This window comes from Molossus molossus, unplaced genomic scaffold (assembly GCF_014108415.1).
Source record: "Molossus molossus isolate mMolMol1 unplaced genomic scaffold, mMolMol1.p scaffold_m16_p_7, whole genome shotgun sequence".
Taxonomy (NCBI): domain Eukaryota; kingdom Metazoa; phylum Chordata; class Mammalia; order Chiroptera; family Molossidae; genus Molossus; species Molossus molossus.
Window position 1 is genome coordinate 59,953,260 of NW_023425401.1, and position 144,179 is coordinate 60,097,438.

General features: G+C 38.7%; 1 protein-coding gene and 1 pseudogene across 8 annotated transcripts; both read left to right on the forward strand.

The window, feature by feature from the left end:
• Window positions 1–53,396: 53,396 nt before the first annotated feature.
• On the forward strand, window positions 53,397–54,031 carry LOC118619637 (annotated as a pseudogene).
• A 7,653-nt stretch (window positions 54,032–61,684) lies between these two features.
• On the forward strand, window positions 61,685–114,071 carry PIK3CG (phosphatidylinositol-4,5-bisphosphate 3-kinase catalytic subunit gamma). 8 transcript variants are annotated; one of them, XM_036246628.1, is made up of 13 exons: window positions 61,739–62,050; window positions 62,193–62,228; window positions 63,911–65,976; window positions 69,242–69,307; window positions 69,417–69,642; window positions 71,351–71,454; window positions 80,285–80,431; window positions 84,960–85,050; window positions 85,840–85,970; window positions 86,928–87,039; window positions 88,613–88,770; window positions 103,131–103,433; window positions 113,064–114,071. In XM_036246628.1, exons 3-12 carry the CDS (start codon window positions 63,982–63,984, stop codon window positions 103,407–103,409), a joined length of 3,309 nt encoding a protein of 1,102 aa, XP_036102521.1. In that variant the 5' UTR covers window positions 61,739–62,050; window positions 62,193–62,228; window positions 63,911–63,981; the 3' UTR covers window positions 103,410–103,433; window positions 113,064–114,071. The 8 variants fall into 8 exon arrangements, with proteins under 8 accessions (XP_036102519.1, XP_036102520.1, XP_036102518.1 ...); XM_036246629.1 differs by having other exon boundaries at window positions 63,970–65,976; XM_036246631.1 differs by having other exon boundaries at window positions 61,770–61,853; window positions 63,970–65,976.
• Window positions 114,072–144,179: the final 30,108 nt, after the last annotated feature.

The window sequence follows — 144,179 nt, forward strand, 5'->3', positions numbered from 1 at the left end:
CAGAAAACTTTCCTAACTTGGTAAAGAAAGAAGACATTCAAGTTCAAGAAGCACAGAGAGCCCCAAGTAAGACCCCCAACAGGCCCACACCAAGACACATAATAATTAAAATGCCAAAAATTTAAAACAAAGAGAGAATCCTAAAGGTAGCAAGAGATGAGCAACAGGTTACCTACAATGAAACCCCTATTAGGCTCTCATCTGACTTTTCAACAGAAACACTACAGGTCAGAAGGAAATGGCATGAAGTAATCAAAGCGATGAAAAGCAAAGATCTCAATCCAAGACTACTCTATCCAGCAAAGCTATTATTCAAAATAGAAGGTCAAATAAGGAGCTTCCTAGACAAAAAAAAAGGGGGGGGGGATATTAGCACCAGATCAGCACTGCAATAAATGTTAAAAGGACTGCTGTAATTAGTAAAAGAAATAGGAAGAAAAATATAACCACACTAAACAAAATGGCAATAAATAAGTACACATCAATAATCACCTTAAATGTAAATGGACTGACAGCTCCGATCAAAAGACACAGAGTAGCTGATTGGATAAGAAAGCATGACTCACATATATGTTGTTTACAAGAGACCCACCTCGCAACTAAAGACTCACATAGGTTGAAGTGAAGGGATAGGAAAAAATCTTCCAAGCAAATGAAAAGGAAAAAAAACTGGGGTAGCAATACTCATATCTGATAAAATAGATTTCAAAATGAAGGCCATAACTAAAGACAAAGAACGCCACTACATAATATTGAAAGGATCTATCCAACTGGAAGATATAATCTTGGTAAACATATATATACCCAACACAGGAGCACCAAAATATATTTAAAATCTTTTGGAGGCGATCAAAGGAGAAATTGACAGCAATACAATCATAGCAGGGGACTTGAACACCCCACTGGCATCACTGGATAGATCCTCTAGACAGAAAATTTATACCTTGGCAAGAGACCACCCTACAACTTCACAACCCTCACACTTCACAACACTGCCTTCTTTGAGACCATCAGGGCCAACTTCAGCATTATTGTAACCCTGTTTATGTCACCACAAGAAGCCCAAGACTCCCAGGTCAGCTTTGTCCCCCATATAGCTCTATGAGCAGTGAGATAACCATCTCCCCAAATACACACACACACACACACACACACACACACACACACAATCTCTATCACCCTTCCTGCCCTATTTTTTTTTACTTAGCATGTATTATTATCTGACAAAGCATATGCTTTATTAACTAGCTTTTCTGGACTCTCCTGGAATGAAAGCTCTGTGAGGACAGGAATGTTTGTATGTGTTGTTCACTGCTCTATTCCTAGTACTGGTACTTTGCAGGAGCTCAAAAATATGTGCCAAATAAATAAATCCCTGCATCTATTTTTAAAGCCTGAAAACAGACATGGTGGGGGCCAAATGATGTCTGAGACATTCAAGAGGGCAGCAGAAGTCATTTGTAGCAACCAAAAAACTTGAAGAGAGAAAGGCTGGAGCCATAAGGATTTCTAGAAGTGGCATCAATCACATTAATGAACTGTTAACAGGGAGATATTCAGACTGCATACAGGACCAGAAACAAGCAAATAGTGTGCCTTTTGAAACAAGAATAGAAATAACTTGGTACCTACTATGTGCCAAGCACTATGTCATTAAGTATCACAAGAACTATGCAACATGGTATTGTTTTCCCCATATACAGATAAAGAAACAGGCAAAGAGGAGCTAAGTAACTGTCTGAGACCCACAATTAGCAAGTGGCAAAGTCAGTTTTCAAACCTAAGTCTCTTAAGCTACAAAATCCATGCCCTTCCTCTCTCTAAGCCTGCCTGTCCCCTCCACTCCAGACATGAAGGCACCTGCCAAGTGCACCAGGTCTTAATCCCTCAGAGCCTCCCCCTCCAAGACCCAGATAATAAACAGGCATGTGTTAATAAATGCTATCAGGCTCAGACCCTAGTTGCTGTATTCCTCTCCCTCTTTTCTTTTTCAAGCTTTATTGAGGTATAAATGATAAATAAAGTTATATATTTAAAGTGTACAGCATGGTGATTTGACTATTGTATACATCATGAAATGTCTACTACAAATAAATTAATTACCACAACCATAACCTCACATATTTACCATTTTTTGTGTGTGGTGAGAACACTTAAGATCTACTCTCTTAACAAATTTCAAATGTACAATACAACATTGTTAACTATAGTCACTGTGCTGTATATTAGAACCTCAGACCTTATTTATTTTATAACTGAAAGTTTTTACCCTTTGACCAATATCTCCCCATTTCCTGGCAAACTCCCAAACTCCAGCAACTACCCTTCTACTCTCTGTTTCTACGAGTTTGACAGTTTTTTCTGAGTTTGACTTTTTTAAGATCCCATATATAAATGATACCCTGCAGTATTTGTCTTTCTCTGCTTGGTTAATTTCACTTAGCATTGTGCCCTCCAAGTTTATTCATGTTGTTGTCACAAGTGGCACAATTTCCTTTTCTTTATGGCTGAATAACATCCAATTGTACATTCGCACCACATTTAAAAAGTATAGAACCCACTAGAAAGTACTTTTTAATGATTACATCTTTAACTAAAAAAAAAAAAAATTCAGTGAAAGGGGGTTGTTAAGGAGGTGGTTAAAATATAATCTACTGGTATATTTTGTAAAATTCTTATGAGTAGGATTTTATTAATTATTTTCAATACTTAGGAGAACAAAAGAGGCTTTTAGATAAAAGCAGGAGACAGATGGTTTTGTAACAAAGTCATACTAGGATAATGAACACTTGAATGAATTTTTACTGGGGTTGTAATCCCTGGAGAAATCTTCAAGAAAAGAATTTTATCATTCAGCCTGGATGGTTCTTACTGCCATTTATGAGAGGTTTTGATCCTAATCAGATGACTTCTCATAGTTCCCACCATTAAATAAAGATGATTATTTAAGATTAATGCAATGAGAAAAACACTACTATTACAGGTATCAGTTATTTTCCCACCTGCCCAGTAGGTGTCAGTGTAAGACAATGTTCCCAGACTTGACCAAGCTTTAAATCAGAAATGGAAGAGCATAAAAGTTATAAAATAGAAAAGACATAATAAAGACAGGGGGACCAAAATTCCACATAATAGCCTTAACTGTCATTTAAAAAGAGAGCTGACCTAAACAAAGTTCCTTCATGGGTGATATGACAGAGTTGGATGAAGGGGACCTCAGAAGATCCCATCTGACTCTCATATTTCTTGTCAATTCAGCAGGAATTTCTGGGGTATCTATCTCACAGGTCTCCAGCAGGACTCATCATTGTTGAATGAATTTGTTGCTGGCCCTGCCAGTGTGACTCAGTGGATTGAGTACAGTCCGGTGCACCAAGAGGTCACTGGATTGATTCCTCGTCAGGGCTTTATCCCCAGGCTTGATCACCAGTAGGGGGCATACAGGAGGCAGCCAGGAGGCAGCCAATAGATATTTCTCTCTCTCTCTCTTTCTCTTTCTCTTTCTCTTTCTCTTTCTCTTTCTCTTTCTCTTTCTCTTTCTCTTTCTCTTTCTCTTTCTCTCTCTCTCTCTCTCTCTCTCTCTCTCTCTCTCTCTCTCCCTCTCTCTCTCTCTCTCCCCTCCATCCTCCCCTCTTCCTCTCTTTCTAAAAAAAAAAAAAAAAATTTAAAGAGTTAGTTGCTATTAACTAATACAGTAACCAATGAACATTCCCAGGGAATATCAATATTCAGCCAGATAACCCTTTTTGAAAAAGCAGAAACCATCCCTGCTGCTCAGTGATTTACAATATAAAAGTAGAAATCCTGCCCTGGCCGGTTTGGCTCAGCAGTTGGAGTGTTGGCCTGTGGCCCAGAGAGACCCAGGTTCGGTTCCTGCTGAGGGCACATGCCTCGGTTGCAGTTTGTCCCTGGCCCTGGCTGGGTCATGCGGGTGGCAACCACTCGATGTGTCCCTTTCACGTCGATGTTTCTCTCCCTCTCTCTCCCACTCTATCTGAACAAAAAATGGAACAATATCCTCGAGTGAGGATAAAAAAAAAGTAGAAATCCTGTAACCCACAAATATATGTCATTATAAGGATTTTAAAAGTGAATCAAGAAAAAAGAGAGGGGAATCAAAGGTTGTATGAGTGGTTTGCAGAACAGGCTGATCAGTCAGGGTGAGCTGTTGGAAAAGCTGGCCCTTGAGCTGGGACGAAAGAGCCCCACTTGATGTTCCACACTCAGTTTTCCTCCTCCAAAGTGCCATATACTCTGATAAAAAGCAAGCAATACAGAGAAAAATATAAACATGGATTATTTTTTTAATTCACTATAGAAAGTTATATTAGTCCTTTAAAGGGAAAATGGGGGTTGGGGTACATTTCTATTAAGTACCTAACACACGTACATTATATTATACAATTTTTATCAAAATCCTAACATATAAATGTTATTGTTCTTATTTTTAAAGGATCTAAGGCTCACCAAAGTTAGATAACTTGCCCAAGATTATAAAATCTAATATTTATGAGTGATTACTCTGTACCAGCTATTAACTAAGTGCACTTGCAACAATTCAATGAAGTTACTATTATTCCCATTTTGCAGATAAGAAAATTAAGTCTTACAGAAAATAAGTTTTTGCTTCCCCAAGGTCACTGGGCTCCCAAGTAGAGGCATACCTGGGAGATATTGAGGGACTGGCTCCGGACCACAGCAATAAAGTGAGTCATAATCTTCATGTTGGTGGAGGGCTTTGCCTCCAGTTTGCAAAAACCACAACACCCGTGAAGCACAATAAAGTAACGCTCAATAAAACAAGGTACGTCTGTAGTTGATCTGAAATTTGAACTCGTGTTGCAAGTTGGGTTGTCTGAGAAACAGCCTCTGAAACACAATTAAGGTCATCTTGTTTATTAGGGAATGCCCTTAGCTTTAGCACCTGTGGGAAGAAGGGACTAGAAGTAGACTAGAAGGCCCATCTGAGTTGTCTGGCACTGGGCCAAATAACCAGGTTTTTATATACCTGCTTCAGCCAGTCATTGGATGTAGACATCCATCCTGTATCTCAGTATCTCATCTCAGACAGATCCTGCAGGGCTGACAGCTGACAACTGTCTGCTGACTACACTCCAGAAAGTGGGACCACAAGTCCTTTCTGGGAGGAACATCTGGGCAGCACACCTTCACGTCCATTGCACCGTGTCTATATCTTACTTCAGTTCATCATGTTTTTTACTACCCCATGATGGTGGGGGCCACAAGGGCAGCATCAGTCTTTGACAGAGCAGAGTGGTAAGCCCAGGCCCCAGGCTTCACAGAGAAATAAGCACCAGGCTCTCAGCCTTTATATACCTCAAATCACACGACCTAGAAATCCAGAAAGGAGGCTGACAGTGCTGAATCAACAGTAGGGTCAGTCATTAAATGCTTATTGTTCAGTTAATTGGCAACACAAAGGTGGCCAGTAGCATTGAGTGGGCTCTTTTCCATTTCTAAATATAGTCAGCTTGTGATGTCTCATGTGGTGAGAAGAGCAAAATTCCAGCATGAATGGCAACAAATTCTCACACTTCTGCTTGAATTCAAAGAACAGCTGATCTGACAGGAGGCAGAAAGCTTAGTTCTAAGTTTAGTTCACTCAGTGGCAAATGAACACAAAGCATAATCCTCTATCTATGGTGAAGTTCTTTTTCAATGTTGTCCTGGTTGTGCATGGAAGAGTGGCCTGAGAGACTGCAGAATGGCCATTTGAAAGAGAAAACACGTTACCTGGTTGATCTGTACCACGTGTTGGTCAGAAACCTCAGAGCCATCATCTCCTCCCTGTGCTGTAGCCACTGCCCTCCGTGTATTTCATTGGACCAGCCATTTTTCCTTGCTCCTAAAACTCCACTTCCCCTTTGCCACAGATAGCAAAACCCAGTTAAACCCAGTTTATATTCTGCTGCAGGGAACTGTCCGTCCCCTTCCTTCAAGTAAAAGTAATTTCTCTCTTAATTCATTTAGTCCCTACTACAAAGCAGCAGGGATTCTAACATTTTAAGTGGTATATAAGTGCTGATTAAAAGTCAGACCCCCTTGGCTCTTGGCTCCAGGCATTCTGATTCAATAGAAATAGAGAAGCCTGAGAATCTGCCTTTTCATAATCAGCCCTGGTATTCTTTTTTTTTTTTTTTTTGTGGTACATGCCCCAGTGGGAACCAAACCCAGGACTCTCTGGTCCACAGGCTGCCGCTCAACCGCTAAGCCAAACTGGCCAGGGCGACCTTGGTATTCTTTTTTTTTTTTTTTTTTTATTCCTCACCTGAGGACATTTTTTTCATTTTTTGTTCAGATAGAGTGGGAGGGAGGGAGAGGAAGAGAGAGAGAGAGAAACATCGACATGAAAGGTACACATTAAGTGGCTGCCACCCACACAACCCCAACCGAGGCGGGGACAAACTGCAACCGAGTCACATGCACTTAGCGGGAACCGAACCAGGGTCTCTCTGGACCGCAGGCTGATGCTCTCGAAGCTCTAACCGCTGAGCCAAACCGGCCAGGGCATGGTATTCTTGATGCACTTGGCCTGCAAAGAATACTTTGAGAAGTGCTGATATTATAATTTTAAAAGATTTCTTTTCTCTAAAAGAATAAGATGACATACTTGCTATAGTCTATTTTCTCCCCCTAAATTAATGTTAGATGTAACAGGAAGGAGACCCTGTCTTATTCATTGACATTTCTCCCCAAGTATCTAGCCTAGTAATTTGCATACAGCAGGAGGTCAAACATTATTTAATGGCCAGCCAAGAGTCATTCTCTTCTTTTGATTATCTTTTTACTCTTCCAAATGATTTGAAGTTTGCAGGGAAGCCCAGTTTTCATTCCTGCTTCTCACATATTTCCATCCAATGCTTTCATGTTCCAAGATCTGTATGAACCACTGACCCCCCTTAACCCCACTTTACCTGGCCTTCCTTTGGTAGATCTCTTAGTTGTTTAACAAGAGCTTTTGGCATGACTTTTACTCTGTAATTTTTTAAATATATATTAGTCATATTTTAGAAAAAAAAGTATTAAGAAGAAAATTCCCATTTTCTCTTTAATGCACATTTTCACACATCCTGAAAAGATCCCTCTTTCTGGCAGCTGTGTCATCAATCTTCCTCCTTTGGACCTCTCCCTCATTTCTGAGAAGCCTGGGGATTATAAATGTAGAAGGGAGATTTGAGAGGAAGAGAGAATTTAAATACTATTTTTAAAGAATAAAACTTGTTCTATTTATCCACACCTATCAAAAATTAAACAAATATGAAACTAATAGGACAACTTTAACCAAACACACTGTGTAAGAGACAGACATTTGGGCAACAGCATTTTAAGAAAATCAGTGTATTTTTGCTGTCTCAGAATACACTTAGCACAACAAGAAAGTAATTAAAAGAAGGTAGGAATAATATACATCAAAATGACAACAGCAAACGTCTATTACTTACTATGTGCTGGGTACTGATATAAACACTTATATTAAATTATTTGGTTTAATTATTTACATTAAAATACTTACCTTCTCAATAGCCCTATGAGAGAGAAATTATTATTGCCATGAGGAAAGTGAGTCACAAAGAAGTTAAGTAACTTGTGCAAGGTCACACATCTGGTAGCAGAGCTGGAATTTGAACCTAATCAGGCTCCGGAATCCATGTTTTTAATCACTAACTGAAAATTCACTACAATTTGTGTCAATAATTGTAACGTTTTAGTCATTTAAAACCTAACATAAAATTGTATTTGAACTTTTGTCCAAGGTCCCACAGCAATTTTGAAAAAGAAGGACAAAGTAGGTGGGAACACAATACCAGATATCAGGTTATACTACAAAGCAACTGTAATTAAAACAGCCTGGTACTGGCACAAGAACAGGCATATAGACCAGTGGAACAGAATAGAGAACCTAGAAATGGACCAAAGGCAATATGCTCAATTAATATTTGACGAAGGTGGCAAGAACATACAGTGGAGTAGACAGCCTCTTTAATGAATGGTGTTGGGAAAATTGGACAGCTACCTGCAAAAAAATAAAACTAGACCATCAACTTACATCATACACAAAAATAAACTCAAAATGGATAAAAGACTTAAATGTGACCCATGAATCCATAAAAATTTGAGAAGAAAATATAGGCAACAAAATTTCAGACATTATACACTGCAGAATTTTCACTGATACATCACCTAAGGTAACAGAAACAAAGGAGAAAATGAACACATGGGACTACATCAAACTAAAAAGCTTATGCACAGCAAAATATACAATCATAGCAATGGAAAGGCAACTCGCTATATGGGAGAGCATCATTGCCAATGATACATCAGATAAGGGGTTAATTTCCAAAATATATAGAGTACTCATACAACTCAACAAAAGGAAGACAAAGAACCCAATTAAAAAATGGGCAGAGGAGCTGAATAGACAACTCTCCAAACAGAACATACAATTGGCCAAGACACATATGAAGAAATGCTCAACATCACTAATCATCAGAGAGCTGCAAATTAAAACAACAGTGAGATATCACCTCACACCTGTCTGAATGGCCACCATCAACAAATCATCAAACAACAAGTGTTGGCGAGGGTGTGGAAAAAAGGGGACTCTAGTACACTGCTGGTGGGAATGCAGACTGGTGCAGCCACTATGGAAAACATTATGGTGTTACCTCCAAAAATTAAAAATTAAACTTCCATTTGACCCAGTGATCCCATTTCTAGGAATATACCCTAAGAAGCTTGAAACACCAATCAGAAAGAATATATATACCCCCATGTTCATAGCAGCACTATTTACAATAGCTGAGATCTGGAAGCAGCCCACATGTCCATCAGTGGACAAATGGATAAAAAAGCAGTGGTATATATACACAATGGAGTACTATGCAGCTGTAAGACAGCAAGATCGTTTATTCTTTGAGACAACATGGAGGGACCTGGAAAGTATTATCCTAAGTGAAACAAGCAAACAGAGAAAGACAAATACCACATGATCTCACTTATTTGTGGAATATAATGAACATAACAGTCTGAGGAATAGGGTAGACCCAGAGATGTGGAAAAAGGTGCGGTGGTGGGGGAGGGAAGAGATAAACCACAGAACTTATATGCATGTGTGCATAAACAATGGACATAGACAACAAAGCTGGGGACGAGGTGGGGGGGGATGGGGAGGAGGGTGTCAATGGGGTATAAAAGGAGATACATCTGTAACAAAAATAAAATTATAAATAAAATAAAATAAAAATAAATATTATCTGGTTGGTTCTCCCCTCCCCCACTCCCTGCAAAAAAAAATGATACCAAGCCTATTCCTACCACAGGACCTGTGACATAGTTACTCCCTCTACTCCCTCTGCTTAGAATGCTCTTCTCTCAAGCTTCACATGGTTGGCTCCCTCATCACTTTACTTTCATTCCAAATGTTGCCACCTCAGAGAGTCCTTCCTTACCACCCCAGTCTAAAGTCACCATCTCCCTCTCCAAGTGCCACTCTACTTCAGGAGTCATTAAACAACATCCCTCTGGCCAAATCTGGCCCATCACCTGTCATTGTTGTTATTGTTGTTGTTGTTTAGTAAGTAAAGTTCTATTGGAACACAGCCATGCCCATTTATTCACATATTGTCTGTGGTTGCTTTTCCACTACAACTGCAGAGGTGAGTAGTTGAAGTTGAGACAGAGATTGTATAATCCACTAGCCTAAAATATTTACTATCTGGCTCTTTGCAGAAAAAGTTTGTCAACACTTGCTCTATATCCTATTGCTTCATTTATTTACTTGACAACATTTGTCATAATTTGTATGCATGTAACTAGAATGTAAACTCCCTAAGGGTGAGGTTTGTCTTTGGTCTTCACCATCTATCTTTACCACCTAGATCAGTAGATTATCAATAGTTTTTTGTTGAGTGATAAAGGACTCTTGATATACCCTAATTTTACAGTCCCCAGGTGATTTTCTCTTCACAGTTAGGCTGACCAAAGGAGTGAAATATGTGATCCCCTTTGCCATTATATATTTCATTGTCCATCGATGGTACCTCTTTTGCTTTTTAAATAGGTACCTAAAGGTCATTGCCACACAATTCATTTCAGTATTATTACATTAAATCATTTAATTTAATCAATTACTATTTAATTAATAATTATGATGAATATTGGCATTTTGATAATGTTATGAATGCTTATTGATGAAGTTTCAAAATCTGCAATCCATTTAGTTTCTTAACATACTACATATATTTTGTTGATGTTGTATTGTTAATCCTCACCCAAGGATATTTTTTCCATTGAATTTTAGAGAGAATGGAAGGGAGGGAGGACGAGAGGGGGAGAGAGAGAGAAACATTAATGTGAGAGAGAACATCGATTGGTTGCCTCCTACAAACTCCCAGATCGGGGTCGGGGATCAAAACTACAATCCAGTTATGTGCCCTTGACCCTTCAGTGCTCTGGCCGATGCTCTAACCTCTGAGCTGCACTAGCCAGGGCAATATATATTTTTTCCTAATATAACAAAACTTGGAAGTATTACCTACTAAAAGTTGCACAGTAGGACCATTTTAATCTATGTCTTATATTCTCTCTTCACTACTAGAAAAATCCTGAAACGTTTGTCATGGAGAAAAAGGAAGAAAGGAAACTATTCTATTTCTGCTATCAAATTTCTGCTTATATCCTTCCACCATCAACTCTTGCCCATTTCTCTTTGGACCCAAAAGACCAAAGAGAAATTAGGGGTAGTGAGACAGTAGTTAACTGAGGTTACCAGAAGTTACTTCAGATGAAATAATCAGGAGAAATAATTTCTAAAATGGCGTTTTTCTGTAAGATCCTCCACAAGAATAACCCCTGACATTAATAGATGTGCAGTCACTTGTGGGTTTTAGCTTGAATCCATGACAAGAGTTCAGTCACCTCTGAAACAGAAGGTCTATTATTTGATTGTCACCTCTGCACAACTATGACCTCACCATATAACTTTCTTTCTAAAGTCTATTGCAGTGGTTCTCAACCTTCCTAATGCCGCGACCCGTGATACAGTTCCTCATGTTATGATGACCCTCAACCATAAAATTATTTTTGTTGCTAGTTTATAACTGTAATTTTGTTTTCCAGTGGTCTTAGGCAACCCCTGTGAAAGGGTCGTTCAACCCCCAAAGGGGTCGCAACCCACAGGTTGAGAACCGCTGGTCTAGTATGTCATTTAAATTCTGCAAACCTTCAGTTTAAAACAACAAAGATAGTTTTATAAGTCAGATGACTGTGTTTTTCTTCTTTTCTACTCAATCTCCCCCAAGTGACATGTTTTGGTTTTTTTTAATTCCTTAATCAGAATGGAGAAACTTACCAATGTACATTATCAGAATTCTTTTTTTTTTTTCCAATCCTCACCAGAGGACATTTTAACATTTATTCTCAGATAGAGTGGGAAGGAGGGAGGGGAGAGAGGGAGAAAGAGAAACATCAATGAGAGACACATCAAATGGTTGTTTCCTGCAGGACCTGACCAGGGTCAGAGACAAACCACAACTGAGGTATGTGCCCTTGACCAAAATCGAACCTGCAACTCTTTGGTCCATGGGCTGACACTCCAAACACTGAGCCAAACTGGCCAGAGCTCAGAATTCTTAACGTACAAACCTAACTTACTTTTTTCTCTGCTTCCCCAAATATTTGACTTCAAAATATTTAGGTAAAAATGCAGAGGAGGAAAAATTTTAAAGACCATTTATTTTATGTTTGTTGTTCCTATGTCAAGAATGTCCATTGTGATGTTTTTATTCAAATAGGAGGCACACTTCCCTTCTATGAGTTCCATGTGAAAGACGTTCCCAGGGTTAGGGAGAAACAATACACAATGACAGTACTTCCCAAAGGCTAGCCCCATGGAAACTCAAATACATTTTTTTACATAACTTGTTTATTTAACTTACCCTGACTACCCTATCTAATCTAGCACGCCAAATCATTGTCTATTCCCTTGCCCTGCTTTATAATCTTCACAATATGTATCGTTATGTTACTAAAAGTTAGCCATATAGTATCTTACTTATCCTCTTCCCCACCAGCACAGAAGTCCCAGTCTTATACTCCACTTAATCCTTGGAGCTTTGAACAGTAACTAGCACATAGTAGATGATCAATAAATAGTTGTTGACTACAGTGGACAATGTCGGTTCTCCTTCCTTTTACACCCTTTTTAATTTTGTATTGTTTCTATATATCACTTTATTTGCTTTTGATCTCAATGGCCCTATCCCTCCATTCATCTGTAGGGTACTGCTCTGGAGTTATCAGAACTGTTTTGCCACCTCATGCAGAGGACCTGAGTGCCTGGGCATTTCCATCTCCCCTGAGCAGCCCACAGCTAATAACTAACTGCTGTGGGAGTATGAGAGCCCAACTCATTTACCCACAAGTCCTCAGTTCAATATCTGTTTCTAAAGGGCATGACCTATGACACTGAGTGATTGAATGAGTGCACTGTAACATTTTATACAAACTCAAATCACTCCCTGAAAATTTTGCAATAATAACAGAAATATCAACCACATTTCTTTTGGTTCTGTCCCAAACAGTACTGGATTGATATTTACACCTGAATCTATGGTAACATTAATTATTCAGGGCATTTTAGAAAGGATGCAGCTTCAAAAGTGACTTCACAAACAATAACTATAAACCATTGAAAAAAATAAATGACTGAGTCAGTTCCCGTTAACTATGCAGAATTACACTTCTTTGAATTAATGCTATGATTTGAAAGATACTGCTCTTTTTAAAAACAACAGAACTGTAACAAAAAAAATTAAAAATGCACTTGCTTTAAAAGCTGCCTGCTTCTCATAACTACCTGCTAATATCTTCATTTCTCAGTCAAAATGGGGTAAAATAAGTTTACTTTGCATTCTTCAAAATATTATTAGCAAAATGATAGCATATCTTCATGCTTAATTTTTATTAAAGTGTGCTTCATCTAAATATCTAAGTACAAAGTTTGCTTTTTCAAATGTCCTTTACTTAGCTTGTACTCTCTACCACAATTCATTACCTCTCCAGGAGTGGTAAAAGAGGACACTGTGTCAAGGGTCAAATCCCAGCTCTAACTGCCAGATATAGAAATAGATAATGCAGCATTTCTAAGTACAGGTTAATATAATTTTATAAAATCAATGCTAATAAAAAAAAAAAGACAACCACTTATGTTTCCATTTTCCTGCCCTATGGATCTTGTAGCTACTCAGGCAGCAGGTATTTCCCAGGAATGCTTTTAAGATCATGACTAATATTTAAAGAAATAAAGGATGACAGTTTGTATACTCAGTAGCTGGAATTAGCTACAGAAAGAATATATGAATGCTTCCATTTATACTTTCTATTCTTATATGCATAGTTTCCAAAGCTTCAGCCATCTCCTGTTAACTTTAGCAAAACCGTTCTGTGTCACTCCACACACCAAAATAATCAAGAGTTATTCTTATCAAAAATCTTGTGTCTCATTTTATTGTGTTTATATTTCTCCTTAATTCCTGTGTAGCCCTGACTGTAACAACATTGCATCTTCACAGGATTGCTCTCTCTCATGTTAGTTCTGATTAACTGATTTTAGAGTCTAAGTCTCAACAGACTTTGTTCACAATGATTTTTGCTCACATGGACTTAGTGTGAACCCATGTTCCCCTTGGTCACTTTTGTTGCCAACACCCAAGACAATAGGTGTGAGTCTTATTCTTCTACAAATGCCCTGAGCCAATCAATGGTTCTACCCCAGCACTTCATCCACAATTAAGGGGCCTGCATTGGACATTCAGGGCATCACATATTTGGAGCATCCATTCTCAATCATCTTGTCAAAACATCTGTGGCAAAATATCTATGGAGATAAATAAATGCTAGGAACTTAACATAGGCACAGAGAGTACATCTCCTAATTTACATTATGCAGACAACCACGTGACATGTGCAATAAACTTTAATAATTGTATATATGTGAATTTAGTTTAGTGTTATGAAGACTGTACAGAAAAGCTAATTTAGCACCTTCATGGATATGTCCATTAAATGTTTGCTGCATAGTAATTAGGCATAAAATGGTGAGCAGTTTTCATAAGTTGCTGTGATTATTTAAACCAAACCAAGTTTAATAGTTTTTGTTGTTTATTTATTTTCTTGAGCGGTTTCACAATGTTTATAAATGTCAATATCAACAAATATCCTAACATCTTATGAATCCAAATAAACACCAGTCCAAAGACTGGTGTCATACATATACACACACACACACCTTTGCTGGGATTCCCTGGGAGGTAGTCCTCACCCACTGGCCCCAGAATTGGGTCCTTACCTTTAGTGTGCCTCTTATCTTCTGCATTGCTTATCACCAATCTTATTTATACCAAGGCTTCTTCACATTAGAGAGTGAATTAACTATTTTCTGTCCTTCTTCCAGAAAGCTGGGCCCTACACTCTAGAGGTCCCATGTGCTACAAAAGCTCAAAAAAAAAAATCTACCTTAGAACCTATGGTCACCTCTGTCCCTCAAAATCCGATGTTCAGAACTGACACAGTATAGCCTATAGTGCTAAATATCCACTCTCTTGACCAACACATGCAGTTCCCAGGGAGATATTTCTCACATGTCTTGCCCTATGCCCTATGATCTCAAATAGAAGACATGAATATTTATGGGATGTATTGTTGCTGACTTTGGAGATATTGCTTTGGCTTTTGCAGAGATTTGAGAGACAAATGTACTTAAGTAACAGAAAATACAAATTAATTAATTTCTCAAATCTTTCCTGTCAACATCAATGCAATCAATTGTTATATTAACCAAGGAGTATTTCCCAATGGTGTCAAAGCTCCTCTTCATGTTCCAACTCCAGAGATCTTGGTTCCAGGGTACTCACAAATTACCACAGTATTACAATATATCTAGTAATAATAGCCAACTCATATTACTCTTAAATTGTATATGTATAGGTTTGAATGTGATATTTATGAAACATGATACCATTTTTTATATCTCTTGATACTGCTTCAAGAAACTGAAAAGTCACAATTATATGTTACAGTAACTTGTATGACAGAGTATTGTATTATGTGAATTTTTTTTACCACAAATCAGTGTTTCAAAAGAATCAGATTCCAGTCAATGGCGGCAAAAGTAAATGCACTATTCGCCTCCTCCCACAATCACATCAAAATTACAACTAAACTACAGAACAACCATTGTTCAGAACCACCTGAAATTGAGCTGAATGGAAATCCTACAACTACAAAACTAAAAAAGCAGCCACATCAAGACTGGTAGGATGTGTGGAGGCACGAACAGGCTGGTCCCACACCCACATGTGGTGGATAAAAATCAGGAGGGCTACCTTGGCTGGGAAAGTCATCCCTGAGGAACAAGGGGTCCACATCCCATATCAGGCTACCAGCTCAGGGTTCCAGTACCAGGAAGAGAAGTACCCATAACTTCTGGCTGTTAAAACCAGTGGGAATTCAGGCTGAGAGAGGCTGAGGCATCTGGTGTCCCAGGCAGTTCCTCTTAAAGGGCCTACTCACAAACTTACTCAGACTCACTTCCTCTGGACTCAGGCATATGGGAGGCAGCTTGAAAGCCTCCAGAGACATACAGAAAAGAACTGAATTGTTTGGCATCAGGACAAGAGCTGAAGAGGCAACTTTCTCCTGGACGGACATGTTAGTGGAGGACATTATTCCTTTGGTGAGTCCTTCCTCCACAGGGCAGCCAGACGTGTGCCATATCTGGGAATTCAGCAACCTGGCTCACACTGTTTGCCCCATCCTGGTGATTCCCTGAGGCCCTGCCCCAACCAACTTTCAGGCCCACCCAAGATGTTTTCAGCCCCTTTACCATAGGACTGACCTGTCTTGGGTCCTGCTTCAGATTTTCCTAAATGCTCTCAAACAAACAGCACCTGGCCTCAGCAAGCCCCATACCTCTAGCGAACTGGCCCCAGGCCTGGCAGTAGAAGTAGCCAGTCTTGGTTCACAGCTTGGCTTTGCCTGGGCATCTCCAAGCCCAGCACAAAAAGCAGCCATCAGCAGATCACTTTGTAGCTTATGCCAAGTGGTCCCAGGTAGAACACAGGCAGAGGCTGATCTCACCCCAGAGCCAGCACACCCAGTGGACAGCTTTAGACCACATCAGAGTACAACCACTCAACCACCTGCACAGACAACACACTCAAGGAGTGGATTCAGTGGATACCAGAGCTCTGCTGAGATAAAGTCTTGCTCTGTGTGGTGGGCCCTTTATAGCTGATCCTCCAAGGTAGTCACAGGTCAGTGGTCAGTGGGCACAGCCAGTCCTTGCAGCAGGTCAGCCTGAGTAAATCCCTCCCATTGGTGTGCCAAAAGCAATCAAAACTCAATTACAACAGAAGGATGGACAGTCCACACTAGGGGTACACCTTGAGGGCCCAGCTGGGGTGACCTGGGAGGCTGTGCCACTGGACCCTATAGGACACCGATTATAATAGGCCACCCTAGGAAGCCTAGGAGACATAGCAACTCTACCTGATACATAGAAACAAACACAGGGACACAGCCAAAATAAGGAGACAAAGAAACATGTCCTAAATAAAAGAACAGAACAAAACTCCAAGAAAATAACTAAACAAAATGCATATAAGCAATCAATCAGATGCAGAGTTCAAAACACTGGTTATAAGGATGTTCAATGAACTAAGTGAGCATTTCAAGGAGCTTAGTGAGAATATCAAGAGCATAAAAAAGGACCAGTCATAAATGAAGGATGCACTAACTGAAATGAAGAATAATTTACAGGGAAGCAATAGTAGAGTAGGTAAAGCCAAGAAGCAAACCATAGAATTGGAATATAATGAAGCAAAAACACCCAATCAGAACAAGAAATCCAAAAAAAAAAATGAGGACAGTGTAAAGAGCTTCTGGGACAACTTCAAGCATACCAACATTCGCATCATGGGGGGGCCAGAAGGAGAAGAGAGAGAGCAAGAAATTAAAAACTTATTTTAAAAAATAATGACAGAAAACTTTCCTAACATGCTGAAGGGAACAGACATACAAATCCAAAAAGCACTTCGAGTCCCAAACAAGATGAACCCAAAGAGGCCCACACAAAGACACGTCATCATCAAAATGCAAAAGGTTAAAGACAAAGAGAGAATCTCAAAAGCAGCAAGAGAAAAACAGTTAGTTACCTACAAAGGAGCTTCCATAAGACTGTCAGCTGATTTCTCAAAAGAAACTTTGCAGGCCAGAAAGGAGCGGCAGGAGATATTCAAAGTGATGAAAAGCAACAACTTACAACCAAGATTACTCCATCCTGCAAAGCTAGTATTTAGACTCGATGGCCATATAAAGAATTTCCCAGACAAGAAAAAACTAAAGGAGTTCATCACCACCAAACCGATTTCTATGAAATGTTGATGGGTCTTCTTGAAAAACAAAAACAAAAATATGGACAATAAAATAGCAATAAATATATATCTATCGACAATTAAATCTACAAGCAAAATGAGCAAGCAGAACAGAAACAGATTCATAGATACAGAGAACTTTTTGTTGGTTGCCTGATGGGAGGGGGCAGGAGGGATGGGTGAAAAGGTGAAGAAATTAAGAAGTACAAATTAGCTGTTAGACTGATGAACCTCAAATGGAAGAGGGGGGGGGCAGGAAGAGATAAACCAAAGAACTTCTATGCATATATGCATAACCAATGGACACAGACAATAGTGTGGGGAAAGTAGGAAGGGGGTGGGAGAGGGAAGGAGGGGATCGATGGGGGAAAAGGAGGGGCACCTGTAATACATTCAATAATAAAGATAAGTTTTTAAAAATTTAAATAACCACGCAAAAAAGTGGATGTTATTAAAGTTATAGAGAAACAAAAAATAACAAGAATTTATTAGGATCCCATTTCGGAGGAAAGATATGCATACATAGGAAATAGAGTATGTTCTACCAAAATGTTAACAGTGTTTATTTTTTCATGGTGAACAAGTAATTAATAATTGCTTCTCTATGTTTTTAAATTGTTCTACATTGAACATGGACTTCTGTAATTAAAAAATCATTTTAAAGGACGTTGAAACTTTCTGATTTAAGTAATATATATAGCCTATCTATTAGGTGCCAAGAACTGTATTGGCACCACCTACTCATATATTTATTTATACAATCCTTTGAGTTTGGTCTTGTTTCCATTCATGCAGCTTTCTCTCTTGCACCCAGAGAGTGGCATAAAAGACACTCTCTGAACTCAAAATAGAATATCAGCAAACAGGGCTCTCTCTAAAAGGGATCAATTCTCAATAAAACTCTAAAAGGCAGGGTGTTCAAAAAAATCAGACTATTTCACTTTACTTTTTTTTACATATGCAATAGAATAGCAGTTCTCAAAGTATTTCTGTGACCACCTGAGAGTTCCAAGAACCTTTCAGGATACTCACAAAATTTATTGTCATAATAATATTAAGATTTTATTTTCTTCATTGTGCTAACATTTCGACAGATGATGACAAAGCAATGATAAATATAACCTCTGGGAAATTCCAAAATGGTGAGGGTGTGAATGGAAGCTACACAGAGTATCTCCCAGGACCGAACTGGAATTACAATGAAAATAAAGACAAATCGTCAGGAAAAAGAAACAGAAAAGTAGCTTGGAGTACCATATAACCAGGGACACTGACGCAATCCTGATAGGATTGCGTAGGCATGAGAGGGGGGCAGTAAGCCCACAGAGAGCAGTGGCCTTAGCTGTGAGCAGCACCGTCAGGGTTACACTTCCAAGCAGCTCCACAGCGCAGAGCCAGGACAGACACTAAAATAGCCACAGCCACTCACCTTGGTTTCCAGCAGAGGGAGGGCAGACTGAACTGGAACTGTGTGGGGACACTCGGGATTTGGAGGGTGCTTAGAGCTTTTTCTCAGTGGTGGCCATGCAGAACAGTGGTCATCTTACTTCTCCTTCCCAGGGCTCTGGGGAGAGGTGGTTGCCCATCCCTTGGAGATTCAACCCCACCCAGAGGCCATTGAAATGCAAACTGAGGCTCAATAATAAACAGCATCTGCCCCACCATCTGGATATCCCCTTACAATGAGCACCTGAGGGAGTTTTTCATCCAACTGAGAACCCAAGGCTCTTCAAGTAACTGTGACAAATAGCCTCCAGGCAAAAAGCTAGAGAATAACTGAACTATTCCTGGGCATACAACTCTATCCAGGAAGATAAGACTTGACAGTGGTGTTTATAGTGAATCCTGCCACACTCATCCAAACCCAGGAGAGGGTGCCACAAACAGCAGAACACCAATACCCACAGGGAAAATTTGTCAGGCTCCAAAAATGACTGAGATAGCCAAAAGGGTGAAATAAAGAAATAAATGCCAAATAAAAAATAAGAGACCTCTACCGAAGATGAGTTAAATGAGGTGCAGTTAAGCAAGTTAACAACTAGAATTCAGAGACATGATCTTGAGGAAGCTCAACAGCATGTGTAAGGACATGAGCACCATGAGTAAAGACATAGAAATGTTGAAAATCAACCAGTTGGAAATTAAAAATCACGAAGAAGAAATGAAGAATGACATATCAGAAATAAAGAACACATCGGAAGGTCTAAATAGCAGAGAGGAAGAAGCTGAAGACTGGATCAGTGAATTCAAAGACAGGGTAGAAAAAACAACCAATCAGAAAACCAAATGGAAAAAACAGGAAGATAGCTTAAGAGAACTGTGGGACAACTGGAAACGTAATAATATTCACGTCATAGGAGTCCCAGAAGAAGAAGAAAATGAGCAAGGGTTAGAGAATATATTTGAAGAAACAGTGACAAAAAATTTCCCTAATTTGGTGAAAGAAGAAGGCATTCAAGTTCAAGAAGCACAGGGAGCCCCAAGTAAGAAGGACCCAAACAGGCCGACACCAAGACACACAGTAATTAACATGCCAAAAATTAAAAACAAAGAGAGAATCATAAAGGCAGAAAGAGATAAGCAACAGGTTACCTACAAAGGAAACCCCATAAGGCTCTCAGTAGACTTCTCACAAGAAACACTATAGGCCAGAAGAAAATGGCATGAGATAATCAAGGACATGAAAAACAAGAATCTGAATCCAAGACTACTCTACCCAGCAAGGCTATCATTCAAAATAGAAGGTCAAATAAAGAACTTCCCAGACAAAAAAAAAAAAAAAAAAGGCTAAGGGAATACATTAGCACCAAACCAGCACTGCAAGAAATGTTAAAAGGACTGCTGTAATTAGTAGAAGAAATAGGAAGAAAAATAGAACCACACTAAACAAAAATGGTAATAATTAAGTACATATAAACAACCACCTTAAATGTAAATGGGTTGAATGCTCCAATAAAAAGACAGAGTAGCTGATTGGATAAGAAAGCATGATTCATCAATATGTTGTTTACAAGAGACCCACCTCACAACAAAAGACTCACATAGGTTGAAAGTGAAGAGATGGGAAAAAAATCTTCCAAGCAAACCAAAAGGAAAAAGAAGCTGGAGTAGCAATACTCATATCTGACAAAATAGATTTCAATATGAAGGCCATACCTAGAGACAAAGAAGGTCATTACATAATATTAAAAGGATCTATCCAACAGGAAGATATTACCTTGATAAACATATATGTGCCCAATATAGGAGCACCAAAATATATTAAAAATCTTCTGGAAGACATCAAAGGAGAAATCGACAGCAATACAATCACAGCAGGAAACTTCAACACCCTGTTGTCACCACTGGATAGATCTTCTAGACAAAAAATAAGCAAGGATACAGAGACTCTAAATGAAGCACTAAACTAAATGGATTTAATAGATATCTACGGAGAATTACACCCTAACACTACATAATTCATATTCTTCTCAAGTGCACATGAGACATTCTCAAAGACAGAACACATGATACAACACAAACTCAGTCTCTACAAGTGCAAGAAGATTGAAATCATATCAAGCATCTTCTCAGATCACAATGGCATGAAACTAGAAATCAATTGCAACAAGAACATGCAAAGACATTTGAACATATGGAGGCTAAATAGCATGTTATTAAATAATGAATGGGTTACTGATGAGATCAAGGAAGAAATTAAAAAGTTCCTGAAAACCAATGAAAATGAATACACAACAACACAAAACTTATGGAATACAGTGAAAGCTGTTCTGAGAGGAAAGTTCATAGCACTACAGGCTTACCTCAAGAAACAAGAAAAGTCCCTTATAGATTATCTAATCTCACAATTTAAAGAACTAGAAAGCAAACAGAAGGAAAACCCCAGAGCAAGTAGGAAGAAAATAGTAAGGATCAGAACAGAAATAAATGACATAGATATCAAAAAAATAATTCAAAGAATCAATGACACAAAGAGCTGGTTTTTTGAAAAGATAAACAAGATTGATGGACCCTTAGCTAGACTCACCTAGAAACAAAGAGAGAGAACCCAAATAAACAAAATCAGAAATGAAAGAGAAGTAACAACTGACACCACATAAATACAAAAAAAAATTGTTAGCAAATACTATGAGAACTATTAAGGCAAAAAATTCGAAATCTAAACAAAACAGACAAATTTCTAGAAACACATAGTCTCCCAAAACTGAAACAGGTAAAGATAGAAAACATAAAAAAACCAATAACAACTAAGGAAATTGAAGATGTAATCAAGACTCTCCCAGCAAACAAAAGCCCAGGCCTGGACGGGTTCAGATGGAAGTTTTACGGAACATTCGAAGAAGAACTAACACCCATTCTCCTCAAACTATTTCAAAAAATTCAAGAGGGAGAAAGACTTTCAAACTCGTTTTATGAGGCCAGCATAATTCTAATTCCATAACCAGAAATACATTACAAAGGAAGAAAACTACAGGCCAATATCCCCGATGAACAGATGCCAAAATCCTGAACAAAATACTAGCAAATCAGATCCAGCAATACATCAAAAAAATTATTCACCATGACCAAGTGGGATTTATCCCAGGAATGCAAGGCTGGTACAATATTCGCAAATCGATAGATGTGATACACCACATAAATGAAATAAAGAATAAAAACCACATATTCATATCAAAAGATGCTGAAAAAGCCTTTGACAAAATCCAGTACCCATTTCTGATAAAAACGCTCCGCAATGTGGGAATAGAGGGATAATATCTCAACATAATAAAGGCCATATATGAAAGACCTACAGCCAACATCATATTCAATGGGCAAAAGTTAATAGTATTTTCCTTAAGAACAGGAACAAGGCAAGGATGTCCACTTTCACCACTTTTATTTTATATAGTATTGGAAGTCTTAGCCACAGCAATCAGATAGGAAGAAATAATAAAAGGGATCCAAATGGGAAATGAGGAAGTGAAATTGTCATTATTCACAAATGACATGATACTATATGTAGAAAACCCCAAAGACTCCATCAAAAATTTACTAGACTTAATAAATGAATTTGGGAAAGTAGCAAGATAGAAATTTAACATCAAGAAATCGATGGCATTCTTATATACCAATGATGAGCTCACAGAAAGAGAACTAAGAAAACAATCCCATTTACCATTGTGGCAAAAAAAAATTAAGATACCTAGGAATAAACTTAACCAAAGAAATAAAGGACCTATTCGCAGAAAACTACAGGTCACTGAAAAAAAAAAATAGAGGAAGATATACAAAACTGAAAGTACATTTCTTGTTCATGGATTGCAAGAATGAACATCATTAAAATGTCCATACTACCCAAAGCAATCTATAGATTCAATGCAATCTCCATCAAAATACCAATGACATACTTCATAGAACTAGAACAAATACTTCAAAAGTTCATATAGAACCAAAAAGACCTTGAGTAGCCACAGCAATCTTGAAAAAAAAAACAAAGTCGAAGGGATCACATTAGCAGATTTCAGATTATACTACAAAGCCACTGTAATCAAAACTGCCTGGTACTGGCACAAGACTAGGCACATAGACCACTGGCACAAGACTAGGCACATAGACCAGTGGAACCAAACAGACAACCCAGAAATGGACCCAAGGCAATGTGCTCAATTAATATATGACAAAGGTGGCAAGAGCATACAGTGGAGTAAAGACAGCCTCTTTAATAAATGGTGTTGGGAAAATTGGACAGCTACATGCAAAAAAATGAAACTGGACCATCAACTTACACCATACACAAGAATAAACTCAAAATGGATAAAAGACTTAAATGTGACCCATGAATCCATAAAAATCCTAGAAGAAAATGGAGGCAACAAAATTTCAGACATCATACACAGCAGAATTTTTACTGATACATCACCTAAGGCAACAGAAAATAAGGAGAAAATGAACACATCGGACTACATCAAATTCAAAAGCTTCTGCACAGCAAAAGATACAGTCATCAAAATGAAAAGGCAACCCACTGTATGGAAGAGTATAATTGCCAATGATAGATAAGGGGTTAAATTCCAAAATATATAAAGTACTCATACAACTCAACAAAAGGAAGACAAAGAATCCAATTAAAAAAATGGGCAGAGGAACTAAATAGACACCTCTCCAAACGGGACATGCAAATGGCCAAGAGACATATGAAGAAATACTCATCATCACTAATCATCAGAGAGATGCAAATTAAAGCAACAATGAGGTATCACCTCACACCTGTCAGAATGGCCACCATCAACAAATCATCAAACAACACGTGTTGGCATGGGTGTGGAGAAAAGGGAACTCTAGTACACTGCTGGTGGGATTGCAGACTGGTGCCGCCACTATGGAAAACGATATGGTGTTACCTGAAAAAATTAAAAATTGAACTGCTATTTCACCCAGTGATCCCACTTCTAGGTATATACCCTAAGAAGCTTGAAACACCAATCAGAAAGAATATATGTACCCCCACGTTCATGGCAGCACTATTTACAATAGCTAAGATCTGGAAACAGCCCAAATGTCCATCAGTAGATGAATGGATAAAAAAAAGCAGTGGTGCATATACACAATGGAGTACTATGCAGCTGTAAGAAAGAAAGATCTCTTATCCTTTGAGACAACATGGAGGGACCTGGAAAGTATTATCCTACGTGAATCAAGCCAAACAGACAAAGACAGGTATCATATGATCTCTCTTATTTGTGGAATATAATGAACATAACTGTCTGAGGAATGGAGTAGTCCCAGGGATGTGGAGTTGGGGTACAGACTGACAATCCCCAGAAGAGGGGGTTGTGGGTGAGAGATAAACCACAGAACTTATATGCATGTGTGCATGAACAATAGACATGGACAACAAAGCTGGAGACAGGGCGGGGAGGGATGGGAAGGGGGAAATCAGTGGGGGGGAGCGGAGAAGAAACATCTGTAACAAAAATTAATTAATTTTTAAAATAAAGAATATAACCTCTGGTACCTTAGCACAAATCAAGTCAGTGGAATCAAATTTACTAATAATTTCTGTATTCTTCCCTAGTGTATACTCACACTTAAAAAAAAAAAAAAAGACTATCTTTAATGAAGCAAAAAGTACTTCTGCTACATAATAAAGTACTATGCTTATCTTGAGGAAAAGGACTTGTGCAAGTAATATGCTTTCAAGCTAAAAGTGAATTTTAATAACCTGTTTGCCACTTTGAACTCAATAACTTCTCAGTATTACAAGATTCTTCTGACTTGATTGGTTATGATATTAACAAATGTGATTATTTTTATATAGTATAAGGAAATGTGTGCACATTTGGAAGACTTTCATAATTCAGTGGACCAATATTTTCCAAATGACCACTGCATGTTGCTACAAAATCATGCATGAATAAAACATTTATTCAACATGCAAAATAGCCCTAGCCAGTTTGGCTCAGCAGTTAGAATGTTGACCCCCAGACCAAAGAGTCGCAGGTTTGATTCCAGCCAACGGCATGTACCTCAGTTGCTGTTTGTCCCCAGCCCCAGTTAGGGTCATCCGGGAGGCAACCAATCGATGTGTCTCTCTCACATTGTTGTTTCTCCCTATCTCTCTCTTTCCCTTCCTCCCACTCTATCCGAAGATAAATGGAAAAATATTCTCAGATGAGGATTAAAACAAAAAAGCAAACAAAAAAACAACAATATGCAAAATAGACCAATGGATGTTAATGTAACAGTATGAACGTTCATTGCTGTGGTTTCAGATTTGATATTAGCACTAATATTTAAGAAATTACCATTTGTCAACATTTGGTGTAGTATCAATGAAGAGTATTTAAAGGTTATTAAAAGTTATTATAATCCAGATGATATACAATTATCTATCTATATATCTTTTGGTATATATATATAGATATTTCTAGATAGATAGATGATACATACATACATAGATCTTTCCAGATAAAGGCTAGATTTTTCTTTTTTTATGTACTCTTACCAAAACAACATATTACAACAGATTGAACACCAAAATAGATATAAGAATCCAGCTAAATTCCATTTAGCCAGATATTAATTTTTTTTTTTTTTATCCTCACCCAAGGACATTTTTCAATGTTTTTGTTCAGATAGAGTGGGAGGGAGGGAGAGAGAAACATCGACGTGAAAGGGACACATAGAATGGTTGCCACCTGAACGACCTATCCAAAGTCAGGGACAAACTGCAACCAAAGTACATGCCCTTAGCAGGAACTGAAACCGGTCTCTCTGGACCCCAGGCTGACGCGCTAACCACTGAGCAAAACAGGCAGGGCCCAGATATTAATATTAAAAGGATTTGGGCCCAGCCAGTGTGGCTCATTGGTTGAGCATCAACCCATGCACCAAGAGATCACCAGTTTGATTACTGGTCAGGGCACATGCCCAGGTTGTGGGCCAAATCCCCAGTGGGGGGCATGCAGAAGGCAGCCAATCAATGTTCTCTCTCATCAATGTATCTATCTCTCTCCCTCTCCCTTCCTCTCTCTCTAAAATCAACAAAGAAAATATATTTTATAATAAAATAAATAAAAGACTTTAGGAAAATATATAACATTGCTACTTTTTACACTAATCATTTGAAAATATATTTATATAATATGTTATTTAGTTTAACATATAATGTTGTTTGGGAAGCTCGCTATTTCACCTTCTATTTTGAATGATAAACTTGCTGCATAGAGTAGTTTTGGTTTCAGATCCTTGTTTATCATTATCTTGAATATTTCATGTCATTCCCTTCTGGCCTGTAGGGTTTCTGTTGAAAAATCAACTGACAGCCTTATGGGAGCTTGCTTTGCTCTAACATATAATGTTACAGGTGTTTTATTGTTGTTTTTAAAGTAATTATTAAATATGTTTTTAATTTTTCTGGCTTAATTTCTAATACTGTAAATATCAATAAATAAAATTTACATAAACTAAAGCTTTTGGGGCTCCTCAATAATTTTTAAGAGTATAAAGCAATTCTGAGATTTTTTTAAATGGAATGGCTACACTAAGTTGATATAAATTTAAAATCTATGCCTAAATTAGTCTAGAAACTCTTTCAATTCATATAAAATAAAAATTATAAGTTATAAAGCATTACTTCATTTGTCAGACTATTTTCTTTCTTGGTGGAGCATAAAATAATGGTGCATCTTACAATCTATGGATTTTTTAGATTCATTGAAAAATGAAGCATATGCTCAGAAAGCCTATAAATAATTACAACAAAGATATTTTACATTCCTAATATGCAATTATATATTCATTTTAGAAAAAAAAATTACCTCATGACATATCACTAACTCTTCTAGCACATTTAAAACATGATCCTCATTACAAAAAGAAATCTATCTACGCTTACTTTAGCAAGGGGTCACAATCATACTTGTAATGTGTAAAGTAGAATGCTAGCATTTATTTCAGTCATGACTTTTCCAGATATGCATGACTCACGCATCCATATCTAATTCACATTGTTTAGTTTAAATTTATCCAGAGATCTTTTGGCTTTCTTTTTTCTTCATCCTAGTGGGATTTTACTTCTTCTGGAAAGAACTACACCATATCTAATGGCTCTGCTGAGACATTTAATCCAGAAACATAGTGCACAGCCAATTTCACTGAGGCTCAGGGCCATCCTGGTGGAACAGAAGAATTTTTGTTAAAACAAGAATTTAAATAAAACAGATTAGCAGTTTCACGGTACTCAACCACAAAAGAAAGTGATTTTGTTAGGAAATATTTACAATAACACATACTTATTAAGTTTATACAGTTTTATCTACATAATTTAATTTTCTCATTAATGCAGAAATTAAATATGTATAAAAATGATTGGCATATATACTAATGTATATGCATATATTGCATACATACAAATTAATAGTAAACAAAAATCAACTTCATAATTCATTTATTTCACACCTGTGGGCAATCTTACCTAATAGGTTACTCTTAAAATTTTTACAAATTAGTAAGTATATAAATAAGATACATAGATTTAGGAGTTGGAGTGGTCAGGAAATTGGCTACTCAGATCACAAATCAAAAAATGACTATGAGACTTGTTTTTATTCACTATTTCTATGATTTGACACACACTAACTGAAAATATTCAGCTTATATCACAACCAAATTTACCTCAGATTTATTAAAGAATCATGTCTCTTCTGAAATGGGAGTAAAAATATTAAGCCCTGGTGCCATTAAAATTTTTTTAAATCCTCAATTCTTGAAAAACTTAATAGTAACAGTGCCTAACATTTTTCTTTCTAACACACCACAAAGAAAAGAAAAGGCCTTGTGCTATGGAACTGTACTAAACCTTGCCTGCCCAAACCTTACAGATGGCTGAGCTTATAAGTTGGTAAAATGGACCTGGGTGGTTTGGTTCAGTGGTTAGAGCATTGGCCCAGGGACCGAAGGGTCTCAAGTTTGAGTCTTGGTCAAGGGCACTTACCTGGGTTGCAGGTTCAATCTCCAGCCCTGTTCAAAGGTAACTGATGTGTCTCTCCTCACCTCCCATCTCTTTCTCCCTCACTTCCTTCTACTCCATCTAAAAACAATCAATGAAAAAATATCCTTGAGTGAGAATCAACCAAAAAATAAATAATAAATTGGTGAAGTGAGGAGGCTTTGGAGAGCCAGGAAAATCCTTTTTAGCCTCCTATTCCCCTGCCTCACCTTTAGGCCTAAAATTCCAGGACTAGACACTGATTTGCTTAACAGTAAAATAACAATCCCCCTGGGAGTGGGTAAAATATTTGAGGCCTTCTGTTATTTATTGACCAGTAGAATTGAGTTTATGGGTCTCTTCCCAAAGATCACAAGTGACCTGGAAATCTTTAAGAGGGTGCTTTTGTTTACTCTTCCTGGATATATCCTAAGCAGTTTCATTCTTGGGTCCTGTTGCTTCCCTGGGTAATTCCTAAAGGCCGAGTCTAGGCCCTTGTGGTATACTCACCTCTGTCATTCTTCTCTCTTCTCACCAAACACTGGCGCTGAGGAGAAATGGAAAGTTGTATTTTTAGTCTTGGGTAAAGTCTTTTCTGCTATTATTTCTGACCTAGATAAGTTGTCTTTTTCATAATCTACTTCACAATCTATTGATAAATTTATGGGAACAAAATCAAGAATGCTTGTTGTCTTATATTCTATATCTCTTTCCTGAAAAAATGGGCACAAAACAAAAATTTATGATAACATGCCCTCTGACATCATAATTATTCCATAACATGACTACCATGAACTCAAGCCCTCCATCCAGCTCCCATTCTCAAAAAAAGTTAAGTTAATCATGATAACTTCCTGGGAAGAGTAGGGAATGAAATGGAAGGAAGGAAGAGCAAGACTGAATGGGAAGATGGTAGGCAACCCCAGATCAGAGAGCAGGGAAGAGAGTAGATTTTGGCCAACAAACCTGGAAATTTCTGCAATCCCCATCATAACACTGGAAGTCCTATTCAGGCACAGTACTCAATGGTCCCGATAGATAAGTCAGCTGTAGTGAACCACGACCATCAGGATGATTCATGCAGACCCATAGAATCCCTAGCCAGTTAGCTTTGCAGACTTACCTCAAGCATTTCACTACTCATAAAATAACTCTATCACACAGTTTATTATTGAATATTTTAGATCCTGCTCTTCCCATTCTTTATGGTACATATTTACTATTGATATTACAGTACATGCTTAGTGAAGAAAAGAAAATTTAAAAATACAGAAATAAAATAAATATGTTTTGCCTGGCTGGTGTGGCTCAGTGTTTGAGCATTGACCCATGCACCAAGAGGTCACTGGTTTGATTCCTGGTCAGGGAACATGCCCAGGTTGTGGGCCAAACTTCCAGTGGGGGGCATGCAGGAGGCAGCCAATCAATGTTCTCTCTCATCAATGTATCTATCTCTCTCCCTCTCCCTTCCTCTCTCTCTAAAGTCAATAAAAATAAATAAATAAATAAATATGTTTTCATTTCAACAAATATTATTCTACAAGAGGATATAGATCAGGTAGTATTAGGTAATCCAGATATGACATCATGGTACCCTACACTGGGTTGTGGTTGTGAAGCAGAGTGAAGTGGATGTATTCTGAGTATTGTTTTGAAGTTAGAATCAACATAACCTGAGGGTGGTTCGATGCAGCTTGTGAGAGAATCAAAGGGAAACCCCAGGTTTCTGACTTGTGTATCTGGGCAGATGGTGGTGCCATTTACTTAATTAGGGAACACAGGAAGAAAGGAGGTTTGAGCAGGGGAAATGATGTGTTCTGCTTTGGACCACTGGCTTTCAGATACCTGTGGGAAATCTCAACAGATGTTAAAAAAGCAGCCAGCTGTGCCAGAGTGACAAACTGTGCAGCTCTTAGTTCTTTGCAGCCAGGGAGGCCTCTTAAAGATGGACTGACTGATTGGTAATCTAGTGCATTAGAGTTGAGGCATACATATTCTTTAGAGTGGCTATAGGCCATTAACACACTCTGCAGCACTTCTTATTTACATTGCTCCCAAACAAATAGAACATCTAGAAAGTTAAATGCCAATTCCACAACCATTAATGTCTGCAATCAAAACTTATCTTTCAGCCCTGGCCAGTTTGGCTCAGCAATTGGAGCATCTGCCTGTGGACCAGAGTGTCCTGGGTTCGGTTCCCTCTAGGGGCACATACCAAAAAATAAAAAAATAAAATAAAATAAAATAAAAATAAACTTGTCTTTCAGCCCTGGCCAGTTTGGCTCAGGGGTTGAATATCGGCCTGCGGACCAGAAAGTCCCAGGTTCAGTTCCCACTAGGAGCACATACTATAAAAAAAATAAAAAAAACTTGTCTGCTTGTCTGTCAGTAACATGTAGAGTGAAACAACATGGCATTTAAAGATGCATAAGTGATTATTCCATGCTAAGTGACACTATTCATGAATCTCACAGGGTGTCTCCTTGTCATTGTTCATTATCCAACCTGCCTCGCTCAGTCCATAATTCCAAACCCTGCCCTAGGCGGTGATTGTGTCACCTTCCAGGAGAAACCACAGAAACAATTGAGCATGAGGCTGATTAACAAATTCTTTGAAGTGTATTGTCTATCACATTATCAACAGCAACTGTCCCCACTTGACACATTGCCTGACAAAAAGATCTCCTTTTTTCCTGAAATTAAAACCCAAAGTAAGCTAAAAAATATTTTTATCATTTTATAGGGCAGGAATATCAATATTTCAGTGTTTCAAACCAACCTGAACTATTTGATCAATCAACAAATTTTCAGATTGAAAGTAAGTAAGGCTGTAACATCTACAAACTCACTACTAAGTAGGTGTTACAACAGATATATTAGAATAAATCTTGCCTTGTGTACAAATTTAGAAGTAATCAGGAACAAAACATAGTTACTTTAAGATAATTTCCTGCTCTGTTCTAGACAATATACTCCAACAATCACCTTGCAAGAAGAGTTCCCTCTGAAACAGATGACTGATATTCTGAGAGCAGTATCAGCAAATCTTTTATTTGTATTAGGTGCCATTAGGTGGCCTGGTCCTTCACTAAGCAGGAAATACAGAACCAAATGGAGTTCTAGACCTCGTTTCTAACTCCAAATATGTGTTGTTGCTTTGCCTGCTGACTCTTATGGTTTATTTATTCAAGGAATGTATGGCCCACAAAATCTTTCTAATTACCACATATTTTAAAAACTATTAATTTCATTAATTAAATATTATTGCTAACATCCCATATGCTAATCATTAACAAGCCCTATTATACACTCAGATGCCTATGTTTACAACAATAGTGCTCACCTCTTTGGAATGCGAATTTTTAATTAGAGAGCTTAAGTACTGATTAACCAATTCTGCCTAGAAGATGTATTCCTGGTTAAAGCATCTCAAAATGTTAGTTTAAGGCCCCTAGGACTTATATTACTGTTAAATTATGCCCCTGTATAGCACACCCTCAAGTATTTAAAAGTAGAAATCACACATATACAATATGACATTCAGGGTCTTATTTTTGTTGTTGCTTTGATAATAAAAATAAAACCAAAATCTCATAACGTGGGCTGTGTTTTAATTATCTTTTACTATGTAATAAAGCTTCTCAAAATTTAATGGTATCTAATATATAGCATGGCAATTATAGTTAATAATACTCCAGTATAGTGTATATACTTGAAAGTTGCTAAGGGAGTAAATGTTAAATATTCTCACCATAAAATGAAATGGTAATTATGTGATGTAGCAATTGTCTTAGCTTTCAGCTATGATGATAATCATTTGCAATATATAAGTGTATCAAAGCAACATGTTGTACACTTTAAAGTTACACAATGTCATGAGTCAATTATATCTCAGTAAAAAAACATAATGGAGTAATACAATAATAATCATCGTTTGCTTTGTTCACAAGTTTATAATCGGGTCATGTGTTTTGGGCTTCTCACAGAATGGTGGCTGGGTTCCTAGAGGAAACATACCCAGAGTGAGTGTTAACAAGAGAACCAAAGAACATGACCTTTTTAGTCCTAGGTTCAGATATCACACAGCCTCATTTCCCCAGCATTCTCTGGTGACAAGCAAGTTACAAGGCACTCCAGACTCAAGAGAGGGAAGTTAGGCCCACCTCTAGAAGGGCAGCATCAGATCACACTGCAGAAGAGCAAGGGGGATGGGCAATATCATTATGGCCATTTTTGAAAAACAATCTGCCACACAAAAATAAATAACATATGGCCACTGGGTTCTTATCCTCAAAGAACTCATAATTTAGTTGTGGAAGCAGAAAAATAAACTAATAATCACAATACACTACAAGATGGCAATAGATCAGGGATCGGCAAACCACGCCTTGCCTCCTGTTTTTGTAAACGAACTTTCCTGGAACACAGCCATGCTTATTTGTTACGTATTGTCTATGACTGCTTTCACACTGCAGTGGCAGAATTGAGTAGTTGCAATAGAGACCATATGGCTCACAAATCCTAAAATATTTACTTTCTGGTCCATCAGAAAAAACATTTTCTAACCCCTGCAATAGATTCTAGGGGGGAAAAATGTATTTGCAGTATTGAGCATGGTAAAACTAAATTTTTGTGGGTATTTCAAAGAAGATATCACCAAAAAAGTAAAATTTTAGAGTGAATTTTATCCAATGACTTATTCCTATTTACCTTGTGTGAGAAAAAATTTAAGGCAGTTTACAAAGATATGGAAATACTGTCTAATGATCGCACAGCAGTGGCATTCAGAAAGAGACATTCCAGGCAAAAGGAACAACTCACAGAGAACATTCTAAGAAAATAAAAAGTGTGGTATGTTCAGAGAACTTTGAAGAGTTCAGTGTACCGTACCATGTGGTGAACACTGCAGGGTGTGAAAGGAATGAGAGGTCATATGAGACCAAGAAATATGAAGTCTGAAGCATGGAACCAGAAAACTCTTAGGAGAGCAGAGATGGAGACTCAGCCTAGGCAGGGCCGGTGAGAATGCAGAAGCAGGGTTATATCCAGACACTCCATTCCCTCACTTACTCAGATGTCTTTTCATTTGTGACATCATCAGAAATGTCTTTTCTAATCAATGTATCTAAAATGGCAACTCCCTTCTTTTACTCTTTGTTCCCTTACCCTGCTTAATTTTTTATCTTAGCACTAATACCAGCTACATTATATATGTATTTGTCCATTGCCTATGTCTTCCTGTTAGATATAAGTTCCAAGAGCATGGACTTCATTTCATTCATTGCCCTTACCCCAGTGCCTGGCACAGAATAAACTCATTTCCTGAATGAATGAATGAATGAATGAATGAATGAATGAATGAATGAACAATGAAAGAAAGAAAGAAAGAGAGAGAGGAAGGAAGGAAGGAAGGAAGGAAGGAAGGAAGGAAGGAAGGAAGGAAGGAAGGAAGGAAGGGAGGGAGAGGGGAAGGAAGGAAGGAAGGAAGGAAGGAAGGAAGGAAGGAAGGAAGGAAGGAAGGAAGGAAGGAAGGAAAAGAGAGAGAGAGGAAGGAAGGAAAGAAGGAAGGAAGGAAGGAAGGAAGGAAGGAAGGAAGGAAGGAAGGAAGGAAGGAAGGAAGGAAGGGAAAAAGAGAAAGGAAAGAAGGAAGGAAGGAGGGAGGGAGGGAGGGAGGGAGGGAAGAAGAAAGAAAGAAAGAAAGAAAGAAAGAAAGAAAGAAAGAAAGAAAGAAAGAAAGAAAGAAAGAAAGAGAGAGAGAGAGAAAGAGAGAGGGAGGGAGGGAGGGAAAGGAAAGGAAAGGAAAGGAAAGGAAAGGAAAGGAAAGGAAAGGAAAGGAAAGGAAAGGAAAGGAAAGGAAAGGAAAGGAAAGGAAAGGAAAGGAAAGGAAAGGAAAGGAAAGGAAAGGAAAGGAAAGGAAAGGAAAGGAAAGGAAAGGAAAGGAAAGGAAAGGAAAGGAAAGGAAAGGAAAGGAAAGGAAAGGAAAGGAAAGGAAAGGAAGAAAGAGAGAGAAAGAAAAAGAAAAATTTTCAAAGAGCAGTGTGGCCACAATTCAGAAACAAACTGGATGTAGGAGATGGGGAGAGGAAAGCACTGAGGAGCACTCTAAGATTTCTAGCTCAGTTGGCTGGGTAGAGATTGATGGCATCAACTAAGGGAAGGAGAACAAGTTTTGTGGAAAATGAGGCATTGTGTGGGGAGACTGTAAATTTGGTTTTGGACATATTGAGTTCAAGGTACCTGTAGGTAGTTGAACTGGACCTGTTCAGTAGGCAGCTGAGAATATGGATACAAACTTCAAGAGAAAGAAACTAGGTGTGTAGCTTTGAGATCATGTGAGTATAGGTGACAAGTGATACCATGAGAGGATGTGAGATTTTCAAAAAAAAAAGCATAAAGTAAGAAGAGAGCTGGTAACTGTATCTAGGAAGAGAAGGCACTCTTTAAGGGACTGACAGAAAAAAAAGAATCAATGAGACTTAGGGGACAGTCACAGAAGAAGAGAAACAGAGAAGAGCTGGTGCCAAGTGAACCAAGAAAGTATGCAGTAGTCCTTCATTATCAATGGGGGATATGTTCCAAGATTACCAGTAGGTACCTGAAACCATGGATAGTAACAAACCCTATATATGACATATTTTTTCCTGTACATACATACTTATTATAAAATTTAATTTATAAATTAGGCATAATAAGAGACTAATAACAGTAACTAATAGAACAATTATGATGATATACTGTAATAAAAGTTGTGTGAATGTGGTCTCACTCTCTCAAAATATCTTATTGCACTGTACTCACCTTTTCACTTAAAGGAAGCACTTTATGGCTTCTCCTTGGAATATTCAAATTGCCAGCATCACTACTCTTATACTTTAGGACCATTATTGAGTAAAATAAGGTTTACTTGAAAACAAGCACTGTGATACCACAAACGTCAGTCTGATAACCAAGATGGCAGCTACGAAGTGACTAGTGGGTAGGGAATGTCAACAGGCTAGAGACACTGGACAAAGGGATGATTCGCATTCAGGGTGGGATTAACAGGATATCAAGAGATTTTATCAGGCAAATCAGTACGGCTCACAATATAAACTTTACGAGTTGTTTACTTCTGAATTTTTTATTTAATATTTTCTGATCATGATCAACCTCAGTTACCTTTTCTAGAAAATAGCTGAGGAGTAAACTCAAAGGGAATGTGTAGGTTGGGACTTGCTCATGTAATCCAACTCATTTTAATAACACCACCACAACTACAAATACATGGGCTGATCATATATGAAATCATTGTTTTGAGCATGAATTATAGACACTAATAGATTTGCTTCAGCGATTAATTAAAGTAAATGAGGAAGTTAGAAGTGAACTCTTGGCTAAAGGTGGTAAAATTTTCTCTGAATCTCAGTCTATGATTTTATTCCCTCTCATTTGTTCTCTCATATCACCCTCATCTCAATATGACATCTATCACCCCCTAAACCTCTTCTCTCCACATCAGGATCAAACACTTCCTGACTTAATTCAATGATCTGTTGTCTAGCATTTTTATCTGCTGTTTCTGACCTGATTGGTCCCCATCCACCTTCACTCTCTCTTGGAAAACTCTTCTCCTTTGGTTTCTTTATTACCAGGCTCTCCTGGTTCATCTGTTTCCCTATATATTTCTTCTTCCTTTTTTTGTTTCTTTGTTTTTTATTTTAATTAAATTTATTGGGTGATATTGGTTAATGAAACTTATAGGTTTCAAGTGTACAATTCTATATCTCAACTGTGTGTTGCATTGTGTGAACACCACCCAAAGTCAAATCTTCTGTCACCATATATTTGACTCCCTTTAACCTTTACTAACACACCTACCCCCATCTCCTCTGGTAACCACCATACTGTAGCCTGTATCTATGAGTTCGTATTTCTTGTTGCTTTCAGTTTTTTATCCCATATATAAGTGAAATAATATGGTTCTTAACTTTTTCTGTCTGAGTTATTTTGCTTAGTATAATATTCTTGAGATCCATTCATGTTGTCACAAAAAACAGACAGTATTTTATATTTTCTTATGGCTGAGGAGTACTGAAAATTACAAAGCATTATTAAAAGAAATTTTAAAAGACACAAAGAAATGGAAAGATGTTCATGTTCATGGATGGGAAGAGTTAACAGTTAAAATGTTCATATTACCCAAAGGAATATACAGATTTAATGCAATTCCCATCAAAATCCCAATGACATTTTTTACAGAAATAGAACAGAAAATCATCAGATTTGTATGGAACCATGGAAAACCCAAATAGCCAAAGTTATCCTACAAAAAAAAAAAAAAAATGAAGCCAGAGGTATCATACACCCCAACTTCAAATTATGCTACAAAGGGACAATAATCATAACAGCATGGTATTGGCAGAAAAACGGACACACAGACCAGAGGAACAGAATTGAGAGCCCAGAAATTAACCCATATGTATGTGGGCAAATAATTTTGTACAACGGAGCCAAAAACATACAATGGAGAAATAAAAGCCTCTTTAATCAATGGTGATGAGAAAATTGCAAAGTCAGATGCAAAAGAATGAAACAACTGCTAGTTGTCTCCATATACAAAATGGAACAAAGACCTAAATATAATACCTGAAACAATAAGTTACATAAAAAGAAAACATAGGTACTAAACTTATGGACATTGGTCTTAGAAAGGATTTTATAAATTTGATCCCAAAGGCAAGGGAAGTAAAGGCAAAAATAAAGGAATGGGACTATATCCAACTAAAAAGATTCTGCACAGCAAAAGAAACTGTCAACAAAACCTAAAGGCAACCAACCATATGGGAGAAGATATTTGTAAACAACATCTTAGACAAGGGGTTAATATCCAAGAAATATAAAGAACTCATACAACTCAACACCAAATAAACAATCCAAATAAAAATGGGCAGAGGACCTGAACAGACACTTCTCCCAAGAAAATATACAAATGGCCAACAGATACATGAAAAGATGTTCAACCTCACAAGCTATTAAAAAATGCAAATCAAAACTATAATGAGATACCACTTCACACCCATTAAAATGGCTATTACCACAAGACAAATGATACAAGCTAGAGGTTGTGGAGAAAAAGGAACCCTCATTCACTGTTGGTGGGATGTAAACTGGTACAGCCACTATGTAAAACAGTATAGAGGCTCCTCAAAAAAGTAAGAATACAGTTACTATATGACCCAGCAACCCGTCTTCTGGGTTTCTACTAAAAAAATTGAAAACATTTATTTGCAGTGATATATATAATGCACCCCTATGTTTATATTCATGGTGGCCAAGACGTGAGACAACTGAAGTGTCCTTCAGTAGATGATTGGATAAAGAAGATGTGGTACATATATACATCCTTTTTTTAAATGTATTTTTAGGTATTTTATTCTTTTTGTTGCAATTGCAAAAGGAATTGTTTTTTTCCACTTCTTTTTCTACAATTTCATTGTTAGTGTATAAGAATGCAATGGATTTTTGTACATTGTATTTTTCATCCTGCAACTTAACTGTATTTGTTTATTGTTTCTAGTAGTTTTTTGGTAGTGTATTTAGGGATTTTATATAAAGAATCATGTCATCTGCAAAAAGTGACAGTTTTACTTTTTCATTCCCAATTTAAATGCCTTTTATTTCTTTCCCTTGTCTGATTCCTCTGGCTAAGACTTCCAGTACTAAACTTGAATAAGAGTGGTAAGAGTGGACATTATTGTCTTGTTCTTAATTTTAGGAAAAAAAATTGTTTTTCACTATTGAGCATGATATTAGTTGAGGGTTTGTCATATATGGCCTTTATTATGTTGAGGTACATTTATTCTATACCCATTTTATTGAGTGTTGTAATCATAAGTGGATCTTGTATCTTAAATGTTTTTTCTGCATCTGTTGATAAGATTATATGATTTTTTTAGCCTCACCAGAAGACATTTTTTGCATTTATCTTCAGATAGAACAGGAGGGAGAGAGAAACATCGATGTGAGAGAGCTACATAGACTGGTTGCCACCCACATGACTCCAACCGGGGCCAGAGACAAACTGCAAACAAGGTACATGCCCTTAGCAGGAACCGAACCCTGGACTCTCTGGTCCACGTACAGATGCTCTAACTGCTGAGTCAAACCAGCCAGGGCAGATTATATGATTTTTATCTGCCGGGCCACTGTGGCTCACTGGTTGAGCATCGACCCATGCACCAAGTGGTCGCTGGTTTGATTCCCGGTCAGGGCACACACCCAGGTTGTGGGCCTGATCCCCGGTAGGGAGCATGCAGGAGGTGGCCAATCAATGTTCTCTCTCATCAATATTTTTATCTCTCTCTCCCTCTCCCTCTCTTTCTTAAAAACAAATATTAATAAAGAAAAAAAGATTATATGATTTTTATCTTTTATTTTGTTAATGTGGTATATTTCATTATTGATCTATTTGCATATGTGGAACCATCCTTGTTCCCCTGGAATGAACCTCACTCAATGGTAATGTAATATTTTTTAATGTATTGTTGTATTTGATTTGTTAGTATTTTGTTTAGGATTTTTGCATCTATTCATCAGAGATATCAGCCTGTAATTTTCTTTTTGTGTGTCTTATCCTTGCCAGGTTTTAATATCACGATTCTGTTGGCCTCATAAAATGTGTTAGGAAGTATTGTCTCTTCTTTAACTTTGTTGGAAGAGTTTGAGAAGGATGGGAATCAAATCTTCTTTAAATGTTTGGTGGAATGTACTAGTAAAACCATCTGGTCCTAAACTTTTACTTTTGAGGAGGTTTTGGATGATTGTTTCAATTTCCTCAATATTGATCAATTTATTCAGATTTTCAAGTTCTTCATGATTCAGTCTAGGAAGATTATATATTTCTAGAAACTTATCTATTTCTTATAGATTATTAAATTTGGTGGCATATAGTCTTTCAGAGTATTCTTGTACAATTCTTTGTATTTCTGTGATGCCTGTGGTAACTTCTCCTCTTTCATTTCTGATTTTATTTATTTGAGTCTTTTCTCTTTTTCCCTTAGTGAGTCTAGCCAGGGGTTTGCCAATTATATTAATCTTCTCAAAGTATCAACTCTTTGTGGCATTAATTTTTTGTGTAGTCTTCTTGTTCTCTATCTCATTTAATTCTGCTCTAACTTTTATTATTTCTTGTCTTCTGCTGACTTTGGGCTGCCTTTGTTCTTCTTTTTCTAGTTCTTTATGTTGTAATGTAAGGTTGCTTACTTAAGATTTTTCATGTTTCTTGAGATATACCTGTAATGATATAAACTTCCCACTTATTACTGCTTTCACTGCTTGCCAGAAGTTTTGATATGTTGTATTATCATTCTCATTTTTCTCAATATATCTTTTATTTCTTCTTTTATTGAGTTGTTTTTTTAGTATCACGTTGTTTAATTTCCATACATTTGTGGGGGGTTTTCACTTCCTTTTTGGAGTTGATTTCTAATTTCAAAGCAATGTGGTTGAAGAATATGTTGGTATAATTTAAATCTTAAATTTGTTGAGGCTAGATTGGTGTCCTCAATATCCTTGAGAATGTTCCATTTGCACTAGAGAAGCTCTAAAATGTCAATTATGTCCATTTCATCTAATGAGTCATTTAGGGCAGATTTTTTTTTGCTGTTTTTTGTTGGATAATATATGTATAGCTCTCAATAGAGTATTTAGGTCCCCTACTATGATTGTGTTTTTGTCAGTTTCTCCCATTAGTACTGTTAGTAGTTGTTTTATATATTTTGGTGCTCTTTCGTTGGGTGCACATATATTGAGAAGTAAAATGTCTTCTTGATGTAGTATCCCCTTTATCATTATAAAATGTCCATCTTTGTCTCATATTACCCTTGTTATCTTGAAATCTATGGCTACACCTGCTTTTCTGTGAGTGCCATTTGCTTGGAGAATCATTTTCCACCCTTTCACTTGAGTCTATTTTTGTCTTTTCACCTTTAATCTCCTGAAGGCAGCATATGGTTGGGCTTTGTTTTTTGATCCAATCTGCTACTCTACTTTTTTATTGGTGAATTAAGTTTATATATATTTAGGGTGTTTATTGATGTATGATGACATCCTTTAGTCATTTTATCTTTTGTTTTCTGGTAGCTCTGTGCCTCCATTTGTTCTTTTGCTTTGTGTTTCTATCTGTTGCTGTTTTTTGGTGGTATTCTACAATTGTTTCTTCTGTTTTCTCTTTTTTCAAGTTATATATCTTAGTTTGGTGTGTGTGTGTGTGTGTGTGTGTGTGTGTGTGCGCGCGCGTGTGTGTGTATGTGGTTACCATTAGGTTTATGCAAAAGAAAGTTTCATAAACACTGTAGTTCTTTTTCTTCTGAATACATCTAATCTCCTTCCCCCTTTACAATTTCAGACAATTACCCTACCCTTTTTATGTTTTTGTTTATACAAATTATTTCTATTTACACTGTGGGTTCATTTATGAATTGCAATATCATTGTCTTTTTCTTTTTTTAATATTATTACCTCCTTTAACCTTTATGTGATATTTAATTGTATAGTGCTCTATTCTAAAAAAAAAGTTGTAATATCCATACTACCCAAAGCAATCTACTGGTTCAATACAATCTTTATCAAAATACCAATGATGTTTTTCACAGAACTAGAAAAAATAATCCAAAAATGTATATGGAACCACAGAAGACCTGAATACCTTAAACAATCTTGAGAAAGAAAAACAAAGTTGGAGGTATCATGCTACCTGAGATGAAACTATACTACAAGGATATAGCAATCAAAACAGCATAGTACTGGCACAAAATCAATTTATATAAATATATGTATGAAACACAATACAAAGCCCAGAAATAAACCAACAACTATATGGTAGATTAATATATGACAAATGAGGCAAGAGAATACAATGAGGTAAAGACAGTTTATCAGTAAATGGTGTTGGAAAACTGGACAGATAGATGCAAAAAATAAAACTAGACCACTTTCTTATACCATATACAAGAATAACTCAAAATGGGTTAAGAATGGAAATGGAAGACCCAAAACTATAAAAACTAGAATAAAATATAGGCAGTAAACGTGTCTCCAAAGAGGACATACAGATGGCAAATAGACATGTGAAAAGATGCACAACATCACGAATCATCAGAGAGATGCAAACTAAAACCACAATGACATATATCACCCCACACCTGTCAGAATGGCTATCATCAATAAATTAACAAACAACAAGTGTTGGTGAGGTGTGGAGAAAAGGGAACTCTCTTCCACTGTTGGTGGAAATGCAGATTGGTGAAGCGACTGTGGAAAACAGCATTAAGGTTTCTCAAAGAATTAAAAACAGAATAGCTTTATATCCAGCAATTTCACTTCTGGGTGTATATTCAAAGAAACCCAAAACACTAATTCTGTATTCAGCCATATATTTATAGTAGCTTTATTTACAAAAGCTAAGACATGAAAGCAACCCAAGTGCCCATCAATAGATGAGTGAATAAAAAAGTAGTGGTGCATATAACAATTGAATATTACTCAACCACAATAAAAAATAAAATCATACCATTTGCAACAGCATGGGTGGACCTGGAGGGTATTATGTTAAGTGAAGTAAGTCAAACAGACGAAGACAAATATTATATTATTTCATTTATATGTGGAATCTACAGAGCAAAATAAACAAACCAACAAATAGAAACAGCCTACAGATACAAAGATAAGACTGATGGTGGCCACAGGGTAAAGGGTTTGGGGCACTGGGCGAAAAAGGTGAAGGGATTAAGAAGTAAAAATTGGAGAGGATGTGAAAATGGCGGCAGAGTGAATGTAAGCTACACAGATGATCTCCCAGGAACAAACAAGAATTACAAATAAAATACAGACAAATCCTCAGAAAACAAAGAAACAGAAAAGCAGCAGGACAGGACCATATAACCAGGGACGCTGGTAGGATCAGCAAAAGCACGAGAGGGTGGCAGGATGGGAGCCCACAGACAGCAACAGTCTTAGCTGTGAGTAGTGTCCTTAGAGAATAAAGACCAAGCCTCCTACACAGCAAGGAGAGCCATGATAAAGCGCTAAAATATCCACAGCCACTCACTTGGGGGCTCCATCAGAGGGAGGGCAGATTGGGCTGGAACTCTGCGAGGAAACCAGGGATTTGGAGTTTTTGCTGAGTTGTGGCCACAAAGGACAGTTGTCAGCATGCTCCTTCCCAAACCTGTGGGGGAAAGCAGCAGGCCTCCCTTTGGAAAATCATCCTTTCCCAGGTGAGGCAAAGAAATGCAAATTGAGGCTCATTAACAAACAGCATCTATCCCACCCTCTGGAAATCCTCTTATGCAGAACACCAGGGTTACATTCCAAGGCACTGAGTAACTGAGACTACTAGCCTCCAAAAAAAAGCTAGAGGATAACTGAACCCTTCCTGAGCTTGCTAATCTACTGAGGAAAGTAGGACTTGACAGTGGTGTTTAATGTGGGCCCACTCAGGCTCATCCACACCCAGTAGAGGGAGCCACAAACAACAGAACACCAACACCCAGGGGAAATTTGGCAGGCTCCAAAACCTACTGAGATAGCCAAAATGGTGAAAAAAGGAAACAAATCCCAAAGGAAAGAAAAAGAGAACTCTATAGAAGATGAAATAAATAAAATGCAGTTAAGCAAATTATCAGAGGTAGAGTTCAGAGCCATGATCTTGAGAAAGCACATCAGCATGTGTAAGGACATCAGCACCATGAGTAAAGATATAGAAACATTGAAAACCAAACAAGTGGAAATGAAGAATGACATAGAAGAAATTAAGAACACATTGAAAAAACTAACCAGCAGAGTAGAGGAAGCTGAGGACCAGATCAGTAAATTAGAAGACAGGGTAGAAAAAAATCTACCAATCAGAAAACCGAAAAGAAAAAAACAATTAAAAAACAAGAAGATAGCCCTGGCTGGTTTGGCTCAGCGGTTAGAGCATCGGCCTGCAGTCCCGAGAGACCCGGGTTCGGTTCCCGCTAAGGGCATGTACCTCGGTTGCAGTTTGTCCCCGGCTCTGGTTGGTCGTGTGGGTGGCAGCCACTCGATGTGTCCCTTTCACATCGATGTTTCTCACTCTCTCTTCCTCTCTCTCCCTCCCACTCTATCTGAACAAAAAACGGGAAAATGTCCTCGGGTGAGGATAAAAAAAAAATTTATTTAAAAAACAAGAAGATAGGTTAAGAGAACTGTGGGACAACTGGAAACGTAATAACATTGATATCATAGGAGTCCCTGAAGAGGAAGAAAATGGGCAAGGGTTAGAGAATATACTTGAAGAAATAGTGACAGAAAACTTTCCTAACATGGTGAAAGAAGAGGCCATTCAAGTTCAAGAAGCAAAGAGAGCCCCAAGTAAGAAGAACCCAAACAGGCCCACACAAAGAAACATAGTAATGAAAATACCAAAAATTAAAGACAAAGAGAGAATCCTAAAGGCAGCAATAGATAAGCAAAAGGTTACCTACAACAGAAACCCCTACAACAGAACACCAACACCCAGGGGAAATTTGGCAGGCTCCAAACAGAAACATAAGGCTCTCAGCTGACTTATCAACAGAAACACTACAGGCCTGAAGGGAGTGATATGAAGTAATCAAGGTCATGAAAAATAAGGATCTTAATCCAAGACTACTCTATCCAGAAAGACTATCATTCAAAATAGAAGTTCAAATAAAGAGCTTTCCAGATTTAAAAAATAAAAAATAAAAAAGGCTAAGGGAATATATTAACACCAAACCAGCACTGGAAGATATGCTAAAATGACTGCTGTTAAGTAGTAGAAGAAATAGGAAGAAAAATGTAATGACACTAAACAAAAAGGGCAATAAATAAGTACATATCAATTATCACCTTAAATGTGAATGTTTTGAATATTTCAAAAAAGGGCAGAGAGTAGCTGACTGGATAAAAAAGCATGACTCACATATATGTTGTTTACAAGAGAGCCACCTCACCACAAAAGACTCACATAGGTTGAAAGTGAAGGAATGGGAAAAAAAATCTTTCAAGCAAATGGAAAGGAAAAAAAACTGGGGTAGCAATTCTCATATCTGATAAAATAGATTTCAAAATGAAGACCATAACTAGAGACAAAAAAGGCCACTACATAATATTGAAAGGATCTATCCAACAGGAAGATATAACCTTAGTAAACATATATGCACCCAATATAGAACCACCAACATATATTATAAATCTTCTGGAAGACTTCAAAGAAGAAATCAATAGCAACACAATCATATCAGGGTATTCAACACCCCACTGACATTACTGGATAGATAATCTAGACAAAAAATTAACAAGAAAACACAGACTCTAAATGAAGCACTAGATTAAATGGATTTCATAGATATCTACAGAGAATTATACCCCAAAGCTGCAGAATTCACTTTCTTCTCAAGTGCACATGGGACATTCTCAAAGACAGACCACATGTTAAAACAAAAACTAAGTCTCTACAAATTCAAGAAGATTGAAATCATATCAAGCATCACCTCAGATCACCATGGCATGCAACTAGAAATCAATTGCAACAAGAACATGCAAACACATTTGAAAACATGGAGGCTAAATAGCATGTCATTGAACAATGAATGGGTTACCATACAGATCAAGGAAAAAATTGAAAACTCCCTGGAAACCAATACAAATGAGCACACAACAACACAAAATCTATGGGATGCAGCAAAAGCAGTTCTGAGAAGGAAGTTCATAGCACTACAGGCCTACCTCAAGAAGCAAAAAAAATTTCTAATAGACTATCTAACCTCACAACTTAAAGGACTAGAAAGCAAACAAAAAGAAATTCCCAGAGCAAGTGGATGGAAGAAAATAGTAAAGATCAGAGCAGAAATAAATGACATAGAGTAAAAATAAAAAACCACAAACAATTCAAAGGATCAATGAAACAAAGAGAAGGTTCTTTGAAAAAGATAAACAAGATTGATGGACCCTTAGCTAGACTCACCAAGAAACAAAGAGAGAGAACCCAAATACACAAAGTCAGAAATGAAAGAGGAGAAATAATAACTGACACCACAGAAATACAAAGGATTGTTAACAAATATTATGAACAATTATACGGCAACAAATTCGACAATCTAAGCAAAATGGACAAATTTCTAGAAAAACATAGTCTCCCAAAACTGAACCAGGAAAAGACAGAAAACTTGTACAGACCAATAACAGCAAAAGAAATTGAAGATGTTACCAAGACCCTCCCAGGAAACAAAAGCCCAGGTCCGGATGGCTTCGTCGGGGAGTTTGAACAAACATGTAAAGAAGAACTAACACCCATTCTCGTTGAACTATTTCAAAAAATTCAAGAACAAGGAAGACAGACTTCCAAACTCATTTTATGAACCCAGTGTAATTCTAATTCCAAAACCAGAAAAAGACACTACAAAGAAAGAAAACTGCAGACCAACATCCCCGATGAACATAGATGCCAAAATCCTGAACAAAATACTAGCAAATCGAATCCAGCAATACATCAAAAAAATTATTCACCATGACCAAGTGGGATTCATCCCAGGGATGCAAGCCTGGTACAATATTCATAAATCAATAAATGTGATACACCACATAAACAAAATAAAGAATAAAACCAAATGAATATATCAATAGATGCTGAAAAAGCATTCGACAAAATCCAGCATCCATTTCTGATAAAAACACTCAGCAATGTGGGAATAGAGGGATCATATCTCAACATAAGAAAGGCCATATATGAAAGACCTACAACCAACATCATACTTAAAGGGCAGAAACTAAAAGCCTTTCCCTTAAGAACAGGAACAAGGCAAGGATGCCTACTTTTGCCACTCTTATTTAACATAGTACTGGAAGTCTTAGCCACAGCAATCAGACATGAAGAAAAAATTAAAAGGAATCCAAATTAGAAAGGAAGAAGTAAAACTGTCATTATTTGTACATGACATGATATTATACATAGAAAACCCTAAAGACCTCATAAAAAATCTACTAGACTGATAAATGAATTTGGCAAAGTAACAGGGTACAAAATTAATGTCAAGAAATCAATGGCATTCTTATACATCAATGATGAACTCACAGAAAGAGAAACTGAAAAAAATCCCATTTACCATCGCGGGAAAAATATTAAGATACCTAGGAATAACCTTAATCAAAGAAATAAAGGACCTATTTGCAGAAAACTCCGGGACATTGAAAAAAAGAAATAGAGGAATATATAAAAAAGTGGAAGCACATACCTTGTTCATGGATTGGAAGAATTAACGTCATTAAAATGTCCATACTACCCAAAGCAATCTATAGATTCAATGCAATCCCCATCAAAATACCAATAACATATTTCACAGAACTAGAACAAATACTTCAAAAGTTCATATGGAACCAAAAAAGAACTCGAATAGCGACTGCAATCTTTAAAAAGAAGGACAAAGTAGGTGAGATCACAATACCAGGTATCAGGTTATACTACAAAGCTACTGTAATCAAAACAGCCTGGGCCCTGGCCGGTTTGGCTCAGCGGTTAGAGCGTCGGCCTGCGGTCCGGAGAGACCCGGGTTCGGTTCCCGCTAAGGGCACGTACTTCGGTTGCAGTTTGTCCCCGGCCCTGGTTGGTCGTGCGGGTAGCAGCCACTCGATGTGTCTCTTCACATCGATGTTTCTCTCTCTCTCTCTCCCTTCCTCTCTCTCCCTCCCACTCTATCTGTACAAAAAAATGGAAAAATATCCTCGGGTGAGGATAAAAAAAAAAAAACAAAAAAACAGCCTGGTACTGGCACAAGAACAGACATATAGACCAGTGGAACAGAATAGAGAACCCAGAAATGTACTCAAGACATTATGCTCAATTAATATTTTACCAAGGAGGCAAGAGCATACAATGGAGTAAAGACAGCCTCTTTAATAAATGGTGTTGGGAAAATTGGACAGATACATGCAAAAAATGAAACTAGACCATCAACTTACACCATACACATAAATAAACTCAAAATGGATAAAAGACTTAAATGTGACCCGTGAATCCATAAAAATTCTAGAAGAAAATGTAGGCAACAATATTTCAGACATCATATGCAGCAGAATTTTCAGATACATCACCTAAGGCTACAGAAACAAAGGAAAAAATGAACACATGGGACAACAGCAAACTCAAAAACTTCTGCACAACAAAAGAAACAACCATCAAGATGTATAGGCAACCCACTATATGGGAGAGCATCATTACAATGATACATGAGATAAGGGGTTATTTTCCAAAATATATAGAGTGCTCATACATCTCAACAAAAGGAAGACAAAGAACTTAATTAAAAAATGTGCAGTGGAGCCCTGGCCGGTTTGGCTCAGCGGTTGGAGCATCGACCCGCGGTCCTGAGAGACCCGGGTTCGGTTCCCCCTAAGGGCGCGTACCTTGGTTGCAGTTTGTCCCCAGCCCTGGTCGGTCGTGCGGGTGACAGCCACTCGATGTGTTCCTTTCACATCGATGTTTCTCTCTCTCTCTGTTCCTCTCTCTCCCTCCCACTCTACCTGAACAAAAAATGGGAAAATGTCCTCGGGTGAGGATAAAAAAAAAAAAAAAAAAAAATGTGCAGTGGAGCTGAATAGATACCTCTCCAAACAGGACATACAAATGGCCAAGACGCATATGAAGAAATACTCGACATCACTAATCATCAGAGAGATGCAAATTAAAGCAACAATGAGGTATCACCTCATACCTGTCAGAATGGCCACCATCAACAAATCATCAAACAACAAGTGTTGGCGTGGGTGTGGAGAAAAGGGGACTCTAGTACACTGCTGGTGGGAATGCAGACTGGTGCAGCCACTGTGGAAAACACTATGGTGTTAGCTCAAAAAAATTAAAAATTGAACTTCCATTTGACCCAGTGATCCCACTTCTAGGAATATACCCTAAGAAGCCTGAAATACCAATCAGAAAGAATCTATGTACCCCCATGTTTGTAGCAGCACTATTTACAATAGCTAAGATCTGGAAACAGCCCAAGAGTCCATCAGTACACAAATGGATAAAAAGCTGTGGTGCATATACACCATGGAGTACTATGCAGCTGTAAGAAAGAAAGATCTCTTATCCTTTGAGACAACATGGAGGGACCTAGAAAGTATTATCCTAAGCGAAACAAGCCAAGCTGAAAAAAACAAATACCTCATAATCTCACTTATTTGTGGAATATAATGATCATAACAGTCTGAGGAATAGGGTAGACCCAGAGATGTGGAAGTAGGGTACAGATTGACAACCCTCAGAAGAGGGGTGGTGGGGAGAGGGAAGAGATAAACCACAGAATTTATATGCATGTACACATAACCAATGGACATGGACAACGAAGCGGGGGACGGGGTGGGGGGTATGGGGACGAGGGTTTCAATGGTGTAAAAAAGGAGAAACATCTGTAACAAAAATAAAATTTAAATAATTAATTAATTTAATTAATAAATAAATAAAAAGAAGTAAAAATTGGTAGTTACAAAATAGTGTCATTGCTGTAAAGTAGAGTATAGGGAATATAGTCAATAATAGTGTTTTAACTATGTATGGTGCCAGGTGAGTACTAGAATTGGCGAGGTGATCACTTTGTAAATTGTATAAATGTCTAACTAATATGCTGTGCACCTGTAGCTAACTTAAAAGAATATTGAATGTAAATTTAATTGAAAGATTTTAAAAAATTTTTTAAAGATAATCACTAACTCAGAGGAGGAAGTTATATAAATCAAATAGCTAATTTTGGGGCTCTGTGCCAGGTGCTAATTTACATACATTAAAAAAGCAGTCATTGAAACTAATTAAAGCTCTTTCTACAATACAGTTTATCATAGAGGTTAAAAGTTCATTATTATTTCACATATTTTCTTTAATAAGAATTTAATTTATTTTGTATTATATATGCTTATTTTGCTACATATTTAAGGTTTATCTTTTGTCTGCAAGTTTTAAGACTCTAAAGTTTTTAAATAAATTTTTTAGCATCTAAGGTATAAAATATACATTTTTAGTATTACCAAATGTTCACTCGTTCTATCAAATACTAGGTTTATCCTGACACCTGCTGTTAGCAAATCTTTGAGTCAAAGTAAAACATTTATTTGCTTAGAGTTATGGAGAAATGACCCAGTGGGTGTGGCTCAGTGGTTGAGCATCAACCCATGCACCAAGAGGTCATAGGTTCGATTCCCGGTCAGGGCACATCCCCAGGTTGTGGGCCCCATCCCCAGTGGGGGACATGCAGGAAGCGGCCAATTGATGTTCTCTCTCATTGATGTTTCCATCTCTCTCTCTCTTCTTCTCCCTTCCTCTCTCGCTAAAATCAATAAAGAAAAAAATTATTTTTACGTTATGGAGGAATGGATAAAATCAGTTGGGCCCAGTTAAAAATAAACTTGAGCCCCAAATACAATAAGTGATGTTAAAGATTTTGGCTCTTCAAATGGACCTTTTCCAGCTTGACACCATAGAGATTTCTTTGCCTCTGCCCACCCGTCTACTTATCTCAATTCTGTTTACAATTATTACTCATTCTTCATCTTTATTTTCAGAGCCACTATCTGGTCTAAGCCATGAGTACCTCAACATGGGGAATGAAATGATTTTGTTTTGGTCCTCCTGCTCCCAATTTTGCACTGCTTCAATTATTTCTTGCGAGGTGAATCTTTCATATGATTCCATGACTGGCCAAGTTTGAGAGTGCTCAAAGGCTTTCTGTTGCCTGTCATATAAAACCAACCTGAGAATACAGACTCCAGTTTCTTCCATTGTAAAATGACTCTTGAGGAGTGGTTTTCAAACATAAGCCACCCAAAATACAAACCAGATTAAAGTAGAGCCACTCAGATTAAAGCATGGAAAGGAACCAGATGCTATCACTCTACCACTACTCCTTTCCCCCTTGCCAGCAGCCTCCACAGACAAATTACTGACCTCAACGATTTCTGAGTTACTTTCTTTTTTTTTTTTTTATCATCCTCACCCGAGGACATTTTTCCATTTTTTGTTCAGATAGAGAGGGAGGGAGAGAGAGGAAGAGAGAGAGAAAGAAACATCGACGGGAAGGGACACATCGAGTGGCTGCCACCCGCACGACCAACCAGGGCCGGGGACAAACTGCAACCGAGGTACGTGCCCTTAGCGGGAACAGAACCCTGGTCTCTCTGTACCGCAGGCTGACGCTCCAACCACTCCAACCGCTGAGCCAAACCGGCCAGGGCCTGAGTTACTTTCTTACAACTGTAATGCTCTAAGATTTAATGTCTTATTTTTGGCAACTGCTATTTTGGAGGAAAATAAACTGAGATGCTAAACTTTCCAGTCCAAGTTTGCTCACTTCTGCATTCCAGTTTCTAAAGCTGCAATCTTCAAGTCCACAGGGCATCGTACTCCCCCAGCAGCCATCTAATAGTCAATGCTTTGAGTCTGCCATTTGGGGAAGCCACCAGTTGTGCACAACAGTACTGTAAGGTTGCATAAACACTCATGGGAAAGGAGAGAAAGAGCGAGAGAGGAAAAAAAAAGGAAAGAAAAGGAAGAGGAGGAACAGGAAGAAAGAGGAGGAAGAGGAGGAGGAGAAATAGCATTATCAACATCATTATCATCGTCATCATCTGGGGCAATATGTCCCAAAATGTATTCTGGGAAATACTTTTCACAGGATTGTAATACATTTTACTTGAAAATCATTTTAATGCCAAATAAATTTTGGAAATGCCAGATTACTTAAAGAGTAGAGGGGTATATGTACACACCATGATTCTGTTGTGCAAAGGAAAAATGTATCTATTTTCTATAACTGATTAATCATGCTCTTCAGCCTCTATTCCTACCAACAGGGAAAAATTAACTTGCCAATTAAAGTCCCTCCTTCTTATCAATTGTAAAAATTTCTTTTGGGTAAATATTTTGTTAACTCAAAATTCAATCTCTCTATCAGAGAGTTTCTCTCCCCTTTCAAAGGGCCTCACCATCTGTCGCATCCCAAGGTGGTCTATGGGCACAGAGACAAGTGCACATATCCTCATAACCGAAGAAGGGTGAGGAGACATGTAGCCTGATGTGCTGTCCTCTGGGAGGGGTGGGGTTGAGGGTCCTCTGTGGCCTTTGCTGACATGGACCCAGCTGTTCACCAGAATCAACTGGAAAGATTGTTACAAATGCAGAATCCCAAGTCCCTTCTGATTCAGGGAGAAGGGATTGAAACTAAACTTCTATATTTTTAACAGGTCTGCCAGAGGGTCCTTATGTAGCCAGGCCATAGCATGACATTTGGGAAACACCAGCATAGCCCATTCTGTTTCCTACCAAATTTGGAAGTTCCTGCTGTACAGCAAAAAAAGGAAAGACTCATAACCCACTGTCTCCCATTAATGTTGCTGTTATCTTTATTCATTGTGAAGCATATTGGGGCAAAGGATATAAGGTATCCACAGTGAATCTTGGCTTTGGTGGCAAATATACTAATACTGTAATTTAAATGTGATAATCATAGAATTTTTAAAGCAGAACTGAGGAGGGAAAAAAAGATCTTCTGGCATTAATTCCAGTTATTTCAATACAATTAAGAAGGAGGAGATTCTAAGAAAAGCCACACAAAATCCCTGCGGGGGAAAAAGGAACATTTTTTATGAAGAAAGACAAATATATATATATAATATATATATTTATATATATAATTTATTTTACTAAAATCTACAACTAAAACTGAAATTATATCATTTAAAAACTGCTTGAAAAAAATTATCTATTATTTTTCTGTAATTGTATAACTTAAACATTAGATAAAATGTTTGCTGTTTCTCTGGTATTTTATATAATAAAAGAGCTTATAGCATCACTTTGTAGTATTTTTAAATTGAATAATGTATTTTAATGGATAAATAAGATGAGTTTATACCACTTAAAATTGATGTCAATACAATCTCCCACCCAAATCAGCTTTACATTTTAAATCTCATAAAGTGAAATTTAACCTTTTAAAATCTGATAAAAAATATTATGTCAGCCTATTTTTTTCAAGGAGAACTTTTATCTGATGGAGCACTCAGAACTGCAGTTACAAACAACTCATGGATTTCAACACCTTGACCCACCAAATGTGTGTTTCCTGTCCATATACATGCTCAACCTGAGTGAACTGGGCAGTTCTGCTGATCCCAGTCTTCCAGGGACCAGGTTGACATCCTGGTTCCCTCTCAATATGTGCTTCCATGACACACTTCTGCTCACATTTTATTGGTCAAAACAAATCAATGATCACTCCTAACTTCAAAGGGGGTGGAGGATTGTCATCTTACTACCACTTTCTTGGAAAACTGGAGTATATGTCACCAACTTTATTGACCATCATATCTGCTTTTGCTTTTTATCTTCTTTGGACTTTGGCACCATATAACAATCCACACTATTTATCCCTCATTTGGAACTCATATCATCAATCCAACAAACTTATCAATCAAACAACAAAACATTTTATTCTTTTAAAACTTCATATAAAAGCAAGATATCTCTCTCTCTCTCTCTCTCTCTCTCTCTCTCTCTCTCTCTCTCTCTTTCTTAAAACCAACATCCCTACTACATTTCATTTTGGCAGAGCCAGGGTGCTATATATAAGTTTCAAGCAAAGAGAAATTGGTAGTCCCACTATGACAGAGATGACAACTTGTTCACCAAAGACTAATGACTCTCCCCACTACCATCATAGGTTAGAGTTGTTGTTGAGTTGCTACAGGAGATATTCTTAACCTCTTGCAATAGATCTGGTTACATGACTGAGTTCAGGCCAATGTAATGTAGATAGAAGTGCCATTCACCACTTTAAGGCCCAGTACATAAAAATTTCCTGCCATTTTTATCTTCTTGCTGGATGTTAATGATTGAAGCAACCTAGAAAGCCACATTTAGAAGATGATAGAGTCTCTGATAGCCTGGTCTCCAATGACTGTATTACCTACACCTTCCACCAGTTCTCTACCCTGCTAATGATATATATACACAATTTTATTTAAAGTCATTTTAAAAAATTGTTTTTCTTTATTGATTTTAGAGAGAGAGGAAAGCTGAGTGAGAGAGAAATAGAAACATCAATAAGAGAGAACATCGATTGGCTGCCTCCTGTATGCCCCCCACTGGGGATTGGGCCCACAACCTAGGCATGTGCCCTAACCAGGAATCGAACTGGTGACCTCTCGGTGCATGGGTCAATGCTCAACCACTAAACCACACTGGCCAGACGTAAAATAGTTTTATTTTTAAAGTTTATAAAAACAAACTTTTATTATAATAAATAAACTTTAATAGTGATAGGGTAGTTAGAATAAACAAACAAAAAGACAAAAAACTCCAAAAGTGTGAATTTTAAGAAAAGTTTTTGTTGGGCTTTCTGCTGCTCCTATTCAACAGACAGTCACATCTTCCTGCACAGTGCCAGCCACAACCCTGAGACATGATGGTGAAAACCAGAGTGAACAAATTTGGTCATATGGGGCACCTGGTCACGAGGGGTGCTTTTAACCCTGACAAAGAAGATATTGTCACCATTAATGACCCCTTAATTGACCTCAACTTCATAGTCTACATGTTCCAGTTTGATTCTACTCATGGCAAATTCAGAGGCACAGTCAAGGCTGAGCACGAGAAGCTTGCCATCAATGGAAAGTCCATCTTCATCTTCCAGGAAAAAGATCTGATCAATATCAAATGGTGTGATGCTGGTGCTGAGTATGTTCTGAGTCCACTGGTGGCTTTACTACTTTGAAGTAAGCTGGGGCTCACTTGAAGGATGGAACCAAGAGGGTCATCAGCTCCATCCCTTTTGCAGACACCCCCATGTTTGTGATGATTGTGAACCATAACAAGCATGGCGACTCCCTCAAGATTGTCAGCAATGTCTCCTGTATCACCAACTGCTTGCCCCCCGCGCCGCCCCCCCGGCCAAGGTCATCCAATGATAACTTTGGCATTGTGGAGGGACTCGTGACCACAGTCCATGCCATCATGGTCACCCAGGAGACTGTGGATGGCCCCTCTGTAGAGGAGTTTGGAGAAGTCAACAGGGAGGACTGCCAGTTTCTGGTTTTGTAAAACTATTTACTCCATCACTAACCACTCACCATAGAAACAAGATATAATCACAATGTCAGTGGCTGCTTAAGGTTGACAGGCCATATCCTTGACAGGCCATATCCTAAGTATCTTGTGATAAAAATAATTCATAAGGCATGAAATTAGATATATAATATTACTTAAATTTTATCATGCTCATCAAAGCCCTATCATCTCTAATACGTTGTAGCAAACATAACACTATGTCTTTGCCAAATCTATTTTCTTTTCCCCCCTGGACACAAAAGTAAGCTATATTTCCCAGCCACTCTTTGGAGGATTCAAGGCCCATAGGGGACAGCAGAACCACTAGGTTGAAGGAGCTGGGTCCTGAATAAATGTTTAAAACAGCACCACTCCACCCAACCAACTTGGGACTATGATGTGAGAAAGATAAAAACCACTGAGATTCTGTTATAGTGATTAATACAGCATACCTTAATAAATACATTAGGACTGCTGCATGTATATCAGAGAAATATGTGAAAAATTAAAACTGAAGTGATGGTTTATAAAGTATACTTTATTAGAGCTGTGAATCTCTTTTTTATCCTCACTCAAGGACATTTTTGCATTTATCTTCAGATAGAGCAGGAGGGAGAGGGGGGAAGAGAGAGAAAGAAACATCGATGTGAGAGAGACACACCCACACAATCCCAACCGGAGCTGGGGACAAACCGAGGTACGTGCCCTTAGTAGGAACCGAACTCAGGACTCTCTGGTCTGCTGGCCAACGCTCTAACCACTGAGCAGACTGGACAGGTAAGAGCTGTTAATCTTAAAAAGAAAGTCAAGTTCTATACTCTAACCCCACCCCTACTCCCACCCCATCCTGTTTAAAAACTGCTACAAAATGCTTCTTGCCATGGCAAGGGGTAGGGCAGACTCCAGAGGAACTTGCTTTCACTGAGATATACCCTATCTGCAGAAAATTGTCAGGTGAGTAAGAGGTATAAACCTCCAGTTATAAAAAAATAATAAGTCATGGAGATGTAATGTGCAACATAGGGAAAAGTCAATGTTTTGTAATAACTTTGTATGGTGACAGATGGTTACCAGACGTTTTGTGATGATCACATGGCAAGGAATATAAATGTCAAATCACTGTGTTATACACCTGAACTAATATAATACTGTATGTCAACTATAATTTTTCAAAAGAAATCAGACCCATGAAATGGGTATTTACAGCTTTGGAAGAGAACAGAAGAGAACAGGGTTCCTCCTAGGAGCAGAGCAAGGTAGGCACAGTCCTAGCCCCAGGCCACTGGTCTCACCCTCCCTCAGAGTCCACTGAGCCCTTCCCTACTACCCCAGCCTTGTGGGCAGCCTACCAGGAGGCCTGGGTGCCCCTAGCAAGGTTCCCTCAAACCACAAAAGAAGTTCCTGCAGGGCTGTGGCCTGGCTGCATCCGGAGCAAAGGAAGAGCATGGCTCAGGACCAGCACCCCCACCCCCTACCTACCCTCAGTCCACACTCCTGCACCATTTTTCTGAACTTGGAGAGACAACGCATCCAATCAACTCCTGTTAGACTCTAAGCCAAGATCCCAGGGCTTTGGAAAGAACAAAGTTCTGCATAGAGAACTAAGAGGCAGCTTCTATTCTGATGTTCACCTCAGGGCCTCAGGACAAAGACAGTGAGAGCAGGCTTCATTAAAGAGGTCTAGTCTCCCTCTGCTATACCCTTGAACAGGAAAAATTCCATGAATGAATCCCATTTTTTATTTGGAAACTCCCTATTGCAAACAGTTTTGTCAGGATCATGGTATGTGTGTAAGGGGTAGATAGAGACAGGTAGGTGATTAAATAGCTGTGTAGATAGATAACTAGATAAAAATGCTTGACAGTCTGCAGATCATTCTAAAGGCAGGGTCCCAGGGATGAGACTGGGTATCCACTATATGGGAGAGTTTTTTATCACAAGGATGCAATACAGTTTTTGTTCCTTACATGTTCCTTATAATGCTAATTGAATTGGGTTCCTTCTAAAGTTCCACACTACACACCATTTTCCTTCCAAGTTTCATGTTCTAAGGTTTCAGAAGGAGGCAGATTGCAGGGCTTTGGGTGTTGTGGTTAGATAGGAGGGAGGGGATGCCTGGGTTTGGGTTGATCTGGGCCTTCAGGAGTATCACCCAATATTCCTGTTGCTTCCTGTAAATGCAAGGGAATCCACTGATTCAAAAAAAAAAAAAAAAAGGTATTCTACACAAACTATCCATTTCACAAATATTTATTGAGGCCATCACTTTGTACATGGCAAGCACTGTGTTAGGATTTGGGAAATTCAGTGGTGAACAGAGTAGTCACAGTCCCCAAGCACTCACAGTGTGGAGGAGGAGGCAGCATAGTAACATTTATTCTCTGGGACGAGTGCTATAACAACGACCACTGACCAGCAGTGTGACCTGGGGCAAGTCACCTGACTTCTCTGTGCCTTACTTTCATCATCTGTAAGTGAGTCTAATAGTAGTGCCCTTCTCCTTGAGATGTTGTGAGGATCAAATAAATTAATGTATTGAAGTACTTAGAACAATATAAGACAGAAAGCTAGTGCTATAGAAGTGTTTGTTCTTGGTGGTGGTGATGACTAATAGAGGAAAGCTTTCTTAACACTGCTTCCCTAAACCAGAAACCCTACCAGAGGAGGTTACACAAACTGAGTAGAAGAGGAGTTGGTCAAATGGCTGAGGGAAAGAGGAAATGAGGAAAGAAGAATAGAGAAGAATAAGGGGAAGAGATGGAGCAGAGGAAGCGGCATGTGGCAGCAGGCACGGGGGTGTGGAGAGCACAGCAAGTGTGAGAGCAGAAATCAGCTTAATTCAAATGTGGAGGCAATTTGGAAGATGAGGCCAAGAGTTAAAGAAAGACCATATGGAATAGATCATAAAGGGTCTATTGTTATCATGCTAAAGAATTTGGATATTTAAATATCAATTTATAGAAAATAAAATTTCTAGAAATTTGTGAAGTGCTTACTAAGCTGTATCACCAAAGATTAGCTGAACAAGGAAATTGAGAAAAGTGTTCTCAATGGCTAATTTCTGATGATAAGAATGAAGAATGTGTGGGATGTCCCACAGGCACCTGGATCTGGCTATAGATCCCTGAGGCAGTGCTGACTGTCACTGATTTCCTATAGCTTCTTTTCTCTTAACCTGGAGTGGCTTCTCTCTACCCATATGGCATAATAATAGCCTACCTTCATAATGGCATTCAAGGGTGTGATAAGCTCTTCTGCTGTCTTCCCCAGTACCCCTTTTGTTGATGGACAATGACAAGCTAGGAAAATTCTGGGTCACGAGGAACAGGGAAACTGAGGCAGGAAAGTTAAACAAAGCCAAAAAGCTTAGCAGGCCACTTGTAGCAGAGCCTTATTTTGAAGACAAGGTTAAAACCTCTCCTTCTCACTGAAGAATGCAGGAAAGGAGGCGGAATAGAGGTGGGGAGGAGGAAGAGGAATCAGAGACCCTTAGTGCAAATCATCCTGAAGTTGTTAGAACAGTGGGGAGGAGGAGAGAAGAAGAGTATAAAAAAAAAAAGCCAGGAGTCAGGATTTAATTGCCAGGTACCTCCCATAAATTGTGGGAAAGCCATAACAAATAAAAGGGGAGACTTTTAGAGTTAATCTGTACCAGGATATCTAGCAAAGGAACTTTAAAAAAAAGCTTGTAGACATACCGGTATATAAGGCAGAAACCGCCCACTCAACTTGCTCTTCAGATTAACTGAAGAGCCCCTGTCTGTGCTTCATAAGCCAGATGTATAGGTTTGCTTGCTTTGCTTCATTAATAAATGTGCATGCTTTAATGTTTTAATAAATTCACTTGCATCAATGTTTTAATAAATCCACTGAACACAATGCAAATATTATCTAGAGTTGCTTATATAAATTCTTTTATATGAGAAGACAAGAATTGAGGTTTAGGACAGCCTGCACCCTCTGATTCAGGGGGTTGTCCAGTAACACCTCTCTGGTGTCTGTAAGAGGTGCACGTCACATTTTCACACTTTGTCCTCACTGTCAGAGACCTGACAGTCTGTTCTGGTGTCCGCCCTTCTCTGCCATCAAATTCAATGGGGGAAAATCCTGGTTGGCTCAAACCACTCACATAATTCCTAGTAATTGGCTGAGATAAATGGGCACTTGTCCTAATTCTAGCCAGAGACTTGAGGGGACCCTAGAGGCTTCTGGGAAAGTTATCCTCTCTCTGAAAGAGAAACACACAAGATGACATGCCTCTTCTTCCTTTGAATGTTGTATTGGTATGTGACACCTAGAATTGCATGTCCTCTAGTGTCTCCAACACAATAATTAGCATAGAGTATAGTTAGATTAGTTTACTTTTCACCGAAAATTGAAGATTTATGACAACTTCCTGTGAGATAAGTAAGGTAGATGTTGTCCCTTTGGTAGATTAAGAAGCTAAAAGAGAACAATTGGCATATATATTAGACCTGGAGAATGAGCAGAAATAAACCCAGGTCTAATTATTGCTAGTGCTTCTACAATACCAGGATGCTTCTCTTTCATCATACTAGATACAGACCAAAAACTACATACAGATTAGCATTCATGCCCAGACAACAAAGCAAGGCATGAAGATCAAATAAAATTATTGGAGTAGATTAAAATGACTTAGCATTTTTGTTCACATTGTATAAGCCATCTGAGACTGAACTTCAAAAACATGAAAAGATGGATTCTAATGCTTTTCAATCTGGGAGATGCACACGTCTGAGTCAGATAGCTACCCTACCCAGAAACAATAACCAATAATACAGTTTCCCAACCAGTGAGCCTCAAAGGGGTTCAGGACCCTTGGGGATATAGATATTCTCTCAAACTTTGAGGAGACTCTTCACTTTATCTGGGTGTCATAGTCAGTTTGGGCTGCTCTAACAAAGTGCCACAGACTGAATAGCATACAAACAACAGTAATGTATTTCTCATAATTCTGAAGACTGTAAGTCTAAAATCAGGGTACAAGCATAGTCAGGTTCTAGTGAGGGTCTCTTCTGGATTGCAAGCAGCTATATTTGTACCTTCACATGGCAGAAAGATCTCTGAGGTCCCTTTTATAAAGTCATGAATCTCATTCATGAGGGCTCCACCCTCATGACCTAATTATCTCCCAAAGGCCCCTCCTACTACTATCACCAAACTGGGGGTTAGAATTTCAATATATGAATTGGGGCAGCAGGGCAAACAGTTTATTGCATCCAGTGTGCTATACAAATGTTACTATTTACATATGCTGAAACATGAAATAAGTTTAGAAAGCACATGTCTGTCTTTTCATTCACTGTTTCTTGAACTGTTTTGTTGGTTCACAATTTTGGCTTGAAGACCTTCCCTATGATTTCCCTTGCCTTAAATCCTGGGTCTCCTCCTGCATAATTAAAAAAATTTTGTTACACCCAAAGTGACCTTCTCCAGTAAATTGCTGTAGTATGTAACATTATACATATAAACCACTTGGCCTATACATACTATCAAATTGTGCATCTTATTTTTTTCATCTATGTGACTTGTCTCTTTAATTATACCACAAACAGTCTCTCTGAAGGCTATCAGAAAAAATCTTTCTCAGAGCAAATAATTCATTCTTAATTTGTTTATTGATGGTTGACACATCTTACTGTGTTCTTATTTTCTAATCTGTTCTATATTCTCCTTCCTGTGATAGTTGGATGTGATATAGAAGGTCAGACATTTTTATTGTATTTTTTTCCATTTACAATGTAGTGTTATGACTACTCTATGTAAAACATGATGCTAGATGCATAGAGATTCACAGAGAGAAAAAAGAAGAAAAGAGAGAAACACATTGATAAAATAGGATAATGATGAGGTCTGGGGGTCTTCTAACCTCAAAACCTGGAGACAAACGAGGTCCTAACTAGTAAAGCATTCCTCTGCATGGAGGAAGTATCCATAGAGAGGAAGGAGACACTGGCCATTATTTCTCCTTTGGAACATTTACTACATGTAGTCAAATTTTAGTGGCTATATTAGGATTTGGGGAAGAGCAGGGTATTTTTATTCTCTAATCACCAATAAAGCATGAAGCATTTGCAAGTTGAATCATAAAACAGACTTTGCATAATTTGACTTAGCTGAGTAGTTCCTGCAGAGGCAAGGAGAACCAAGAGCTGGAGTCTAGCATTTTTGAAATAACGGGGGGGGGGGGGGGGGCGGGGTCAGGTTGGGACTTGGCTCCAGGGTGTTGCTGAGCTATGGCAGGGGAAGAATGTGTTGAGGGACAGAATCTATTGACTGGTCTGGAGAACAGAGCTGACCAAGCTCATGGTTCCTCTGAGATGAACCGTACTAAGCAAAAACTCCCATCCAGCCCACGTACCCCCATGAGCCCTCCCACACACTCTATGTGAAGCACAGCTTGGCAAGTTTCTGCAATGTGACTCCTTGGTCCCTGCTTCAGAACCAACCAAGACGGCCAACATTAGGCTTCTAAAGCTGCCAGTCTTCTAAGAGAGTATTCCTATATAGAAATATATTTTGGAGTGCTAATAAGCCCCCCTCTAAATATTTTGGACACAGACTTTGAATTGAATAGTTTGACTGCTGATGTCAACTATTATAGTATGGTTTGTGGAAAGCTAAGACCCAAGGGGCCTATGTGAAAGGAGATAGATCATATCAATCATTTATCTTGATGTCAGAGTGATTCAGATAACTTTTAATTATATACCTCCAAGAAACCTGAGGACAACACCATCCCACCTGTTATCCTTGGGACTCAACCAGAGGATGAACTCTGGTATAGGAACCCTGGGATGAAGGAGAGGGGGCACTGGTTCAGGATCTGAGTGTGCTTGGGGGTTCCAGAAAGATCACTTGGAAGATATAGAGCTACTTTAAAAATCATTTAGAATGGCTTTTCTATGGATTCTCTACTCTCATGGCAATCAAGAGCCATCTCTCAGTGACTACCTGATGGTGTGACAGTGCTCAGCTCCTTAATTTTCCCATGAAACCAAAAATCTATATTGTCTGCAATCATTGCCCACAGTAAGTCTTCACTTCAACACACGCGTGCGCGCACACACACTCACACACACACACACAGAGTGTACTTTCTGTTTCAACCAATGATATTTTGGATTCTACGTCCTCTGACAAAAATAGAGAACTAGCTCACCAAACTAAGGAAGTGAGCTGCTAGATCTCATATTTGAAAATGTTCAGCTTGATAACTCAGTCCTCTAGATCACTAGTTTCTCTTCCCCGACCCTCAGTTACAGTGTATGAACAAGAGATCATTTGAAAATTAATTGAATGGGCTTTGCAGGACTCATAGATTTAATTTGGTTCTTAAAAATCTTCCTACCAGGCTGTTTCTCTAATGTTGTGACTGTTAAGTCTTTTCTTCTACTTAGAACTACCTAGAAAATATTTCATGTGTTTATGTCTCATGAATATGTATTTTTTGTTTGGATCTATGTAATTTTAATTTGTTTCAGTCTCTCACAATTATTAAAAAATTACTTCTAAGAGTATAAAATATGATAAACGCTGGTCACTCTCATGCTTCACTCTCTGTGCTATTAACAGGAAATGCATTTCTGACACTTTTAAAATGAGCAATCACACATATAATCAACTTGGTTAAAACTTCCTTCCTGGTAATTGCAACACTTCCTCTGCATCTGGATATGAAGGGAGACCCAGAAAAGCGGAAGAGTTTAGAAGCACACTGGGTAGGTTTGAATTTATTGTTTTCAAAATCTAAACAAATGATCTTTCAGCATCATCACCTCCACTGCTTTACCAGGTATTTTTTACCCTTTCTATTTTTTGCCCTTTGTTGGGTCTGACTGGAAACAGTGCCACTTCCTTCTCAGCTAGAATATTTTTAGCCGGAACTGTTGTCGGTTCTTGAGACGATACTACCACTGAATGTCTCTGTTTCATTGTCTAGTCTAACCTGTATGTGTAGATATCCACGAGGTTCCGGCAATAGTTTTGCAGGTGCATCAGTTCTTTTTTGTTTTTGTTTGGGAGGAAGAGAGAGGGAGGGCACAGGAGCCTGTGCAAGTCAGGCTTCACATTCTTACAAGTGCATGCTACCCATTATTGTACTCATTAGTGTTTCTAACGTTTTCTCTGAAAGGCGATCGCTTCGTAACCTCAAACATGAAGGAAAGCAGTGAGTATTTAGTCTGACTATTTTCTTCTGCATCTTGTATCTTGTAAGATTATTTTTGATCACTGAGACAGAAGTTATTGTTGTGTATTTGTATGTTGCCTAAATTCAGACCTATTTTATTTTAAGTGTCAGTATTAATGTATCTTACAGTTCTCTTTTTTGTTATTCTATAATGTAGGAACATTACAGACCAAATAATGAGTGTTTTAAGTTACAAGAGACAGTGCTTTGGGAAAGTTGGTTTCATGTATTTACTAAGTAGAACTGTATAATATTTTATGAGAGAGAATATTGACTTTAAAAGTAATTTTAAATCAAGATTTGAACAGAAGTTTGGCTCTAATGAAATTTGTCTCTCTTATCTTTTAATCAAACTCTTCTTTTTGTTGTGTGTCAAATGCTCCACTGTTTCTTAGGAAAATAAATAGTTATGTGTCTCATTAACATTAGTCATTTAAAAGAGTATATGATATTTTCTGAAACATTAATCTTTGTGTCAATAGTTTCTATTTAAAATATAATATCTTACAACACTGATATTAAATATTAAAATAAAAATACCATACCTTATTTCTATTTCAATTTTAATATTTAAGCATTTCAAACATTATTTGAAGTGTTTGTTACACAGTATGTCAAATTTATACTTATATGCTTTGTGCTGGCTAGGTACTCAGTACACATTTATAGAAAGACTGGATAAGTTAATGAGAAAAACTTGTAAATTTTTGTTGTAGAGATGAAAATATTAGAGCAAAAAAGAAGTCAAATAATTAATTAGGATCCAAACAGCAGATTACTGGAACCCAGAAATGCTTCCTTCCATTCGATGGCTTCTCCATTGTCTAATGCAGAGGAAGAACGAATGAACTAGAACAAAGTTAAAATTACCTGTATGTTCCTATTGAGAAAGTTCAGCCTTAGGTGACTCCCCTAAGACACTGCCCGAATATAGCAATAACAACCAGAATTTCATTATTTGAAATAGTAAATATCTAAATATGTTCTTGGTTGAAACTACTGATTCTGATATTTTTTAGTTTTATTAATGAAATGATTAGTTTTCCCAACGAGAAAGGAAACTTTTTTAAAGAAATACAGGAAGTTGACTAGGGTGTAGATCCTGAATCAAACAGTTTGAACACAGAGAATGTGAAGCACGGCTGGGTAAGGTGTCTGGGTCCCAAGACGTGTGAAACTGAACAAAGAGGAAATAAGTCAGAGGCCTGCTTTTAAGGAGGAGTGTTTTAGCATTTCACAGTGCACCTTGCAAACTAGGACTTGAACCTTTAACTGAACTGTTTTACTCATCCATTAGTTTCAGTATACTTAAAAACAAGTACCACTTTGAGCCATTATAATATGTCAGATGAGTGCTTTCCATAAGTCCTTTATTAAATTTCCAAACATAGATAGTAGAGAGAATGACTACTGAACCCCCATATACCCACCGTCCATATTGAACAAGTATATGTACTACCTATTTAATTCCCACCTCTACCCTCTAAGGTATTACTCCATTTGACAGATGGGAAACAAACTCTGAGATTATTTAACTAGTTCAGGTAACCAGATACTAAGTGGCGGGGTCAGGATTCATGGGCCCCGACTCCAAAGCCCTTGTATCCCCGTGCGCAGCCCAGTGTCATTCTTCAACACCTTCTCCTTCTGCTATCTCACAGCAAAATGCAACCGGCAAGTGGCTTCCCTGTGACGGAGTCCTCTGTTTCTCTGCTCCCAGGTCGCGCAGGGCATGGAGCTGGAGAACAATGAACAGCCCGTAGTCCTGAGAGAGGACAACCGCCGCAGGCGTCGGAGAATGAAGCCTCGCGGATCAGCGGCCAGTCTGTCCTCCATGGAGCTCATCCCCATCGAGTTCGTGCTGCCCACCAGCCAGCGCACCAGCAAGACCCCAGAAACGGCGCTGCTGCACGTGGCCGGCCATGGGAACGTGGAGCAGATGAAGGCGCAGGTGTGGCTTCGAGCGCTGGAGACGAGCGTGGCGGCCGACTTCTACCAGCGGCTCAGCCCAGACCATTTCCTGCTGCTCTACCAGAAGAAGGGGCAGTGGTACGAGATCTACGACAAGTACCAGGTGGTGCAAACACTGGACTGCCTGCGCTACTGGAAGGTGCTGCATAGGAGCCCAGGCCAGATCCACATGGTGCAGAGACGCTCTCCCTCCGAGGAGACATTGGCCTTCCAGCGGCAGCTCACAGCGCTCATGGGCTATGACGTCACCGACGTCAGCAACGTGCACGATGATGAGCTGGAGTTCACACGCCGCCGCCTAGTCACCCCACGCATGACCGAGGTGGCTGGCCGCGACCCCAAGCTCTATGCTATGCACCCCTGGGTGACATCCAAGCCCCTCCCAGAATACCTGTTGAAGAAGATTACCAACAACTGCATCTTCATCATCATTCATCGCAGCACCACCAGCCAGACCATCAAGGTTTTGGCCGATGACACCCCAGGCACCATCCTCCAGAGCTTCTTCACCAAGATGGCCAAGAAGAAGTCTCTGATGGATATTCCCGAAAGCCAAAATGAACAGGACTTTGTGCTGCGTGTCTGTGGCCGCGATGAGTACCTGGTGGGTGAAACGCCCATCAAAAACTTCCAGTGGGTGAGGCATTGCCTCAAGAATGGGGAAGAGATTCACCTAGTGCTTGACACTCCTCCAGACCCAGCCCAGGATGAGGTGAGGAAAGAAGAGTGGCCACTAGTGGATGACTGCACAGGAGTCACCGGCTATCATGAGCAGCTGACCATCCATGGGAAGGACCATGAGAGTATATTCACCGTGTCCTTGTGGGACTGTGACCGGAAGTTCAGGGTCAAAATCAGAGGCATTGATATCCCTGTCCTGCCCCGGAACGCTGACCTCACGGTGTTTGTGGAGGCAAACATCCAGCATGGGCAGCAAGTCCTTTGCCAAAGGAGAACTAGCCCCAAACCCTTCACAGAGGAGGTGCTCTGGAATGTGTGGCTTGAGTTCAGTATCAAAATCAAAGACTTACCCAAAGGGGCTCTACTGAACCTCCAGATCTACTGCGGCAAAGCTCCAGCACTATCTGGTAAGGCCTGTGCAGAGACTCCCAGTTCTGAATCCAAAGGCAAAGTTCAGCTTCTCTATTATGTGAACTTGCTGCTAATAGATCACCGGTTCCTTCTGCGCCACGGGGAATACGTGCTCCATATGTGGCAAATATCTGGGAAGGGAGAAGACCAAGGGAGCTTCAATGCTGACAAGCTCACGTCTGCAACCAACCCAGACAAGGAGAATTCAATGTCTATCTGCATTCTTCTGGACAATTACTGTCACCCAATAGCCTTACCTAAGCATCATCCCACCCCTGACCCCGAAGGGGATCGGGTTCGAGCAGAAATGCCCAACCAGCTTCGGAAACAACTGGAGGCAATCATAGCCACCGATCCACTTAACCCTCTTACAGCAGAAGACAAAGAATTGCTCTGGCATTTCAGATATGAAAGCCTTAAGCATCCAAAAGCATATCCTAAGCTATTTAGCTCAGTGAAATGGGGACAGCAAAAAATTGTGGCCAAAACATACCAATTGTTAGCCAGAAAGGAGGCCTGGGATCAAAGTGCTTTGGATGTTGGGCTAACAATGCAACTCCTGGACTGCAACTTTTCAGATGAAAACGTAAGAGCTATTGCAGTTCAGAAACTGGAGAGCTTGGAGGATGATGATGTTCTGCATTACCTGCTACAGCTGGTCCAGGTAGGGGATGCCAGTGTTATTCACAGAGCACTCTTCTGGAGGAATTTATTTGCATCTGCACAGGTGCCCCATTCAGTTGTCATCAAATGCCCTTTGTAGAGAGCATCATGATCTGTCAAAGAAAGTCTGAACAAACCACCTCAAAAAATAGTAAACAGTTTCTTTTACTTTTTTGTATTGTCTTTGAGAGTTTTCTGACAAGAATTTTGAATATATTAATATTTCCACTTTTTAGGATGACTGGCCCTCTTGGAATACTTTTTTCTCATTTACTGTATTAATGATAGACTCAATTTATGGAATGCTCCCTTGTGCCAAGGCTCTGAGTGATATACATGTTTTTTTGTGTATTGTCACATTTAACTCTCCAATAACTATGATGGAGGTAAAATTAGTATTTTAATTATAAGGAAACTGAGGCAGAGAGAGGCTAACTTATGTGCACAAGGTCACATACTTTGAAAGATCAGAATTCAAACTCAGAAGGTCTGACCCCAGACTCTGCTCTTTTCACTGCCTCCCAATATCCTGCAGCAATCAGTGTCAGGACTGTGTCCTAGAGCGAAAAGGTCATACTCTGTGATCATGAATATGATCACAATTCATGAATAACAACCCACATCTGGATGGGGCTTTGAAAGCCCCTCTCTTTAGACAGGTCTGGCACTTCGTTTCCACTCCTATTCTCATTCCTTTTCAAGGGGTTAAGAGATGCTATGTCATTTGCCTAAGGTTTTCTTGGGAAGTTAAAAGAAAGGAGGAGCAGTTCTCTGGTCACTGTAGCCAATCTCAAATCATATTGTGCTGCTTGACAAGGAGGAGGAAGCAAAGAAATTGGAATAGCAATTCCATTTTGAGTGCAGAAGTATTCATTCGTTAACATAACATGTACAAAGCGCTTCCACTGTTCTGAGTGCTGGACATAGAACAATGATGAAAACAGAGCCTGTCTCTGCCCTTGTGTCGCTTGTGGTGCATGGAGAGGACTGACATTAAATGATACACATACAAGCAAATATTGAATAATAAATTGTGATTAATGCTTCATGGAGGGACTACAGAGTACTATGAGAAAGTAGTTAGGGGTCCTGGGGACACTTAATTTAGATTGAAGAAGTCAGGGACAGTTCTGAATAGGTGATGTTTGACCTGAGATCATTAAGATTATCCAGGCTATTATACACTAAACTGTCTAATTATTATCTGATTGACAGGAAGGCCCTGGAGTTTTCTGATGAGCATTTTGGATACTCTCACTTTAACTCTGAGTCTTCACCTTCTATTAGGCAGATACTTGAAACATTATATTTGGTTACTGCCTTCATCTATCAAATGTATACAAAATTTTTCTCTGCTAATGAATGCAGATACTAGCATAATACTAATGAAAACTTTAGAATAATCCAAATATCTTCAGTTTTCTTGCTCTCCATAATAAATAAACATTAAAAAATTTGCATGAATTATTTTACATTGTCATTTTACAAGTAAACTTTGCAGAATTGGAAAATGAATGGTTTTCTTGGAAGCATTTAAATGAAAAGGGTCAATAAGTAATATTAGCATTGAATTTGTGGTCGTAAATTTGAAGAAGAGTAGTCATTTGTAAAATTATTTGAGATATTTTCAGATATGGCCAAATGACTCATTTTGATTTAAATGGTCTCTTTGTTAAGACCTGCATTGTCTTTACAGAAGTGAAACATGAAGAAGGTTAAAAAGACTCACATTAGGGTTAGAAAATTAAAATATTTCTGAAGTGAGTACTGGTGTTGAAACAATCACATTCTCAGAATTAAGATCTCAGTTGGACCTGGCCAGTTTGGCTCAGCAGTTAGAGTGTCAGCCTGCAGTCCAGAGAGACCTGGGTTCGGTTCCCGCTAAGGGCATGTACCTCAGTTGCAGTTTGACCCTGGCCCTGGTTGGTCGTGCAGACAGCAGCCACTCGATGTGTCCCTTTCACATCGATGTTTCTCTCTTTCTCTCTCTCTCTCTCTCTCTCTCTCTCTCTCTCTCTCTCTCTCTCTTCCACTTCCTCCCTCCCACTCTATCTGAACAAAAAATGTCCTTGGGTGAGGATTAAAAAAAGATCTCATTTGGAGCTACAATGGCACCTATTTGACCATACCCATAGAACGTGTCTTTGAAAGTATGATGATAATTGAAATATTATCAATATTATCAAGTCAGTGTTGATCACTTTCAAACTGGAAAACCAAAGAAGTGGAAATCATACTAAAAGCCCCCAGACCCTAAAACATAAAGTGGAATGAGAATTTTTCTTGTTCCTTCTAAATACAGGATAGACCATGTCTATTTATAAGGAAAATACTCTGAAATATCTAATTTTAAGCCTCCTCTTTTTCTGTTTATGCATGATACCTATCCTATAACTTTATATATGCATCTATAATAATCAAACAATATTTGTTAGTCTGACTGCTTTTAAAATTAGAGACTATTGCAGATTTATAGAAAAGTACAGAGAATGATGTTATAGATATCATGCACCCATCAGGATTTAGTTATTATTTACATTTTATTGGTTCTTTTTTTTAAGTCATAGTGCTATCATCTAAGTCAGTATCTCTATATTAACATAGTGATATGAAAACTAGTAAACACTGCAAAACCTGAGGAAGCATATAAAATAAGAGATTTTCAGACAAAAAGTTCTGTATACACCACAGCGTGGCAGGGAGTAGTGATCATTCTGTATGGAATGATCCAAGCCTACTGTTTACTTGGAGAAAGAATCTGTGAAGCAGCTCAATGACTTGCCAGTAAGATGCCAGACACACATCGTGAGCAGAAGAAAAGCAATAAGATTTTTAGGATCTTCACATCTAACAAATATTTTTCTCCTTTCATGTACTATATCTCTACTGCCTATTTTCTTTCCAACAACCTCACTTATTTTCCACTTTTATAGATTTCTTATAGCCGTCTCCATCTTTCCCTTCTCTCCTTCCAGTCAATCAATGGAGCCCTTAATGGGAGCAAAAGCCCCACACCCCTTTACCTTTGAAGTTAATCAAAAGCACATGACTATGAGTCAAGAGTTCTGGTTTTTACTCCTGGTTCTTAAGCAAGTGGTTCACTCTGACCCAAAGTGTCCTTGAAAAGAAAGGACTAAACTTAAGTGACTGGTAAGATTTTCATCACCCTAGCCATAAAAGGCAGAGCACCAGTTTTTTCCATTTCCTTTTCCCTGATTAACCATCATAGAGCAAGCCCTACAAATGCCAATGTGTTCTTCCTTTAGGCTGTGAAATTTGAACCTTACCATGACAGTGCCCTGGCCAGATTTCTGCTGAAGCGTGGTTTAAGAGTAAGTACTTCTTTGATAGTAGCATGACATTTTAAAAGTTTTGGGGAATTGACTGATAAATCTAGAGCATTGGTCACAATATTTTCAACGGTCTTGTTCCCACTCTCAGAACAAAAGAATTGGTCACTTCTTGTTTTGGTTCTTGAGAAGTGAGATAGCCCAGTCCAGGCACTATCAGCAGAGGTTCGCTGTGATCCTGGAAGCCTACCTGAGGGGCTGTGGCACCGCCATGCTGCACGACTTTACTCAACAAGTCCAAGTAATTGAGATGTTACAGAAAGTTACCATTGATATTAAATCTCTCTCTGCTGAAAAATATGACGTCAGTTCCCAAGGTATTGTAGCTGTATTTTTTTGGTTCTCTTTCCAAATGCCTTCCTCTCCAAATGCCATCATCCTTGTGACTCTTCCTTCTGGAAGGCAATTTGTACCTTCCTAAAGGCAGCAAAGAATGCATGTTTTTAGTCCTGTCTTCATGGAGCAAGCAAATTTAAAGTTCTCCCTTTGCAAGTTAATATATTTTTAAAACTACATATATTTTTAATGGTGAGTTTATGATAGATACTAAACTATGAAAAAATTTTAAAGCATTACACAGATGTAACATCTGATTTTTTTTTTTTAATCCTCACCCAAAGACATTTTTCAATATTTTGTTCAGATAGAGTGGGAGGGAGGGATCAAGAGAGAGATAGCGATGTGAAAGGGACACATCGAGTGGTTGCCACCCACACGACCCAACCAGGGCCGGGGATAAACTGCAACCAAGGTATGTACCCTTAGTAGGAACCAAACCCGGGTCTCTCCGGACCGCAGGCTGACACTCTAACTGCTGAGCCAAACCAGCCAGGGCAACACCTGATTTTTAAGAACAATTTTGCACACACATACAAAGATTAGTTGTTTTCAGATATTTACCTTTTTCTCTCTATCTTTCAATATCTGCATATAATTTTCAAATGTTAAATCTTTTAAAGTAATGAATTACTGAGAAACTAAAAATTTTGGCATAAGAATATTTACCTCCTTATATATTATATATATATATATATTTATATTATATGTGTGTGTGTGTGTATAATCAGAGTAGTTCATGTTTTAAAAAATGTATATCACCTCTTCTCTAAAGGCATTTCTAGTATTCTCTTTTTATCCCTAAGAAATCCTGTCCCTACCCAAGGAAAATTAATCACTGTTTCTCTGTGTTCCCATAGATTTTGGTTGATAATGCAGTAAATTATAGTCATTAGCACATCTTTCCAGTCTTCTAACCTACATGAGTGTTAGAGCTAGACAAGATCTCGTATTCTTGTTTGTATATCTAGACCCAGCAGTATAATGGACACTCACTAACATACTCCGCCAGGATTTTACACTTCTGAATATTTAGAATTTCTACTTTTTCCCCTTGATTCTTTTCTAATACACCAACAATGCTCTGTCCTAAAAATAATAATGGTAATAGTGATCTTACTCACTTTTATTTTTATTATAAGTAAGAAAGGGGAACATTTGTACTGGCCTTTCAGTCTCTCTGTTATATGGGAAGTGGTTTTTTATTTATGTATTTTGCCTTTAGAATTTTGAGACTGTCACATCATCTCCACATAGCCTAACTTACTCGTTTCAGAAGATTTTACAGAGGCCTAACCGAATTCTATTTAATGTGGTCTTCAAATGTCTGTTCCCCAAATCAGATGGCAGTTTAAAGTTTCACACATTAGAAGGAAGAAGGAAAACTGCAGTATCAAATCCTCAGCATTATCCTTAAAACATACTTCTCTACCGATTGTCTTGGTATCCCATATCACTTCCCTTGTTTCCTCCTGTGTAGGCGGTTATATTGCTCCCAGTAAGCGTGACTTGTCTTGCCACCTCGAATGGACAGTTCCCCAAAGACAGACACCAACCCCCTTTTTTCCTACTCCACACCAGACCAAACATATATAATGTTGTGAAAATATGTGGCCTCAGGAAATGTTATAGATAATATTGGTAATTTCTTGAACTCACATAAATCTTGTGTGCTTTTGACAATTACAGTTATTTCCCAACTTAAGCAAAAGCTTGAAAACCTACAGAATTCAAGTCTCCCCAAGAGTTTTCGAGTTCCATATGACCCTGGACTGAAAGCAGGAGCACTGGTGGTAGGTATCACCTTGATGTCTCCACATGGCTTTTATGTCTTGAAAATGTCTGTCAAGCTCTTCTCTAAACACTAGATACTAAAAGCCCCAACACCAGGCAATATCCCACCCATTTTGTTTTAAATCAGCTTTCATGAGGAATCATTTACATGCAATAAAATTTGTCTATTTAAGTGTACAGTTCACCACCACAATAAGATATTGAACATTTTCATAGAAATTTTATTTAAAAATTTCTTTCTGTCTGGGGGGGGGGGGAACATCTGTAACAAAAATAAATTAATTTTTAAAAGTAAGTAAATAAAAGGCTTAGTCATCACACACAAAAATATTATTTTATATATTTTTTTTAGTTAGTCCTTTCCTCTTTCCTTGCCCAATTCCAGACAACAAATCTGCTCTCTATTATATAATTTTGCCTTTTCTAGAGTTTCATCAAGTGGAATCATACTGTATGTAGTTTTTGTATCTGGATTCTTTTACTTAGCATCATGTTTTTAAGATCCATCCATGTATCTCTGTATCACTAGTCTGTTCCTTTTTATGACTGAGTAGTATTTCCATAAATAACTATGCCACTATTTGTTTTCCATCCATTTTTTAAAATTATTTTATTCATTTATTTATTTTTGTTACAGATGTTTCTCCTCTCCCCCCCCCCCACTGATTCCCCCCTCCACAACCCTCCCCACCTTTCCCCCGGCTTCATTATCAATGTCTATTGTTCATGCACACATGCATATAAGTTCTGTGGTTTATCTCTCCACCACCACGCCCCTTCTGGGAATGGTCAATCTGTACCCTACTTCCACATCTCTGGGTAACCCTATTCCTCAGACTGTTATGATCATTATATTCCACAAATAAGTGAGATTATGAGGTATTTCTTTTTTTTTCAGCTTGGCTTGTATCGCTTAGGATAATACTTTCCAAGTCCCTCCATGTTGTCTCAAAGGATAAGAGATCTTTCTTTCTTACAGCTGCATAGTACTCCATTGTGTATATATACCAGCTTTTTATCCATCCGTCTACTGATGGATATTTGGGCTGTTTCCAGATCTTAGCTATTGTAAATATTGCCGCTAAAAACATGGGGGTACATATATTCTTTCTGATTGGTGTTTCAGGCTTCTTAAGGTATATTGCTAGAAGAGGGATCACTGGGTCAAATGGAAGTTCAATTTTTAATTTTTTGAGGTAACACAATATTGTTTTTCATAGTACCTGCACCAGTCTGCATTCCCACCAGCAATGTACTAGAATCCCCTTTTCTCCACACCCTCGCCAACACTTGTTTGATGATTTGTTGATGGTGGCCATTCTGACAGGTGTGAGGTGATACCTTATTGTTGTTTTATTTTGCATCTCTCTGATGATTAGTGATGTTGAGCATTTCTTCATATGTCTCTTAGCCATTTGTATGTCCTGTTTGGAGAGGTGACTAGTTCCTCTGCCCATTTTTTAATTGGGTTCTTTGTCTTCCTTTTGTGGAGTTGTATGAGTACTCTATATATATTGGAAATTAATCCTTATCTGATATATCATTGGCAATTATGCTCTCCCATACAGTGGGTTGCCTTTCCATTTCTATGATTGTATATTTTGCTGTGCAAAAGCTTTTGAGTTTGATGTAGTCCCATGTGTTCATTTTCTCCTTTGTTTCTGTTGCTTTAGGTGATGTATCAGTGAAAATTCTGCTGCGTATGATGTCTGAAATTTTGTTGCCTACAGGTTCTTCTAGGATTTTTATGGATTCATGAGTCACATTTAAGTCTTTTATCCATTTTTAGTTTATTCTTGTGTATGGTGTAAGTTGATGGTCTAGTTTCATTTTTTTGCATGTAGCTGTCCAATTTTCCCAACACCATTTATTAAAGAGGCTGTCCTTACTCCACTGTATGCCCTTGCCACCTTTGTCAAATATTAATTGAGCATATTGCCTTGGGTCCATTTCTGGGTTTTCTGTTTGGTTCCACTGGTCTATGTGCCTGGTCTTGTGCCAGTACCAGGCTGTTTTGATTACAGTGGCTTTGTAGTATAACCTGAAATCTGGTAATGTGATCCCTCTTACTTTGTTCTTCTTTTTCAAGACTGCTGTGGCTATTCAGGGTCTTTTTTGGTTCCATATGAACTTTTAAAGTATTTGTTCTAGCTCTGTGAAGTATATTGGTATTTTGATGGGTATTGCATTGAATTTATAGATTGCTTTAGGTAGTATGGACATTTTAATGATGTTAATTCTTCCAATCCATGAACAAGGTATGTGCTTCCACTTTTTTATATATTCCTCTATTTCTTTTTGCAATGACCTGTAGTTTTTGGCGAATACGTCCTTTATTTCTTTGGTTAGGTTTATTCCTAGGTATCTTAATTTTTTTGCTGCAATTGTAAATGGGATTGTTTCCTTAATTTCTTTTTCTGTGAGTTCATTATTTGTGTATAAGAGTGCCATTCATTTCTTGACGTTAATTTTGTATCCTGCTACTTTGCTAAATTCATTTATTAGGTCTAGTAAATTTTTGGTGGAGTCTTTGGGGTTTTCTATGTATAGTATCATGTCCTCTACAAATAATGACAGTTTCACTTCCTCCTTTCCAATTTGGATCCTTTTTATTTTTTCTTCCTGTCTGATTGCTGTGGCTAAGACTTCCAGTACTATGTCAAATAAGAGTGGCGAGAGTGGCCATCCCTGTCTTGTTGCTGTTCTTAAGGAAAATGCTTTTAGTTTTTGCCCATTGAGTATGATGTTGGCTATAGGTCTTTCATATATGGCCTTTATTATGTCGAGATATGATCCATCTATTCCCACATTGCTGAGCTTTTTTATCAGAAATGGGTGCTGGATTTTGTCGAAGGCTTTTTCGGCATCTATTGATATGATCGTGTGGTTTTTATTCTTCATATTATTTATGTGGTGTATCACATTTATTGATTTGTGAATATTGTACCAGCCTTGCATCCCTGGGATGAATCCCCCTTGGTCAAGGTGAATAATATTTTTGATGTATTGCTGGATCTGATTTGCTAGTATTTTGTTCAGGATTTTGGCGTCTATGTTCATCAGGGATATTGGCCTGTAGTTTTCTTTCTTTGTAATATCTTTTGCTGGTTTTGGAATTAGAATTATGCTGGCCTCATAAAATGAGTTTGGAAATCTTCCTTCTTCTTGAATTTTTTGAAACAGATTGAAGAGAATGGGTATTAGTTCTTCTTTGAATGTTTGATAAAATTTCCCCGTGAAGCCATCTGGGCCTGGGCTTCTGAAGTTTGCTGGGAGAGTCTTGATTACATCTTCCATGTCTTTTGTTGTTATTGTTCTGTTCAAGTTTTCTATCTCTTCTCGGTTCAGTTTTTGGTAACTATGTGTTTCTAAAAATGTGTCCATTTTGCTTAGATTGTCGAATTTGTTGCCGTATAATTGTTCATAATATTTGTTAACAATCCTTTGTATTTCTGTGGTGTCAGTTATTATTTCTACTCTTGCATTTCTGATTTTGTGTATTTGGGTTTTCTCTCTTTGTTTCTTGGTGAGTCTAGCTAAGGGTCCATCAATCTTCTTTATGTTTTCGAAAAACCAGCTCTTTGTTTCATTGATCTTTTGAATTTTTTTTTTCTCTATGGCATTTATTTCTGCTCTGATCTTTACTATTTTCTTCCTTTTACTTGCTCTGGGGTTTTCTTTTTGTTTGCTTTCTACTTCTTTAAGTTGTGAGGTTAGACAGTCTATTAGAGATTTTTGTTTGTTTGTTTCTTGAAGTAGGTCTGCAGTGCTATGAACTTCCCTCTCAGAACTGCTTTCACTGCATCCCATAGGTTTTGTGGTGTTGTGTGTTCATTTGCATTGGTTTCCAGGAACTTTTTAATTTCTTCCTTGATCTTCTTGGTAACCCATTCGTTGTTTAATAGCATGCTGTTTACCTCTGTGTGTTCAAATGATTTTACATGTTCTTATTGCAATTGATTTCTAGTTTCATGCCATTGTGATCTGAGAAGATGCTTGATATGATTTCAATCTTCTTGAACTTGTAGATACTTAGTTTGTGTCCTAACAAGTGGTCTATCTCTGAGAATGTCTGATGTGCACTTGAGAAGAATGTAAATTCTGTAGTTTTGGAGTGTAATTTTCTGTAGATATCTATTAAATCCATTTGGGCTAGTGCTTCATTTAGAGTCATTATTTCCTTGCTAATTTTTTGTCTAGATGATCTATCCAGTGATGTCAGCAGGGTGTTGAAGTCCTCTGCTATGATTGTATTGCTATTGGTTTCTCCTTTGAAGTCTTCCAGAAGATTTTTAATATATTTTGGTGCTCCTATATGGGGTGCATATTTGTTTATCAAGGTTATACCTTCCTGCTGGATAGATGCTTTCAATATCGTGTAGTGGCCTTCTGTGTCTCTAGTTATGGCCTTCATTTTGAAATCTACTTTATCAGATATGAGTATTGCTATGCCAGTTTCTTTTTCTGTTTTGTTTGCTTGGTAGATTTTATTCCTTCTCTTCACTTTCAACCTATGTGAGTCTTTTGTTGTGAGTTGGGTCTCTTGTGAAAAACATATTTGTGAGTCATATTTCCTTAGCCAATCAGCTACACTGTATCTTTTTATCAGGGCATTCAATTCACTTATTTTTAAGGTGATTATTGGTATGTACTTATTTATTGCCATTTTTGTTTAGTGTGGTTATATTTTTCTTCTTATTTCTTATACTAATTACAGCAGTCATTTTAACATTTTTTGCAGTGTTGGTTTGGTGCTAATACATTCTCTTAGCCTTTTTTTTTTTTTTTTTTTTTTTGGTCTGGGAAGCTCTTTATTTTATCTTCTATTTTGAATGATAGCCTTGCTGGATTGAGTAGTCTTGGATTTAGATCCTTGTTTTTCATGACCTTGATTACTTAATTCCATTCCCTTCTGGCCTGTAGTGTTTCTTGTGAGAAGTCAGCTGAGAGCCTTATGGAGGTTCCTTTGTAGGTAACCTGTTGCTTATCTCTTGCTGCTTTTAGGATTGCCTCTTTGTCTTTAATTTTTGGCATTTTAATGACCTTGTGTCTTGGGCCTGTATGGGTTCTTCTTACTTGGGGCTCTCTGTGCTTCTTGAACTTGAATGCCTTCTTCCTTCACCAAATTAGGGAATGTCACTATTTCTTCAAATATATTCTCTAACCCTTGCTCATTTTCTTCTTCTTCAGGGACTCCTATGATGCGAATATTATTACGTTTCCCCTTGTCCCACAGTTCTCTTAAGCTGTCTTCCTGTTTTTTAATTGTTTTTTCCCTTTGGTTTTCTGATTGGTTAATTTTTTCCACCCTGTCTTCTTTTTTTTGATCCTCACACTACCGAGGACATTTTTTCATTTTTTTGTTCATATAGAGCAGGAGGGGGAGAGAGAGAGAGAGAGAGAGAGAAAGAGAGAGGAGAGAGAGAGAGAGAGAGAGAGAGAGAGAGAGAGAGAGAGAGAGAGACATCAAGATGAAAGGTACACATTGAGTGGCTGCCACCCTCACGTCCAACCAGGGCTGGGGACAAACCACAACCAAGGTACATGCCCTTAGCAGTAACTGAACCCAGGTCTCTCTTGACTGCAGGCTGGTGCTCTTAATGCTGAGCCAAACCTACCAGGGCTCTACCCTGTCTTCTAATTCACTGATCCGGTCCTCAGCTTCTTCTACTCTGCTATTTAGACCTTCCAATGTGTTCTTTATTTCTGATATGTCAATCTTCATTTCTTCTTGGTGGTTTATAATTTCCAACTGGTTGATTTTCAATATTTCTATGTCTTTACTTATGGTGCTCATGTCCTTACAAATGCTGTTGAGTTTCCTCAAGATCATGGCTCTGAATTCTAGTTCTGTTAACTTGCTTATCTTCACCTCATTTAACTTATCTTCGGTAGAGTTCTCTTGTTCTTTCATATGGCATTTGTTTCTTTGTTTCACCATTTTGGCCTTCTCAGTGGGCTTTGGATTCTGCCAAATTTTCCTTGTGGGTGTTGGTGTTCTGCTGTGTGTGGCACCCTCTACTGGGTTTGGATGAGTGTGAGAGGACCCAAGTTAAACACCACTGTCAAGTCTTACCTTCCTGGGCAGAGTTGCAAGCCCAGGAATGGTTTGGTTATTCTCTAGCTTTTTGCCTAGAGGCTATCAGTAGCAGTTACTTGAAGAGCCTTGGGTTCTCAGTTGAATGAAAAACTCCCTCAGGTGTTCAGCATAAGGGGTTTTCCAGAGGGTGGAGCAGATGCTGGTTTTTAATGGGACTCAATTTGCATTTCAATGGCCACTGGGTGAGGTTGAATCTCTGAGGGAGGGGCCGTCAAGTCTCCCCAGAGCCCTGGGAAGGAGTAAGATGACCACTGTCCTGTGTGGCCGCAACTCAGCGAAAGCTTTGAGCACCCTCCAAATCCCGAGTGTCCCCACACAGTTCCAGTCCAGTCTGCCCTCCCTCTGCCGGAGTCCATGGTGAGCGGCTGTGGCTATTTTAGTGTCTGTCCTGGGTCTGCGCTGTGGAGCCACTTGGGAATGTAACCCAAGGGCACTGCTCACAGCTAAAGCTGCTGCTATCTGTGGGCTCCCAGCCCCCCATCTCGTGCCTCCACAATCCTATCAGGATTGAGTCAGTGTCTCTGGTTATATGGTCCTCCAAGCTGCTTTTCTGTTGCTTTTTCCTGACGATTTGTCTTTACTTTTGTTGTAATTCCAGTTTGGTCCTGGGAGATCGTCTGCGTAGCTTCCATTCATTCTGTTGCCATTTTGGAATCCTCCATCCATTTTTTTTAGTAAATATTTAACAGTGGGATAGTTGGGTGAGATGGTACATGTGTATGTAATTTTATAAGGTGCTGCCAACTGTTCATTTTTAATGTGGGTTGCCTTCTCATTTTTAATTATGAGTTATTTATATATTCTGTACACAAATCCTTTATCAGGTATACATTTTACCAATATTTCTTCTAGTCTGTGTCTTGCATTTTTATTTTCTCAATAGTGTATTTCAAGGAGCAGAAGGTTTTAATATTTATTAAGTTCAATTTATTACTGTTTCTTTTATGGCTCATGCATTTTATTCTAAGAAATATTTGCTTAATCCAGTAATGCTCAACCTGAGGTGACCCCCACCCCACATACACACACACCCCAAGGAACATTTGGTAATGTCTGGAGACATTTTTTATTGTTACAAGTGGAAAGTGCTGCTAGTATCTAGTGGGTAGAGGCCAGAAATGTTGCTAAATATTCTACAATGCACATAACAGTCCCCTACTCTAACAAAAAATTATCCATCCCAAAATGTCAACAGTGCCAAACTTGAGAAATACTGTCTAATTCAATGTAGCAAATATTTTATCTGGAAATTATATAGTTTTAACTCTTACATTTAAGTCTTTGATCTATTTTAAATTAATTTTTGTATATGGTGTGAGATAAAGATTAGGTTTCATTTTTTATCTGAATATCCAACTTTTCCAGCACCATCTGTTGAAGATTGTACTTTACCTATTTAAATATGTTGGCAATACTTTTGTCAAATATTATCTGACTATGTAGATCTATATCTAGATTCTCTATTCTGTTACATTGATCTAAATATCTAACCTTACATCAATACCTCATGCTCTTGATTATATTCAAATAATAAACCACTTCATGTATGCATAAAAATTACAACACTTACTTTCCATTAACCGCCTTCCATTGTTATACATACTAGTTTTGTTATGCTTTTAATTTCTACATATACTATAAACCCAATACATTATTATTATTTTTACTTTGAACAGTTAAAAATCTATTTAACAAATTTAATAGACTGAACATTGTTTAATATTTACCTACATATTTACCATTATTGGTACACTTCATTACTTTGTATAGGTCCATGTTTCATCTGGCATTATTTTCCTTCAGTCTTTAATATTTTTTATAGTACAAATCCTCTGGCAAGAAATTTGTATTTTATTTATCTGTACGACTCTTTATTCCAATTTTAATTTTGAAAGATATTCCCCCTGAAAAGAAGGAGATGATCCTCCCTTTGTGTTTATTTTATATTCAATTAGTAGTAAACTGGCCCTGTAGTAAAAACATATACTATCTTCTGTCAGAGATTGGTAGGAATAATAGTATATTAACACAGTTTCAGATTGTGTTTCCTTTTTTTTAAAAGATCATATCACATTTTTGATGCATGGTGAATTCACTTTTGGTCAGAATTCCTAAGATTATTTTCTTTTGAAATGAGTAGCTGCTAAACCACATTTCCTTGCAAAGTTCCTTGAGTTTATTTAGATATATAGTGGTTTTGGTGTGTTTGGTTTTTCTTGGAAGGAGGAGGCATTGTACCTGAGTGCTAGATTTCTGTTCACTGCAGTTAAATTTTATCTTATTATATTTGGCCTATTGTTTCTGATTCTACAACAATAGTTTTTAGATATTGTGATAGCAATAGAATCCCTCTTTTCAAATTAAATCTTAGGTGGAGGCCAAATATATAAACAAAGTTGTTCTGTATTAAAGGGGACTTGGGAGTACCTGAATCCTATGGGAGTGGGGTGTGCAGAGGATAGGATCTGCTATGCCTGTTAGGCATCCTCACAGACCTTAGGGTTCCTCGGAACACACTTTGAGAACCACTGATTTACATGTCATGAATTGCTCTCACTAGCATTTTCAGATTTGGTGAGAACACTTTCTGTATTTTTATCCAAATCATTGAAAATAATTTTCCAACTAGGAGTTTGTCCTGGTCATTTTTAGTGATATTTCTCAAGAGGATGTGTGTCTCCACAATGTGTGTTCTTTGTGTATAAAAACATCTGACTGTTTCTTTTCAGGTTGAAAAATGTAAAGTGATGGCCTCAAAAAAAAAACCCCTGTGGCTTGAGTTTAAATGTGCTGACCCTACAGCTCTATCAAATGAAACAATTGGCATTATCTTTAAACATGGTGACGATCTGCGCCAAGACATGCTTATTTTACAGGTATGCTACTATTAAGAAGTTTTTTTCAATTACCTGAAAAAATAATTCTAGCATATTAGATATAAAAAAAAGATGCTTTATACTATATTCCCAGTCTCCTATCTTGTATGATGAACAGTAATTAAAGATTATATAACAGAGAGTTTTCACTGGGGGAATATGGCTGTGGACCATTCGATACACAATCTAGTGAGCACCATGGTTCTGTCCATTCCTGACAGGATGCATATCCAATATTCCAAAATAGCCAGATATAATTCTCTCACCTAACCTCTGCTTTAGACACCCCATTCCTAGTATGGTAACATAGAACATAAATGTATTTACCCATAAGCATTTGCTTTCATTCTTATACATAGATATAGCTACACATCCACAGGTACTCGTCTTAGATACATCACCTTTGATACACATCCATCTAATACACACTCAAGTGAATGATTTGATAGGAAGGAGAGAGAAGATGAACAGGTCAGTGATTGAAGAAATCATGCAGTTAAATAATAAGAGTCAATGGATTATTACAGCAACTGAATAGTAAAGGTATCAGTGTTTCTCATGTCTTTATTTTCTAACATTTCTGGATAAACTTGAGCTTCACAAATCCATAAAGTAATATTCTCTATATTCTAATTGCCCAATACTGTAGAGGTAATAACTTCTAATACTTAATAATGATTTATTTAAAATAGGCAAACCACAGTGATGTAAATGTAGACTATTTAAAAACAAGATCATGTTTTTAATTCCCTATGTTTCTGTTTTTGCTTATTTCTAATATGGAAACAATAATACCCTTTGTTCTCTTTTCAAGAATGTATTTTTCTGGAAATAATTTTTTTTCTTTTTTAAAATTTATTGTTGAATGTATTACAGATGTCCCCCTTTTATTCCCCCTGTTACCCTCAGCTCCCCACTCCCACCACCCTCCTGCCTTCTCCACACTATTGTCTGTGTCCATTGATTATACATACATGCATATAAGGTCTTTGGTTTCTCTCTCCCCCCTCCCCCTTTCCGTTTGAAGTTTGTCAGTCTAACAACCAATTTGCACTTCTTACTCCTTTCACCTTTTTCACCCATCCCCGCAATCATCCTCCCATCGGCAACCAGCAAAAAGTTCTCTGTATTTACAAGTCTGTTTCAGTACTGCGTGTTCATTTTATTTGTAAATTCAATTGTTGATAGATATGTATTGCCATTTTATTGTCATCTTTCTGTTCTTCTTTTTCTTCAAGAAGACACTTCAACATTTCTTATAATACTGGTTTGGTGATGATGAACTCCTTTAGCTTTTACTTATCTAGGAATCTCTTTACATGGTCATCGATTCTAAATGATAGTTTTGCAGAATAGACTAATCTTGGTTGTAGGTCCTTGCTTTTCATCACTTTAAATATTTCTTGCCACTCCCTTTGGGCCTGCAAAGTTTCTTTTGAGAAATCAGCTGACAGTCTTATGGGAGCTCCTTTGTAGGTAACTAACTGCTTTTCTCTTGCTGCTTTTAAGATTCTCTCTTTGTCTTGAACCTTTTGCATTTTGATGATGATGTGTCTTGGTGTGGGCCTCTTGGGGTTCATCTTGTTTGGGACTCTCTGTGTTTCCTGGACTTGTATGTCTGTTCCCTTCACCAAGTTAGGGAAGTTTTCTGTCATTATTTTTTCAAATAGGTTTTCAATTTCTTGCTCTCTCTCTTCTCTTTCTGGCACCCCCATGATGTGAATGTTGACATGCTTCAAGTTGTCTAAGAGGCTCCTTAAACTACCCTCATTTTTTGGATTCTTTTTTCTTTTTGCTGTTCTGATTGGGTGTGTTTTGCTTCCTTATATTCCAAATTAATGGTTTGCTTCTTGGCTTCACCTACTCTACTACTGATTCCCTGTAAATTATTTTTTATTTCAGTTAGTGCACCCTTCATTTCTGACTGGTCCTTTCTTATGCTCGTGAGGTCCTCACTAAGTTCCTTGATGTTTTCACTAAGTTCATTGAGCATCCTTATAAGCAGTGTTTTGAACTCTGTGTCTGTTTGATTGCTTATCTCCATTTCGTTTAGTTCTTTTCCTGGAGTCTTGTTATGTTCTTTCATTTGGGACATGTTTCTCTGTATTCTCATTTTGGCTGCCTCCTTGTGTTTGTTTCTTTGTATTAAGTAGAGTTTCTATGCCTCCTAGGCTTCCTAGAGTGGCCTGTTCTAGTAGGTGCCCTGTAGGGTCCAGTGGTACAGCCTCCCTGATCACCCCAGCTGGGCCCACCTCTTGTGTGGACTGTACCCTCTTCTGTTGTAATTGAGTCTTGATTGCTGTTGGCACATAAGTGGGAGGATTTTACTCAGGCTGATCAACTGCAAGGACTGGCTGTGCCCACTAACCACCGATCTATGACTATCTTGGAGGATCAACTATGCAGGGGCCCACCACACAAAGCAAGTCTTACTTCAGCAGGGCTCTGGTACCCACTGAGTTCACTCCTTGAGTGTGTCATTCATAGAAGTGGTTGGGTGGTAGTGTTTTGATGTGATCTGAAGCTGGCCACTGCGTGTGCTGGCTCTGGAGCAAGGTCCGCCACTGCCTGTGTTCTACCCGGGGCCACCAGGTATAAGCTACAAAGCTATCTGCAGATGGCTGCTTCTTGTGCCAGACTTGGAGGTGCCCAGCTGTAAACCAAGGCTGGCTGCTTCTATTGCAAGGCCTGGGGCCACTTAGCAAGAGGTATGGGACTCACTGAGACCAGATGCTGCTTGTTTGAGAAAATTTAGGAAAATCTGAAGCAGAAGCCAAGATAGGCCAATTCTATGGTAAAGCCACTGGAAAGAGCTCGGGTGGGCTGAAAGCTGGGTGGGGCAGGGCCTCATGGAATTACCAGGGTGGGGCAAACAGTGTGGACTAGGTTGCTGAAGTCTTAGATATGGCGCTTGTTTGCAAGCTCAAGGGGGAAGGGCTCACCAAAGGAACAATGGCCTCCACCAGCACATCTGTCCTGGAGAAAGCTACCTCTCTAGCTCTTGTCCTAATGCCAAACAACTCAGTTCTTTCGGGCATGTCTCTGGTGCATTTCAAGCTGCCTCCCCCATGCTGGAGCCTAGAGGGAGCAAGTCCCAGTAAGTCCGCATGCTGGTCCTTTAAGAGGAACTGCTTTGGGCTCCAGTAGCCTCAGCCTCAGTCCCCACTGGATTTTACAGCCAGATGTTATGGAATTTCTCTTCCTGGCATTGGCACTGGCACTCCCTGGAGGTCCTGGTGTGGGACAGGGACCCCTTGCTCCTCAGAGAGGACCTTCACAGCTGAGGAAGCCCCCCTGATTTTTATTGTCCATATGTGGGTGTGGGACCAGCCCGTCCACACCTCCGCCCCTCCTACCAGTCTCAGTGTGGATTCTTCTTTAATTTCATAGTTGTAGGACTGCCATTCAGTTTACTTCAGGTGGTTCTGAATGATGGTTGTTGTGTAGTTTAGTTGTAATTTTTATGTGGCTGTGGGAGGAGGTGAGTGCTGTGTTTACCTATGCCACCATCAGTACTGGAAGTCACCTTTGGGCCTGGAAATAATTTTTTATTTAAAACATAGAAAAGTCACCCTGGCTGCTTTGGCTCAGTAGTTAGAGTGTCAGCCCAAGGACAAAGGGTCCGGGTTTTATTCCCAGTCAAGGGCACATACCTGGTTTGCAGGTTTGATCCCCAACCCCATTTGGGGTTGGAGGAGAGGCAACCAATCAATGTGTCTTTCTCACATTGATATTTCTCTCTCTCTCTTGTCCTCCTTTCCACTCTATCTAAAAATAATGGAAAAAGATCCTCAGGTAAGGATTAACAAAAAAGAAAAATTATTCAAACCTTTTGAACGTTGATTTAATTTCCAATAAATCTGTAAACTCTTTTGAATTATTCAAAGATATAATTGAAAAACACAAATCACTCATTTTTCTCTCATTTTGAGGAAAAGTTTGCACTTGACCTTTATATACTTTGTTTTGTTGTTAAGGCGCTTTGCTTGGCAGATAAGGACAAGTTATTTAAGCTCTCTAAACCTTAGTCTCTACACCTGCAGAATGTGAATAATAATTAGATCCATACTATATGGTAAATGTAAAGGATCAACGTAAATCAGCACTCAGTACATGTTAGCTATCATTATGATTGTTGTTATTATTGTCTTGGTGGTAGCCCAGGAGTCTCTTATGGATAAAAATCTATAAGGATGATAGGGTGGAGGTGTGTGTGGGTGTGTGTGTGTGTGTGTGTGTGTGTGTGGTAAAATATACATAACTAGAGTGTAATAGATGAATCGTGGCCAGAACCTATCTCAGAAGAAATCCATTTCTCTTATTCCCCAACATAAATCTCTGGGACCAAAATTAACAGGCTCCCAAGGAATGGAAACTTTAGAGAACCAGGTTGATAAATAAAAGTATAGTTATTACTTATATACTTTGTTTTCTTATATATGTTATGTTACCAGATAAGTGTGTTTTTTTTTCAGGGGAAGAAATATATACATTTAAAATAGAAACATTTTTGTGTTTTGATGGCCAGATTCTACGCATCATGGAGTCCATTTGGGAGACTGAATCTTTGGATCTGTGCCTCCTGCCATATGGTTGCATTTCAACTGGTGACAAAATAGGTACGTGATTATCTCAGGAGATGGATATACCACTCAATTAGTTTTAAAGGATCATAATTCCTTCAGTGTAGGCATTTACTAACTGACAAATCACAATCATAACCCATATAAAAAAGGAAGAAAATGTTCCAAGGCTGATGAATATGATTCTCAATTTAATATAAATATGTTGAAGATAAATGAATGCATGATTCAAATCCTTTTTACCATACATGGAAATGATGTTAGTAAGAACTTGCTCCTTCCTCTTTACTTTTCCACCTCTAAACTTTAACTGTTTCATTGCACATTAAATTTCTCCCTCACAAATAACATTTAAAAGTAGACAGAAATATCTGTCACTTATTTTAATATTCCAGGGTTCACATTATCAAAGCTATTATATACTGTACTCTTAGGTGCTTTTACAAACATGTAACATTTTCATTTCAATCAAAGATTTTTATTCAAGTTTTCAATTTGGAACTGTACAAAACCATTTACATTTGACCTGTAATTTTAAAAAGGAAAATGCACAGGTTACCAAAGAAGAAAGGATATACTCAGCACATAAATGCTTTTACTTATCACCTTTCAAAATCAATGCTTTCCCATTTTCATTCAGGGATATTGAAAGCATGTCCCATACAACTTTCATATTCTCCTCCTTTTGTTTCTCTTCTATGAAAACCAACAACATAAACATGGAAAATAGCTCTCTACCCTCCCCTCAACAAAGACATAGCCAGTGCCCCTCTGGGTCAGGCACTAGGCCCCAATCTACATCAAACTATATGCATCCTCCTGCAGGAATGATCGAGATTGTAAAAGATGCCACAACAATTGCCAAAATTCAGCAAAGCACAGTGGGCAACACAGGCGCCTTTAAAGATGAAGTCCTAAATCACTGGCTCAAAGAAAAATGCCCTATTGAAGAAAAGGTGAGCTCCTGCTTTTCTCCACTCCAAAGGCTCCTTAAGAGTTTTCATTTACATAGCAATAGGGGTTTCACATTTTCAAAGGATCCACCAGTGTCATGCCTCCTGAGGTATTTGGTGAAGTCCTTTATTCAGGAGGTCATGAGGGTTTTAAGCACCTTCTTGTGGTGACCTACCATCTCCTTGTAAAATACAGGTGTTCAGTTCAGAACTCCATGAGCATTTGTTTCTCCTTTGATTATCAGGCACACTTTGCATAAAATTTGTTTATGTGAAATAATTTGTTAGTACTTTTTCTGACAGTCTGTTTTGTTGTTCAGCAGAAAGATTTAGTTACCACGTATAAATTTCTTCCTACCTGGGAAACACCACATACCCTATAAAGTAATTTCTAATTTCCACTTCACTCTAATCTAAATGGTTCACCAATTCTCTGAATTACCTGTGCTGAATACTTTACAACTGGGCTGTTGTTAAAAGTTCTACACCGGATTAGCCCTCCTCATGGGCAGGGTTAGCAGCCTTATGGGGAGGCAATATAATTAGTAGCACTTATTAGTCTGTTACACATGTGGATTGTGACCCCCTCACATTTCAAGTGATCACAAGCAAAACACAAAACACATGTTCACCAATGACGAAGAAATTATTGTGGGTTCTGTGTAGTTGTTGGCAAGTGACACAGGGAGGGAAAGTGAACCATTTGATTAAATTGATGTTGCCCTTTGACTCTTGTTTCCTCCTCCTGCTATTGTGATTCATTGAATCTTCCCCTAAAATGTAAGTAGAGCAATGAGAAAGTTGACACTTAACAGATACAATGTTAATGGAACCACACACAACTAATTTGCTCTCTGAAAATGGTTTCCAGAATAATGTCTTATTGAAAATCATTTGTAATAGATTCATGCTGCCCTTTGTAGTTAGAACACAACTGATATTCAAATGCATTTTAATTAGTTTCAGGCAGCGGTGGAGAGGTTTGTTTATTCCTGTGCTGGCTACTGTGTGGCAACCTTTGTTCTTGGAATAGGGGACCGGCACAATGACAACATTATGATTACAGAGACAGGTGAGTTTATTTCTTGTAGAGTAATTTTTTATTGGTAAAATACACATAACATAAAATTTACCATTTTAACCAGTTATAAATATAGAGGTTAGTGACATTAAGTACATTCACATTGTTGTGCAGCCATCACCACCATTCACTAACCAAATCTTTTTCATGTTCCCCAACTGAAACTCTGCACCGTTGAACACTAACTCCTCCTCCCCCAGTACAGGGTAATTTTTAATAGAGTACAAGATTGGAGCACATATCTAGAAGTCATTATTGTATACGGACACAGATTCTGTGTCCACCCTAGATCACACAGGAGAGAATAATGGAAGATGATGTAGGAAATGAGACTTAAGAAGCTTAAGTCAGAGAAAGCTAGGATAGGATCATATCCCAGAAGCTTGTGAGGCAATGTAATCACCATAGTCAGATGGTATAGAAAAGGTACAAAAGCCCTGGCTGGTTTGGCTCAGCGGTTAGAGCATCGGCCTGCGGTCTGGAGAGAACTGGGTTTGGTTCCCACTGAGGACATGTGCCTCGGTTGCAGTTTGTCCCCGGCCCTGGTTGGTCATGCGGGTGCCAGCCACTCGATCACTCGATGTGTCCCTTTCACATCGATGTTTCTCTCTCTCTCTCTCTCTCTCTCTCTCTCTCTCTCTCTTTCCTCTCTCTCCCTCCCACTCTATCTGTACAAAAAATGGAAAAATGTCCTCGGGTAAGGATAAGAAAAGAAAAGAGAAGAGAAGAGAAGAGAAGAGAAGAGAAGAGAAGAGAAGAGAAGAGAAGAGAAGAGAAGAGAAGAGAAGAAAAGAAAAGAAAAACAGTACAAAAAAGAACTCACAGATATCTATCTTTGAATCAGAAATGCTGTGCCTTCCTAATCTACCACTCCTCACTGGTTCACTGTCCACTATAACAATAGTCAGCATTGGCTACCATGCCAAGAAATTTTTGTCTAAGATATTTGGATCAATTTAAGAGTAGATTCTGGGAAAAGCACCATATTTGGGTAAACTACTTTCTATGAGAATCGAAAGAGATAATGCATTTATAGACCATACATACAATAAAGAGCTACACAAATGAGAAGATATGATGGTAATTGTGGTGGTGACAGTAGCAGTGGTAGAAATTGACCCAAAGGAGATTCAAATAATTTATTTCTATCATGCTACTCAAAAGTAAAAGTAAAATGCCCCTCCCCCAAGCAGACTGACACGTCAGTCTATCTTGAGTTACACAAAGGGCATAGAGAGTCTTGGGCATAATGATGACATATTAGCCAGAGTTTTGATTTATATTTCCAAGAATAATTCTGATGATAATTTTTACTAACATTTAAAGAACACCAGAAGGATATTGAAAACATACTTGGTTCAAAGTGTTTTGTGGCTATTACTAAACACACCTGCTAAAATGAAAAATATCACCACCTGATAAAACAGTATAAAAATAACTCTGTCACCAAAGATGGTTCATTGTCAGGCAACTTAAAAAACAATGTTTCAAGAAATAAACAAGCTAGAGTTTTGTTACAAGTGCTTATGCCAGTGTAATGATGTCAGACATTTCTTTTTTTAAGGAAATCTATTTCATATTGACTTTGGTCATATTCTTGGGAATTACAAAAGTTTCCTGGGCATTAATAAAGAGAGAGTGCCATTTGTGCTAACCCCAGACTTCCTGTTTGTGATGGGAACTTCCGGAAAGAAGACAAGCCTACACTTCCAGAAATTTCAGGTAATTGACCTTCCTGATGATCGCCTACTGTGAATACCAGCCAGATGGTATCTGCAGCACACAACTGCCCTCACCTCTCACTCCACTTTGAGGCTTCTCTCACCTCTGCTCACTCCCTTCTGGTATGATCTCCCATCTCCTCCATTCCTTCCCCAAGTGCAAAATGATGCTTCTCAGTAATTCTCCCACCTAAAACCAAACAGCAAGTAAAAGTATTCTGCAATCATTGGAACTGGCAATTCTAGAACATCAGGATGATACTGGTACTGAAGAGGGGGCTTTAGACAAGAGCATCTTGCCATGGTCGGTGTGGCTCGGTTTGTTGGGCATCATCCCATGCACTGAAAGGTTGTCTGTTTAATTCTTAGTCAGGGCACATGCCTGGGTTGTGGGCTCCATCCCCAGTAAGGGGTGTACAGGAGGTAGCCTATTGATGTTTCCTTCTCATATTGATGTTTCTCTATTTTCTTCTCTCTTCCACTCTCTCTAAAAATCAATAAAAATATTTTTTTTAATAGAAAGAAAAAGCACCTGGCAAGTAGTTTTAGCTTTTAAATATCTATCCAAGACATTGCCTAGAAGATCTAAATTTTACATAGATTTTTCAAGACTCTCAAATGATTGTGGACTTCTCTTTTTCTTTTTTAACTTATTGATATTTTGAGAGAGAGAGAGAGGAAGGGAGTGAGAGAGAAACATCAGTGTGAGAGAAAAACATCAATCTGTTGCCTTTCATACCAACTCCGAATGGGGACCAAACCCGAAACCTGGACACATGCCCCAACCGGAAATCGAACCTGCAACCTTTCATTGCACAGGACGGCATTCAACCAACTGAGCCATTTGTGCCTTGACCAGGTATCAAACCCACAATCTTAGTGTATCGGGACAAGACTCTAATGAACTGAGCTACCAGGCCAGGGCGATTGTGGACTTCTCTTAATTTTTGCTAGGTGAATATTTATCAAATTACTAACACAGGAATTCTTGTTGCACCACATTGTGCTTATCTCATTTTTGTAAAAGATGGTCTTTCTCTCATTTTATTTATTTATTTTTTATCCTCACCCGAGGACATTTTTCCATTTTTTGTTCAGATAGAGTGGGAGGTAGAGAGAGAGAGAGAGAAACATCGACATGAATGGGACACATCGAGTGGCTGCCACCCACACAACCCAACCAGGGCCGGGGACAAACTGCAACCAAAGTACGTGCCCTTAGCGGGAACCGAACCCAGGTCTCTCTGCACCGCAGGCCGACGCTCTAACCGCTGAGCCAAACCGGCCAGGGCCCTTCTCTCCTTTAAATCCTGTCAGTTTGAATACAAAGAGCTCTGGCTTGTCCTGCTAACCTATAAACAAGCCCCTACATGGGGCTGCCCAGCTTCTTGGGAGCATTCACATTTTACCTTCTTTTCCATTTCTTCCTGGCCTGGTCTACAACTACTTTTGACTATCAAATATTTTAAACACTTGAGGAGTAAAATTTTCATGCTTGCAAATTTAATAACTGTGAATGAACGTAACTCAGAGAAATTGTAATTACTACTGTAATATACCAATTTTATAGCTATACAAACACAAAACAGACCTGCAGAGGCAATGTGTGATCACTTTATATGTACATTTGCCTCGGGTTCCCTTTAAATAGTCCCCTTCCTCAGTGCCTCTTATATGTGGCTTGATTCTTACTCAGCATTTTAGAAACAGGTCTCTTTCCTGATTTTCTTCTCGAGTCCCATGTTTCCTTAGGAGGTGACATGGGTCTAAAGTTCAATAGAACAGGAACTAGAATGTGTTGTTTTGAAACCTGTCTGTTCTTGTTTGTTCTCCTGCCTGATTTTCACTTCAGTAATCACAGGACTTACCCGCCCACAGTTCCAGGAGTGTTGTCAGAGAAACTGAGAGCTCTGTGGCCAGATGGTCTCAGGATTTGTAGTATGTGTTTTTCTGTGTAAACGCAACTGGGTTTCAAACTATTTCCAGGAGTTTGACACATTTCAGTCCTGTTTTTCTTTAAAGTTAAAATCATATATTTTGACAACTTCCCAGAAGAGAAATATGGAGAGAGAGAGAGAGAGAGAGAGAGAGAGAGAGAGAGAGAGAGAGAGAGAAAGAGAGAAAGAAAGAAAGAAAGAAAGAAAGAAAGAAAGAAAGAAAGAAAGAAAGAAAGAAAGAAAGAAAGAAAGAAAGAGAGAGAGAGAGGAAGAAAGAAAGAACACCTGGAAGAATTTTACCATTTAATGGAAGAAAAACATGCAGTTCTCCTCTCCTGGAGGTTCATCTGACTAAATTTGAACAAACAAAGTAACAATAGTGCCATTTAAATAATTAGACATGAGCAATGTGACCTCACCAACAGGCTCTCCTTGTTTCTGTGTATGTTCTCTTCTTTTTTGCTAGTGATTTTCCCCCAAATGACTGTCCATCTGTGCTGTGGTGACAACGTTCCATAGACCCAAAAGTGCCCATGTCAACCCTAAAATCCCAGGAGGACTTCCCTTTTAGTCTTCTTTATTGCTGTTTTAAGTTTTGAAATATTATTTAAGGAAAAGATTTGGGGTATGGGGAGGCCAAGGAGAGGTTGCCTCCACTCCTGGCAGCTTCCATCCAAAGCAAGAATTTTTGCAGAGAGCCTTTGCACAATCTATCCTCACAGTCTGGATGCATTTCTCCATCCTTTGTGGCCAAAGCTTGTTTCTTAAGCCATTAAAACCTCTTTAACTAAAGTGATATCTAGGCAGTGTGCACCACTGAAAACACACCTTCATAAATTTTATTGTACTTATATAAAGAGATCTGTGCTTTGGAGTATTGGCATACTGTTTAAGTGCCTGTGAATATATGCACTTTGAGCCTTAAACACAGATCCAGCATGGCATTGTGGTTGGAAGGGTGGGCTTTGGAGCAGACAAACTGAATTTGAATCCTGGCCCTGCTACTTAGTAGCTGTGTATGTGATACAAATTATTTATTCTTTCAGAACCTTCCTTTCCTCATCTGTAAAGTGGGAAAACTAGGACCTACATCATGTTACTTTTTTAGGAATTATTCCCAGTGCCTAGACTCTAGAAGAAACTCAAACACATCACAATAGGTCTTCACACTTTCAAGTTAAGAAGCCTTTTCTGAAATGACATATATAAAACATGAAAAAGTAGCATTGTTCTGGTTAAAGAGCAAATGAGGGTCCAAGCTCTACCTGCCTCCTTGTCTGCTCCTCCTCTTTGCACTTGTCCCCAACTTTCTCACTCACAATAGGAGAAAAACCAAACACGTATACATGTATGTGTACTGTTAGTTATACATATACAGGATTTCTAAAGTTTCCAGTCTGACAAAGATGACAGCAAGTTTTTTCATCATTTAACTCAGACCCTTTGACAGTTTTTTAAATGTCAAAAGCCTTTCAGAAGATTTTCTGTTTCTTAGTTTTATGTTCCCTTTTTGATTAAAAGTCCTTCAAGCTCAGGAAGCACATCTCTAAACTCTAAATAGAATCTCAGGATCTTGTATAATAAAGCTGCCATTTTTAGGTAAGCTGGGAAATGTTGTATATATTTACATTTGAATTAAAGGTGTCCTCATTTCCAGTGAAACACTAATTTTGAATTGACAAGATTAATTAATGCATGCAGTATGTTTGAATAATCTGTTAGAAAGGGTGGGGAAAAATTGACCCACTTTTTGTTAAGCATGAGGTGAACCTTCTCCACAAAGTCTTAAAATATACCTAGCAAGTGGCCAGAGGACGGAAGTCAGGGGAGCTGAAAGAGGAGGGTGCTTTTTATTTCACCTCTCTCTTCTTTCCAAGGAGCCAGTGTAGCCAATGACCATATTCACAAACTATTTCTAGAATAGTGGAGAGTTCAGGAACAAACTATAATATATAGACAAAAAGACAAAAAAACAAATAGATACATTTCAATGATGACAAATTTGAAAAATAAATTCTCCTTAGAAAAAGAGAAGAAAAAGAAAACAGTGTTTTGCCTACTAGTAATTTACTTTAGAACCATTTTGTTTTAAATTTCACTGAATAGTTATAGAATACATATTACATACAAATACATTTATATCATTGGCAAATAAAATTTAGCTTCCCACTTATTTTTATATAAGAATGTAGGTTTTTCTCATTTTAAAAGTAGTAACTCCTTCCTAAAAAACAAAACCCAGCAAAATATTAAAAATATCAGACAGATATTAAAAAAAAAAAAAACTTGATCCCGCCTTCCAAAAATAACACTGTCAACATTTTAGTGTTTTTCTTTCATTTAATTAAGTATTTGGTATTTTAGAAGGTTGTAAATTAATCAGAATTTGGTTAAAAACTGAATTTAAGGAGTAGATACAATGTTATTCCCTTACTTTAAACTGTTCAGTGACTTCTCATCTCACTTGGAATAAAATCTAAATATCTAATCTTGCCCTATGCCATGGCACCTTCCCTACATTCACTCAGGGTGCTGTGGCCTTCCTGCACATCTTCTCCACCCAGCTGTTCCACCAGAATGCCCTCCCTGCCCTTAGGGCCCAGAGGAAATGTTATTCATCAGAGCAGTCTTCTAAATTAGGTCCCTTGTGTTACTCTTTGCCACAACTCCTACATGTTGCCTTCATAGCATCTATCAGGGCATATAATTATTTGTTCTAGCCTGCTCTTTGCCTTTCCCTGTGCAATAGGGCCACATTCCACCTGCATCCCTCACATGGGGCCTGAGACATGTAAGCATGCAGGAGGTTGTTTAGGGAGTGAATGGTGGAGGAGCAATTCCTGCATCAATGGAAGGTAGATGAGACTAGAGAGCCTCTTGGTTTTCTTCCTTCCCCATAATACACTGTATCCCATGAATTGATGAAGTAGTAACAGGCACAGATTGACAAATTACCATCACGTGGATGTCAATAAGCCTTCAAGGTGCAGGTTAAACATCTGTATATCAGAAGAAGTAAACCTAATTATTTTTACTAAATAATCTAATATTTTACTAAATAAAACAAACATGGGTCATATGGTGCTCATTCACATTTTTTTTTGTAAAGACTTTCTTACTGACATAAACATTACATATTTTTTCCCAATCAGAACTGTCGTCCATGCCAAGAGAGTAAGACCTGTTGTAACTACTTTATAGTACATATTCAATATAGGACAGTTTCCAAGGAGCATAAACAACTTGGCCTTGTAAACATGCATTTCTAAGATGTTCTTTGCACATAGTAGGCACTAAGCAAGTGTATGTCAGATAAAGCTGAAGAAGTCATGGGAGCATCTTCACATGCCCATCTGTGCAAAGCAGGCAGTTTGATAAGCATACTGAAAAGGCATTTGCCCCTAGATGTCACTCTTAAGAAGCGTTGCTAGGAGAGAAGCCTGGAACTCATTTATTGTGTATGTCATGTTAATCTAGGAGGCCAGTTTTATCAGGCTGTGCTGGGTTTTCACTCCTGACTGTTGGTCCTCATGCCAGAGCATACCCAGGCCCCTCAACTAACAGGCCCAGCCCTGTGCCCAGCCTCCATACAGAGTTCTAACTTGGGTTTTAAAGAGCCTTCATTCAAAGTCCATCTCTGCTCTCATCTAGCTCTCATCTCAGACACCAGGTTGTTTTAACTACTTCTGCATTAGTTTCCTCACCAGGGCCCTGCTTGTTAACCTGCATCTAGCACTGGGGCTTTGCTCCCTCCTGCCATCTGTCTTGCTGGAGACTCAAGTACTCTCCCTAAGCCTAGTCACAGGGACCACCAGGGCCGAGACCTCATCATCTGACACTCTCCATGATTCCCCATTCCTGTTCTCTGACTCCCCTTCTTTGTGTGCTACCCCCTGCACTTGTCTACACCTATAATTGTCTATACCTATAACCTGCCACACAGGGCTATTTCAGCCTCCTACTCCATCCTGTTATAGTTACCAGGTCCTGTTCTTCCATATCCAAGATAGCACACCTATTCAACACACACTTATTTATCACCTACATTTCAGATACTGTGCAGGCACAAAGAAGGTTCAAGTACTACTCTTGGCAAGGCAAGATGTCTTCATAGTTTAATCCACTTCGAATATGATTGTTCCCTAATTCATCCTGATTTTAAAGCAATGAATCTTTCCCAACACTGAACTTGGCTTCTGTGCATTAAACATTCTGCACACTATCTACAGTATGCCAGACTCTGTGCTGGGCACAGGTGACACAGAGCAGAGGCTTAGATAGCCCCAAGGCCCAGCGTAAGAGATTCATATACAGCTTTGTACTAAGGATTTCAACAAGGGTTTTCAGAGGGAGCAATTAAATCCTGGGGGATAGAAAAGAGCTTTGGAGTGAAGGAAGTGTTTATATTGGGCCTTAAGGGCCAAGCTGAATTTCATTTTGCCCTATTTGAATGTATATTGTAGATATATACCACATGTCCTAACTTCATACCCTTGCTCATGTTAATCTTCTTGCCTGGATGTTCCTTCCCCACTCTGGTTCATGAGAATAACATGAGCAAGGGCATGACGTTAGTATTTAGTATTAGTATTAAAGAACAAAAGCACAGTTGTTCAGTATGGGTGGAACATAGGTATCCATGGGCATGTATAGTGGAATTTGAATCAGGAAAGGAAATGTGGGCCCAATTTGAAGCAGTGCATGGGTTGGATTGGGGAACAAAGCAAGGAAGTTTTTTGGAGCTCAATTGATTAATCACAAATTACTGTAATAAAGGCCTATTACAGGTCAATAGGGAGATGGTGAGTTTCTGTCAAATTGCCCATAACATACTGAGTTGAAAAAAAATTCTCTCTTGGGCTTTGTACCCTGGCCCACTAACAAGGTTGAGCTCAGCCTCCTCTATCCAGGCCTGAGACTCTCGGTACTTCACTGGCTGCCTGTGCTGCCACTGGAAGATGTACTCAGACAAGGGCCCGGCATCGCCACTTGTAGAAGTTCAAATATGTTGGTGTGACATCTTGCCTGATGCAGACTTGCCTGGGGTTGTAGAATTGTTAGGACTTGGATAAGCTTGCCAAATTTTATCACTTTTCTGGAAAAGATATGAACATACCACCGAAAGATGGCCATGGATTGGTTACATGTTAATCCAGCAGCATGCAGTGTCATTCAGTGCCTAAACTATTAGACCTCTGTTATTTTTGAACACTTAGTCTCTAGAAAAGTTGTGTTTCTGCTAAAAAAAAAACAAAACAAAAAAAAAAAAACATAGTTTTTAAAATCTTCTGAATGTTGGATGAAGTAACACATTCAATTTTCCTTTTGGCTACAGAGGTATTTAAAGACTGCTCATAGCAAGTGTACAGGATTTGTGATATCTAACCCAAACTCTTTCCCAAACTCACTGTGAGTCATTTCCTTTGTTAGTCCCTTTCTTTTTTACCCACTTCTTACTAATGTTGTTTTGATATTTGTGTATCCAAATAACACACCTCCAATCCTTTTTGGAACAAGGCTAGAAGATAATCACACACACCTCTACATACAGTTGAGTCTATTTAGAATGTTTTACTAAAATACAACAATTTAATTGTAACCTTCACCTTTATAATGAGCTTCTAGCTAAATATTTGAGAAGATGGCAGTACAGCACTTCCTCTGTAGACAGAGATAGTCTGAGAATCATTTTTAAAAAGTCTCTAAAGATAAGAATCCTAATTCAACCTAAACAAATGCATGGCCAAGTGTCAGACACACTCTTACTTCAGATTTACCAAGAAGTGTTTCTTCCTGCAATATTGGATCTGCTAATCAGTGACCTATTCTGTTTTGCCAAAATAACTTCTAAAGACATTACCTATCCAATTCATTGATTTTTATAAAATCCTCTCTCTTTGACTGAAATATTCTTTTTCTCCATGCTATCCTTCCTCTAATAGACAAAGGCAACATGATTATTTAGAAAAAATCAGTGGGTGAGAACATTTCTTTTCATTGATGAATATTTGTTTTTCTTCTCTCTCTCATCTCAGCCCTAGAGTCTGCTCCAGGAGTTTCTGTTTTTTGTTTTTATTATGATCATGAGATTAATTCCTCATTTTTGTGCATTATGTACAGTTATTTGTTTCAAGATGATACTGGAGGAGTCTAAAGATTAAGTAGGCGTATTCCACATGACTGTGGACAGTCTAAAGCAGCCAGAGCTCATTGGTGGTTAAGAAATGAGTTGACAGTACATGGAAAGTAGTTTCTTTTTAGTTTAGTGGACAGATAAGTTAGGCCAGTTAACAAAACAAGTCAAAGTTTTGACCCTGAAATGGTAAAGAATGCCTTTATTCCCCCAAAATATGAGAGTGATAGCTTTGTAAAAGCAATCATTCCTTTGGTACAAGATGCTATAATTAAGGCATTTGAATCAACTATGAAATTAAGAGCACATGTACTATGTAGGCTCAATCTATTTATTATCTACTAAATAGTAGTAGCTAATGACACTGAAAATACTACAGTGTTCTCCACATTCACATTCATTAACAAGTACATTAGCCAAGCTCCTGCAATCAGATTCTTCCTTTACCCCTTCTCTTCACTCACTAACAGAAAGCCTTCAACAGGCATCTGAGGACAGAAAGGAGGATGTTTAAGGTCAGTGCTGGGCAGCTTCGGCAGAAGGAAAAATTCTGTTGCTACAGCCAGTAACTTCTGTGTTCTGTGCTTCCCCCTGAGTTCCCCAAGCCACATCCTCATGGTCCCTCAAACCACAGGCCTCTGGGCTGAAACAACATGGTCAGGACACTCTCATAGAATGATGGCTGAGTACAAAGTGAAGAAATGAGACCTCTGGGGCTGGAGTGGGTGGAGCAAGAGCTCACTGTGCCCCTCATAGCAAGAGAACCCCAGGAGTGAGGCTTGTCTGCTACCCTAACCCACCTCACCACCTAGGTCTTTTCTAACTGAGGAGACATTATGAACAGGTGGTCCAGATGGGAAGGTGACTCTGTCAGTGTTGAGAAGTATGTGATCTACAATGCAACTTTTTACATTATTAATAATAATAGCCAACCATTTACATAGCACTTAAATCTTACCACAACCATATAAATAATAATATTATTATTATTATTATTATTCCACAGATGAGGCAACTGATGTCCAGAGAGGTTAAGTAACTTCTCCTGTGACAAGCAGCTTGTCAGTAATAAAGCCCAACTTTGAATCCAGGCAGTGAGGTTTGAGTCGGTGCTTTTAACCACTGCTCCACACTACCTTTAAGCAAAACATATTTAAATCAGCACTAAGTATCTAAGTCTGCACAGCCTGTCAGACTTGTTAGACATTGCATCTGACAAGTATGGAGCATGTGGTTAAATTTGGGGATGATATTTCCTTCTCATAGAAGCAACTCTTGTATATAAAAATCAGAACTAACGGAATAAATTAGAACAGCAGAAATTCCTTATACAGGAGAGATTGCCTTTGAGAGAAGCAGGACGGCTCCTTTATGTAATGTCTCTTTATGTGCCATGGCGATTGGTGAGTCACTGTGTTGCCACTTAACACATACTTACTGAGCATTTATAGACTGGTGTTATAATAACTTGGCCCCAGATTAATTTTCCTCCTCAAAAAATTTCTATTAAAGAGTTTGACCATACAGTGGTCTCAGACAGTGTGGGGGGGGGGGGGGAGAGTTGCTTAGAGCACCCAGTATACAGAAGGATAGAAAATAATTAAAAATCAGAATGTAATTTAATTCAAAATCAAAAGGCATTCTAACCTAAGCCTTTGTGAAAATTGTGTGAGTTGGCAAATTAATAGGACTATTGCCTGGGGTGAAGTCTGCCCTTAACCTGTGTAATTAGCAAAAAATGAGAGACCTCAGTGGGTTTAATGGATGAGCAATAGAAAATGATTTCCTGACATTAAGTGGAATCATTAAGAATGCAAGAGCACTAATACACTGGGGCCACTTCCAGGGGATAAGTGATGCCTGGGCTGCCAAGGGACAGCTCAAACAGTCTTTTGCATCTGTGGAGTCTCCCACAGAGTCCATCTACCCTCCAAGTAGGGAAGGGAGAGGACTAACATTTATTGAACCCTTGCTGTGTGCCATCCTCTGTGCCAGGCATTCATTATATATGGTCTCACTTTATTTTTTTAATGTGTTGTTATTGATTTTTTTAGAGAAAGAGGAAGGGAGAGAGAGAGAAAAAAACATTAATGTGAGGGAGAAACATGAATCAGCTGCCTTCTGCACGCCTCCTACTAGGGATCCAGCCTGCAACCCAGGCATGTGCGCTGACCAGGAATTGAATTGACACCTCTCAGTCCATGGGACAATGCTCAATCCCCTGAGACACACTGGCCGGGCATATATGGTCTTACTTTCAAAATACTTCATGAGTTTTTGTCTTTGGATAGGGTGACAGACACAGTCCAGCCTTAACATGAGAGTGACACAGGCATGACCACCACTGTCATTGCAGTTTGTCCCTGGCCCTGGTTGGGTTGTGTGGGAGGCATGTGTGGGAGGCAGCCACTCGATGTGTTCCTTTCACGTTGATTTCTCTCTCTCTCTCTCTCTCTCTCTCTCTCTCTCTCTCTCTCTCTCCTACTCTATCTGAACAAAAAATGAAAAAATGTCTTCGGGTGAGGATAAAAATAAATAAATAAAAGCAAAATGAAAAATCACTATTAACATTTTGGTCTGCAAACTTATATTCTTTTAAAAATTATTTTGTGTTCAATTACCAAAATAGGATTGTACTACATGCTATTTCATACCTGCTTTTTAACTCAAACACTTTTACATGCTTAGTAAACATTCTTCTACAATATAATTCTAGTAGTTACAAAGCATGGAATTGTATATACTTTCATAAACCCTTTTTATCAATCCCCAATTGTAGTACATTTAAGTTGCCTTTCACATTTCCACACTTTTAAACAGTTCTAATTAACATTTTTGTAGATAAATCGCTGCAAAATTTGTCTATTTTTTTAAAAAGCAAATTACCAGCATGCAAATGTCTGGGCAAAAGAATATAAACATTTTGAAAGTTAAGTTTATTGAAGCGTAATTACACAAAGCAGAATTGGACCTTTTTAGGTGTACAGGTCTTTGAATTTTGACAAATTCATCAGTTATATAGACACCACCACAATTAAGTTATAGAACACTTATAAGTATTTTAAAGCTTTTCATGCATGTTACCAAGTTATCTGCTAGTAAAATTATACTTATTCCATTTACCATCAACCTATGAAAGGTGAATATTGAGTATTGTTCTTAAAATTTTTTTATAATAAAAAAGATTTTCCAATTTGGTAAGTAAATGTTTCCATCTCTTTTAAAGGTACATTTATTTTATTACAAATGAAGTTGCATTATTTTTATATGTTTATCTATTTTATGTCTTATAGTATAAATCCTCATTTATATCCTCCTTGGCCTGTATTTCTAGCCAATGATTTATCTCTTTCTTATTGATTTGTAAGAGCTATTGCAGGGCTGGGGTGAAGAAGTGATTGATCTGTCATGTTGCAAATAAGTGTTCTCTTGTTCTTTGCCTCTTTTGATTTTTCTATGGGTTTTTTTTTTTTCCTCAAAGTTTGAAGTTTCTTAATCTTTTCAGCTTTTCCTTATAGATTTCACTTTCCAAGTCATCTTCATTAAGTCCTTTCCCACTTCATGATTATTTAAATATTTGTACTTTCTACATTTAAATCTTTAATTCATCTGGTATTTAGTTGTATATGTCACATGGGGTAAACTTTACTTTCTCCCCAAATGGTGAGCCAGTTCTACCAGCCCCATTTATCAAATAAGAGATCTTTTACCTACTAATCTGAGAAGTCACCTTGACTATATCTTATATTTATTATATACTTATATACATCGCTGAACTTTCCATTCTGCTTCACAAAATATATCTCTTTTTGGAAAAGAACAGGTGCATTTCACACAGTTTAAAATATTATATTTTTAAAATATGTTTTAATATCTAGTATGGTAAGCACTGTTTTTCATTACTGTACTTTTTCAAAATGTTCTCTCTGGCCTCAATTATTCCAGATGAAATTAAAGCCATAGCTGAGTTTAAATATTCAATAGAAACTTTTATTGAAGTATTATGTTTATAGATTAATCTAAGAAGAATTTAGATCTTTATAATAAGCAATTGGTCATCCCTGAGGAACATGCTGTGCTGCTCCAGGTGCTCAGGGTTTCTTTTATGTGCCTCACTAAATTTGTACAGTTTTTTTAATATATATTTTTTCTTTATTGATTTTAGAAAGAGAGGGAGACAGAGATAGAAACATCAATTGGCTGCCTCCTACATGCCCCCACTGGGGATTGAGCCACAACCTGGGCATGTGCCCTGACCAGGAATCAAACCAACGACCTCTTGGTGCATGGGTAAATGCTCAACTGCTGAGCCACACCAGCTGGGCTATACAGTTTTTAAATATGGATTCTGCACATGTTTTGTGTGTGCATTTACTCCAGGAATCATGATTTTTTGTTAGCATTAATCACAGCATCTGTCTTTTCACTATACTTTCTAACTGGTGGTTCCTATTTATAGTATTTTATTTATTAATTTTATAAAAAGATAGTTTAATAAAAATGAGTTACAATAATATTTTAGTTTTTCTCCCCCTTTGGTGTTCCAAGAAAACAATTAAGTTATTTATTTGTAAATACTAAAAATTTTACCTTCACTTCTGATTTTATACTTCATTCCTTTTTCCTATACTCCTTATTCAGAATGATTGTGACTGATAATTTCAGATAATTCTTCACATCATTACATGTTACTGTTATAAAATCAAAAGTGGATTTTAATACAGTAATTTATAATAAGCTACTCTTGCAATTTTGGAATAAACTCTATTTGGCTATGGTGTGTTATTCTTTTAACATTTTACTCAGTGTTTTATTGAAATATTTGTGTTTATTATTGTTAAATTCTTTAATACTCCATCTTTGCCAAGTTATGATATTAAGGTTGGGTTATTCTCATGTTATGAAATTGGGAGCCTTGCATCTTTTTCTACGCTTTGTAACAACTTAATTGGCATAAGTGCGCCTATTGCTTAATAAGTGGATTTAACTCACCTGTATCATCTAACACACTTCTATCACCTGTATTATCACAAGCCATAGCATTTTTTTAAAGCTCTCTTTCTCGCTCAGTATTCAGAACGTGTATTAAAATTCCAAAGTTCAGACCTGACCGGTTTGGCTCAGCAGTTAGAGTGTTGGCCTGAGAACTGAAGGGTCGCAGGTTCAATTCCTGGTAAAGGGCACGTACCTGGTTGCAGGTTTGATCTCGGCCCCTGTCAGTGCATGTGCGGGATGTGTCTCACTCACCTCAATCTTTCTCTTTCTCTCTCTCCCTTCCTCCTTTCCACTCTCTCTAAATATCAATGAAAAATACACAATGGAGTATAATGCACCTGTAAGAAAGAAAGATCTCTTATCCTTTGAGACGACATGGAGGGACCTGGAAATTATTATCTTAAGCAAAACAGGTTAAATAGAGAAAGACAAGTATCATATGATCTCATTTATCTGTAGAATATAATAAACATAACAGTCTAAGGAATGGGGTAGTCCCAGAGACATGGAAGTGCGGTACAGACTGACAATCCCCAGAACAGGAGATGGTAGGGGAGAGATAAACCACAGAATTTACATGCATGTATGCATGAACAATGGACATGGACAACAAAGCTGGGGACAGGGCGGGGAGGGAAGAGGAGGGGGGAATCAGTGGAGGGGAAAGGAGAAACATCTGTAACAAAAATAAATTAATTAAAAATAAGATAAAAATCAATGGAAAAATATCCTCAGATGAGGATTAACAACAACAAAATCCAAAGTTTATGCAATGATTTTGAGAGTCAGACAATGAAAAGCTAATTTATCACTTTTCTTAGGATAGGATGAATTGTTAAATAAAGATGAACACTAAATCTCAAACATAGTTTCTATCATTTCTTTGGATTCCATTAGCTCTTGGCAAAGATTATTAATGCTTGCATAAAGTTTATTGATTCCAGTATTGTGATCAAAAACTGACTAATTGCTCTTTACAGATTACAGAAATTTCCACCCTCAATTTCCTAGGAAAGACTTGAAGTAAAAATGTAGAGTAAGAAATAAGATGAACCTTAACTGTATCAATTAGTTTTCCTTGAGCACACCTGGATATGTATAACTGCACTAAAGTGCTTAACAGATTGCAAAAACAATTTCTGTTCTCATCGAACTTTTCATCTGAGGCAGGGGCCCTACCTTGTTTGTGATGGTTTCTTTTCACAGAGTAATACCATGTAAATTCCAGTACAGTCCAGTAGTCGCCAACCTATTTAATTACTGTAACAATAGTAACAACATTTTTTCTCTATCCAGGAAGTCTGTGCTAAGGCTTATCTAGCCCTTCGTCACCACACGAACCTACTGATCATCTTGTTCTCCATGATGCTGATGACGGGAATGCCCCAGTTAACAAGCAAAGAAGATATTGAATATATTCGGGATGCCCTAACAGTGGGGAAAAATGAGGAGGATGCTAAAAAGTATTTTCTTGATCAGATTGAAGTTTGCAGAGATAAAGGATGGACTGTGCAGTTTAACTGGTTCCTGCATCTTGTTCTTGGCATTAAACAAGGAGAGAAACATTCAGCCTAATGCCTTGGGCTAAAGTTAAAACAGGTTAGTGTTCCAAAGCTTTAAATTAGCATGTCAATCATCGACCTTGGATTTAAATTCTAATAGGACATTATGAAAGCTGCCACTTCAGAAATATAGCTCTTTTTCTAGCTTATCTCTTCACTGGAGAAAAATATTGGCATGTCTGATTGGTTAAGTAATGTTCAGTTCTAGGCCTATTTGTAGATTTGTTTCTTTCTCACTTGCCTCAGTGATTTTGGAGACTATTCTGAGTGTAAATACACTAATCAGTTCCTTGTTATGCCTGATGTTTTGACTAACATTATTGAGCGCTTCTGGTAAGTCTTAAGAATAATTGGTGACATCAATTTTCATCTGGGTTTACTCTCAATTTTGGTTATCCTTGTGTTCCTGGAGCTCTTTACAGAAACTAATGTACTCATCGTAATCTTTGTCGCATACCTTAAATGGCATTTTCAAACTTCCCCTAGGTGTCTGCAGATGTCAGTGATGTGCTAAAAGGAAGGAAAGCGAGTTAGTCTTTTCACTGTCTTTTGCAATTAGGTTCTTTTACACTGTCCAACTGAGATGCCCAAACACAAAATAGAAGAGCTGAAACTTAACACCTTGGCCCTTCTCTGCTGGCCTGTTTCCAAGATTCTGAATAGGAAAAATAGAGATGAGACCATTTGTCCCCACTCTGTCCACAGAGTAGATTACTAAGTACAACTATTATAGCCTTTTCCAGCATAGAAACAAGAAGTAACTAAAGGGACTCATTATTTTTGCCTTTATATTTTTCTCCCTCCTTTTCTCCGCCTCCCTTCTTCCCCCTGCCACCCTCCCACAACTCTTTACCCAGAGCTATGAAATCTTCAAGAACCCCTTTACCCTAGATTAAAAAATTAGTTGAAGAAGAAATTCTCTTTTAGTGTTGCTAGAATTTTAGGCATTTATTTGTAAAGATGCCTGGAAGAGGTGTTTTTTTGTTTTTTAAGTGTATTGTTAAAGGAGATATTCTAGAAATTATGGATTAGTTTTCAAGTACGTTAATTTTAAATGGTGGTTTGAGCAGCTTTTCATTCTTTTTTTAATAGAAGAAGAAATTTGCTATCTAAAAATTACTGGAGTTAGGAAGAACACTACTTGTCCTATCCATCTCTCGGTTTTTTTGTTTGTTTGTTTTGGGTGATTTTTTTTTTTTTGGAATGCGCCCCTAGCAGAAACCAAATCTGGGACAGTCTGGTCCACAGGCCAACACTCCAACCACTGAGCCAAACTGGCCAGGGCCATCTCTCAGTTTAAAGGACTTTTAACCTTTGACGCATTCTTCAGATTTTTCTAAAAATAACTGAAATGGCTTCTTTTTTTTAAATTTTATTTATTTATTTTTTATTTTTTCCATTTTTTTGTTCAGATAGAGTGGGAGAAAGAGAGAGAGAGGGAAACATCGACGTGAAAGGGACACATCAAGTGGTTGCCATTCGCACGACCCAAACAAGGTCAGGGACAAACTGCAACCGAGGTACTTGCCCTTAATGGGAACCAAACCCGGGTCTCTCTGGACCGCAGGCCAACGCTCTAACCGCTGAGCCAAATCAGCCAGGGCTGAAATGGCTTTTTTAAAAACTATTTTCATCTCTTAAATATTTTTCTATTTATTAGAAGTGTTGTTTAACCTTTGAGAAAGATCGTTATTTATAAAATATTTTTAAATTACCTATAGTTAATTCTTTACAATGACATAACTGTTAACAGTGTCTATGTTTATATTAGATGTAAATATATATTAAATTTAAATTTTTCTAAGTAGATACCTGGGTTGGTGAAGCCCAAACCTTTATTTTGTGCATGCAAAAGCTCAGTGGTGTTTTGTTTTTTCTGGTTAACCCTCACCCAACGATATTTTTTCCATTGATTTTTCAGAGAGAGTGGAAGGGAAGGAGGAAGGGGTAGAGAGAGAGCGAGACATTGATTGGTTGCCTTCCACATGCATGCCTACAGGTGCCAGGACCCAAACCGCAGCCATGGTACCCAGATATGTGCCCTTGACTGAGAATGGAACCTGAGACCCTTCGATGCATGGGCCAACACTTTAACCACTGTACCACAATGGACAGGGTAGAGCTCAGTGGTTCTTAACCCTGGGTACAAATAAGAATAACCAGGAACACTTTTATTTTTTAAAGAGGTTTTTATTGATTTTAAGAGAGAGATAGAAATATCAAGGAAAGAGACACAACGATTGGCTGCCTCCTGCACACCCCCAATGGGGATTGAGCCTGCAACCTGGACATGTGCCCTGACTGGGTATCGAACTTGTGATCTCTTGGTCCATGCGTCAATGTTCAACCCCTGAGCCACACCAGCTGGGCTCACCAGGGACACTTTTAAAAGTACGGACTTCCAGTCAAGATGGAAGCATAACTAAAAGCGGTATGGCCTCCTCCCACAACCACATCAAAGTTACAACTAAACTACAGAACAACCATTATTCAGAACTGCCTGAAATCAAGTTGAATGTAAGTCCCACAACTACGCAATTAAAGAAGCAGCTACCTCGAGACTGGTAGGAGGGGTGGAGGCATAACAGGCTGTCCCACACCCACTTGTGGCAGAAAAAATTAGAAGGATACCTTGGCTGGGAAGGTCCTCCCTGAGGACTGAGGGGTCCCTGTCCCACACAGGGCACCCAGCTCAGGGTTCCTGTACCAGGAAGAGAAGTCCCAATAACTTCTGGCTGTAAAAACCAATAAGAACTGAGGCTGAGGGAGGCTGAGGCAGCTGGAGCCCCAGGCAGCTCCTCTTAAAGGTCCCACTCATGGACTTACTCAGACTCCCACCCTCCAGGCTCCAGCATGGGGGAGGCAACTTGAATGACACCAGAGACCTAAGTGGAAGAACTGACTTGTTTGGCATTGGAGCGAGGACTAAAGAGGCAGCTTTCTCCTAAACAGACGTGCTATCAGAGGCCTTTGTCCTTTGGTGAACCCTTCCGTGGGGTGGCAGACAACCGCCATATCTGGGACTCCAGCAACCTGGATCACACTGGTTGCCCCACCCTGGTGATTTCCTGAGGCCCTGCCCCATCCAGCTTTCAGGCCCACCCAAGCTGTTGCCAGTTGCTTAACCATAGGATTGGCCTGTCTTGAATCCTGCTTCAGGTTTTCCTAAATTTCTTCAAACAAGCAACATCTGGTCTCAGCTAGCTCCATACCTCTTGTTAAGTAATACATAGAAACAAACACAGGAAGGCAGCAAAAATAGGATACAGAGAAACAGGTTCCAAATGAAAGAACAGAACAAAACTCAAGGAAAGAAATAAGCAAAATGGAGATAAGCAACCTAACAGATGCAGAGTTCAAAACACTGCTTATAAGGATGCTCAATGAACTTAGTGAGAACCTCAGTGAACTTAGTGAGGGCCTCAAGAGCCTAAAAAAGGAGCAGTCAGAAATGAAGGCTGCACAATCAGAAATGAAGGAGGCACTAATCAAAATAAAGAATAATTTACACAGACTAAATAGTAGAGTAGGTAAAGGCAAGAAGCAAACCATCAAGTTGGAATATAAGGAAGCAAAAACACCCAATTAGAACATCAAAAAGAATCCAAAAAATGAGGATAGTGTAAGGAGCCTCTGAGACAACTTTCGCATCTTGGGGGTGCCAGAAGAAAAAGAGAGAGAACAAGAAATCGAAAACCTATTTGAAACAATAATGGCAGAAAACTTTCCTAACTTGGTGAAGGAAACAAACATACAAGTCCAGGAAGCACAGAGAGTTCCAAACAAGATAAACCCCAAGAGGCCCACACCAAGACACATCATCATCAAAATGCAAAAGGTTTAAGACAAAGGTAATCTTAAAAGCAGCAAGAGAAAAGCAGTTAGTTACCTACAAGGGAGTTCCCATAAGACTGTCAACTGATTTCTCAAAAGAAAATTTGCAGGCCAGAAGGGAATGGCAAGAAATATTTAGAGTGATGAAAAGAAGAACCTACAACCAAGATTACTCTATCCTGCAAAGCTATCATTTAGAATAGATGGCCATATAAAGAGTTTCCCAGACAAGAAAATGCTAAAGGAGTTCCTCACCAGCAAACCATTATTATATGAAATGTTGAAGGGTCTTCTTGAAGAAAATATGAACAAACAAAATGACAGTGAATACATATCTATCAACAATTGAATATACAAACAAAATAAACAGGCAGAACAGAAGCATTCTCATAGATACAGAGAACATTTTTTGGTTGCCAGATGAGAGGGGAGTTGGGGGAATGGGTAAAGGGATTAAGAAGTACAAATTGGTTGCTAGACTGATAAACCTCAAAGGGAAGGGGGTTCTGGGGGTGAGAAGAGATAAACCAAAGAACTTATATGTATATATGCATAACCAATGGACACAGACAACAGTGTGGGGAAAGGCAGGAGGGGGGTCAGAGTGGGGAGGAGGGGATCAATAGGGGGAAAATGAGAAACATCTGTAATACATACAACAATAAAGATAAATTTTAAAAATTAAATAAATAAATAAAAATACCCTGCCTGAGCACCAACCTCAGATTATAAATTAATTTGTTTGGATGAGGCCCAGACATCAGTATTTTTCTAAGTAGTCTGTGTGTTTCTAATATATGGAGTTTGAAAGCCCTACATGGCCTTTGAAGGTGTAGGTACTCACTGCTTCCTGACCCCCTGAGCCTTTCCCATGGTTCACAGGGTGTCTAGAAAAAACTTGACAGGTCATCTTTTGAGATCATGTTCTATCCCCTATACAGTGGACCATGCCCTGTAATGAGATGTATATTCCTCTGTGGTAATGAAGGATAGGTGTGTTATGGCATTTTTAGAGTAACTATTCCCTACCATTCTTTTTTTTAATTCTCACCCAAGAATTACTTTTCCATTTATTCAGATAGAATGGGAGGGAGGGAGAGAGAGAGAAACATCGCTATGAGAGAGACACATCAATTGGTTGCCTTCCACACAACCCAGACCAAGGTGGGGGACCAAATCAAGGTAAGTGCCCTTGATTGGAATCAAACCTGTGACTCTTTGGTCCCAGGGCTGCCACTGTAACCACTGAGCCAAACTGACTAGGAAGAACAGGAAGAATGATGCTTTCCAATTCTGAAGAGGATGTTTTCATTGTTTTTATAAAAAATAGCCAAGCTCAGACCTTGCACAGGTTCTACTTTTTATTTGAATTGCTGAAATAATCATTTTAATGATAGAAGAATTACAGAGGGATGTACTTATAGTTACCTTATTGGTGCATGTGCTCTTCAAATTGATTCTTCCATATTCCAATGAAGGGGTAATTTTAACTCTTTAGATATGCAGATAAACAAAAATCGCCTTTGTGTGCTTCATTCATTGTTCCCAGTGAATCACATGACCCAAACCTTTTATATCTTTGAAAATGTTCTAGAACTAGTGTCATCTTTCTATTGAGAGGAAATACTAGGAAACTACCCACAACTCTATCTTCAATGCCAAATGAAAACAGCAGCGCTATTTACAATAGCTAAGATCTGGAAACAACCCAGGTGTCCATCAATAGATGAGTGGATTAGCCCTGGCCGGTTTGGCTCAGCGGTTAGAGCGTCGGCCTGCGGTCCAGAGAGACCCAGGTTAGGTTCCGCTAAGGGCACGTACCTCGGTTGCAATTTGTCCCCGGCCCTGGTTGGTCGTGCGGGTGGCAGCCACTCAATGTGTCCCTTTCACATCGATGTTTCTCTCTCTCTCTCTTCCTCTCTCTCCCTCCCACTCTACCTGAACAAAAAATGGAAAAATGTCCTCGGGTGAGGATAAAAATAAAAATAGATGAGAGGATTAAAATGCTGTGGTACATGTACACAATGGAATACTATGCAGTTGCAAGAAAGAAAGATCTCTTATCCTTTGAGATGGCATGGAAGGACCTGGAGAGTGTTATGCTAAGCGAAACAAGCCAAGCAGAGAAAGACAAATATCACATGATCTCACTTATTTGTGGAATATAATGAACTAAACAAACTGCTGAACAAAATTAACCCAGAGACATGGAGGTGGGGTACAGGCTGAGAAGCCTCAGAGGAGGGGAGTTAGTGAGGGAAGAGATAAACCACAGAACTTACATGCATGTATGCATGACCAATGAACATAGACAACATGGGGGATGGGGCGGGGGAGAAGGGAAGGAGGGTGTCAATGGAGGAAAAATGAAAAACATTTGTAACAAAAACAAATTAATAAATTAAAAATTTTTTAAAAGAAATGCAAATTAAGCCCAGCCAGTGTGGCTCAGTGGTTGAGCGTTGACCCATGCACCCAGAGGTTGCCAGTTCAATCCCTGGTCAGGGCACATGCCCACATTGTGGGCCCCATTTCTAGTAAGGGGCATGCAGGAAACGGCCAGTCGATGTTCTCTCTCATTGATGTTTTTATCTCTCTCTCTCTCTTTCTCCCTTTCTCACTCTATAAAATCAATAAAGAAAAAAAAATTAGAAAAAAACAAATGCAAATTAAAATAATTGATGTTCCTTTCACCATCAGATTAGCAAAGACTGATAATGCCCAGAGTGGGTAATAATTTGAGAGAAAGACCAGTCTATCATAATGATGAAAGCAGAAAAAGTTGGTAAATTCACGCATGGCATTTTGTCAAAATTTATCAACGTATCTATCTATTCTCTAATCCAGAAAGTCCACATCCAAGAATTTATCCTTCAGAAATTATTGGACAAGTGTGCAAAGACATATGGGCAAAAAATTACTGTTAGGGTTTTGGCTGGTGGCACAGGCTTGTGAAAGAATTCACAACAGAGAGAAGAGAGAGAAAGGGAGGAAGTTTATTTCTTTCCCCATAGTCAGGTAAAAGACCCGTGCATTGACTGGCAAGACCAGGGCAGGGAAGAAAGAGAGAGGTGCTCTTTTACTGGGGGCTTTCAGGAGTAAAAGGCAATTGGGGCAGGGAGGAGAGGGTGTTGAAGTTGAACAGATGCGGGGTAGGGGAGGTTTTCTTGAGGAGTTGTAGTTTGTTTGTTCTTCAGTAGACAGTCAGGCAGATGCATGAAGGAGATGTCTTTCTCAGTATCTTTACCATGTCTGTAAAACAAGCTTAAAAACAGTTAAAAAGAGTTCAAAAGAGAGAGATCCGTCTGAAGGGGAGGGGCAACGATGAGGAGGAATTCTTGCTAACCAGACTGAAGCTGTTATAACAGCAGCAGGGATGGGTGGAAGAGCGTAGCTTTGGTACCTTACCTGGTCCTACTGTTCTGTTTGAACAGAGGAGGGTTTGCATCACAGGAGCCAATATCTCAGTGTTTAATTACTAGGTGATTTTCATAAATTGTGGAAAAATTATAACAAAAACAAAAGCCTGTTTTCTGTCCTTAGAGTTACCACCATTCTTGGTAATAACCAAAACTTGGAAACAGCCTGCAAGTCCTTCAGTAGTGGACTGGTTAATTAAATCATATTTATACCATGAACTGCAATGAAGCCTTTGATAAAGCACATCAAAATGTATTGACAACCATGTAGATACATTATCTATCAAGGAGTGAAACAAGGTGTGGTTACAGAACAGTATTATATTATAGTCATACTCAAGTTAAAATGTAGGTTTGCATATGCATTAAAAGGCTGTAAAAATATACTCACACAAAACTATTGATAGTGATTTTTATATGTTTTTTTATTTATTAAATTTTTAGAGAGAGATAGAAATATTGATGTAAGAGAGAAACATTGATTGGCTGCCTCCTGCACATCCCTTACTGTGGATGGATCCTGCAACCCGGGCATGTGCCCTGACTGGAATCAAACAGGGACCTCACAGTCCATGTGATGATGCTCAGTCCACTGAGCCACACCAGCTGGGCAGATAGTGATATTTTTATGTTGCATGTATTCTTCTCTCTTGGGTTTGGGGGAACTTGACTTTCTATCATTTGAATTTTTTACCAAGGGGGAAAAATTGAGTCTTTTTATTTTGGGAGAAAAAAAATGCAGTCTGAACAATAACTGTATCCTTTAACTTCCATTAAGTCTCATAAAAAGTGCAGAAAATTTTGTTTCTCAAAGATAAATTAATCATGTGAAGTCAATAATTATCAAGCACTGGCCTCAAAGCTATTGTTAGCACTTCTTGGCATAAAGGTTTCCTGCTTTAGTTGACCCAACCCAATTGTGATCTGTTATATGCTAAGGCTGACCCTGTCTATCTTCTACGATGGCAATGCTTTTGGAGAAGGATCTCCAGGGGTGCTGTCTATTCAGTTAGTGGGGGATGCCGTGCCTAGCCCAGTTCTTCTGCAAATCTCCTACAGCACCTGTGGCCATGCTGAACTTTCTCATTCACAGTTAAAATCCCCTTTGGAGGTGCAAACTGCCTCATTTTCATTTCTTCTGAACTTTAGATTTTTTTCCTAAGTATTCACTCATTAGTACAGATTAAATCTCACTGCCTGCTGCTTTGGTAAGAACTTTCCCTTCTGGAAGCTGGGCTCTGAGTCTGGGTCCATATGTACTTGTGGATCTGACTTGGAGAAAATAAGAGAGACAGGGATATACCAAAGAATGAAGAATCCATTTGCAGCATCTCGGCAGCACTTCTCTTACTCCACAGCAGATAAACAGCTATCTGAGAAGTTTTATACTCAGAGAATCAAACTCAGAATTCTTTTTATTAGGCTTCAGGGTTAAAATGGGTCCCTACTCTACAAAGATGCACCCACCATTATTACCACGATTTCCAGCCATGTGCAGGTGGCTGACAGCACCACCAATCACCAGATGTGTTTGGTAGCCAAAGCCATACTGGTCCCTAGCACCTCGCACCTGGCACCTTTCCCTTCCACCATCACCAAGCACCTGTGCTATGAAACAACCAACCTGTAACTACTGAGGGTTTTCACTAGGGAAATCCCCTGGCTACAAACCACTGCCAAATCCCTGACCTGTCCCAGGCTCTGCTCTCTCTAACCCATGGTTCTGGATACCAGAGAAGACAATTCCTCATTTTGGAAGCCACTAGCATTCTCTAGTTCTTTTTTTCCTGCCTGCTCAGCTTCATAAAACCACTTGCCACATCATGAGTTATTCTGTGGAGAGGTCTACCAGGCAAGGAACCTAGGAAAATCTCTGACCAACAGCATGTAAGGAACTGAATTCTGCCAGCAACCACATAAGTGAGTTGGAAAATGTATCTTTTCAAGTTGAGACTTCTGAGAGACCCAGAGCCAGAAGGCCCAGATAAGCCATGTCCAGATTCCTGATCCGTGGACACTGTGAGATAATCAATGTTATGATTTTAAACTACAGAGCTTTGGAGTAATTAGTTATGTAGCAATAGATAAGTAATACATTTTAAAGTTGTTTTGAAGATTTAAAAAGACAAAGAAATTAATATATGTGAAAGAACTGAATACAGTGCCTGGCACAGAGTAGCTGCTTAGCAATGTGAGTTGAATCTAAAAACAGCAGAGTCGCAAATATCACCAGGACTTGTGAATAATCTATGTGTATAAAGTCTGCTAGTTTCATCCTCATCAGGGAAATTCAGTCCAAAAAGTTTGATGTGTACATACAAATACAAAGATATAACTAATGCCCATGTGTGTTTTACATACTAATGTAGAAAATCTCACTTTTAAATGTAAGCTTGTTTCTTCATGAATCTTAGAGCTGTGCCAAGTACCGCAACAGGCGACCACGACGATGATGATGATGATGATGACGACGACAAGGATGACAATGATGGCAACAAGAAGAGAAAGGGAGCTCCCACTGAACTATGTTTCATAAAGTATCAATCCCACTTTCCCATCTCATTCTCTCTCTCCTACCTTTTATTTTATTCAAATATGCAAGTTCAAACCAAATGGAAACTGCAAGAAATATTTAAAGGAATCCAGTCCAAGGCCCAGAGCTGCCACTCTCTTCTAACAGCTATCACAGCCCTTCACTAAAACTAATAGTTGAAAATAGTTCAGTACCACCAAAATCTATATGAAAATCACTGTGAAAAGTGTGAAAGCATTTCAAAGTGAGATCAGATCCAGTTTATTCAACAGAACTTTACTCAGTGTCTATTGTGTGCCCTCAGCCCAGCTCAGTGATCCTGGGGAACAAAAACAAGCACCATCTAGTGGAGGAACAAGCACATTCACACTTAACTATCTTAGAGGAAAACTGTGATGGAGCATGATCCACTGATGCCTGTTCTAGGCTTGGGAGTAGGGGCAAGGTTGTAAAGATGACCTCTTGACTAGATAGAGAAGACAGGTTGTGATGTGCTGAAATAGAGGTATAAATAAAGAGTCAAGACCGTACAAAGGTGGCAAAAGTTAATTCTAAGAAACCAGAGAAGACTTCATAATGAAAGTAACATTTGAGTGTGGTGTTAAGGAATAAGAGCATTCCAGATGGAGTGAGGGCAGGAGTGAAATAGATAAAGGCAATGAGGTGTAAAACTGCAAAATGAGGAAAAACTGCAAAGTGAGGCTAGACAAGTGGAGCACCATAACAGACATGTCAGCTGCATGGCAAAAGAGTGGAAGCAAAGACTAAAATGGGCAAGATCATAAAAGGTCTTGAAGCTGAGCAGAGGAGGTTGGATTTATTCTGCATGTAATAGAAAGGCATGAATACTTTTTAAGGGTTTCAGAATAAAAAATGGTGGCAGAGTGAATGGAAGCTACACTAACTTTCTTCCAGAACCAAACTGGAATTACAACTAAAATAAAGAGAAGTCATCCAGAAAAATCAACTGAAGACCAGCTGGAGAGAACTCTTATAACCAGGGACATAAAGAGAATCCCAAATTGAGTATGGCAAAGAGTGTGGAGGCATGAGAGGGCTGCCTGGGCTCCCACAGGCAGCAGCTGAGGGCTATCTTAGCTGTGAGAAGTTCCCCCTGAAAAGTCTGGGGTTTAAACCCCAAGCTGGGCTCCCCAGTACAGAGTAGCAGAACAGGGAAAGGCACCCACATAATACTGGGCTGTGAAAAACATCAGAGCAGAGGGCCTGTCTAGCAGGGAGAGGCACTGGTAACATAAGTACCTGCCTGAAGGGCCAGTGCACTAAATTACAGATACAGCCACTCACCTTGGACTCCTGCAGAGGGAGCGCTGACTGGACTGGAGCTGTGTTAGGAAAATTGTGGGTTTATGGCACTGGGGAGAGAGCTAGGGAGGAGGCCATCAGGAGACCTATGCTGAGTCATTCCCCCACACTATAGAAATCATTTGGGGGGTGGGGGGCAGACTCTTCCCATCAAGGCAGCTTTAGCCCAGGGGGGAAACAATTGCCCTACCCATTGGAATTTCACTCCACCTGCTGAGAGGAGTTTGTACCTAGCACAGAGGCTGCAACCTGAGGCTCATTAACTGTCAGAGACTATCAGCCAGCCTATAGGTAGAGACAAGTCTCTGGATGCTTTGAGCCTTGATGCAGGTCCATGGTTGTTGGGTTTCATGGCTCTGGGGTTGAGCTGTGAAGGTGGCTGCCTGGGTCCCTGTGCTGAGCCATTAACCTATGCTACAGAAACCATTCTTCTCGGACAGAGTTCTCCCATCAAAACAACTGTAACCTTGGGAGTGGAGGGGGGGGGGTAGCAACTGCCCTACCTGTTGGGATTTTACCCCACCCACTGGGAGGAGTTAGCACCTAGCACAGAACTGCAACCTGAGGTGTATTACCTGTCAGAGATTACCAACAAGCCTGCAGGCAGAGATAGGTCTCTGGGTGCTATGAGCCTTGGGCCTGGCTTGTGGTTGTTGGGTTTCATGGCTCTGGGGACCAAGCTGTGAAAGCTGAGGCCTGGTTCCCTGTGCTGAGCCATTAACCCACGCTGCTGAAACTATTTTCTTCAGGTAAAGTTTTCCCATCAAAGCAGCTATAGCCTGGTGAGGGGAAGCAACTGCCTCACCCATTAGAATTTCACCCCACCTTCCAGAAGGAGTACAGAACTGCACCAACAAGCCTGCTGGCAGAGACAGGTCTCTGGGTGCTATGAGACTTGGGCCTGGCTCATGGTTGTTGGGTTTCATGGCTCTGAGGACTGAGCTGTAAAGGCACTGCCTAAGTCTCTGTGCTGTTATCAACCCATGTCGCAGAAACCATCTTTGTCAGGAAGATTTTTCCTCTTAAAGCAGTTTTAGACCAGGGGGAAGCAATCCATCCACTGGGAATCCTCTCACCCTGCCCACTAGGCAAATTAAGACTACAATCTGAGGCTCATTAAGTAACTGAGACTAACATGCAACCTGCAAGCAGAAACAGATCTCTGGAATATTTGAATTTTTGCCTGGCCTGAGACTCTATTTGGGAGAATAAGACCAGACATTTGTGTTCAGCTTGGTCCCTTCCATAAACATCCAAACTCAGCAGAGGGAGCCACAATCTGCAGAACATTGATATTCACAGGGAGATGTTGGCAGGCTCCAAATCCTGCTGAGACAGCCAAAATGGTGAAACAAAGAAACAAGCCCCAAATGAAAGAACAAGAGAATTATCCAGAAAAAGGGGTAAATGAAATGGAGATAACCAAGTTATCAGATATAGAATTCAGAGTAATGATTACAAAGATGCTCAACAGCAAGAGATAAGATATAAAAACAATAAAAAAATGACCAATCAGAAATCAAGAATGACATAGGAGAAATAAAGAACACATTGGGAGGAATAAACAGCAGATTAGAGGAAGACAAGGATAGGATCAGTGAATTAGAAGACAGGGTAGAAAAAAATCACTCAATCCAAGAACCAAAAAGAAAAAAACAATTAAAAAATAGGAGGATAGTTTAAGAGAGCAGTGGAACAATATAAAACTTAACAACATCTGCATCATAGGCGCACCAGAAGAAGAAGTGGGCAAAGGTTAGAAAATGTGTTTGAAGAACTAGTAGCAAAAAATTTTCCCAAGTTCATGAAGAAAAAAGGCATACAAGTTCAGGAAGAACACAGAGTACCAAGCAGGAAGAACCAAAAGAGACCCACACCAAGACAGATCATAATTAAAATGCCAAAACTTAAACACAAAGAGAGAATGTTAAATGCAGCAAGAGAAAAGCAACAGGTTACTTACAAAGAAGCTCCCATAAAGTTGTCAGCTGATTTCTCAACAATAACACTACAGGCCAGAAGGGAATGGCATGAAATATTCAAGGTAATAAAAAACAAAGATCTGAAACCAACGTACTCTATCTAGCAAGGCTATCATTTAAAATAGAAGGTGAAAACAAGCCAAACAGAGAAAGACAAGTATCATATGACCTCACTTATTTGTGGAATATAATGAACATAACAGTCTGAGGAATGAGGTAGTCCCAGAGACGTGGAAGTGGGGTACAGACTGACAATCCCCAGAAGAGGGAGTGGTGGGGGAGAGTGAACCACAGAACTTATATGCGTGTATGCATGAACAATGGACATGGACAACAAAGCTGGGGACAGGGCAGGGAGGGAGGGGGAGGGGGGAATCAGTGGGGGGAAAAGGAGAAACATCTGTAACAAAAATTAATTAATAAAAAAAATTAGTTTCAAAAAATAAAATGGAAGGTGAAATAAAGAGTTTCCCAGATACACACAAAGACACACATACAAAGGCTAAAGGAATATATCACCACCAAACCAGCATTGTAAGAAATGTTAAAGGGACTTCTGTAATAAGCAGAAGAAATAGAGAGAAACATGGCATAATAAATAAAAATGGCAATATATAAGTACATATCAATAATAACTTTAGATGTAAATGGATTAAATGCTCCAATTAAATGCAGTGAAATCTAAGACATCACACACAGCAGAATTTTCACCAATACATCACCTAGGGCAAGAGAAACAAAAGGAAAAGTTAATAAATGGGCCTACATCAAACTAAAAAGTTGCAAAAGAAACCAGTATCGAAATGAAAAGGAAACCCAGTGTATAGGAGAACATATTTTCCAATGATACATTTAATAAAGGGTTCATATCCAAAATATATCAAGTACTCATCCAACTCAACAAAAGGAAGACAAACAAATCCAATTAAAAATGGGCAGAGGACCCAAATAGACACTCCTCCAAACAGGACATACAAATGGCAAAGAGAGATATGAAAAAATGCTCAACATTATCAGAGATGCAAATTAAAATGACTAGGAGATACCACTTCACACCTGCCCCTGCCAGAATGGCTGTCATCAACAAATCATTAAACTACAAGTGTCGATGAGGATGTGGAGAAAAGGGTATTCTAGTACACTGCTGATGGGAATTTAGATTGGTGCAGCCACTATGGAAAACAATGTGGTTTTTCCTCAGAAAATTAAAAATGGAACTGTTATTTGACCCAGTTATCCCACTTATTGGAATATATCCTAAGAAGCCTGAAACACCACTCAGAAAGAATATATGTACCCCTATGTTCATAGCAGCACTATTTATATAGCTAAGATCTGGAAACAACCTAAGTGTCCATCAGTAGATTAGTGGATTAAAAAGCTGTGGTATATTTATACAATGGAATATAATGCAGCTGTAAGAAAAAAAGATTTCTTACCCTTTGAGATGACATGGAGGGAACTGGAGAGCATTATGCTAAGCGAAATAAGCAAATCAGAGAAAGACAAATACCACATGATCTCACTTGTTTATGGAATATAATGAACAAAATAAGGTGACGATCTAAATAGATCCAGAGACATGGAAGTAAGGAACAGACTGACAAACCTCAGAGGGAAGGGGAATAGGAAGGTGAGAAGAGATAAACCAAAGAACTTATATGCATATATGCACAACCAATGGACACAGAGAATAGTGTGGGAAAGGCAGGAGGGAGGTGGGTACAGGGAGGAACAGGTTATGGGGGGGAAGGGAGAACATCTGTAATACAACAATAACGTTTTAAAAAAACAATTGTTGATAATAAAATTATGATGCTTTTGGCAATTGTTAAGAAAGGATTCTTAAAATAAATAAATAAAATATAAAAGAACAGGAGTGATATGCCCTTGCATTAGTCTGTATGTTTTAGGTTGCTAACCGCAGAAACCTAATTTAAACCAATTTTAGCAAATTATATATATTTGTTTAACTGGGAGGTAAAGAGGCGCATGTGGCTTCAGTCTCAGCTGATGCCAAGGAATAAATGATGGCATCTCAGCTCTACTTTCCCCTTCTTGACTTCTTTCTCAAGGGGACTCTCTTCATACTGTGACAAAGAAGGTTGTCAACAGTGGAAACGTCCATCCTTTTGGCTTAAGCTCCTCTGTGAGAAGAGAGCACTTCTCTCTCAATAGTTCCATCAAGAATCTGATGACTGAATCTTATTGGATAACTTGGATCACCCATTATAGATGTATATACTATGGCCAGGATAATATAGTGTCCATCCATGGAAGGCGGGGTCAGCACTACCCAAACTCCATTCACTGAAGTGGAGAGTTAAAGGAAAATATAAGAGCTGTTGTTAAAAGAAAAAGAAGTAGGAATAAAAGTGGCAAAAATACATCCATACATAAAAATTTTAAACTATCCATTACAAAACCTAAAAGGAATTCTAGAGGCAGTCTATTGGAGAAAATGAGGAGAGAGGAGTTTCCCTAGAGGCAAGAAAACTTCTACAATAGAATAGGCAAGAGATAAAATGGAACTAGGACAGGTATCAGGGGGAGCATGACATAACAAGCAATTGTGACCCCACACAGAGTATCTAGGGGTCAGGAGAGAAGAGACATTTTAAGAAGTAAATTTGGGAATCATCTTGTAATGAATATGATTTAGAGGGGGGCATGTGGTATAAAGTAAAAAACTTAGATTATCTTTTACATCATGTTTCTACCCATATTAAATAAGTTCAGGTGACCTTGGTGTGTTGTCTTGAGTAATTTGATATCAGAACAAGCATAGCCTAAGATAACTGAGCTTAAACTTAGAGGAACACCATACATATGGGTTTACTGAAAAAAAAAAAAAAAAAATTACTCATTCACATTACTTGAAGACTCATATTTTTCTTCAATCTGCTTTAAAATAAAATAACTGTCCTTAATTTTATCCCAAGAACCATAAAATTCTCAGTCATATATGTGGCATCAGTACTTTATTATAAATATTCAAAATATAGTAGAGAAGAGAGAACCCAGGTGAAGAAGTTCAGAACATGCCACTACAAAATATGCCACTTTGGCATATTTTGAGCTGAAAGCACTTGAGAAACAACAGATGTAAAAAGAATCCTCTGACCTCCCATTGTCTGTCCAAAAATAGGCCATAAAATTTCTCACAAGAGAGGTGCCCTCCCTGTACTAGGAAGAGAACATCCTTATCACCAGAAGCTGGGAATCATCACTGAAATGCATCATCTCTACAAACATACTAAAATACCCCTTAGCTTCCACAAGCTTCTCTCTCTTACATATCTCCCAGTCATTTCCCCACCGTTACTGCCCCTAACCCTAACCCTAACCCAAACCCCTATGCCTTGTTATTCCTGCACAAATTTATCAAATGTCTAGAAGGTATAAATAATTTCTGTGCTGGTCACTTCTTTGGGTCTTCATTCTTTAGCAAAGGTACCCCATGTACAGGTAAAAATTTAATAAAATTTGTATGATCTTCTTTTGTTAATCTCTCCTATGTCAGTTTAATTACTAGGCCCAGCCAGAAACCTTAAAACAATAGAGAATTTAAAAAAAAAAAAAAAGAATAGAAAATTTTTCTTTTGCTACACACAAATCTAAACCCTCTTTTCATTAAGAAAACACTAGAGGCAGAACGGGGTTGAGGAAAGAATACTGTTCTGGAGGTAGGAGTCCTGGCTTCACCCCAGGGCAAACCAGTCAGCTTTCTTGGCTTTATGATCCTCATCTGGACAAAGAAGAGATGGTGCTAAACTCTGCATAAGGGTCTTTCCCTAGCTACAATTCTATGATTGTGAAACCACAAGTCCCCCAAACCTGGGGTATCCCTAGATCCAGGGAGAACTCTAAATCTCCTCCAATTAGCTTGCTCAGTGTCAGTTCTGTAAACAGCCTGACAATTCTACCAGAACCTCCCACAGGATGACAGAGCAGCATTTCTGTGCACATCACCCAACCACGCCATGTGAGGAAGGTGACTGAAGTCACACGCAGACCCCTCAAGTGGCCATTGTGGGAGATCAGCAATCCCATGGTATCATAACACAGACATCTACTACAGCACCCAGCAGGTTAGCAATGACAAGATCAACAACCTGCAAACCTGGACAATTTGGAAAGAAATGTGGTAAAAGCTGATTCTAGCAAAGCTGGGTGTTTTATGAGGGGTCTTTCAGTTGGAAGCAACAGAAAACCACTCTAACTTAAGAACATAGTAGGATTTGTTTGGAGAACATAATTCTAGTAATCAAAACAGCCTGGTACTGGCACAAGAACAGGCATATAGACCAGTGGAACAGAACAGAGAACCCAGAAATGGACCCAAGGCAATATGCTCAATTAATATTTGACAAAGGTGGCAAGGGCATACAGTGGAGTAAAGACAGCCTCTTTAATAAATGGTGTTGAGAAAATTGGACAGCTACATGCAAAAAAATGAAACTAGACCATCAACTTACACAATACACGAGAATAAACTCAAAATGGATAAAAGACTTAAATGTGACTCCTGAATCCATAAAAATCCTAGAAGAAACTGTAGGCAACAAATTTTCAGACATCATACACAGCAGAATTTTCACTGATACATCACCTAAGGCAACAGAAACAAAAGAAAAAATGAACACATGGGACTACATCAAACTCAAAAGGTTCTGCACAACAAAAGAAACAACCATCAAAATGGAAAGGCAACCCACTGTATGGGAGAGCATCACTGCCAATGATACATCAAATAAGGGGTTAATTTCCAAAATATATAGAGTGCTCATACAACTCAACAAAAGGAAGACAAAGAACCCAATTAACAAATGGGCAGAGGACCTGAATAGATACTTCTCCAAACAGGACATACAAATGGCCAAGAGACATATGAAGAAATGCTCAATATCATTAATCATCAGAGAGATGCAAATTAAAACAACAGTGAGGTGTCACCTCACACCTGTCAGAATGGCCACCATCAACAAATCATCAAACAAGTGTTGGCGAGGGTGTGGAGAAAAGGGGACTCTAGTACACTCCTGGTGGGAATGCAGACTGGTGCAGCCACTATGGAAAACAATATGGTGTTACCTCAAAAAATTAAAAATTGAACTTCCATTTGACCCAGTGATCCCGCTTCTAGGAATATACCCTAAGAAGCCTGAAACACCAATCAGAAAGAATATATGTACCCCCATGTTTGTAGCAGCACTATTTACAATAGCTAAGATCTGGAAACAGCCCAAGTGTCCATCAGTAGACGAATGGATAAAAAAGCAGTGGTACATATACACAATGGAATACTATGCAGCTGTAAGAAAGATCTCTTATCCTTTGAGACGACATGGAAGGACCTGGAAAGTATTATCCTAAGTGAAACAAGCCAAGCAGAAAAAGACAAATACCACATGATCTCACTTATATATGGAATATAATGAATATAAAGTCTGAGGAATAGGGTAGACCCAGAAAAACGGAAGTAGGGTACTGACTGACAACCCTCAGAAGAGGGGGTGGTGGGGGGTGGGAAGAGATAAACCACAGAACTTATATGCATGTTTGCATAACGAATGGACATGAACAACAAAGCTGGAGATAGGGCAGGGGGGGATGGGGAGGAGGGTGTCAATGGGGTAAAAAGGAAGTAATATCTGTAGCAAAAGTAAATTTAAAAAAATAATAAAATTTAAAAAATATATAAAAATAAAATAGAGAGAACATAATTCTATCTCATAAAACTTTGGATCAAGAACTACAGCCAAGCCTGGCCAGTGTGACTCAGTGGATTGAGCTTCATCTCATGGACTGAGAGATCCTGGTTAGATTCCTGATCAGGGCACATGCCCAGGTTTTGGGCTTGATCCCCAGTCGGGGGCATGCAGGAGGCAGCCAATTGATATTTCTCTCTCACATTCATGTTTCTATCTTTCTCTGTAAAATATTAATAAAAATATATTAAAAAAAAAAAAAAACTAGAGCCAAGCCTTCCAGATGAAGAACTAGGAACTAAAAAGCCAACAAAATTTCTTCCAACTTTCTCCTATCTCTTACCTTTCTCTTGTATGTGCTTAAGTCTCTCTCTCCCTGCATACCAGCTTTCCTCCTCTTGGTTGAACAGCAACTAAGCAGGGCTGCCTCTCAGCTCTTCTGAGTTGACAGTCTAGTTTAAACCTTCAGCATCGTTGTGGATCAATTAAACTGCATTGAAGGTTGTCACTGTAAGAAACATTCAAACCTGTTAAAAATTTTGTGAGTTTATTTTAGCCCAAACTGTCAACAATTGCCTGGAAGCAAAACCTCAACAGTTTGAGATAACGCTCCGGAGAATGGCAGTTTTGCACCTTATTCTATACATTACAATCAAAAAAGATGTAGGAGAAACATCTGTAACAAAAATAAATTAATTAATTTAAAAAAAAGAGAGAGAGAGAGAGATGTAATGCCCTGGCCAGTTTTGCTCACTGGTTAGAGCATTGGCCCATGGACCAATGAGTCACGGGTTCGATTCTGGTCAAGGGCACGTACTTCAGTTGCAGTTTGTCCTGGCCCTGGTCAGGGTCGTGTAGGAGGCAACCAGTCAATGTGTTTCTCTCACATCAATGTTTTTTTCTCTCTCTCTCTCCCTCCCTCACACTCTATCTGAAGATAAATAGAAAATTATCCTTGGGTAAGGATAAAAAAAAGAGAGAGAGAGAAGATATAAGTAGCTAAGTGGGTTAAATGAAATAAATCCATTGGTGATAGATTAGAGAGGCAGCAGGAGAAAGCAAAGTGGGGTGGAACCTCTGCAACTGGATGAAAAGTAAAATGACAGACACATGCCTCTTTTACATAGGAAGTTACAGGATAGTTAATGGTCAACAGTTAACATCATAATAGTAACAATGAAGATTTACGATCTCCACCCTGGTGCACAGGTTGTGCCCTGAAGGGTCTGGAAAAAGGGAAGTTACCCTGATACTCCCAAGGTATGTTATCATAGATGACAAAGGACAATGGGCTCAATTAAGGTGAAAATTGACCTTTGTCAGAGAAGATACTGGCCTAGGACATGACTACCTGTCATAAATTGCTTTTAGTTAAAAAGTTTTAATTTCAGCCCTGGCCAATTTGGCTCAGCAGTTAGAGCATTGGCCTGCAGACCAAAGAGTCAAGCGTTCAATTCCAGTCAAGGGCACGTACCTCAGTTGCGGATCGGTCCCCAGCCCCGGTCCAGGTCGTGCAGGAGGAAACCAATGGATGTGTCTCTCTCATATAGATGTTTCTCTCTCTCCCACTCTGTCTGAAAATAAATGGAAAAATATCCTCAGCTGAGGATTTAAAAAAAACAAACAAAAAATAATAAATAAATAAATAAATAGCCCTGCCCAGTTTGACTCAGCGATTAGAGCATAGGCCCGAGGCACAGAGAGTCTCGGGTTCAGTTCCCGCTAAGGGTACTACCTCGGTTGCAGTTTGTCCCTGGCCCCCATTAGGGCCGTGTGGGTGGCAACCATTCAATGTGTCTCTCTCACGTAGATGTTTCTCTCTCTCTCCTCCTCCCTCTCTACCTGAAGATAAATGCAAAAAAAAAAAAAAAAAAAAAGTCCTCTGGTGAGGATTAAAATAATAATGATAATAATAATAAATAAACAAAAAAAAGTTTTCATTCAGACCATCCTTTGTGGTAACTTTAGGTCTTTGAGTTTGCAAGGCTGACACTGAAGACTTCCCTGAGCTTGTCAAGATAGCATGTGGCACATTTTCATCTATAAGATTACGACTGGCTCAGCTCTAGTCAGGTGTCCACCTCAAGATCAATCAGTTAAGATCAGGGAAGTGGGGTTACATGGTGGAAACACGACCACCAAGATATACTCCCACTATACTGGAAAACATAGACAGGATAAAAGGCCATGTTTCTAAGTCATTTGCCATGAATGAAAATATGTAGGTATGGAAACATTTGACCAAGTTTTCTGTGATTTTCTTGCTCAAATATTTCTTTGTGTATTAAAAAATATACATAAAGACATTCTATGGTATTCACATTTTCTACATAGTCTAATGTTTATAGGATCTAAGTGGTAAGATACAACTCCTCAATCTGAACATCACTATCATTCATTAGTAACCATCATAACAGCAAGGAAGAAAAGCAATTCAACCAAGTGAAGTTAATCATCCCTGTCTTTCACCCCACAAGTGAACCCAGGTCATTTAGTTCTCACCAGCTGAGTACGCAGCTGACATTCAGTGAAGGAAGCATAAAAATGATTTCTGGCTATGTGGCTGTGTTTCATGCAAACACTCTCTTCAGCAGTTCCTGATTTCAAATGAGAACTTTAAGCAATAGCAGGTACATTTAGTACTTAACACAGTTCAGAAAAAAAGAATTGAAGTTATATGATTTCCTTGGAAAACTTTCTAAAGAAACTTGCATATGCACCTTCTCAAGAAGCAAGAGCCTGGAAGTTTTCCCTGCCCCAGGCTATCCATTTAAGGTCAAGGCCAAGGCTCTTCAGCTGTAATTCTGGGAGCAGCAATTGGGCTTATTTTGCTTACGGTTAATTTAGTATCAGTTCTCTCTTTACTGGCTGGTTCTGTGAGAAAAATATGCCTAGGTAGCTTTTGGCATCTTTTGAAGCGTTTGAGAGTTCTGGCTACCAAAGAAAGTGGAGGAAGTCCTACAGAATATATCAGAATGAGTGATGGGGATTCCTCAGGGAACAAGAGGAGATAGCTTACCGATTATTAGCTATCTGAATCTGAATTCTCAATGCACTTGTGTTCATATTAGAATAAAAATGACCTGGAAGAGGGCCTTGCATATCAGTGTCAGTTTCAAGATCTTTTTCAGTAAGTAGTATCTTACAGTTTAGGGTAAGGTTACCAAACAAAACAAAACAAAGAAATAAAGCTATCAGATTTGCAGAATTTTAGGAAATTATCAATATCTTGATTTCCAAAGTGCCATGGAAGCTAGGTTGAAAATGATTCCTACCTGGCTTAAAGGGATATAGTATGAATCACTAGGCTTCCCTAAGTAACCCCTTCTTCCACTGCAACATTTCACAATCCTCTTCTTGTCCCTGCTTTCCATCTCTATAACAACAAAGGTTGTTATCAAGAAAAAATCAGCCTGCCTCTTCAACATTGCCTCTAATTTAAGAATGCTTATTTTGGGCAGTCCATGTTATTTCTTCCTTGGAAACTCTTGACCTTTTAAGACATCCAGTCAATATCTTAGATTCAAGGTCTTCCTTCATGTCCAGCATCAATAAAGCAGATGACAATCAAGCAAATCATATAGGGAATAGGATATCATTGTAAGATATGGAACAAACTGTGTGACTCTATTTAATAGGTCAGGACAGGCAGTACAACTATAACACTGACTAGTCCTGGATAGACAAGAGGAAGAAATATTAGCCAGAACAGTACTTATTCAAGATTCCCTTGCTAAGCAATGCCTCCAAAACAGTGTTTGTTTCTACCTGAAGTCATCCTCAACACAGGATTCCGTGAAGTGAAAGCTAAAAGTACCCAATTTACTTTCAAGACAATCTCCTTTCTCTTTCAGTGATTTATGTGTCAGGAACCAAATGAAATCTTTAGAATTCAGACTTCCTTCAGAGACAAAGTAATTAAGCTCCTGCCTGTCTCTTTTCCTGGCTCACTTTTAGAGAAAAATCATGTTCCCTAATCAATCTGGATACAACAGCATTCAGGAAAAACCTTCTTGAATCAAGTTGGCTTTCTAAATTTTCTAAAACACAGGAGTTCAGGTTCTTAAAATGTTTGTCACTGATGAGTGATTGTTATACTTCCTGGCCTGTGCTCTTCTTATAAGGAAAATGAACCCAGCAACCCAAATTAACATAGAGTTTGTGTAAGAAAGAACTACCATCAGCTTGCCTACAAAGTTCAATAGTTTCATCATTATGTTAGTGGCCCTGCCCTCTAAAATCAATCCTCTGTTTCTACAAATCACAAGTAAAACATACTGATGATTCACAATTAAAAGTTGCATTACCTTTTCTTCAAATTTCCTAGAACTCTCTACAGATTTTATATTTATCTTAGTTAAGTGTGTGGGGCATATTTTGAATTTATGGAATATTTTGTCTTTACCAAGTATGCGAATTTACTTGAGAACATTTTGAAGTTACACAGATCTGGATATAGAAACTGCAGAAAAAAATGAAAGATTTCAAAATGTCTAATTAATTGGACTAAATAATCAAAAGACATATTGTGACAACTAGACTTACTAAAATCTAAATGTACTCAGATTTTTAATCCTTTTATGAACTTTCCTGAGATGACCACAAAGTATACTGTGGACACTTGCATATCTAACATCCAGGAGTTCAAATACTGAAGGGCAACTCTGAAGTTTCATGGTATGGGCTAACCTTTTTTATTTTTATTTATTTATTTATTTTTGTTAATCCTAACCCGAGGATATTTTTCTGTTGACTTTTAGATAGAGTAGAAGGCAGTGAGGGGGGAGGGAGAAAGAAAGAGAGAAACATTGATGTAAGAGACACACACCGATTGTCTGCCTCTTTCAGGACCCCAATTGGGGCTAGGGATCGAACCCACAACTCAGATACGTACCCTTGATCAGAATCAAACCCACAACTCTTTGGTCTACAGACCAATACTATAAATGCTGATCTAAACTGGCCAGGGCTAACTAATCATTTTTTATAGGAAACCAACTTTGAACCCAAGCTTTGAGGCTCATGTAAGGAAATGAAGCATTTAGCTAATGAGTTTTTCTGACCCATCATATTCATATCTCTACAGTTCCTTTTTTCCCCTTCTTATTGAATTTATTGGGGTGACACTGGTTTCTACAATTCTTTTGGGTGTACATCAGAAACATACACAAGTATGATGTCAGTGTCATTTGTTTATTGCTTCACATGTTTAGTAGTTGTCTATGATATGCTTTTGTAGTTGGGAAATCCATTTATTCATTTGGGTACCAAAAATTAGTGTATATTAGTCATTGGAGATTCTGTAGTAAACAAATACAGGGGAAGTCCCTGTTCTCATAGATTTACACTGTATGGCAGAGATAGTTAGCAAATAAATAGGATGATTACAGATTGCAATGTGTGATCAAGGCAATAAACTAGGTGATGTGTTATTAAGTAAATGCAGTAGGACAACCGTGCATAGATGGGTCAGGAAGGCCTTCTGGGAATTAACATCTGCATCAAGGCCTGAAGGAAGAGAATTAGGGAGCAGTAGTTACTTAATTATTAGCTATTGCTGGAGAAAATTAAGTATGTATAGAATAGTCTATGCTATTCACCTATTCCAGGAGTACTTGAACACCAAAAGCCATCTATAAGATGGATATAATATTTTTTAAAGTCTTTGCATTATGCATCTGCTTTTTGATGAGATATTTCAGTCCTCAGGACAAAACAAAGCCACTGCTTAGGCTACAATGTGCTGTTTCATTAGTAGAATCTATTTAGAACAAATAGTATTTCTTGTAGTTGTTTTCTGTTATCAGCATGTTACCTCAGAGCAAAAGTAAATCAACTATATAAAATTCAGTTATATTTCTATACAACTTCAATAAACAATCTGGAAATGAAATAAAGAAAAATTCAATTTACAATAACACCAAAAGTATAAAGTACTTAAGAATAAATTTAACAACAACAACAAAAAAAAGTGGTGCAAAACTTGTATTCTGAAAACTACAAAACATTGTTGAAATAAATTTTGAAAGATCTGAATAGGAAGAAGCATCCATGTCCATGGATCAGAAGAAAATATTGTTAAGATGACAATACTCTCCAAATTGATCTGCTGAATCAACACAATCTTCATCTAAATTCTAGCTGACTTCTTTGTTATAGAAATGAACAAACCAATCCTAATATGGAAATAAAAGGGACCCTGAATAATTAAAACAATTTGAAAAAAGAACAAAGTTGAAGGTCTCACAGATTTCAAATCTTAATACATACAAAGATACAGTAATCGTGACCATCTGGTACTCGCATAAGAATAGACATATAAATCAATCAACTAGAATTAAGAGTTCAATTTAAAAATGAGCAAAGGGCAGGGGCTAGGTGGAGGTGGGCAAAGAGGGGGAGGAAATGAGGACAACTGTAATGGTGTCAACAATAAAAATAAAGTTTAAAAAATAAACAAAGGCCCTGGCTGGTTTGGCTCAGCAGCTAGAGCGTCAGCCCACGGACTAGAGAGGCCCAGGTTCCGTTCTCGGTAAGGGTACATACCTTGGTTGCAGTTTGTCCCCGGCCCTGGTTGGGGTCATGTGGGTGGCAACCACTCGATGTGTCTCTCTCACATTGATGTTTCTCCCTCTCTCTTCCCCCCTCTCTCCGTCCTGCTCTATATAAAGATAAATGCAAAAATGGCCTCGGGTGAGGATTAAAAAAAAAAAATGAGCAAAGAATATGAATAGACATTTCTCCAAAGAAAATGTTAAATAGTCAATAAGCACATGAGAAGATGTTCAATATCACTCAGGGAAAGGTAAATCAAAAGCATAATGTAAATTTAAATCAGTCAAACACCACTTCTTACTCACTAGGATAACTATAATGAAAAAGAGAATAATGTGTGTTGCTAAGGATGTGGAGAAATTAGATTCATCATACACTACTGGTGGGAATGTAAAATGGCACATCAGTTTTGGAAAAGTCTGACAATTGCTAGAAAGATCAAACACTGTGTTACCATATGACCCAGTAATTCCATTCTTAGTATACGAGAAGTGAAAACCTATATCCACATAGAAACTAGTACACAATGCTTATAGCAGCATTATTCATAACAAACAAAAATTATACACAAAACAGAGACAATATAGGGACTTGGCTGAGGAATAGAAAAATACCAGGTGGTCAGGAAGCCAAGTTAAGACCAGGTGGCCAGAAAAATAAGCTCACTGTAAGAATGTCACCACCCATCCATGCCCTGCTTTAAAAAAAATAAATGCAGCCCTGGCCGGTTTGGCTCAGCGGTTAGAGCATTGGCCTGTGGTCCTGAGAGACCCGGGGTTCAGTTCCCGCTAAGGGCATGTACCTCGGTTGCAGTTTGTCCCCGGCTCTGGTCAGTCGTGCGGTTGGCAGCCACTTGATGTGTTCCTTTCACTTCGATGTTTCTCTCTGTCTTTCTGTTCCTCTCTCTCCCTCCCACTCTACCTGAACAAAAAATGGAAAAATGTCCTTGGGTGAGGATAAAAAAATAAAAATAAAAATAAATGCAGAATTTTATCTCCTTTCTAACCACTTGCTTGTCCTACCCTAACATAAAAAATTCTACAAGCCCACTATTTTCAGAAAGCCTGTCTTTTTGTGCAGGCCCACTTAGCCCCAGTTTATAAAGGTACCAAATAGAGCCAGCCCCTGAAACCAGTTCAGAGGACCTTCATTTCCTCTGTGCTGCCTCCCTCGTGCTTAAGCATAAGCTTAATGAAATCTGTCTGGACATTTGTCTGAAGTTTCCTCTCGATTTCTATCTTGGAGAACCCAAGAACCCCAATGCCGGTAACAACGAGATCCACCAATTGATGAATGGATTAAAATGTGGTGTGCAATGAAATATTATTCATTAATAAAAAGAATGAAGTACTGATATATGCTACAGCATGAATGAACCTTGAAAACATTATGCTAAGTTTATGTGAGATGCCAATCACAAAAAAAACACATATTTCATTATCTTATTTATATTAAATGTCCAGATTTGGCAAATCTATGCACACAAAGTAGATTAGTGGTTACCTAGGCCTGGGGAGGGGAATGGTAGAAAAATGGGGAGTCACTGTTAGTGGTTATAGTGTTTCTCTATGAGGTGATTAAAATATACTAAAATTGATTGTGATAATAGTTACACAACTCTGTGAATATACTAACACTAGACACTTTAGAAGCCTGAGAGTAGCCCTGGCTGGTTTGACTCAGCCGTCTGAGCTTTGGTTTGTGGACCAGAGAGGCCCGGGTTGCAGTTTGTTCCCGGCCCGGTTGGGGTCGTGTGGATGGCAACCACTCAATGTGTCTCTCTCATGTTGATGTTTCTCTCTCTCTCTCCAGCTCTATCTCAAGATAAAAAAAATAAAAAAAAAAAGTCCTCATGTGAGGATAAAAAAAAAAAAAAAAAAAAGCCTGAAAGTATATGAAATATACTTCAATAAAATTTTATATTAAAAAAGTAAATCAGCCCTGGCCAGTTTGGCTCAGCAGTTAGAGCGTTGGCCTGCGATCCAGAGAGACCCAAGTTCGGTTCCCGCTAAGGGCGTGTACCTCGTTTGCAGTTTGTCCCCGGTCCTGATTGGTCATGCGGGTGGCAACCACTCGATGTGTCTGTTTCACATCAATGTTTCTCTCTCTCTCTCTCCCTCCCACTCTATCTGAACAAAAAAAATGGAAAAATGTCCTCGGATGAGGATAAAAAAAAAAAAAAGAAGTAAATAAGAGATACTATCAGGTAACATCAATGCTCCTATCAATGAACCTTAATATCATAAGAGTCAACAAGAAAGCAGCAATGCCACAGGAGTCCAGCCAAGCCCAGCAGTAGCACCACCAAGGAAACCCAGCAGAGCCAGGTAGCAGTGGTGTCTAGGACCTGCACACCCCAGCAGCATCCCAGCTGGACCCATGCACCCCAGCAGTGCCCCAACTTGACTTGCACACTCCAGCAGTGCCTATGATGACAAACAGGCACAAGCTTCCAGTCATCAATCCTCCCAGACTGGCAGCAGACAAAAGGTGCCAGCCCTGACAACCACCTACCAGCACAGAGCTGCTGATCCCACAGACCCTGCAGCAGCCCAGAGCCACCTGCCCTGCCACTGCACCCGCTGCTGAGAGCCACCAGCACCCCTGGACAACTGGACTAGATCCAACATCCGCCCCACCACTACCAGATGCCCCTGGACACACTGACCTGCCAACATGACCTTGTGCACCAGGAACTACCAGACAGCGGAAATGGTAAGACAAAGAAACAACCCCCAAATGAAAGAAAAGAAGGAATCACCAGAAGAGGAACTATATGAAATGGAGGCAAGCGGTTTGTCAGTTAAAGAATTCAACGAAATGGTTGTAAGGATGCTCAAACAATTTAGTGAGAATTACAATCAACTTAATGAAAATTATAAAGAACTCAGCGGGAGCTTGAAAAAAGAGTAGAAGTTATTAATAAGAATCAAGTGGAAATGAACAATGACAGCTGAAATAAAGACCACTTTGGAAGGATTCAATAGTAGATTAGAAGAAGCTGAGGACTGAATCAGCAAGATAGAAGATGAGTTAGAAAAAAAGGACATCCCGTTAGAGCAGGGAGTGGAAAAAAAATTAATAAGCAGGAGGATAGTTTAATGGAACTTTGGGACAACACAAAACATAATAACATTTTTATCATGGGGTACCAGAAGGAGAAAAAACGAGAAAGGAATAGAGAAACTGTTTGAAGAAATAATGACAAAAACTTCCCTAACCTGGTGAAGGAAAAAGTCACACAAGTCCAGAAAATACAAAGAGTCCCACTCAAGATGAACCCCCAAAGACCCACTCCTAGACACATCATAATTAAAATGGCAAACATGAAAGACAAAGAAAGAATCTTAAAGGCAGCAAGAGAGAAAGTTACCTACAAAGGAGCTTCCATTAGATTCTCAATAGAAACATGTCAAGCCAGAAAGGATTGGCATGAAGTATACAAAGTAATGAAAAGCACCCTGGCCAGTTTTGCTCAGTGGTTAGAGCATTGGCCCGTGAACCAGAAAGTCCGGGTTTGGTTCCTGCTAAGGGCACATACCTCGGTTGCAGTTTGTCCCCAGCCCCAGTTGGGACCGTGTGGGTGGCAACCAGTTGATGTGTCTCACTCACATCAATGTTTCTCTCTCTCTCTCTCTCTTCCCCCTCTTTCCCTCCTGCTCTGTCTAAAGATAAATGCAAAAATGTCCTCTGGTGAGGATAAAAAAAAAAAAAAGTAATGAAAAGCAAGGGACAAAATCAAAGACTGCTCTATCCAGCAGGCTATCATTCAAAATTGAAGGTGAAATAAAGAGCTTCACAGATAAAAAACATAAAAGGCTAAAGAAGTTTATTACCACAAAACCAACATTGCAAGAAATGCCAACAGGACTGTTGGAAGAAAAAGAAGAAATAGAGAGAGAGGAACACAGGCATAAAGCATAAAAATGGCAACAAATAAATATCTATCAAGAATAACCTTAAATATAAATGGCTTAAATGCTCCAATCAAAAAATATAGGGTAGCTGATTGGATAGGAAAACATGACCCATATATATGCTGTCTACAAGAGATCCACTTCAGAATAGAAGACACACAGGATGAGAGTGAAGGGATGAAAAAAAATGTTCCATGCAATGGAAACAAACAAACAAAAAAGGCTGGGGTAGCAATGCTCATATTTGATAAAAACAGACTTCAAAATAAAGACCATAACAAGAGACAAAAAAAGGGAACTACATATTATAAAAAGGACTGATCCAACAAGAGGATATAACCCTGATAAAACATATGCACCCAATATAGGAGCACTGAAATATATTTTAAAACTGCTAGAGGATTTTAATAGATTGACAGAGTTAGTAAAAGGAAGAAAATAATAAAGATCAAAGTACAAATAAGTGACACAGATACTAAAAAAAAAAAAAAATACAAAAGATCAATGAAACAAAGAGCTTTGAAAAGATAAACAAGATTGATCAATATTTAGCCAGACTCACCAAGAAACAAAAAGAGAGGACCCAAATTAATAAAATCAGAAGTGAAAAGGTCAAGTAAAAACTGACACTGCAGGAATACAAAGGATTATAAGAAAATACTATGAACAATTATATGCCAACAAATTTCAAAACCTAGGTGAAATGGATAAATTTCTAGAATTATACAAACTTCCCAAATTGAACATGGGAGAGTTAGAAAACCTGAACAAACCAATAGCAACAAAGGAAATTGAAGCAGTAATAAATAAACTCTCAGCAAACCAAAGCCCTGGTTCAAATGACTTCACAAGGGGGTTTTACCAAACATTCAAAGAACTAATACCTATTCTCTTAAACTATTACAAAAAATGTAAGAGAAAGGAAGACTTCCAAGTTCTTTAACAAGGCCAGTATAATCCAAATTCCAAAACAAGATAAAGACTCTACAAAGAAAGTTTCAGGCCAATATCCCTGATGAACATAGATGCCAAAATCCTCAAGAAAACATTAGCAAATCAGATCCAGCAATATATTAAAAAATATATTCACCACAAACAAGTGGGATTTATCCCAGGGATGCAAGGCTGGCACAATATGCACCAATCAATAAGTAAGATACATCATGTACAAAAATGAAAGATAAAAATTATATAATAATATCAACAGATGCTGAAAAAAATAATTGACAAAATCCAGCATTCATTTTTGATAAAAACTCTCAGCAAAGTGGGCATAGAAGGATCGTACCTCAACATAAAAAAGGTCGTATATGAAAAATATACAGCCAACATTATACTCAATGGGCAAAAACTAAAAGCACTTCCCTTAAGAATAGGAACAGGATAGGGATGTTCGCTTTTACCACTCTTAGTCAACATATTACTGGTAGTCTTAGCCACAGCAATCAGACAAGAAGAAAAATAACAGACATCCAAATTGGAAAGGATGTAGTGAAACTGTCATTATTTGCAAATGACATAATATTGTACGTACCAGGATACAAAATTAACATCCAGAAATTGATGGTATTTTTACCACTCAGAAAGAGAAACTAAAATATAACCCTATTTACCATTTCAACCATTAAATTGATACCTAGGAATAAACTTAACCAAGGAGGTAAAACACCTGTTCTCAGAAAACTGCAGGACATTGAAAAAAAAATAGAGGGAAATATAAAGAAAAATGGAAGCATATACCATGTTTATGAATTGCATATATCATGTTTATGGATTGGAAGAATCAACATCATTAAATTGTCCACACTACCCAAAGCAATATATAGATTCAGCAATCCCTATTAAAACACCAACAGCATATTTCACGAAGCTAGAACTAATACTCCAAAAGTTTATATGGAAACAAAAAAGACCCCCAATAGCTGCAGCAATTTTGAAAAAGAAGAACAAAGTTAGAGGGATCACAATACTGGATATCAGGTTATACTACAAAGATACTATAATCAAAACAGCCTAGTACTGGCACAAGAGTAGGCATATAGATCAATGGAATGGAACAGAGAACCCAGAAATTGACCCAAGACATTATGTTCAATTAATATCTGACAACGGAGGCAAGAGCATACAATGGAGTAAAGATAGCCTCTTCAATAAATGGTGTTGGGAAAATTGGACAGGTACATGCAAAAAAATGAAACTAAACCACCAACTTACACTATATACAAGAATAAACTCAAAATGAATAAAATACTTAAATGTAAGTCTTAAAACCATAAAAAAATCTAGAAGAAAATATAGGCAGCAAAACTGCAGACATCACACAAAGTAGAATTTTTATCCATATGTCACCTAGGGCAAAAAAACAAAGGAAAAAATAAATAATGGGACTACATCAAGCTAAAAGGCTTCTGCACAGCAAAAGAAACCAATATCTAAATGAAAAGAAAATCCACTGCATGGGAGAACATATTTGTCAGCTCAAAGTTATTAATCATCAGAGAGATGCAAATTAACACAACAATCAGGTATCACCTCACACCTGCCAGAATGGCCGCCATCAACAAATCATCAAACAACAAGTGCTGGCCAGGATATGGAGATAAGTGTACTCTAGTACACTGCTGGTGGAAATGCAGACTGGTGCATCCACTGTGGAAAACAATATGGTGTTTCCTCAAAAAGTTAAAAATGGAACTTCCATTTGACCCAGTGATCCCACTTTTGGGAATATATCCTAAGAAGCATATATCAGAAAGAAATATGCTTCCCTATGTTCATAGCAGCACTATTTATAACAGCTAAGATCTGGAAAAAGCCCAAGTGTCCATAAGTAGACAAGTGGATAAAAAAGCTGTGGTACATATACACAACGGATTACTATGCAGCTGTGAGAAAGCAAACTCTCTTACACATAAGAAACGGCATGTTGAGATGGCATGGAGAACCTGGAGAGCATTATGCTAAATGACTTAAGTCAATCAAAGAAAGTCAAGTATCACATGATCTCAATTATTTGTGGAATATAATGAACAAAATAAGCTGATGAACGAAACAGATCCAGAGACATGGAAATAGGGAATAGATTGAGAAACCTCAGAGGAAAGGTTGGTGGGTGAGCGAAAGAGATAAACCAAAGAACTTACATGCACATATGCATAGCCAGTGGTTACAGACAACAGTGTAGTGAAGGCAGTGAGGATAGAAGCAGAGAGGAGGGTGTCAGTGGGGCAAGGGGGAAAGAAGTAAATCTGTAATAATAATAAAGATTTTTTTAAAAAAAAGATTTGCCAGCCAGTGTGGCTCAGTGGTTGAGTGTTGACCCATGCACCAAGAGGTCACTAGTTAAATTCCCACTCAGGGCACATGCCCAGCGTGTGGGCCAAATCCCCAGTGGGGGGCTGACACAAGGAGGCCAGTTGATGCTCTCTCTCATCAATGTTTTTAATCTGTCTCTCCCTCTCCTTTCTTCTCTCTCTAAAATCAATAAAGAAAAAAATTTTTAATAAAAGTTTTTTTAAATTTTTTAAAAGAAATCCACAAGAATTTATTAAGTCAACTTTTCTATCTTGCTTTTTGTTGTGACCTCTGTATAATATCACCAGGTAAAAATCTGTTCTGTTTTTTGGGCCTTAAAAAAAGGAACATCCACCAGGTACTTCAATAAACCATTCCAGTTCTGACATTACAACTCCATGAATCAACAGATTCTTCCCTAAAACCAACCTCATGTTAGATTTAGGCTATGATTAATCTCCCTTGAGGAGACAAAATTAATATAGTAATGACTGTGTTTCCTGTTTTTTCTGGCTGTTCCTCTTCTATTGTTGAACTAAGACTCTAGAACTAATTCATTATGCCTCTGCTCTACTGGTATCAACTCAGGCTTGGTTCTTTATGGCAAATGCTGAGTAAAAAAAATCTCACATCTTAATTTAAGACCAGTAATGCTGTATAAATGAGTTTCTTTTCCCTGCTTTTATTTCTAAAATGAGGTTATCTGATCCTATCAATTCCATAGGATAGTGTGTGATAAATGAATCATATACAAAAGAAAAGTATAACCAAATAGCAATAGCATTATTTTTTTAATGATATGATACTGATTGTTATTTTACAGCTTTGTCCAATACAAAAGGTCCTTTTATTCTTTCCACAGGTGCTTTTAAATGCCTTAATTTAAGATCATTAACTTCTCTTTGCCTGATTCCTTAGTCATTTTAGTATCAGTGGATTTGAAAATACCACAGCCTTTGAAAATATAAAACCAGTTACTGAAGAGTATGGGGGAAAGGACTACAAAGGTAACTTTTGGGGATGGGAGAAGAGCTCTCCAGGAAAATAGAAAGGAGAAGGAGTAAAGGGGTGGGTAAAAATTAATATGAGGCTATACATTTGGGGTTCTGTCAGTTTTTTTCTTTTCTACCCAGCATATTAAGATGGTAGCCTGCCCTCAGGTTATATTTTAGTAAAAGGTGAAAGATTTATGTGATCTGAAAAGAAACCAGAGAATCAGGTTATATTTTATATTAGATGGTCTCCAAAGCTCTCCTAGAGAGTTCTGGCTGAGATATTCCTCATCTAGAAAAGTTCAATAATGGATACTGAAACAATTATATATTATTTGAATGAAGTTAGAATTTGCCACACTAATATAGCCTTTTCTGGAATTACAACATGGCTGTGGGCAGGACTGGAGTGAGAGGGTGAGTGGGTGAGTGTGTGCAAGGGAGAATGTGTGTGGATGTGAGTGTTGGTGGGCATCTGTTCATCAGTGTGGAAACTCGAGGCAGAGGGTTTAGGTGCTCCTGGTGGTAGAGCTGCCCACAGCTGCTGTGTGCTGCTCAGCCAGGTGCTTCGTGCACTTGAGATTGGAGTGAGCACCATTTTGGAATATCTGCAGGGTCCTCCTCGGAAGGAGGATGTGGGGAGTGGCTGTCACCCAGCACCAAAAGGCTGCAGACTGGCATGCCTACCACTAAGATCTAATGCCCCCAAATACAAAGACCCACTGCCACAACTTGGTGTGCTTGACCTGGCATCCCCAGATGACCAGTCCCATGGCCACAACCTGGCATACCCGGATGCACAGACCTGCAGTCATGACCCAGTTTCCCTGGACAACAAAACAAAGAAACAACCCGCAAATGAAAGAAAAGAAAGAATCACCAGAAAATGAACTATATGAAATGAAGGAAAGCAATTTATCAGATATAGAGTTAAAGTAACAGTTATAAGGATTCTCAAACAACTTAGTGAGAACTGCAAACAACTCAATGAGAACTATAAGGAACGTAGTAGTAATAACATTGGCATGAAAAAAAGATGTAGAAACCATGAATAAGAATCAATCGGGACTTCCGGTCAAGATGGCGGCGTAGGTAAACGTGGTATCGCGTCCTCCCACAACCACATCAAAGTTACAACTAAACTACAGAACAACCATCATTCAAAACCGCCTGAAATCAAGCTGAATGGAAGTCGTACAACTACGGAACTAAGGGAAAAAAAAGCAGCTACATCCAGACCGGTAGGACAGGCGGCGGCGCGAGGGGGGGCGGCAGCGCAGCTGCGGCGCAGGGCGGCGAGACTGGCTGGTCCCACACCCAAGCGTGGTGGATAAAAATCAGGAGGCTCCCGCGGCTGGGAAGGTCCTTCCTGAGGACTGAGGGGTCCCCGTCCCACACCAGGTGCCCCGTTCAGGGTTCCAGTGCCAGGAAGAGAAGTCCCCATAACTTCTGGCTGGAAAAACCAGCGGAAACTGAGGCTCAGGGAAGCTGACCTGGCTGGAGCCCCAGGCAGCTCCCTAAAGGGCCGGCACACGAACTTATCGGACTCTCTCCCTCTAAGCTCGGAGGGGAGGCAGCTCGAGGGGCACCAGAGACATACGAAGAACTGAGCTGTTTGGCACTGGAGCGAGCGCTGGAGAGGGGGCTTCCTTGGGGACAAACGTGCTGTCAGAGGCCTTTGTTCCTTTGGTGAGCCCTTCCCGGGGGCGGGCGGCAGACAGAAGCCATATCTGGGACTTCAGCAACCTGGCTCACACTGGTAGCCCCGCCCTGCTGACTCCCTGAGGCCCACCCCGCCCCACACAACTTTCATGCTGTTGCCACTTGCTTAACCATAGGATTGGCTGATCTTGGATCCTGCTTCAGGTTTTTCCTAAATTCTTTCAAACGAGCAGCACCGGGTCTCAGCGAGCCCCATACCTCTCATTAAGTAATACACAGAACCAAACACAGGGAGGCAGCCAAAATGAGGATACAAAGAAACAGGTCCCAAATGAAAGAACAGAACAAAACCCCAATAAAAGAACTAAGCGAAAGGGAGATAAGCAACCTAACAGATACTGAGTTCAAAATACTGGTTATAAGGATGCTCAATGAACTTAGTGAGAACCTCAGTGAACTTAGGGAGGGCCTCAAGAGCATAAAAAAGGACCAGTTAGAAATCATGGATACACAGTTAGAATTAAAGGAGGCATTAACTGAAATAAAGAATAATTTACACAGCTTCAATAATAGAGTATGTAAATCCAAGGAGCAAACCATCGATTTGGAATATAAGGAAGCAAAATGCCCAATCAGAACAGCAAAAAGAAAAAAGAATCCAAAAAAATGAGGATAGTGTAAGGAGCCTCTGGGACAACTTCAAGCGTGCCAACATTCGCATCTTGGGGGTGCCTGAAGGAGAAGAGAGAGAACAAGAAATTGAAAACCTGTTTGAAACAATAATGGCAGAAAACTTTCCTAACTTTCCTAACTTGTGCTTTCCATACAGGTCCAGGAAGCACAGAGAGTCCCAAACAAGATGAACCCCAAGAGGCGCACACCAAGACACATCATCATCAAAATGCAAAAGGTTCAAGACAAAGAGAGAATCTTAAAAGCAGCAAGAGAAAGGCAGCTAGTTACCTACAAGGGAGTACCCATTAGGCTGTCAGCTGATTTCTCAAAAGAAACTTTGCAGGCCAGAAGGGAGTGGCAAGAAATATTCAGAGTGATGAAAACCAAGTACCTACAACCAAAATTACTCTATCCTGCAAAGCTGTCATTTAGAATTGATGGACATATAAAAACTTTCCCAGACAAGAAAAAGTTAAAGGAGTTCATCACTACCAAACCATTATTATATGAAATGATGAAGGGTCTTTTTGAAGAAAAAGATAAAATGTATGAACAAACAAAATGGCAATGAATACATATCTATCAACAATGGAATCTACAAACAAAATGAACAGGAAGAACAGAAACATTCTCATAGATACAGAGAACATTTTGTTGGTTGCCAGTTGGGAAGGGGGTTGGGGGAATGGGTGAAAAAGGTGAAGGGATTAAGAAGTACAAATTCATCACTAGACTGACAAACCTCAAAGGGAAAGGGGTTGGGGGGGTGGGAAGAAATAAACCAAAGAACTTATATGCATAACCAATGGACACAGACAGTAGTGTGGGAAAAGGTGGGTGGGGGGTAGAAGTGGGGAGGAGAGGGTCAATGGGGGAAAAATGTGGAACATCTGTAATACATTTTACATCCAACAATAAAGATTTGGAAAAAAAAAAAAAGAATCAATCGGCCCTGGCTAGTTTGGCTCAGTGGTGAGAGCATCGGCCCATGAACCAGAGAGTCCCAGGTTTGGTTCCTGCTAAGGGTATGTACCTCAGTTGCAATTTGTCCCCAGCCCTAGTTGGGGTCGTGTGGGTGGCAACCATTCAATATGTCTCTCTCACAAAGATGTTTCTTTCTCTCTCTTCCTCTCTCTCTCCCTCCCACTCTATCTAAAGATAAATGCAAAAATGTCCTCAGGTGAGGATAAAAAAAAAAAAAGAATCAATCAGATTCAATAAAAAATACCCTGGAAGGAATCAACACTAGATTAGAAGAAGCTGAGGACCAAATCACTGAATGAGAAGACAAGTAGGGTGAAAAAAAATGAGAGCAGCAATTAAAAAAAAAAAAAAGCAGGAGGATAGTTTAGGGAAGCTTTGGGACAACATGAAACATAACATCTGCATCATAGGAGTACCAGAAGGAGAAGAATCTGAGCAAGCAATAGAGAACCTGTTTGAAGAAATAATGACAGAAAACCTCACTAACCTGGTAAAGAAAAAAGTCACACAAGTTTAGGTAACACAGAGATTCCCAACCAAGATGAACCCAAGAGAACTGACAAAAATGGTGGTGGAGTGGATGGAAGCTACACAGATGCTCTCCCAGGATCAAACTAGAATTACAACTAAAATATAGACAAATTGTCAGGATAAAGCAACAAAAAAGCAGCTTGAGAGAACCATATAACCAGGAACATTGAATCGAGCCTGGTAGGTCTGTGGAGACAAGAGAGGGTGTACTGAAAGCCCACAGACAGCAGCAGTCTTAGCTGTGAGAAGTGCCCTTGAGGTTAAAATCCCAAGCCAGACCCTGGCCAGTTTGGCTCAGCAGTTGGTGCGTTGACCTACAGACCAGAGAGTGCTGGGTTCGGTTTCCACTAGGCCCTAGTGGCTAGGGGCACGTACCAAAAAAGATAAAAAAAGATCCCAGGTAGGCTCCACAGTGCAGAGGGCCAGGACAGAGAACTAAATTAGCTACAGCCACTCATGTTGGGCACTGGCAGGAGGAAAGCAGACTGGACTTGAACTGTGTGGGGACACTCAGGATTTGGAAGGCAATCACAGTTTTTGTTGAGTTGCAGCCATGCAGAACAGTTGCCAACTTGCTCCTTCCCACAGCTCTAGAGAGAAGTGGCAGCCCCTCCTTTGGAGATTCAACTCCACCTAGCTGGGCCAAAAAATGCAAACTGAGGCTCAATCACAACCAGCATCTGCTCCACCCTCAGAAAATTCTCTTACACTGAACACCTGAAGGAGTTATCATTCAACTGAGAACCCAAGGCTCTTCAAGTAACTGAGACTAACAACCTCCAGGAAAAAAGCTGGAGAACAACTGAACCTTTCTGGGATTTGCAACTCTACCCAGGAAAGTAAGACATGACAGTGGTGTTTCACATGGGTCCTCCCATGCGTATCCAAAACCAGAGGAGGGAGCCACAAACAGGAGAACACCAACATTGACAGAGAAAATTTGGCAGGATCTAAACCAACTGAGATAGCCAAAATGGTGAAACAAAGAAACAAATCCCAAATGAAATAACAAGAGACCTCTACCAAAGATGACATAAATGAAATGCAGTTAAGCAAGTTATCAGAGATACAGTTCAGAGCCATGATCTTGAGGAAGCTCAAAAGCATGAGTAAGAACATCGAAACCATGAGTAAAGATATAGAAACATTAAATATCAACCAATTGAAAATAAAAAACCACCAAAAGGAAATGAAGAATGACATAGCAAAAATAAAGAACACATTAGAAGGACTAAACAGCAGAGTAGAGGAAGCTGAGGAACAGATCAGTGAATAGAGGACAGTGTAGAAAAAACTTAACCAATTAGTAAACAAAAAAAACATGAAGACAGCTTAAGAGAACTGTGGGACAATTGGGAACGTAATAATATTTGCATCCATAGGAATCCCTGAAGAAAAAGAAAATGAGCAAGGGTTAGAGAATATATTTGAAAAAACAGTGACAGAAAACTTCCCTAATTTGGTGAAGGAAGAAGGCATTCAAGTTCAAGAAGCACAGAGAGCCCCAAGTAAGAAGAACACAAACAGGCCCACACAAAGAAACATAGTAATGAAAATGCCAAAAATTAAAGACAAAGAGAGAATCCTAAAGGCAGCAAGAGATAAGCAACAGGTTGCCTACAAAGGAACCCCCATAAGGCTATCAGCTAACTTCTCAACAGAAGGGAATGGCATGAAGTAATCAAGATCATGAAAAATAAGGATCTGAATCGAAGACTACTCTATCCAGCAAAGCTATCATTCAAAAAAGGTCACCATAGCCGGTTTGGCTCAGTGGTTAAAACATCAGCCTATGGTCCAGAGAGACCCGGGTTTGGTTCCTGCAAAGGGTGCGTACTTCGGTTGCAGTTTGTCCCTGGCCGGTTGGTCATGCAAATAGCAGCCACTCGATGTGTCCCTTTCACATTGATGTCTCTCCCTCTCTCTCTCTCTCTCTCTCTCTCTCTCTCTCTCTCTGCCTCTCCCTCACACTCTATCTGAACAAAAAATTAAACAATGTCCTCTGGTGAGGAAAAAAACAAAATATTAGGTCAAATAAAGAGCTTCCCAGAACAAAAAAAAAAAGGCTAAGGAAATATATTGGCACCAAATCAGCACTGCAATAAATGTTAAAAGTCCTGCTGTAATTAGTAGAAGAAATAGGAAAAAAAATATAACCACAATAAACCAAAATGGTAATAAATAAGTACATATCAATAATAACCTTAAATATATATGGACTAAATGCCCCCATTAATAGAAACAGAGTAGCTGATTGGATAAGAAAGCATAACTCACATATATGTTGTTTATAAGAGATCCACTTCACAATAAAAAACTCACATAGGTTGAAAGTCAAGGGATGGAAAAAAATTTCCAAATAAATGGAAAGAAAAAAAAGCTGGGGTAGCAATACTCATATCTGATAAAATAGATTTCAAAATGAAGGCCATAACTAGAGACAAAGAAGCCCACTACAAAATATTGAAGGGATCTATCCAACAGGAAGATATAACCTTGGTAAATATATATGCACCCAATATAGAAACACCAAAATATATTTAAAATCTTCTGGAGGATTACAAGGGAGAAATCAACAGCAATGCAATAATAACAGGGGACTTCAACACCCAGCTAATATCACTGTATAGATCATCTAGACAAAAAATTAGCAAGGAAACAAAGACTCTAAATGAAGCACTAGACCAAATGCATTTAATAGATATCTACAGAGAATTACACCCCAAAACTACAGAATACACATTTTTCTCAAGTGCACATGGGACATTCTCAAAGATAGACCACATTAAGGGCACAAACTAAGTCTCAACAAGTTCAAAAAGATTGAAATCATATCAAGCATCTTCTCAGATCACAATGGCATGAAACTAGAAATCAATTTCAACAAGAACATGCAAAGACATTTGAACACATGTAGGCTAAATAGCATTTTAGTAAATAATCAATGGTTCCGGATGAGATAAAAAAAATAAATTAAGAACTTCCTAGAAATGAATGAAAATGAACGCACAACAACACAAAATCTATGAGTTGCAGCGAAAGCAATTCTGAAAGGGAAGTTTATAGAACTATAGGCCCACCTCAAAAAACAAGAAAAATTTCTAATTGACTATCTAACCTCACAACTTACAGAACTAGAAAGCAGCCCTGGCCAGTTTTGCTCAGCGGTTAGAGCGTCGGCCTGCGGTACGGAGAGACCCGGGTTCGGTTCCCGCTAAGGGCACGTACTTCAGTTGCAGTTTGTCCCCGGCCCTGGTTGGTCGTGCAGGTGGCAGCCACTCGATGTGTCCCTTTCACGTCGATGTTTCTCTCTCTCTCTCCCTGTCCCTCCCTCCCACTCTATCTGTACAAAAAATGGAAAAATGTCCTCA

Excerpts from the sequence above, each read along its gene's own strand:
- PIK3CG (XM_036246626.1), top strand. The coding sequence starts at position 61,735 with ATGAAGGGAGACCCAGAAAAGCGGAAGAGTTTAGAAGCACACTGG. Across the intron at positions 61,780-63,969 it reads AGAGTTTAGAAGCACACTGG|GTCGCGCAGGGCATGGAGCT; the intron begins GTAGGTTTGAAT and ends CTCTGCTCCCAG. Across the intron at positions 69,308-69,416 it reads TGCTGAAGCGTGGTTTAAGA|AACAAAAGAATTGGTCACTT; the intron begins GTAAGTACTTCT and ends TCCCACTCTCAG.